The 122,714-nt window shown below is 43.2% G+C and overlaps 2 protein-coding genes across 2 annotated transcripts in view; both read right to left on the bottom strand.

The window, feature by feature from the left end:
- Positions 1-5,638: 5,638 nt before the first annotated feature.
- Tm9sf3 (transmembrane 9 superfamily member 3) lies at positions 5,639-63,627 on the bottom strand. The gene is made up of 15 exons (XM_059258183.1): positions 63,405-63,627; positions 53,047-53,242; positions 44,040-44,162; positions 41,402-41,562; positions 40,058-40,135; positions 32,856-32,987; positions 30,750-30,916; positions 26,404-26,498; positions 23,806-23,936; positions 15,133-15,272; positions 12,534-12,602; positions 10,425-10,571; positions 9,560-9,643; positions 9,367-9,443; positions 5,639-6,975 (listed from the first exon to the last, which is right to left on the bottom strand). Exons 1-15 carry the CDS (start codon positions 63,498-63,500, stop codon positions 6,908-6,910), a joined length of 1,764 nt encoding a protein of 587 aa, XP_059114166.1. The 5' UTR covers positions 63,501-63,627; the 3' UTR covers positions 5,639-6,907.
- A 9,307-nt stretch (positions 63,628-72,934) lies between these two features.
- The window catches only part of Pik3ap1 (phosphoinositide-3-kinase adaptor protein 1), a 113,303-nt gene continuing 63,523 nt past the window's right edge, over positions 72,935-122,714 (bottom strand). Inside the window, exons 8-17 of the mRNA XM_059258168.1 lie at positions 122,539-122,714; positions 108,851-108,946; positions 103,327-103,521; positions 99,403-99,468; positions 97,742-97,947; positions 94,209-94,281; positions 87,770-87,925; positions 81,584-81,654; positions 80,359-80,495; positions 72,935-73,568 (exon numbers count right to left, since the gene is read on the bottom strand). The exon at positions 122,539-122,714 is cut by the window's right edge and continues 14 nt beyond it. Coding sequence (XP_059114151.1) covers positions 73,511-73,568; positions 80,359-80,495; positions 81,584-81,654; positions 87,770-87,925; positions 94,209-94,281; positions 97,742-97,947; positions 99,403-99,468; positions 103,327-103,521; positions 108,851-108,946; positions 122,539-122,714 — 1,234 coding nt within the window. The 3' untranslated portion in view covers positions 72,935-73,510. The remainder of the gene's footprint in view (positions 73,569-80,358; positions 80,496-81,583; positions 81,655-87,769; positions 87,926-94,208; positions 94,282-97,741; positions 97,948-99,402; positions 99,469-103,326; positions 103,522-108,850; positions 108,947-122,538) is intronic.

Here is a 122,714-nt window from a genome sequence, read left to right as displayed (position 1 = left end):
ATTTATTTTTTTCCTTTTTTTGATACAAGGTTTCTCTATGTAGCTCTGGCTGTCCAGAAACTCACTATATAGACTTGGCTGGGATCCTCCTGCTTCTGCCTCCCAAGTACTGGGATTGAAGACATGCACCTTTTTTCTCTTTTCTTTTGAGACAGGCTATTGCTATTTAGCCCAAGGTGGCCTCAAGCTTGTGGTAATCCTCCTGTCTCAGCCACTAAGTGATGGATAGGCCTGTACCATTATGTTCTGCTCAAATAAACTTAAAAGCATATTTAAAAATCTAAGTCCAGGGTTGGAGAGATGGTTCATCCGTTAACAGAGGACTTTGGTTTAATGCCCAGCCCCTATGTGGTGGCTCACTACCATCTGTAACTCGTCTCTTTTGGCCTCCTTGGGCACCAGGTGCACACAAGTGGTACACAGGCATACACGCAGGCACACCACTTGTACACACAAAATAAAAATCTAAATCTCACGGAAGAAGTGGAGGTTGATTTAGAACAGGCATTCTGACCTAAAGCTGCTCACCTTAGTTCTACTTCCGGTGCTTATCATCACTTCCCCAGCACCTTTGGCCGGGTGGAGAACCTCCAACAAGCCTTCTCCTTACGTCCTGCCCAGCTTGTCATCTGCACTGCTTTGCCCAAATGCATCACAATATCTGCAGCTGCTCAGACCCCTTCAGATCTACTTCTAGCCTCCTCTACTTCCCCAGCCAGGCCAACCCCCCATTCCCATCCTTATCTTCAGCACAGGCGGTGACCCTCAGAACAACATAGGTACTCTCCTGGCTCATCCCTTCCTTTACACCACTGAGTCCTTTGAAGGTAAATGACTCTTCCAATGGTCATGCTCTTTAAGACTGTCTTATTCAAGGTGGCATCCTAGGCGCTCTATCACCTTCAGACCTTTCCTAACCTTCGTATAGCCTGGACTCCCACCACCTCCCGAGTTCTCTTGTTGCCTTCACCATCCACAATCACCCTAACGGGGTCTTGCCTCTTCCCACTTCCATGTCTCTTCCTGGACACCTACCTGGGTGGCTGTACACCTGCATCCTCATGCCAGTGTCCGTTACAGTCACATCTAAGGTGCTAAAGCTTTCACATCTTCCCTACTGAAGCTAACTTTGGTTGACCTGACTAAACTAACCCCAACTTGAATCACTTGTATCTCTGTACACTCTCCTCTGTCTGAACTTCACGGTTAGTCCCGCAGTAATAACGACTTAGACTGAGACGCTGTAAGTTCAACAACAACAACACAGCCAGTTAAAATGCCCCTGCAAGTCTTTTTTTTTTTTTTAAACTTGAAAACTCTATTCACATTTAGCAAACTTTGAAAGTGAAAATCATTTAAAACAAGTATTTCAAGTAATTTATAGACCCCACTTGACTGGATATAGGCTTGTTTGTTAAAATTATGCTGAGTAGTTCATTTTATTCTGAAAACAAGAAGCTGGGGATAAACCAATAGGCTTCCCTCTATGGTATAGAATCTATATGTACCAACAGGCTTCCTTCTATGGTACAGAATCTATATGTACCAACAGGCTTCCTTCTATGGTACAGAATCTGTATGTACCAACAGGCTTCCCTCTATGGTATAGAATCTATACCTATTTTTCTAACCAAAGTATTCAGGCAAGAAAATATCAGTAGTGAGCCAAATCTGCACTAACCAAACTATATGGCTAAAGGAATTCACATGCATAGGTGTTGAGCAAGGAAACTAATTAGTTTAAAAAACCAAAGAGGTGGATAAGGATCTTAAAACTAGTTAAAAGTGGTGATGAAAACCAAAAAGCACAAACAGGACTGGAGAAATTAACCAGATTTTATCACCATCAGTTCTCTCCATTCGTGTATATAAGTTGCTGCTCCGCAGGCTGGAGAGGTGACATTTGCATTTTACAATGACAACAATGAAGATGACCAGGCACCAATTGTTACTTCTAGACTCAGAGAGCCCCTTCAGCTGCCTTGGTGTCTTACCTACTGAGGAGACCCGTGTCAAATTTCCTAGAAAAAGCAACAAATTCTAGACAAAGCCAGTGCATTGCCAATCACAGGAAAGACAGGCACAGGGGAGAAAGAGTGCTGATGGGGTGCTGACAGTGGTTCAAAGCTTATCTGTAAAGAACAGTAAAAAGACAGAACAGCTTTTAAAAGAAATCCTATTATACCATTCCTTCTACTTTCCAGTACAATGTTGTTGTTTTCAAAATACAAATGAGGCGGGTGTGGCAATTAGACCTGAAATGTTAAATCCTTCAGTTCAGGAGTCAGCAATCTCTGGCCTGCTGGCTACTTCTGTAGTGTGTCACAACACGGCCATGGTCTATAGTTGTCTGCGTTGTTCTAGAATGCCTGTTGTCACACCAAGTGTATGGGTCTTCAGCATAAACTCATGTACTATGTGACCCCAGACAACTGCTCAGCCCTGAGTTATCTAACAGTGGGATGAATTCAATCAGCTATCTCTCAGCAGGCAGGCTGATGATGACAAGTTATCGTATCCCTCACACTTTGGTTCATGTTTCAAAAAGGAAAGAAAGCAAGCATCCAAGGGAAATACATTTAATTTTTTTATTACTTTTTAAAAAATCCAGCTTCAGGTAAATTAACAGACTAGATTAGAACCTCAATTGTATCTGATACATTATATACTGGATTTCTATTACTAAAAAGCCAGTTGGAATACGCCTACACAAACCCAGAGCGTACACAAAATGGAAGTGATATGGGCAATCACCGTGTCTTCCCACCTTTTGACTGTCGTGCTCCGTGGGGATCTGCAGGTTCAAGGTGAACAAGATGAGAAGCCCAATGACGTTTTTATAGAAAACTCTGCTGTCCTTCAGACAACCCTTTTCCCCCTTACATTTAGCTCTTACAGCACTTATAACCTCCAAAGAGCCTAGACTGACGAGGTGAGGGCAAGCACAAACTGCGCCTGCCTAGTCCACCACCTGCCTAGTCCACCAGAACTTCACTGTCAGCTTCTTTTACAGCAGCTGTGAAGGAACTTTTGACCTTTGCACATGGCACACATGGCTCCAGGAGGAACGCTAATTCAGGAAACCTTCAGGCATGCTCACTGGAAAGGACTAGCACTTGCCCTCACCTGGACTGTAAGTCATACCGAATGTCTTCAAGTGTGTACCGCCCTTCTGTTCTTCCTTGTCTATAAAACTAGTCTAGTACTAAGTACACTTTCAAACAATCCTACATTTCCACTCCTCTGATCTCTTTTAACACCTTGACTGCTAAAATATAGCTTAACTACAGAATTTTACATGATAGAAAACATGAACATCTGTTCTTCTGTAAATTAATACTCCTATTGCATGTTCCAATAAACCAATAGAATGAAGCACTAAGAAATGCTGAAATCTAAACTAAAACCCAGATGGAACTGCAGTGTACAGGTTTCTACATAAGGCTTTTGCCCCTAGAACTCATGTATAGAAGCCCTTCAGTATGTAACTACTCCTGAACAAATTACACTAATACACTCTTTCCTTTTTACATTTGTAAAAATTCAGGAAGTTCAAAAATAACATCTGCAAGACATTTGGCATAAAGTGATTAGTAGACATTTAGGACACAAATGCTTTATCAAAATGAGCACAATTTGTGGATAAACCCTTAAATCAAGTGGCTTTTGGAAGAACTGGAATTTGCAGCAACCACGTTTAGAAAAAGGGCAACCCACCACCAGTGGGAAACACCAGAGCATCCCAGCCATGAGGTTCAGAGAGTACAAGACAATGATTCTAAGGGCATGGGGTTTCTCTGCAAACCAACACAGTCTGGAAGCCTAGACAGTATACTAGCACACTGGAGGTCCCTCTAGCCAGGTCAGTTCCACTCTTTCAAAACCTACTCTGCACTTGGAGACCAGCATAGGATGTCAATTTCTAACGTAGTTAATTTTCAGGAAACATGCTTAAAGATACAAAGTATATTCTTAGTTTTTGATAGTATTCAAAGTGTCAGCTGACAAACTAAGCAGATGTTAGTAAATTAAAGATACAACATTAATGGAGTACAAAAGCTACGCCTTCCAATTAACTTAGGTATTGTTTGAATGATTCTATTAACTAAGAACTAGGGAGAACTAAGCCACCTGTGACCTATTATCTTTTTCAATATATACATTTATATTGCCCCTCTGTGAAGTTATAAACCAATCAATACAAATCTTTTTATAAATGAGCTTTCGAAGTAATTTATATTCACTTTAATGTATTTAAAATATTTGAAAATTACTTTTCATTGTAGACTTCAAAGAACTCCAGAGCTCAACCTAGCAGAAAAAATAGGTGCACCTGAAACAGCCATGTTCTCTGAAAACACTACATATTACCTGCAAGATTATGAGAAAAAAAATATTTTATTAAGACAAAAATTTACTATCTAGTTATATATATTCCATCAGACAAAAAGTGTTTTGCTTCATTTTAAAGATAGAGTGATAGAGTGTCATATAGCAGAGGGTAGTGCTGAACTCACTCTGTAGCTGAGGTTAACTGGACTTCTGATATCCTCCTGCCTCTACCTGCTGAATGCTGTGACTGCAAACATGTCCTAGCACACCCAGTTTATGCAGTGTGGGCAATCGAACCAAGGCTTTGTGTAAGCCAAGCAAGCACTCTACTGACCTACATCCCAACCTGTAGACTAAGTGTTCTTATATTAAAAATACTTTATATGTTTAAAAGTTACATGATATAAACAAATAGAGCCTTTTAGTTTGAAATCATAAGGGCAGGTGAGAAAGATAAAATGTTAACAATTAGTAGGTGACATCGAACCTGAGATTCTGGCTTGAAGACGACTGACCACACACAGTTCATCACTTACGGTTAAGAATCTAAACACCCTAAAGATGTCACATGCCTCAGTTAAAAACAGAGTCTATCGATTTAAAAAATTTCTCATGTAACTATGAATGCATGAGTTTTGTTAAAGTTTAATACAGATGATTTGAGTCTTTCTAAAAACACCAATATACAGTATAGATTCGGGTATCTGCAGAGCAAAGTACTGAATCAGAAACTCAATAGTTGTAGGAAAACTTCACAATATGAGCAGATCCAGAAATTTTTGTGCAAATTAAAATAATTTGAGATTTCTATAGCCTTCATTTGTTCAGCCACTGAATGAGCTAACATTGTTAGCTTAGCCACTCATATTCCCTTCTATTTCACATGGCACAGCAATCCAATCAATGTTTATTTAGATTTGTATGTCACAATCTCATATAACGGGTTTATCACTCATAGTTTATCTGTAACTATCCATAGACAGGCTTCTGGACTTGCTTCTTCTTCTTTCTTCTTCTTTTTTGGAATGGTTTTACAGAGTAGCACATAACTCACAGTGTGGCCTATAACTTACTCTGTAGCCCAGTCCTTAAATTCATTACAACCTTCTGTCTTAGCTTCCCTGGAGCTGGGATTATAGGCATAAACTACCATACCTGGCTCTGTGTTTGGGAATTTAAAGTGTGGGACCTCTGTATTTGAAAAGTATACTTTATAGTGTATCAAAAAAATAATAATGGCATTCTATAATATTGCCTTTTGAGCAGGTACCTCCAAATTATAAACACATCTACTGTCACAAAACAATTTGGTCAGGAAATTTTATTTGAACATTCTAAAGCAATAATGCTTTAGATGTTACTTAAATGTCCCAGACAGGATTAACAAAATTAAATGTTTCTAAATTACAAATTTAGCTCCAGTAGGAGTTTCATAAAAGAAGAAAACAACCCCCTCCCAAAAGAAGTATGACACACACATTTTGAAGAAACCCCAATGTTTCATGCAATGGTAGGCAAGATGTAAAAAGCCACCCAAACCCACACATTTCTACAGCAATCATCATCCCAAAGAAGTCTTCCAGTCATCTGTACATCCAAATGTGTCCACGAGCCTACACCTACACGACATTATTAATGGTATATACACTTATGCCCCCCTTATTTTTTAATAATTTCTTATGTAAAGCCTTCATTGAAACCCCAAAAAAAGATGTAAGACTAACTTGGGGGAGGGAGGGAAAGATAATCACTTTAGACATTCAGTTAAAATGTAATTTATCTAAATCTCCAAATGTTTAATAAAAACAAGTATCTTCTCCATTTAACACTTTGCTTTCTAACTGTACAGTAAATTGCATTATAGAGAATACATCTCTATTTTCATACTGTATTTTCTTTGGATGGAACTGAGATATAACTAGTTAATTTTAAGATAAATAAATGAGGTTGATCCAACTAAGATTAAGATGACAGCAGATATATTCCATGCAGAATTTAATAGTTTTTAATTTTGTTTAAAAAAAAAAGATGCAATTGAGTGAAGGGACGAACAACAGCAGGTCAGAAAGAACCCAGGTTCAGTATATAAAAATGTCCCACAATAGATCAACAATGGCAGTAAAAATAAGAGAAAAAATAATCTTTCTGGAACATCATTTTTCAATAACATAGAAACACCAAGTGCCAGAAGATTTCTACTCATGGAATTTTAGCATCCACGTTTCCCTCTAGTTCTTTTATTGAAACAAATGCTTTAAATAAACTATTTGTCCTCTTCACTGAAGAGAGCTGGTCTATTTCATCTTTAATGAGCTAGTTTGGGGAAGATTAGCCATGTACTGTAGTAATGCCTACTGCATAAAATCCAAGCATTTGCTGTGAACAGTTGGAGAAAGCAGTCAGTAAGAACCTAGGATCAATGGAAATAGATGTTACTTTAAGCCATCCATGAAAGAGACCCACGAAGTACCCAGTGTTCAGCCCAAATCTCTTCTTGCGCTTATTCTTCTTTTCTGTGCAAGTTCCACCCTCATGAAAGAGAAACTGATCCGAAGTTCCAGGTTGTCTCAGGTGTCTAGTCAATTTTCACATTAGTATAGATTTTTCGAACAAAGGCACTTGTTCCCATATAACCGATTGCTCCTGCAAAAATAAAATAATGTATTTTGAAACAAACAGAGTAGGATCAGAGTCTGCCATTTACAAATATTAAATGTGGCTGGGCGGTGGTGGCGCACGCCTTTAATCCCAGCACTCGGGAGGTAGAGGCAGGCGGATCTCTGTGAGTTCGAGGCCAGCCTGGGCTACCAAGTGAGTTCCAGGAAAGGCGCAAAGCTACACAGAGAAACCCTGTCTCGAAAAACCAAAACAAAACAAAACAAAAAAAAAAAAACAAATATTAAATGTACTCTGTTCTAGAGAGTTCTATTCCTTTTTCAGGGTAATGTCTTTATGTTAGTATTCTCTCTGAATTTCTTAAATGCTATTATTTGTTTTGCAAAGCATCTGTTATAGTCAAACCTCACTTGTTATTTAGAATTAAATCACAATTATTACTTGTATAGTCAGTAATTGTGGAATTAAAATGCAGCTCACAAAAGAAAGAGTGACTTGGTAACAACAAATCCAACCCATTAAAGCAATACTTTTTTTTTTTTTGAGACACAATCTTGCTATGTAGCCCAGGCTGTCCTTGAATTCTGGAACCTTCTGCCTCAGCCTCCTGGGTGCTGGTATTAGAAGTGTGAATGATCATTCATGACAATATCCAGATGTTGTAATATCCAAAAACTTACAGAGGCATAAAAAGTAGAAAGGGAGGCTTTGGGGATTGAGAGAAGCATGACCCCATGGTGTTATAACTCTAGAGAAAGATACTTTCTGGTGTCTCCTTTTTCTATGTAAGTTATAAAAGCTGTAGAGTTGGCAGAAAGGATTACATACTTCAGGGAATGGACAAAAGAGACAGGTAAGTGGGTCAGGAGCTTTAAACTGTTGGCTTCAAACAAAAAATCTCAAATGGGGATCAAAATTTCAGAAAACAGGGCATGTTGTTAATGAAATATTTACCTTCTGTGTCTAAGAGCACCCAGCACATGAAAGTTACTCAATGATTATTTGTTGAATAAGTTGAATGAACGGATGAATGAATAAACAAACTAAATAGTCTTCATAGACAAATATCTGGGACCTTTTCTTTCTTTCTTTTCTTTTCTTTTTTTTTTTTTTTTTTTTAAACTCAGAGCCTTTTAGAATAGCTGGTCAATGACCATTTTTCACTGGATTCCTTAAACATTTTTAAATTACATCTTCCATGAGTTAACTGATAGTACACACACATACACACACACACACACACACACACACACACACACACACACACACACACACCCCTAACTAATCACTTTTCTAACAGTACTAGGGATTGAACCCAAAGTTTTTTACAAGTTAGACAAGCACTCTGAGCTACACTCCCAACCATGAACCGATTAGTATTCACCAAACTGGTCTATCTCAAGGTAACAAAACAGATGAGGAAAAGATGACTCTGTTCATAAACAAATCTATGCTAATAAACAGGAATAAGTGTTACAATATTATAACAACCAATGAATTACTTAAAGTAGGCAATAACTATCAATGGCTTCTCTAACTTCACACACATCACATGCCTCCCAATAAAAACCTACAACTATCTGTTGAAGGTTACTGTAGCTTGAACTGCTATTTCACAGGCAGTATGAAGGAGTGGAGAGGAACACGGGAAACATCTCAGGGATACGATCAGCCAAACCATGTGAAAAACTAAATCGGTATGCTGCACTCACTGTCAGCAACCTGTGCTGCTGCTAGACACCAGTATCTTCAGCAACATTCCAAGAACCGTCTAAGCAGAAATCATTCAGGCAACACCTTACACCCACCAACATTATAATCCTTTCCACTGATCACATACTTTCAAATGCCAATTCTCAACTGCATGTGGTACCACACACACTTGTAACCCCAGCTACCCAGGAGGCTGAGGCAGGAGGATCACTTGAGTCTAGAAGTTTAAGACTAGATTGAACAGCACAGAAAGACACAATATCAAAACAAGGCAATTCCCAACATGAATGAGAAACTAATCACAGTAATTCTGTGGTCTGCAGTTATCATTAGAACAGCTACAAAAACAGAAATTAAACAATAGATCAGATTTTAAGGGAGAGTCAAAAAGACTGAAGACAAACTTTTGGATTCACCTTGGTGTTCCTGATAGAGCAACAGAACGGATTCCTTAATTTCTATTTAATTGTTATTGGGTGAGGCATGAATGAAGGTCAGAGAACTAACTCTGTGGAGTCAGTTCTCTGGATCCAGTTTTCAGGGTTCCAGGGATACAACTCAGGCTTGTCAGGCTTGAGCAGAAAAGATTTTACCCACGGAACCACCCTGCCAGCCCAGAATTTCTTAATTTCTAATTACAGTGTTTTCCTGAGTCGGAGATGCTCAAAATTTTTCTCATGAAGTTCCAATAATTTAAAAACTTACCACACATTATCCCCAAGGCTGTGCTAAATACCGCCATATATCCAAAGTAAAATGATGTTTGAAATAAGCCATACATCCTGCAATACAATAAAGTAATATTCAATACATATAGTTTACTTTCAATCTGATGCTTTACACTTTATCATTTAAAGGCAGTTTACTAGGCAACACATGAGAGAAAAACTCCACTTACTTTGTTTTGAAAAAATAGTAGTAAAAGGAATACATGTAAACATAGATTGCAGTTGATGCAGCAGAGAGAAAACTTGTCCATTGCCTAGAAAACAAAATGAAAAAGGATTATGTCTTTGAAAGGAATAGCACTCAAAATTTTAAGGCAAAGAATTTTACAAAAAAACATCCTTTATAATTCTACATGCTTAAAAACAAATCCTTGTACCTGATGCTTAAATATTAACAAAGAGCCCAGGGAACTAGAAACTCCAGACTCTTGTCACATTCTCTGAGGGACTTTAAATAAACCAATTCTCCCGTTCAGACTTAAGTTTAAAACAAAGATGCTTCCTCACAAACCCAGCATCAAGCACTTTGCAGAAATATTTCAAATAGGACAAAAAAAACTTGGACTGGTACCATTTTCCCATAAAAATTTCATTATATTTACAACTGGAGGGAAAAAGTCCCTCTACTATCTTTCTTATTCATTCATTTTCTTTTTAGGTCAGAATATCACTGTAGCCAAGTGTCTCCCCAGGGATAGGGTTACAAGTGTGCACTGCCATCCCAGCTCCTCTATCATCTTAAACAGCACGATTTCTGTGGAAATTCTTCCCTCAGCTTAACAGGCTTCAAAGGCAAACTTAGGATACCAGGATCCTGCCTGGGTGTGGTGGTGGCACAGAACGTTAATCCCAGTACTTGGGAGGCGGAGGCAGGTGGATATCTGTAAGTCTGAGGACAGCCTGGTCTACATAGCGAGTTCCAGAGCTATATAAGAGATCCTGTCTCAAAAGACCAAAAAAAAAAAAAAAAAAAAAAAAAAAAAAAAAAAAAAAAAAGTATCAGGCTTCTGAGAGGTTGCACCCCCAAGTACTTACCACCTATAATCCTCTGCATTTAGCAGGAAGTACGTGCACACGATGGTCACACAGACAGTCACTATGCACAGGATGACCAGCACCAGCATCATGAAGCCGTAGACATAGTAGATCTTATATGCCCAGAAAGACGTGAAGATGAAGTACCTGAGGAGGACACGAGGACAGCCTTGAAGCTTCCTCTCTCTCTTAGCTCACTCTGACTTCACTTAAAGCTTGTTATCATCTTTCTAGTAATTTCCAACAGTTTCTCTTAACTCTCAGTTATTAAATTCTCAAAATATTTTTGTGGTTTGTTTTTTAAAGAACAAATTCTTCTGGAGGCATTTATCGCTGAGCAAAATGACTAAATTAGAAATTTAAACAAGTTAAAATGTGGAAAATGAGAACAGCCACAATCTACATTCACAAAATAAAGTCAATTCCTTCATTCTTCCATTTTTTAAGATGAAACACTACTCAAGTAATATATTTCACATTTTAGAAAACATTCTGTTAAATAGAAAAATAAGTGATAAACTGAGAAATATACAGAATTAGGGAAAACAAGGTCTAAAGGAGACTGACACTGTCTTCAGAGGACAGTGGGAGAAAGGAAGAGTAGTAATATTCTTCATTAAGAAGAAAAAAGGAAAACCTCTTTAAATCCATTCATTATTCAAGTCATCCTTAACTGAGAACAGGGTCTTCTAGCTCTTTTTACAACATTCCTGCTTTGTAATTTATTTATTCAATCACATGCCTGCATGGTTCAACAACGATTTACAGATCCCTTGTCACATAGGAAAGTGACACAGGAAGGTTTGGAGGGAAGAGAAGGGGGAATGATATAATTATATTACAATCTCAAAAAATAAAAAAGCTTTTTTTTTTTTTTTTAAAGTAAGCAAGCAAGCAGTAAAGATCAGCACTGTAAGGAAACATCACTACTCTCCAGGAGATCGCTGGCTGGTAGGAAACCCTGGCAGTAAGACAACCCTGACCCCTGATGTGCACTATATCCAGCAAGTGAGAGGAGTGATTCCTCTGGTACAACTAGGTGAGGAATTGAGGAAGGAGTAAAAACAGGACAAGGCTCGTGAGTGAGGCGGGGAGCAGGAGAAAGACTTGTGATGGATAACACCAGGAGCAGAGGACTGGTTCTAAGTAAAGGAACTCAGTAAGTGAAACAAAGAAAATCACAGAGATTGCTCAGAGTTTAAAAGCACTGGCTGCTCCTGCAGAGGACCTGAGTTTGATTTCCAGCACCCATGTGACAGCTCACAACCTCATAACTCCAGTTCCACGGGATCTGACACCCTCTCCAGGCCTCCATAGGCACCAGTCATGCACATGGCGCACACATAATAAATGTAGGCAAGTACTCATACACATAAATCTAAAAACAAAACAAAAGAAAAAAACCCTCAAAATGTTCAGCATGGCTAGAACGTCAACAAAAGGGCAAGAGCTAAGAGAATCAACAAGATCAGTTCATTCTATAAACAACCCAGCTGGTCACATCATGAAAGTAGTAGCATTTCATCACATTGAGATTCAAAGTCCTTAGTGAAAAACGACACAAAGAGACTGAAAGGTTAAAACATATAAACAAAATAAATACAAATAAAATAAGCCTAGACTGACAGGTTAAAAATGCCATTCCAGGAGGACAGGGTGTGAGAAAACCAAAACAGACATGACTTGAAAGAGCAGAGGAGTCTAATGGAAGAGAGGGCCGAGGGAGCAGGAGTAAGTGGTCAAGTCAGAGTGAGGACTATCAGCGGCAAGTACAGAGTTCCTGAACTGGCTTTATTAAACAAGTCAGAGTGACCCACTCCAATCTCCTTCTAAGACCCACCAAGGCTTGCAGTATACTCACAGCTAACACGTGATGAAAGACAACTACCTATTTATATATTTATACACACGAGTTGTGCTGGTTACGCTTTTCGTCAACTTGACACAAGCTAGAATAATCTGGGGAGAAGGAACCTCAACTGAGAAAATGCCTCCATCAGATTGGCTTGTAGACAAGTCAGTGGGGCATTTTCTTGTCTAATGGTGGACTTGACTAGCATGTTCAAATTCTTAAATTCTTCAAAACATGAAAACATTGCCCAAACTTACATTTCAATAAAGATTGAGCCAAAAGGTAAAATTCCTCCCAGGCAAACAATAACCGCAGGCTCCATAAACCTGGAAAACATTAGAATTAACAGAGTACTTTTAGCATGACTTTCATAATATATATATATAAATCCCAATAATAAAAAGGTGATGTTTAATACTTTAAAAATCATCCCAATGAATAAAGACACACGAATAAAAAGAAAAACCAAAATCCAAAAGAGGCATAAAAATGAGAGTGAGACTTCAAATTAGTCATCAGTTGAAATCAATATTCTTTACAGCATTAAAGCCTGAGTAAAGTATTTAAGGAACACAAATTGTTGTTACTGCAGAACAAGAAACACATTAAGTATTTATTCCCAGTTTACCGTAACTTCTGAGAACTCTGTAGGTATCTACTTACAGAAATTCAAAGGAGAGAGGGAGAAAGGAAAAGAGAACAAAGTTGAGACCCTTATCTGAAACAAATTTTCATAAACTAACCTTGCCATTTCTTTACCCGCTTTCTTCTTGGCTCTAATTCTTTTCCAAAAATTCAACAATCAAGGTATTGTCAATTTTGCTTTACAATAGGGCAAAGAAAGACTAAAAAATACAATTCAAACTTCATCCCTTCTCCCGGCCAACATTCACTGAGTGACAATCATCAATTCTCTATCTGGAATGCTGTTTCTAACTTCATGTTCTCCTTCCAGCAAGCATGGCAGCTCTCAAAGCCTTCCTTCCCTTTGTGTCTCAGGGAGACATGGCTCCCTGCCCCCCACCCCCCATCCTCTCACTGACTCCTGAACATCCCTCCACACAGAACTTACTATACTTTATCTGTCTGCTGACCTACATCAGGTGCCACTAATTAGACTGCGGGCCAGCAGATGCAAATTGGGGTGGGGGCAGGAGATAGAGAGAAAAAACAAACTTAAAAGTCATTTACTACAATCTTCCTTGTTTTATAGAAAACCAAGGTCCTGAGATTAAAACTGATCTATTCCAGGTAACCATCCAATAAAAGCCAGATCTAGTACTCAGATTTTGGTTCCCATATGATTAAAAAACAACAAGAAAATGAAGCCACACACCAGCCTCCCTATACCTAAAAGACCTATCTCTGGTAAACAAAGCATGTGTTGTTCACGCCTCTCCTCACTAACCCTACTTCCCAAAGAGCTTCTGTGCTTCCTGACTAGGCTTTTCCTTCCTCTCTCTCTAGTCATAAGCTGAACATGAGTAATTAATGAGCCCTAGTATCTAATACTGATTTAGGGGAAAATCAGCTTAAAAAAATGGACTCAAAACTCTTCAGTCCAAAGTTTCTTAGACACCAATCTAACAAAGAAAAGCACACAATTCCTAAAACTGGAATACATTACTCTCCCCTAAATCAAAGCTCTTAGACTGGGGATCATATAACTGAATGCGTAGGTTGTGAAAATTTCAGCAAGAGTAAAAAATTTCTGAACATTCAATAATCAAAAATTAAATCAAATTCGAGCATACATGAGCCCAAGGTGTTTCTGGCAGTGCTCGCCCGTGTTACACTGTAGAACTTCACTGACGCCTTGGTCCTGAACACTTGCATGTGTATGCCTTGATGCCATGCAGCACTGACCAATGCTATGTGAAACACAGCTCAGATTCGAGCTACTGTGTTACAAACTGCAATGTTTACTATCCCTACAAAGTTTGCTGCTTATAGAAACGAAACAGTTTAATTATAGAAAATAAAGACTTTTAATACTTTTCCTATTATTTCTTAGCGGAGAAGTATCAAATTAATATATTTCTGGATTATTTTGTGTTCAAATATTTCATTACAAGTGGTCTCAATTCATTTCTCAACTGGTGGATTTATGTGGGGATAAATGGACCAACATTTAGAATAAAGTATCTGGAAAGAAAAAAATTATAAACAAGTAGTTGAAAGATTTTTCTATAATTCAGAGGGTTTCAGATTTTGCTGGTGATACAGTCTCTGCTGTAACTATTGCTCTGTCAACTCTGATGCTGGAGAGTAAAAGAAGCCATAAGTAGTAAGTGAAGACTGGATATGGCTGTGTTCCAATAAAACTTTATTTACAAAAACAGGCAACAATAGCCGAGCAGTGGTGCCGCACAGCCTTTAATCCCAGCACTCAGTCTACAGAGTCAGTTCCAGGATGGCCAGGGATACACAATCTCCAAAAAAACAAAACAACCAAAAAAAAAAAAAAAAAAAAAACAAAAAACAAAAAACCAACCAACTAACCAACCAAGCAAACAAAAAAAACCCAACAACAACAAAAACAGGCCAACAGCCACATCTGACCTGCAGGCTTAAAAAACTGTTAAAGCTTTACTTCCCACCCACCTCTATACACTAGTACATTTATCAAAGTTTTGACATATGAACAGCACCAATATTCAGAAAGCAAAATAAAGACATAGCTTACTATATTCTTTACAATGTAGGCTGATGGCAAAAATTAAAATGAACCAACTCTTACACTTAAAACAGTTGTTTGCATAAAAGCAAGCTGCTTCTAAAGTTATGCGTACACAACAGCCTTAAAAACTTAACACACTACGACAACAACCAAATGAGCTTTAGCATTCTCTTTACCATTTTTTCTCCGGGATAGGACGAGGCACAGCATTGACACGACAAGGGAAGTTGGGCTGACCTGACAGATTCCGGCCAAGTATTGTACCAACAAGATTTAGAGGGAGAATGACAAAAAAACAGATGCAACAAACGGCCACCTGTAAATTAAATAGAAATGTGTGTGGTTACTCAGAGAACAAAAACACTAATTAGAACACACTTTAATTACAGAGAAAACATTAAGTTCTAAGGAGTAAAATGGTACAAGGAATGCACTACTGGTAACGGGAAAAAATGCTCACACTGAATCACACAAACACTGAACTGTTCCCTCCCCACCTTTAGCTCCCACTGTCCCTAACATTCCACACTGTCCCTAATCAAGTACGTTTTAGATCTCTTGTCCTGTCAGCTGACATGCTTTTAACATGTCTACCCCTTATCTTTCATTATTATAACCAAGTTATTTGGTTTTACTTTATTGAGCATTCCAACCAATGGATCCTATAATCCAGGTACTGCCAACTCACAGATCTAAAAACCCTGTTTATTGTGTCCAGAGAGTTTCAACATGCTAGTTCATAACTCTCCATCCTATTTCTTGGGTTATTTCAGTTCTATAAAAAGATACTCGCCTTGAAATGAAAAATGTGCTACAGAAAGCTAGCCTTTCTAGAAAAAGACACTATAAAAAAAAGCTACAGGTCAGTATTTCTCATAAATACAGATATAAACCAAATCTTGCAAATGGAGCTTTAGTAAAGAAATACAGGACTAACTTAAGACCAGTGCTGGTCACCACCATCTCAAAAGATGCAGGAAAAAGCTGCTGTAAAACCCAACATCCATTTCCAACAGAAACTCCTAACAAACTGTATAAGGCAGTTTAATGAAGGAGGAAACCCCCATGCCCACCGTCTCCATCCGTACCCATCCATGGCTGTGCAGCCACCAGCAGCCGCTCCAGAAGTGCTGCAGCCAATAGAGGGTGCTATGTGCACATAAAACCTCTCACATTTTCTCAGGGTTTCAGAAATGGAACTACACAATTTCTAAAAGACAACATACAAGAACAGCTTGCTGCTGTTTAGTTTGGCAAAAGACTCTCTATATAGGATAGTTATAAGGACAAACTAAAAAAGAGGGAAGAAAACCTATCAATATACTGCTCTTCAAAATTAGTAACTTTGCCTTAAATAGAAACTCTTGAGAAAATTAAAAGGTAAGCCATAAAATAGGAGAATATTACTGCAAAAATACTTTAAAGACATAGGACTTCTATCTACAATGTATAAAAAACTCCTCTCGTCCAATAAGGTACACCCACTACAAAAGATAAGGGCAGGTAGTTCAGTGGGTATAAGGTGCCTGCTGCCAATCCTGATGACCTGCATTTGATCCTGGATGATCCTTCACACGCTCTTCTTCCCACAAGCTGTCCTCTAAGCTTCACCTACACCTTGGGAGGAGCATGCCCCTCTCCCTACCATATGCGCGCACGCACACACACACACACACACACACACACACACACACACACACACACACATACACACACAGAAACAGCTGCCTGCGGTGGTTCATGCCTTTAATCCCAGCACTCGGGAAGCACAGCCAGATGGATTTTTGTGAGTTCAAGGCCAGCCTGGTCTTCACAGTGAGTTCCAGGACAGCCAGGGCTGTGTAAAGAGGCTCTCTCTTGTGGGGGAGAAAAAGGAATAAAATAAAATAAAAGAGGCACAAAAGATTTTCACATTCATTAAAGAAGATGCATACACAAATAAGCAATCTACTCCCCCCCCCCCACACACACACACAAAGCCTTCAGTGTGACAAGTCAACAAGTGAAATGTAGGACCACTACACCCTGACTGGACGGGCTAAACTGAAGAAGACTGACTGCATCAAGTGTTGGCACTGGTACAGAAAAACTGTATGTGTATGGGTGTTTTGCCTATATGCATGCCTTGGAGAAACTCATTTTGACAGAAAGGGAGAAAAAAATACAAACAATAAACCCAATGAACAAAACCCCATCTTCACCACTAACAACACAAACCAAACAGAAGAAATGTGACTGGGCCAATTACTACACAAAAACCCTGGGAGTTTACCTCTATGAAACAGATAATTATCCCCACCCCCAATTTCTATTTAGTTCTTTTGAAAACTAAATAGGATAATAGTTATGAAAACACCATGAACTACAAAATATGCTGCCCCCATCAGATTGAATCTCTTTAGATCTCAAACATCAATCAGATGAGCTCTTAGACACAATCTTCAGCACTCCATAGTGTCAGAACTGGGAGCGTCTCTCAGTCTATGCAGTGTGTGCTGCTGCACTGTAACATCCCAATGCTCTGCAGCTGCTCAGAGCCTCATTACTATGACTCTGGCCACATTTCTTTATCTTGTCCAATAGGACGCCATGTTTACTTATGCTGTTGTGTTCTTCTAGTTTTCTAAAACCTACTCAAATTGGGAAATGATGGTGTTCTAGCCATTTTTTCTTTAATGAATTTCACACTAGTTCCTAATGCTAATTGCTTCCATCCTTTAAAAAATTAATAACCAATTCTAAAATTTTGTGCCTCATCAATATAAATGAATCCACCACATTTTGCAAAGTAGAATCTACTTTCTTTTTTCCCTAGAAAAGGAGATTTGGGTCCAGTTTCACAAACTTCTCTCTCTGCTCTGTAAGAAAACATGCACATGAGCAAAGGCACTTTGGACTGAAGTAGCTGAGAACGCCCACACAATCAAATATATAATCTGGCTTAAACCTCACTTCCTTCTCATCAAACAATGTTTCCTTTCACTTTTCTTGTACCAAAGTTATTTGATGAAAAAGAAGAAGAATGGAACCACTCTTCTGTTCCAATTCTGATCCATGTTCTGAGGCTTTTGGAGTATTTTTATAAAATGCATTTGTTTACCCTGTCATTTATTCAAGTCAGCTCAGGTAATGGAGGGTTTGTTTTGTTTTGTTTTGTTTTGTTTTGTTTGTTTTATTTTTTGAGACAGGGTTTTTCTGTGTAACAGTCCTGGCTGTCCTGGAACTCAAAGATCCGCCTGCCTCTACCAGTCAAATGCTGCGTATGCCAACACCACCCAGCTAAGGCAATGGAGCTTTTCTAGCAGTGTTTCCACAAATCTTCTCTCCTGGGTACATGTGTCACTTGGGTACTCTGTACTCTTCTGACTGCCTTTAAGATGCAGCTTTCCAATTCTCATCGTAAAGTGCTATTACCTTGGTCTCCATCTCTTCACGTGGTAATTTCTAATTATGTACCATGAGTTTCCCATTTTAGAACTTCCGTTCTCAAGTTTGTTTTTTTTTTCCCCAGTTATGGTTCAGGCCTTGAGTCATGGTGTGAAACTGATTTCTAAAGCTTATGGCATATTTCTGACCATGCTCAATATTCCCCTCCTCAACTAAAACAAGGCCTCAAAATGACAAACTAACACAGACCACCCATTACCTTCTCAACTATTCTATCCCCTCAGAGACAAATCTAAGAGAACCCAGGATTTATGGGTGCATGCTGAGCTGAACATTGTTTAGAGTAGAAAGGTGATTAATTAGGTCTCATCATACTCTGCAATTTTTTAACTACAACTATGTTTCTTTCAAAGCCTCTACTACCAAATTTAGCATCTGAGACTTACAGCTGACACAAGATTTCATATTTACAATCCTTTCTCAGAACACCCTGGTAAACCTGTCCTGTCCCCATTCTCACGTGATATGGTTTAGGTATGAAACATTCCCCCAAAAAGTCTCTTGTGGTTGAAGCTGTGGTTGGTCCCTAGCTGGTAGAGTTAACAATAACATGATCTAATCACCCTGATCATGAGAGCTCTGGTCCAATCAATACATCAGTCCACTAATGGATTAATAATCTGCTAGCAATGCTGATAACTAAAAGGATGTAGTTCAGGGAAGAGTACTTGCCTAGCATTTATAAGGCCCTGGATTTGATCTCACTTTGATGTTTTGAAAGAAAATGGCCCCCAAAGCAAGTGGCACTATTAGGAGGTGTGGCCTTGTTGAAGAAAGTTTGTCACCATAGGGACGGGCTTTGAGGTCTCTTTTGCTCAAGCTTTGCTCAGTGTGACACTCAGTCTACTTCCTGTGGGGGCAGGCTTTGAGGTCTTTCACTCAAGCTTCACTCAGTGTGATATTCAGTCTACTTCCTGTTGTCTGCATATCAACATGAAGCAGCTCCTTCCCCAGCAGACCTTCCCCAGAACCATAACTGCCTGAACACCACCATGTCCCACCATGATGATAGTGAACTAAACCTCTGAACTGTAAGAGAGCCACCGCAATTAAATGTTTTCCTTTATAAGTGTTGTCATGGTCATGGTGTCTCTTTACAACAATAGAAACCCTAACTAAGACATCCACCAAAGCAAAAACAAACAAAAAACATCAAAACACTGTGTGATGAAATAGAAGAGAGGCAGGGCCTACTTGAAAGAAGCATGTCACTGGGACATGTCCTTTGGTGCTATCTCCCTGGTTGCTCTGTTGCTACTTCCTGGCTGCCATAAAGCAAACAACTCTGTTCCATGACAACCTTTCACCATGAGCTCTGCCTCACTACAGGTCTAGAAAACAGTACAGCTGGCTGACCATGGAAGGCTCTGAAGTCACCAACCAAAATAAATTCTTCCTCCCTTCAATTGTTTTCTCAGGTATTGTGATTAACTGTGATGGTCACTCTTAATTATCTACTTGAGACAATCTAGAATAACCTGAGAATAAAGTCTCCATGAGGGATTATCTAGATTACGCTGGCCTGTGGGCATGTCTACAGCAGACTGTCTTGATTACACTGATTAAGGTAAGACCCACCCACTATGGGTGAAACAATTCCTTAGGTAGAGCATTCTTTTTTTGTTTGTTTGTTTGGTTGGTTGTTCCATACAGGGATTCTCTGTATAACAGCTCTGGCTGTCCTGGAACTCCTTTGTAGACCAGGCTGGCCTAGAACTCACAAGAGATCTGCCTGCCACTGCCTCCCAAGTGCTGGGATTAAAGCATGTCCAGTGGTAGAGGATTCTTAACTGTACTAAATGCTAAATGTGGGGAAAGAGAGCTAGCACTAGCATACATGCATTAATTAGTTGCTGTGAGATGGTCTGTATGTCAAATTGCTCTGATTGGTCAATAAATAAAACACTGATTGGCCAGTGGCCAGGCAGGAAGTATAGGCGGGACTAACAGACTAACAGAGAGGAGAACTGAGAGAACAGGAAGGCAGAGGGAGACACTGCCAGACACCACCATGACAAGCAGCATGTGAAGATGCCGGTAAGCCACGAGCCATGTGGCAAGGTATAGATTTATAGAAATGGATTAATTTAAGCTATAAGAACAGTTAGCAAGAAGCCTGCCACAGCCATACAGTTTGTTAGCAATATAAGTCTCTGTGTTTACTTGGTTGGGTCTGAGCGGCTGTGGGACTGGTGGGTGACAAAGATTTGTCCTGACTGTGGGCAAGGCAGGAAAACTCTAGCTACAATTAGTTCTCTGCTCTTGACCTTGGATATAACATGACCAGCTATTTGAAGTTCCTATCTCCTTGGCTTCCCCCACAATGATGGATGGTAACCTGGAATGTGAGCCAAATAGCCCTCTTCTCTCTTAGCTGCTTTTGTCAGGATACATTATCATAGCAATGGGAACAGAACTAAGACACTAGTACACCAAGAAATTCATAGGACCCAAATCCCTGTGTGTAGATACTTAACTCATTACTGAACAAATTTACTGAAGAAAAAGGTTCAGCCTTCCCAAAAATCAATTTAATTTCAAGTATTCTCTCCCACTGTCTGTAGTATCACTGCCACAACATTCCAACTTCAGGGGCAAGTATTTATCTTGATGGTTTGACTCCAAATTTCTTTTAAATGGTTTCCTGCATCTTGTAAATATTCTCTTGAAGGACACTAGACTTTATAGTCTTACCATAAACTTCTACTAATGTTTATGAAACATCTAGGACTGATTATTGTAAAACAAGTTTAATCTAATAATAGGTTTTGTGGTTCTTTATATAATCAGGTACACATGAATAGAAGTTAGAGTCCAAAGACAATGTACTTTCAATCCCACCTCAAGCTAGTCCTGATAACAGCAATATTTGGACTGAAATCCAGATTCCTGGTAAACAAAACTCCTTACTTACCTATTGCTTTTAGAGAAGAAAGAAGCTTGAAGTCACTAAAGTTAGGTTAGCTGTCAGTTGTGGGAACTTCGTTAAGATGGAGAATTAGCATGATGGCCCTCCAGAGAAAGGATTCATGTTCACGAACTGGCAGAAAGAGCTAAAGCCTTGGGAAGAGCACACAGGAGGACCTCTAGACTGATTTTCAAACTAAGCTATTCAGTTAGTAGGGCATCTTGCTTCTCAGAAACACAGTGCCTATGGTCTAGATCAATAGTTCTCATCCTTCCTAATGCTGCGACCCTTTAATACAGTTCCTCATGTTGTGGTGACCCTCAAGCATAAAATTACTGTGTTGTTACTTAAATTTTACTACTGTTATGAATTGTAATGTAAATATTTGATGTGTGGGGTATCTGATATACGACCCCTGTGAAAGGGTCATTCAACCCCCAAGTGGAGTACCGATAATCTAGATGGTCCTCAGGGAAGTTATTTCCTCAGGGTCTGCACACACAATCTGTGGTCCAGAAGAGACCAAGGCTGCCCATCAGGTCAGCAGCAGAATTTGCCATATAACATTAAAGTGTATCCAACATGGTACTGGGTTTAAAGGCATGAAGGGGTCATGGAAAGTACCTGAAGTTTGGCACTGTGTGTCAGGGTCAGGGTATCCCTGAAGAGAGCCAAGGAGAGGGCATTGGTGAAGACACAGTCCCACTGCTGTGGAAACCCCAGAATTGAAGGGGCCATGGAGAAAAGTTGAGGCTTAGCACTATGTGGTAGGGTTAAAGTCCCTAAAGAAGCCAGCAGAGGCCACTAGTATAGGTACAGCCTCAGTATTGAGCATACCAGAGACATCCACCAAAGAGAGCAATCAGCAAGTGTGGAATGGACCTGCCTGAGGCCACAAGACAAGCTGTGTGTGTGTGTGTGTGTGTGTGTGTGATGATATGTTGGCAGGGTGCGGGGTGCTGTCAGGGAAAGGAGGGAGTGGAACAGAGCTATAATCTCTAGGTCAGACCCCTAGCCCTTCCCCCCCAGGGCCCCTTGATTAAACATTGGGAGCTTCCCTGTGATCTACCCAGTGGTTATTTAGGGTTCCCTTTCCCAAACCTAAGCAATAAAAGGGCAAATGTGTCCCAACAACACTCATGGGCTCTCCAAGGTAACTGGCCTAAAGTCTCATACTCTATCATATCATCCTGTGAACCAGTGAAATGCCTAAGTCGTGAGTGAATTCCCCTGATACATTGACTTTCAGCATGTGTGTGTGCATTCTGTGAAGGGCAGAGCTTTCCAGCTTGGAGCTGCCCAAGCCGTTTGTAGCCATAAATTGTGAGTCACAGAGTCTGGACACTGAGCTACAACATTTGATTTATACTGCTAGATTCAAGATTTTGCTTTAATCTGGTTGTTCCTATGTCCTGATTCTCTCTTTTTGGAACAAATATAACATGATCTTGATTTTATGGGAGCCTACAGTTAAGAGACTGGGTTTTAAAGTGATGAATTTTTTAAAGAGAAAACTTTTAAAGGTATACTGTACTTTATATTATAATAGTAATAAGGTCTTGGGGAACAAGAAGGGAAAGGTTATGATTTAAAGTGATATATTTGTGTGTCAAAGATGACAAGGAGTAGAATCTCATTGTTAGCATCAGTTGATCACCTGACACACTTGGGAAGAACCAACCTCAATTGAAGAACTGTAACCATCAGTTACAGTTGGTATACCCGTGGCCTGTAGGTATACCCGTGGAACATTTTCTTGATTGTTAATTGATGTAGACATGCCTAGACCATTGTAGACAGTTGGTCTTGGGATGTGTAAGAAAAATAGCTGAACATGAACCCAGAAGCAAGGCAAGAAGTAGCACTCCTGCATGGTTACTGCTTTAAACCCCTACCTTGAGATCCTACTCTGGCTTTCCTTAATGATAGGTTATATTAAGTTTTTTTTTTTTTTTAAGATTTATTTGTTTATTATGCACACAGTGTTCTGTCTGCGTGCATGACTGCATGGCAGAAGAGGGCATCAGATCTCACTACAGATGGTTGTGAAACCAATCATGTGGGTGCTGGGAAGTGAACTCAGAGCCTCTGGAAGAACAGCCAGTGTTCTTAACCTCTGAGCCATCTTCCCAGCCCTTGGTCAGTGTTTTATGATAGAAACAAAAAAGCAAATTAGAACACATCACCTTAATAAAACACTCATGCTTCTTGGTATTTTTTTTCTCTAAAATAAATCCATTCACTCATTAGTTCTCTCCCTTATCTGATAAAAGCTATAAAATCAACTTTTCACTTCACAAAATCAAGAAAATGTAGGGGACCTAGGTTTAAATTTAACCAATAGTTTTTGGAGCCTAATAAAAACTTTCCAAGACTTAACAGGGACTGGCTGAAACTTGAGAACATCAGTAGGATGGAGCTCTAGAGAGACAGCAGGACTTGCATTAGAATGGTTATAAGCACCCTGTTTCAAATTCCAGTTCAAGCCACTCACCATCGTTCCAAAAGGAATGGCTCTAGAGGCATGGTAATAAATGGCTATGAAGTTGATGAAGAAGGCAGTGCCACACACCATAGCTGGAATGAGGAATGCCCCGATAAACATCTGCTTTATCCATCTCCTTCCTGAAAGAAAAGGGGAGCTGTGAGAAATTCGAGCTACACAGATAAACATGCATTCATGTTTTAAAATATATTCTATAGTTCTAAATTATTTACTTAAAAATTCAATACAGCCGGGCGGTGGTGGCACACGCCTTTAATCCCAGCACTCGGGAGGCAGAGGCAGGCGGATCTCTGTGAGTTCGAGGCCAGCCTGGTCTCCAAAGTGACTTCCAGGAAAGGCACAAAGCTACACAGAGAAACCCTGTCTCGAGAAAAACAAAACAAAACAAAAAAACTGTTTCTACTACACGGACTTGAAGAGCTAGACTAGTTTTTAGATAATTGATTTGAAACCATTATTAGTATATCAAGTTTAGTAACCTTTGTATTGATTTTTTTTTTTTTTTTTTTTTTGTTTTTGTTTTTTGTTTTTCGAGACAGGGTTTCTCTGTGTAGCTTTGTGCCTTTCCTGGAACTCACTTTGGAGACCAGGCTGGCCTCGAACTCACAGAGATCCGCCTGGCTCTGCCTCCCGAGTGCTGGGATTAAAGGTGTGCGCCACCACCGCCCAGCAGTAGAAACAGTTTATAAAGTAGCTGTACTGAAAAAGATCAATGACCTGTGATGTAATAGTCTGATGTCTTTGTTTTGATTCTGCCACAGAATTGTTCTGAGCTTTTGTATGCCATCTGTTACAGTTTGGATATAAAGCTAATTGTTTTTCTAGTTCTAATTCTGTCAGAGATTTTTCATTTTAGGTGGTGGAATTACCAACCCAAATCTTAAAATTCCTCCAAAGAAACTCAATTCTCAACTTCTAGAACTCTTCTAGTTCATTTCTTTTTCACAGAAGACTCAAGAACGCTTCCTTTCCAATTTCATTGAAATCACTTATAGAAAGAATGACAACTAATTAAAGTGAAACTACTGTTCTTCATTTTATTTATTTATTTATTTATTTATTTATTTATTTATTTATTTATTTAGGGTTTTTCAAGACAGGGTTTCTCTGTGTTCCTGGCTGTTCTGGAACTCACTCTGTAGATCAGGCTATCCTCGAACTCGCAGAGATCTGCCTGGCTCTGCCTCCCAAGTGCTGGGATTAAAGCCATGCGCCACCATTGTCCGGCCCTGTTCTAGTATTTTAAATGACAACTCCATCCTAACATCGTCCTTCCCTGTACACTGCATTTATCCTCTCAGTTGTAGACTCTGGCCAAAGACCAGGCTCTCCCAGGGAAATGATCTGGAGCCCCAGAATAAAGCAAACCTGAGACAAAGGAGATATTCTCAGTTCTCTGAGTTGACATTTCTATTAACTTGAATTTTTAGGGATTGTTCAGACAAAATTATCTGCACCAGTCTAGATCAGAACACAAAACAGACTAAAACTGTCTACATTATATCTAGTAAAACCTACAACATAAGCAATGGTAAACATGGCTATCCAGGAGGATTTCAAATGATCCTCTGCTCTGATTTCCTACTACCTATAAAAGTTTCCTCCAGGTTTCTGTACTATTCTTGAATTTGTGACAGTCCTGCTGACTCAGCCTTCCAAGTACTGGGATCACAGGTATGTGCTACTGTGCCCAGCCCTATCCTGCTCTTAGGAGACTGCTGAATGTATGCAAACATACATATATATATATATACACAGACAGACAATATAATACAATACAAGGCAGGATCTCCTAATGCTGACCATGTTTAGATAGACTGAAAAATAATCACAGTAGACTGTCTCTATACTTAGAGACTTGAGGTCTTTCAAAACCTTTCAGTCCTAAGTGAAAAATATGCAGATTTATCAACGCAAGAACCTTTCTGACTCTACAGGATTACAGGAAGAGTGAAGAAACTTAGAGACTCAGAACATCACCACAGAAAGAAGCACCACCATGTATCACCTTCAGTTTGGGGGTTACTAACAGCAGAGGAGGAAAGAGGGTATTTAAGATAAAATCTTTTCATCTGAGAGACTGTAACACAAAATAAGAGAAATCTTTGTGAGGAGTCCTTTGATTATACTGTAAGAGATACTAGTATCTGCTTCCTAGTACCCTACCATTGTCCATGAGCTTTATCCATAAACCATAAGTATCCATAAAACATACTTTCATAGTCACCCATAAAAAGTAACTTTATGGATGAATATAAAGGCAAGCTCACCAGGTGCACATCTAGGAAGCTAAGTACCTTGAAACATAATATTAATAATGTAGATGTACTCTTGTACGTGTTCTTTGGTGCTAACTTCACAATGGAGACATTCTATTAATTATTCATAATTTCAGGAAATAAAACACAAAGGTTCCATAAAAACAAGATAGAAAACATAATAGATTTGATAGAGGTTATATGCATGATATAACAATGGCCTTTACTATTTGTACAAACTATACTGCCCATTTTAAATTTCAAATACATCATAGTAGAAGAATACAATCAATAATTATAGACTCAAGAGTGCAAACTCCTAACTTACCTCCTTGTCTAGCATACAGACTTCCTCCAAAATACCCGTTCACTGGAGACGTAGCAGCATAGACAAATATGGCTGTACTGAGCATTGATCCCCTCCTGGAAGGCATAAAAATGTGTATGATAAATTAAAACAAGACAAAAACATGGAGTCTGTCCCGTTAGCATTACTTTAGTATATCAAAGATCTATTTAGCAGAAAGAGAAAAACATCCTATCATGGATTGCAAAAGACCATAAAAGAATTCCCAGTCAAAGGTGAACTTAAATGTTCCAAGTCGTGTCTAGTCCCCAGGTGATTTGTAATACAGTCTAAATCAACACTTCTCATTTCTTGGCACCAATGACAAGATGGCACTAAAACTCTATTTACAACTCTATACAGCAGTTCCATCACATGGAACAGGATATTCTCTGTTGAAAAAAAGATACCAGAATATTCCTTTTTTGTTGTTTTTGTTTTGCTTTGTTTTTCAAGACAGGGTTTCTCTGTGTAGCTTTGCGCCTTTCCTGGAACTCACTTGGTAGCCCAGGCTGGCCTCGAACTCACAAAGATCCACCTGGCTCTGCCTCCCCAGTGCTGGGATTAAAGGTGTACGCCACCACCACCCAGCCAGAATATTCTTTTTTTATAACTAGTTCAACACTAAGATTTTTGCCTGCTACCAAGAATAAAATTTAAGTAGGATAATTTATATTAAATGCTACTATTTTTTAATGACACAACATGCCAAGACTTACTTTATTTTTTCTTTTTTTTTCTGTAAAAGATGATTTTTTTAAAAAAAATATCTACTGGTCCACAAGGCAACGTATGTCAGACCAAAAATCTCTAACCTCTTCCCAATAATGATATCTAAGGAATTAAGCCAACCTTCATGTTGAGTACAACTATGAAAAATTTTTCAAAATGCCTAGTTGGAAAGAGATATTAAAATAAATGGCAGTATAATTTGCTATAAAGTAGAAATATTTACTATTTATTAACGTCCTACGCACTTCGGCCCACTGATTTTGCACTATGTAGCATCTGTTCAAATGCCTGGCTCAGTTCCTTAAAGGGGCTGCAAAAGTAAAGGAATCAATGCATAGTGGATCTCAACAGCGAAAATACTACAGTGTTTAATTTCTATCCACAGTCAACTATTTCCAAGTGTAAAGATTTGGCATTCTCAAAAAGATCACAGATCTCAAAATATGTTTAAAAAATCAAATCTGTTTTCCCAAAAACTCAAACAAGTGCTAACTGACTCCTTTCCACACAAAGAAGAACAAATATGACCCATTCTCTTTATAAATGTGATAAATGTGTTCGCTAAAGGCAGATATAGATCTAACTAACAGGAAAATAAAGAGCTGGTTTAGTGTAAGATGAGCCTAATGCCAGGCAGAAGTTCTCAGTATCAACCTTCTAGCTCAAAAAGCTAGCCCAGAGTTCAAAATGACTTCCAGGTTAAGTACGCAGTCTCCACTCAGGATAGTTTTAGCATTCAGATCTCTTGTTTCTTTGTTTAAAAATATTCTACAAGCATTTACCCCACCCTCCAAATAAGCCACTTTTATTTACAATGAAGAGTCAGTCCACAGAGAGGGTCATTCTCAAGACAGAAAGGGAAGCTGAGAGAGCGTGGGGGTGGGATTAGCAGGCTCTCTCCAGAGGGAGCACCACACATTAACTGGCACCACAGTGACACTGTTCTTCTACCTACACCTTCCAAATGTTTTCCTGATTGTCACAGTGATCACAGAAGCTTTCTTCTTAAGAGTCATGTGTCACTGGAGTGACTCATCCCAACTTCACATGCAAATGTTTCACTCTTCTCACCAGTTCACATTACCATATCACCATTTTCATGTATATAATATCACAAATTAAAAACTCTAAAATCCGATCACCTACATTCAAAACCAGTGTATCACCCTTTAGTAGCAGTGCATAATTTAGTCAAATTATTCCACCTCTCTGAGCTTTACTTTCCTGCCTGTAGGATAGAAATGTAACATAGAGTTGATGCGCACATTGAAGGTACAAATGTGCACAAAGTCAAAACATGGGACCCCAATGACAGTCACTTCTCCATCATAACAATCCTGACAGCTCTACCACTTTTAAATAACTACACACACACATCAAATAAACACAACACCTATTTATCGCAGTAACAGGCAGAACACGGCATGATCTGTCCCTAACACCACCTATTAAAGAGTAGCTTCCTACACCTAAAAACTGAAGCTGCCAAACTCTAACACCATCATTTTGAAAAGAAAAATTAAAGCAAAAATTTGGACTAGCAAAGCAAAAACTGGGATGCTAGAAAAAGTTACTTGTTAGTCATAACACTGAATAGGGTTAGCATCAACTCAAGAGTGATGAATTAGAATCAGCATTTAACATAAAGCATGGATGCTTGGCAAATTTGGGGTTTTGTTTTTGTTTTTGTTTGGTTTTTCTAGACAGGGCTTCTCTGTGTAGCTCTAGGTATCCTGGAACTCACTCTGTAGACCAGGCTGGCCTTTAACTCACAGAGATCCACCTTGCCTCTGCCTCCTGAGTGCTGGGATTAAAAGAGTGATCTACCACCACCTGCTTTGCTTGGCACATTTGAAATGTTCAGGATCCAGTTCACCTGAAAATATATTATAACCTAAAATATAAACCCACCAAAACTCTGCAGTTTAAATTTGGTTCAATTATTTTGAAATGTGGTAAATGAACGGCAATGCAATGGTTAGATTACAGAAATACCACAGAAATTTTGAGGAACAGCTTGTTTTGTTAATACATACTCCCTTCAGTTAAATAAACATTAACTAAGAATTCATCAAGACCTAGTCCTTTTCTCAAGGAACTATGCAGCAAAGGAACAGCAATTCAGTATATGGTTAAATTAAAAACCACTTATTATTACTGTGTATGTGTGATCTGTGCCTGAGTGTGGACATGCACATTACTGCACACATATGGAAGTCAGATGGCAGCTTTCTCAAGTCAGCCCTCTCCTTCCACAGTGAGACCAAACTCAGGTCATCAGGGTTGAGGGAAAAGTGCTATTTTACAACTAAAAAGTCATTCTTTCAGCAGCACAAATTTATTACTTGTCCATGAAATGCTACACTGTAACACAAACCTTAAAAGGTCTTATAATAAAAAACCCAGAGCCAGATATTGGGGTGAAAGCTGAAAGATCAGAGAAGCAGAACAGCCAACCACTAGCTTACCTCTACAAAATCCTCAAGAGAGCAAGTTCCTGTTTCCTCACACCTTATATACCTTTCTGTGTCCTGCCATATTACTTCCTGGGATTAAAGGTGTGTGCCACCACTGCTTGACCTCTATGTCTAATTTAGTGGCTGGCTCTGTCTTCTGATCCCCAGGTAAGCTTTATTGGGGTACACAATATATCACCACACAACACACATATAAGAAAGAATGTACTATGTATGAATTGAAATGTAACTGGAGTTCTCCTGACTGAGGACTTCATAGGCTACTGTCGGATGCTGGAATTAAAATGAATACACTGAGATACCACAGTCATTTGTTTGAACATGTTGTGGCTCTCTGAGAACAAGGTGACAGGACCACACTCAACAGAGGCCTGAGCAGGTTCAGCAGGTAAAGATAAATGTAAATGGTAAAGATAAATGGTTCAGCAGGTAGAGGTGCCTGCTGCCAAGCCTAACAATCAAGTTCAACCCCGGGAACACATGGTGAAAGCAGAGAACCAACTCTTGAAAGTTTCCTCTGACCTCCACTTTTGTGCTGAGGCATGCGCATGCCCATACACATATAGATTTGAGCGCAGAAACACACATACAAATAAACAAACAAACAAACAAAGTGATTTAAGACATTAGCAAATGGTTCTGGTTGCTAATAAAAAGTATACCCAAAACCATGCAAAGATAGCATACTGACTGACGACTCTAAAAAAATAAAACATTACTGTAAAGTGTTTTATTTTACTCTTGTAGAGGTCTCAGCCTGAGTACAAATGTGAAATATTAACTTGGTAACTGAAATTATAAAGATCCAGTTTAATCTAAAAAAGTGCCTGTTTCCAGTTTCAAACAGCTCTAGAGTGAAAGCAGCTCTGCCTCTCTAATGACATAACCAGCGTAACCTGGAATGTTCAGTCATGCTGGAAAGTTTAAGTATGTATAGGGAAACACGATTCAAAACATTTAGAGTTAAAGGTTAAGATCTGTCTGCAATAATGGCATGGATAGTATTGAAATTCTAAATTACTGAAATAAGCAAATATTTAATCCTGGTTGACTTAATAGACTACAATGACTAAAGAACTATTTACACCAACAAAAAGATGATAAAGTACAAGCACTTACTCTGTATATAAATCCTCTATCATGGCAACAATAATAACAATGAGAGACACAGCGAATATCTGACATCCAGAACCAATGAGAGAGGAGAATACCAGAGGGTGACTTGACGGTCTAAACACATCTCCATGCACTTGCTTCCATCCATATTCATCTCCCAGGTCTCTGTCCTGCATGTAAGACACACATGAATATGTACAGAGAAAATTAACCCACCCAGGATCAGACAGGTAAGAAATTACACTTGTCAGCTCCCTCCTTCCACACTTACAGCTTTTTAAGAGTTCAAAATACTGAGGACAGACATTTCAGAGTTAAAGTAACTCCTGTCCTAGTAACTCAGAATGTTATGTGCACTGTACTGAAATTCATGAAAAAAGTAAAAGTGGGGAGAGAAAAGGTTGGGGAGCAAAAGACACAACTTGGAAGAGTGAAGGTCTCTCCTCGTATTGCTCCACTCTCAGGCCCTACCCTGCCCCACACATGGTGACTGAGGTTTACCACCATCAATGGCCATGCAGACAAGAAAAGAGAAGTATATTATACCAGTACTTGCCCTAAAAACACAGAAATGCCCTTTATAGTCCAAGGTAAGTATTAGATATGCATATTTAGTCATCTAAAGCTTTAAAAAAATCCATAATTATGTTCAGCCTGAATAACACTCAATGATCCTTAAATAATTTCTGAAACAAAGTTTCTTAAAGGAAAACTACTTAAGAAAAAAATTTTTTTACCATTATCACAATATACTTAGTATGTTAAAATTTGACATTTTAAACTGCTTTTCAAGCCTATTTAATAAAGTACACCTAAGTATTAGTATTCTGAGACACGCTGTTGTTCTGTAATTTAATAAAAAATTAAGGATAAATCTCTTTTGAACCATTAAACTAAATATGTTAATCCTTCCACCCACCCCTTAAATTTAATTCAACACTTAACAATATTAAAAAATATATATACCAAAACTAGCCTATATCTCCCTAAAACTAGTTTGTTTCCTAAGTATGATGTGTCCTTATTTGGTGACAAAATTTGGCTGGAGATCACAATTTTATTTATCTCACTTAGGGGAACATTTAAGTTCTATGAAAAAAAAAATCTATTTGAATAGAGCATAATTCTGGATCTCACAGGGAACATTATTACTACTGTTTTTAAACTCTGCAATGCGGGGGACTAAATCCAACACTAGGCATGCACTTCCCACTGAGCCACACCCCCAGAAAAGTAAGGCTTGTCTCACACTCCTGGGCTCAAGCAATTCTCTTGCCTCAGTCCCCTGCATATCCGGAACTACAGGTGTCTGCTATTGCACCTGGCTTTATACCTTCGTGAAACCTAAGAATCCTGAATTCTGAAAATTCACCTGTCCTTACTAACTTTAGATTAGAAATTGTAATCTATACTCCAGCACTGAAAATACAACAATTGGCTGGAGACACGGCTCAACAGGTGAGGTCTGGCCACCTGAGTTCCACCCCTAGAACCCATGGAAAGGTGAAAGGAGAGAACTGACTCCATCAAGTTGTCCTCTGACCTCAACATACATGTTCTGGCATGCATGCCCACAGACATCATACACAGTGACAATACTAATTTTTTTTTAATCTTTAAAAAAATATATTAAAAAGTCTGGCCGGGCGGTGGTGGCGCACGCCTTTAATCCTAGCACTCGGGAGGCAGAGCCAGGCGGATCTCTGTGAGTTCGAGGCCAGCCTGGACTACCAAGTGAGTTCCAGGAAAAGGCGCAAAGCTACACAGAGAAACCCTGTCTCGAAAAACCAAAAAAAAAAAAAAAAAAAGTCTGAAGAAATGGCTCAGCAGTTAAGAGCGCACACTGCTCTTCAAGAGGACTCAGGGTCAATGCCCAGTGCCCCCATCATGTGGCTTGCAACCAACCATCCGTAACTCCAGCTCCAGGGGGAATCCAACACCTCTAACCTGTCCAAGCACCTGCAACACATGCATGCACGCACGCGCACACACACACACACACACACACACACACACACACACACACACACACCTAAAATAAGTTTACTATATAACAATAATATTAATATATATTACTAATATTAAATATAAAATAGAGTGTTTACTCACCATGTCATCCATTTCTTCTTCTTTACTGTATCGAGCATAATCTTTTCTTAAAGTTCTCATTAAAATCATTGAAACTAAACCCACTAAGAAGATCACCATCATGAAGGAATTGAAAATTGAAAACCAGTGAATCTAAAATAACAGAAAATGAAGTGTTACCAGTGTGAAATATCAGTTATAAAATTCATGTTTCATGATGTCAACTGTATGCTAACGGAAGAAAGACAGCATTTTATATCTTTTATATAAAAATTCACACTCCAGAGACACTGGGGTTAAGTGCTCAGAATGATAAAGGGCAACCAACTTCCACGAAAGTATGCTATCATCTACACAGATTTTTTTTCAAGTCAGATTTACTAACCCACTTAACTATTATTTAGCCATAAAGCATACACAAATCAACTTTACATGGAAAGCATATGGGCAATAGAATCGAAAAGGCTTATGTTTTAACTTAAGTCTGCAAACTTCCATGTAGCTTCAGTTTTCTCATATGAAAACAGAGGCAGCATCCTGTGCTCCATATGGTGTAGTGATGATGTATGTAAGGACACAGCACGGAACAGCACTGTATCTGGCAGGAACAGTAGATAATAAATGTGTTCATCTCCTAACTGACCAAACCCTGAAAAGCTCCTTTCAACCCAGCACCCCACCATCACTACCACCACTGTGGATCTAGGCTTCCTCCCTGAAGATCTGTTTCCCCGGCCTTCAGTTAGTCATGCACTATCACCCTCATACTAGTTCCTTCCCAAGTAGTCGCCCCAGTGGCTACCAGAAGAATAAAGTATTCACTCCTTAACTCCTCAATATTCTCAAGGCTCGCCTTTGACATCATCTATACATGTCAAAAAATATGTCCAGATTCTGGCCTGTAGTTACAAAGTACGACTTTATCACCAAAGACATCTTAGAACACAGTACATTGAATGACTTAAGTCTGTGGTTTTGCACACTTAACTCTGTTATTTATACTTTAACCTCCCCCATGTCCTTAAGGTACTTCTGAAGTTTCTCTCCTCTTCCAAGTTTCCGACACCATGTCTCCTCTTGTCTTCCACCACCCAGCACAACACAACCTTCCTAGATATAGCCCCTGGATTTGCACTGCTCCCTGTTTACTGTTCCCGCTCCGGTGCTTTCCCTCTCACTCTGCACCCTGACACCCCACATACGCCATCGCCACCCAACACCCCATCACTGCCTTTGTCCAGCAATCTCCCTGTATGATGAGGACAGTTCTAACTAACGTGCTGAGGCTGTGCACCAAGGTGCAGAACAGTCCTGGTTTTGTGATCCTCCTGAGCTTCGGGGCCAGGACAACTCTATGGCTCTAGCTGAAGGGCAGATCGCCAACTGCCTCTGCCTCACACAAGAACCAACCTGCCAACCAACCAACCTTCCTTCCTTCCTTCCTTCACTAACTTACTCATTGAGTACCTGCTAGAATTATAAACAAAACAATGAAGGCATATTTTGAAAACTTTGCAAAAAAGATAATATTTAAGTTTATCATAGAAGCACAACTGAACATTGCTGTGGGATGTATGGCAAATGTGTTGCTAATTAATCAATAAAACACTGATTGGCCGTTGGCTAGGCAGGAAGTATAGGCGGGGCAAGGAGGAGAATAAAGCTGGGAAGTGGAAGGCTGAGTCAGAGAGACACTGCCAGCCGCCACGATGAGAAACAGCATGTGAAGATGCCGGTAAGCCACGAGCCATGTGGCAAGGTACAGATTAATAGAAATGGATTAATTTAAGCTGTAAGAACAGTTAGCAAGAAGCCTGCCACGGCCATACAGTTTGTAACCAATATAAGTCTCTGTGTTTACTTGGTTGGGTGAGAGGCTGTGGGACTAGCAGGTGAGAGAGATTTGCCCTGACTGTGGGCCAGGCAGGAAAACTCTAGCTACAAATGGCGTCCAACATGGTGGCAAGAGTTTCCACCTAAAAACTGAAAAAAAAGATTCTAAAACGGAGCTAAAAACAGCTTCCTAATTGTTTCTCTCAAATGAGCGGCAGCTGCTGGTTTCAGCTACTGGTGGGTTCCTGGCATGCATGCTCAACCTGCAGTATGGCGGGAATCAGGCCTCTGCAAGTGGCACATTAAGCTGCATGGTGGATTTAGACTTTGACAGTACAAAACAAAAAAAGGTTTCTGGACTACATGCTGCTTGGATAAAAGCATAGACCCATGATAGCTCCCAGAGCTGGTGGTAAACGTAGCCATGTTGGGAAGCTGAGGTGGGCGGAGCCAGCAGCCACAGCTGCTGCAGTTTAAAGCAAGAGATTCACAATAAGACAGATTCAGATGTAACAGTTTACAATGTGTGTAAAAGATACGTAGGCTTGAAAGAGACAAAAAAGGTGATATATAGAGTTATAGAAACAAATACATAGTTTTAAAAAATAAAGTCATTAAAGAGACAGTAAAGGTAGTATAAAAAATAAGCCACGTAAAAATGGATATTACACAGAGAATCTGGATTGTGTTGTCTCTGGGATTTTTAACTGCAGAAAAACATGTGATTGTAAAAGCTGTTGAGTTATGCCAAAATGTATATTTTAAAGATACCTTGACTTCAAAATTTCGATGTAAGGATATGTTACTTTGGAAAGGAGACTCTGCTTTTGTTCCCACAGAAAGCCAGAGGCTATGGATTTGTTCAAGATTAAGATACATCAGGTTTGACCAGCCAAGACCCCCTGAAGGTCTCCAATGACACCATGGCCCAGATGATCCAACATCCAGAATGGTTTGAAGGCATCTGGCTCAGACGATACAGCCTCATGGACTATTCCATAATTCTAAAATTTTCTTTGTTTCCCCATAAGATACAGCGCCCCCCTCCAGCAGGAAGTAGTAAGAGAAGCTACGCCCAAATTCCCAAATTATATGTAATTTTACTTTGTTAAGGTTAAAACCTTCCTTTTTGAAAAAAAAAAAAAAGGGGGAAGTGCTGTGGGATGTATGGCAAATGTGTTGCTAATTAATCAATAAAACACTGATTGGCCGTTGGCTAGGCAGGAAGTATAGGCGGGGCAAGGAGGAGAATAAAGCTGGGAAGTGGAAGGCTGAGTCAGAGAGACACTGCCAGCCGCCACGATGAGAAACAGCTTGTGAAGATGCCGGTAAGCCACGAGCCATGTGGCAAGGTATGGATTAAAGGAAATGGATTAATTTAAGCTATAAGAACAGTTAGCAAGAAGCCTGCCATGGCCATACAGTTTGTAACCAATATAAGTCTCTGTGTTTACTTGGTTGGGTGAGAGGCTGTGGGACTAGCAGGTGAGAGAGATTTGCCCTGACTGTGGGCCAGGCAGGAAAACTCTAGCTACAGAACATTTGTAAAAAAAAAATTTAAAAAAAAAAAAAAAAAAAAAGCAGTATGTACTATCGGGCCTTCCCGATGGGTTCATTTGTTTCTACTTCCACTTGTATTGTCTACTTCCTAGAATCATTACAAGGTTTAAACAATAACAGGAAAACAGAGAGTATAGTGTATAGCACATCACAACTCTATGCTATGACTACTTACATCTTTTACAGTGACTACTCCATTTTTTGTCCTATCAAAACTAACCAACACTTTTCAAACAAGACTACATTTCTTCCCTTACTTCTTCACAATGTGATCAACCCCCTCAAGACCTGCAATAAACTTCTGATTTTTTTAATATTTATTAATTTTGTATGTATGCATATGTGTGTATGGGTCAAAGGACAATTTGTGGGAGTTCTCCCATTCCCTGTGGACTCCAGAGACTGAGCCGAAGTCAACAGGCCTGGGGGTAAGAACTTTTACCACTGAGCCAGCTCCCTGGCCCCTGCAATGAACTTCTAAACTGATCCAGAAGTTGGGTGTTCTGCTCCCTCTCCTTATCTCTCTGCCAAGTCTAACCTTTGCTGACACTCTACCGTTCTAAGTCTCTAAGTGCTGCTTCGTTTTCATCTGTCCACTGTTCAGCCTTCACCAACTTTTCCAAAAGCTGCAGTCTTGGCATTCAAGCACGACTCCCAGTCAAGAAGCTTTAACCAGCTTTCCAGTGATGATGTCACTACCACCTTCAGTGCTCACCTGCTCAAATCTCCAGCTTTCACATGCTTTCATAGTACAGACCTTCACTACTACCATAACTTCCACTTAAATGCCTTCGTGGAATTTCAGGTTGGGACCACCCTTAGTAAATCTATCATCTTCCCTCACATATACCACTCATTTCTTATTCTCTAGCTTCTACTAATGAACTAGTATTTATTTTTAGTCCTTCCTTCTCCATCCTTCAAAAGTAATAGTTATTAAACTTAAAAAATATTTATTTTAGTTTTCATTGTATATATGTAGCAGTGTATGGGCATATGCACACATGTGTAGGTGCCTGTGAAAGCCAGGAGGGATTCCTGGAGCTGGAGTAACAGGCAGTTGTGAACTGTCAGACATGGATACTGGGAACTGAACTCAGGTGCTCTGCAAAAGTAGTAAATGTTCTTAATTTCTAAGCCATCTCTCCAGCCTTAATTATGACACTTGTGTGTTCCTTCCCTTCCTCTGCACTCCCGAGGTATCATCACACAGCAAGTCCAACTTCCTCTTAGTTGGCCTCTCGCTGCTGTCTGACCTCTCCTTCTTTCCAATGTATGCCGTACAAAGTTAGCAAGCAAGTCTTTCTACAATGTCATGTTCATCATCACTACTGTTCTAAACCCTACAGAGCTCAATTTCCTCAAATCCAACCTCAACAATTTCCCAGGATTCTATCCTTCCTGTAACACGGCCTTCCACATCTTCAATGACCTCTCTTTCCATTACATCCTACAGTCCTATCCCTGCTCAGTGACCAAGCGTATTCACTTTCATCCTCTTGCTGTTCATATAATTTCTTCTCACATGTGATTTACATTCCTTTGTAAATTCTCTCCAGTCTTCAAATCCCAAGTCAAATAGTGGCCTCTCCACTACAGAGCCTTTCACTTACATTCTGCAGTTATTCATAGAAATTCTGCTCTGAGTACATGAGTCCCTAGAAAACTTACCACCAGGGTGTACTGGCTTGTACAATGAGGGCAGATTTTGACATGAGCTAATGTGCTAAGAAGTGCATGAATGGGAAGGACAGTCCTGACTCTGCTACTCACACTGGGGTTTCAGGGAGAAGACATATGCTATGGCTTCCCTCCTCCAACAATTTATTTACTGAGCACCCACTGGAATTATAAATGAAACAACTAATGAAAGCACTGTACTTTAAAATGTTTGTCCCCAAAAGGCTATATAAATTTACCATAAAGGTGTCCCCAAAGATGTTAAAAAGCAGTTTAAAGTGAAATGGCAGATGTCTCCAAAGATGAGATTTGTTTCCACTTCAGAAATTAAAAACCCAGAAAGGGTCAAGAGAAGGGGAAAAAAATGTATGACTCAAATCTTTAGTCAACTGATCAAGGTTTTAAAGAGGAAAAATTTTATATACACTTAGTGCTAAGAAAGGTATGCATTAAATGCTAAAACTTCTCACCTGAATGGAGCTAAAAATGAGTACATACACTAAAGCAGAGAAAGACAAGTACCATATTTATCTCACTTGTATGTGGTATACACCAGTGCTTTCACTGAAGCTGACTGCAAACTATGGGTACCAAGAAGCTGAAGAGAAGAGGAGGAGGAAAGGTTGGGTCAAAGTCATCAAAGAGTACAAAGTTATAGGTGGGAAGAACGCAATGTTCTGTTGTGTTATCACACATAGGGTGTTTTTCTTTTGTAGGTATTGGAGGTATTTATGTGAAATTATGTGAAAGGTTTCTTTTATAGGTATCTTCTTTTGTAGGTAGATAACGATAACGTACAATACATGTTAAAAGTAAATTCTGAATGTTCTTTTAAAAAAATTTTGATTGACTTATCTGGTGGGTACAAAGCTGTCAGACAACTTTGAGAGTCAGTTCTCTCCTTCTACCACGTGGGTCCTAGGGAGTGAACGCAGGTCACTGGACCTGGCAGCAAGCACTTCTACCTGCTAAGCCCTCTCACTGGCCCCTTACGTATCCACCATGAAGAAATAGTAAATACTTGAATTTGAGAGGATGTTTAATTTGGCTTGAACAGTGCATAATGTATAAATATATTGAAGCATCAGAGGCTACCTCATAAATACATATAACTTGTATGTTTTATGTATTAGTTTAAAATATAAATTTAAAATTTTAAAGTATTAAAACTTCTAATGAGGTTCTTTGCTATTTTCTAATCTAAAAAATACAATCTAAGGTGTAAACTTTAAACCAATATCTATAATAATGCACTGTCAATAATCTGAAACTTCTAACATTTTTTGGCATTACTCTAAAAACTATACTATGTGGTATACTCTTGAAAATTTTATACTGAGAAATAGTTATTAAAAATAATAAAGCATCACTGATAAGCCTTTTAGCTATGATTAAGTATAAAAATATAAAGTAAACAGGTATTGGAGATTACTGAACCTAACTGCTGCACTGCAGTGCCCCCTAGTGTTGCTAATCTTAGATGTTCCTAATCCCTCTGTTCATTGCGCAATTTTCAGAACAGAACTGGAGATAACAAGAACATCACCAGCAGTGCTGCCTTGAACTAAGATTGAGTTTCTAGACAAACCCTGACCTAGATGCTTCAGGTAACCTACATATGTTGGTGAAGAATGAGGACTATGGGAAGCATTTATTCCCTTTCTTGATGCGCCATGTGGAAGGCTTTCTACTAGTAAAACCTGCCCTGTTCTCTCATCCCTCCTTTCCAAGAGATATCCTTTCTGCTGCTGTTTCTCCACACTGTAAGTTTGGGAAGTCTGCCAATAACAGTTCATCATCACCAGGTAAGGTCTGTCTAATACTGAGTTTCAGTATTAAGAAGCCCATCTGACCATGAACCACATTCTCCAATATTAGCATCATTTGCAATTAAAGTGCTGTATTTGGCTTCTACATATTATGTTTTCCCTGTATATCTCTTAACTGGTTTAGACTACAGTATCTTACAAGCTAGTTTTATTATTCCTCTAAAATCCCCTATCATCCTTATGGCTCTAAATTTACATCTGAAATTACTGGTAGTTATATCTTGAAATCTATAGTCCTTAGCACAGTGACCCACATAGGCAGATGCTCAATGTGAAAATGATTTGCACACATATGCTGTATCTTAAAGTACGAACACCTACCCTATGTTGAAAAAAGGATGGATCAAGATATTTGTCGAATCGATCTTCAAATTTTACATCTGATTTTTTCCATTTTACCTGAAAAAAAAATCCCACTTGAAAATTAAGGTCAATAAATAATTAATAATCTAATGGCAAAACTCATAAAATTCAGAAATACTGACACACTTAGAATTAAAATTATATGGTGAAAAGATACTGACAGTACCAGAGGTTTAATTTTTTTTTTAAATTTTATTACTTGATGTGTTTGGGTATGTGTATGTGCACTACACATGTACAGTGAGAGCAAAGGCCTGAAGAGGGTACTGGATCCCCTGGAACTAGAGTTAAGATGTTATGAGCTACCATGTAGCTGCTGGGAATTGAACCTAGGTCCTATGGAAGAGCAGTCAGAGCTCTTAACCACTGAGCCATCTCTCCAGTCCCAGTATGAAAAGTTTAAACAAGTACAATATTACATCTTTCTTTCTTTCTTTTTTTTTTTTTCCCCAGAGCTGAGGACTGAACACAGGGTCTTGCGCTAGCAAGCGCTCTACCACTGAGCTAAACCCCCAACCCCTCATCTTTCTTTAGAGAGATCATTTCAGTTTTCGAGGACTTAATTACTGTTGACTGACATACTGACTATCTGATAAATGTGTTAGGAATTAACACCAACTCATGTTACAAGTATTTAAACCAATTAAAATGAGAACACATAGATTTCTGTCTTTAAATTGTGGTTTTATGACAACTATTAAATTTCTTTGTACAGTTATATAATAATTACTTACATTAGGTACATATAGACAAAAAGAATTCTCAAAATTGGCTATAAGCAAGGGGATTCTTTTCGATGACCAGGAAAATAACTGGCAAAGAGAAAGTCTCCCTGTATTGGACTTCCTCTCTTTCTTCTATCATTTTTAGCTAACAGAATAGAATTAATTAACTTCATAGTTGCTAAAGGACTCTGAGAAGCTCTTACTGTGTGGGAATAAGTCTTCCAATCAAATAAAGCAAATCACAGCAATCTACACCTACCCAGAGACTTTCATCCTATCTCCATCTGCAACAGCAAATGAAAAGAGAAATAACATGAGCTCCTGCAACCTAAAAACATCAGGAAGATACAGGGCTGAGTTGTAACCTTCTGATGTCAATGGTCACTGTGCTAGAGCAATGGTCATTAAGCCAATGCATGGCATCCCATATCATAGATCTGAAGTACATACTTTCCTTTAGAAGATTTAATATAGATATACTGAGGAATTTCGTTGCATCTAATTTTCAGCTATATTTTTATTTTCTAAAGTTATAAACACAACCATTTTTTCCTATACATAATTATTTTAAACTTACTGAATATGACATCTGTATCTTAGTATTTGGAACCAATTTGACCTTTCCTTCACTGGTTAGATTAACATCAACAATTCGATTTCCATTAAAGCCTATTTCAAGTTTTTTGTAGGTCCAAAGATAGTAATCTTCCCCATTTTCATCTGCTTCACCAACAATACCTACAAAAGAAAAAATACTTTATACAAGGTAATACCACTTAGTATTCAAAGCACCCAGAAGCTAAGAGTTCATTAAGTTTATTTTATATAAAGAGGCAATACTGTCAACATCCTCATGGTTAGCACAAGGCAAAAGTACAGGCTAGACTTCTTAGCAAATACACACTATGGTCACACTAGTATAAAATAACAAGAAGTTGAACATAAATGGTCACAGATATGATACTCAGAACTCACTCTCTGTCACCGCTAGCACCTCTGCTGCTACAATTATCGCCTTACTTGTGCATACTACTTAGTATCTCAGGTTTTCAGAAACATGCTATGTTACCATCTGTCAAAATAACCCAGCTACTTAGTGACCACACACACACACACACACACACACACACACACACACAGGGTGGGGGTGTGAGGGGGAGAGAGGAAGAGAGAGATAAAAAAAGGGAATTCATTTGCCTATCTATTTTAAAAACTAGACTTGGAGGTAAAGACACAGCTTCTCTAAAAGGCTTTTCAAAGACAGACTTTTGTTCAAGAAACACCATATTGGATTTTTTTTTTCCTTCACAAAGAGGGAAGAGGAATGCCCAGGTTCAGATATTACAGATTATGCAAACATATTTAAAGATGGCAGATCCTGAAATTCAAATTCTAAAAACAGGTTTTGAAAAGGCTGAGAAATGGCTCAGTTGGCAAAGTCCTCGCTACACCAGCACGAGGACCGGAGCTCAATCCTATGTAAAGCAGCTGGGGATGGTGGAAAGTCCTTATCATCCCAGAGCTGTAGAAGTGAAGACAGGAAAATTAGTTTGGCTCAATGGCTGGCTAGCCGTGCCTAATCAGTGAGTACCAGGCCAAGTACGAGACCCTGTTTCAAAAAAGAGAAAGAAAGAAAAGAAAAAGGTGGTAGCACCTGAGGCACAGCACCCAAAGATGATTTCTGGCCTCCACAATAGATGGACACACACACACACACACACAATTTATAACAAAGAACAGTTGTTACTGTTGCTAAAGAGGCTCCCAGCAATGATTACGAAAACAAAAACTGAAGATACAGATTTAGAAAAGAATACAATGAGCCAGAGAGATGGCTCAGTAGAGAACAGCACTTGCCACCAAGCCTGGTAACCTGAGTTCAAAGCCCAGGCCCCACATGGTGGAAGAAGAAAACAGACCCCCACTGTGCTCTGACCCCCCCCCACACACCCATGCTGTGGCACATGTGCACATTCCATTTCCCCAACACTAAAAAAATGAATGTGATAACAAGGTCTCTTTATGTAGTCCTGGCTGTCCCAGAATTCATTATGTAGATCAGGCTGGCCTCGAACATGCAGAGATCTGCCTGCCTCTGCCTCTGGGAGGCATATGTGACCTTTAAAAGTCCATAATAATAGAAGAACTATGAAAGGAATCTGTTTTCACTGCAAATGAAAAACAGTCTTGTTTAATGGGTTCTCCTAAACTATAGGCTCAGAAATCTTCAGCAAGTATTTAGTTTATCTCCACCACCCTCAGAGCTGATCACAGAAATGTCTGTGTCCTGTAACAGTAACATTTATACGAAATGCTTATTTTACACACCTAAATAGCACAAAATGTCTCTTGAGATTAACTTTTCTTTTTTTAAGACAGGGTCTCACTATGTAATCTTGGGTGGCCTCAGACTTGCTATGTAGACGAGGATGGCCTTGAACTCAGAGATCCTCCTGTCTCTTCCTCCCAAGAAATTAACTCTTATAAATTTCTTTAGCATATTAAATTCTGATCATATTAAACTGTGCTCAGTCAGTTTTTCTACAGATGAACATAATGATCAGCTAACAATTTTAAGAATAAAAGATAATTCTTACACATAGAGCATATGTCAAGAGACAGAAAAAAATGTGACTAAACATGTTGCCTATGGTAACTGCCTATTTCTTGCATTTTAAATAATTTAATTATTTAAGTTATTTTTGGACTATGCTTAAGTTTGTATTAATCATATTATGTCTCTTCCCCAGTAGTATGGACAAGCAAGAGCTAAACAAGAATAATTCTTCAGTATTAAATGTTTTGGAAAATGACAAAGGAACTGGTAAAATAAAACATTCAAGAAATTATCATGCCCCTAAAAACATATTACTACAGTGTCCATAAAGAGGTAAATTTCAAAAATTCTATTCAGTCCCTCTAATTATATTGAAGAGAAAATAAGCTGTGAAGAAACTAGGGAAGAAGGAAATTTCAGATGTTCCAAGAGCCTTTGAACTCCTTGAGTCTGAAAAGCCTCACTGTATAAACTTTTTATTTTGAGAGTTTCCTATAAGGTCTGGCAGCACTAAATGCCTCCAGTAGGAGGAAGCCATAAAGTCAGCATTAAAGACCACTCTGGAGCAGAGTGGAAAAACATTTCCATCATGATCTGGAACACAGTCACCTTAACACACTGGTTATATGAAATCTTACATGTAACAGGGAGTACTTACCCCATATTGGTAAGTCATCTATGTACATCTGGTACCAATAGTGATTCTTGATAGCATACACAAATGCATCTCTCTTTTCTTTATCTAAGTCAATTTCACAATAAGTACCTGGCATCACATCATCTGCAAAGTAAAAACTACAAATTAACGTACTGGCTTGCAAAATCGTTACAGGAAATATAGCACAAGAAGAAAAGTCAGCATTTGCTTTAGTTAATGTCTATTCCCAATAGTTCAGAATGGTAGTAAGTATATGGGAGCTCAGTAAGCTATCCTACCCACTTTTTTTTTTTATATCTTTCATTACCTTAAAATGAAAAATTTTGATCATCTTTATTTTCAAAGATTACCTTACACAAAGAAAACCCTCATATAAAAAAAAATACAAGAACAAAGTCATTTAAAAATAAATAAAACTGATATAAAAACAAAGAACAAAAAAAGCTTATGACACATAAGAAAATCTTCATTTACTGTGTGGAAAAGATTAAGGATATGAGCCTAAGCAGAGATAACAGTGGAGTTTAAGGTCACTCAGATACACATTTATTCCCACAGCACAGAAACCCAAGTCATCAGTGGCCACAGAGGCCATGAGGACTCCCAGTGATCCTTCATAATTATTAAAATTATAAGCCTAGCCTCTGTCTAATAGGCATTTCTGCTTATTAATCACTCAAAAATACCCTAAAGGTGAGTCATTTACATCCTTGATTGCTTGCAAAAATAGTATTTTCATAATTGTGTTCAGATGGTCTTTAATTTCTAAGGTTTCAAAAATGTGTCTGTTTAAAAAAATTTACATGTCAATCAAAAGGACTAAACTTTTGATATATTACTTAAGCAATTACAACAACATAAACCAATCTTAACAAGAATAAATAAGGATACAGTTTCTTATACTATCATACTGGTAATTTAGAATCTGAAATGCAACTTTCTCACAGAAACATGAAATTTCTTTAACGCTTCTTAAAGATTATAGATGAATGATGAATTTAATGGCTACCTGTAACATTATTTCCTTAAGAACCAGTGATATGAATTACAACTTGATATTCCAGAGCATGTCTGAGAAACCAGCTTCCCCTCATAAGAGATTAGCCCGGAAGGAATCCATCCAAAATGACAAAGCACAGCCATGTCCCAAGAAGGTCAGGGAAGACCCACCTACTCTTCCCCTCCAAGGAGAGAAAAACTAATGCTGCCTATGACTTGCACATACAATTTCTTTCTACTTCATCCTTTTTGGGCAACAAGGAATTTAGGATTTTCATAATGGTAATATCTAATGCTGGACAGTTAAGAGTTAGGAAATGAAATTACTCTAAAGAGTTTCCACAGCAAAATCTAGAACTGCCAGCAGGAGGTACCCAAGAGAGACCTCTGCAGAGTGCAATAATGTACAAAGGGCAAGGGCAACAGCAGCTCAGAAGAGACAGACGGGACCAAAGAAGTCCAGACTTAGAGGGCAACACACTGCTCTAGTGGCTGTGGGAGACTCACAGCTATCCTGCAAAGCTATTGTATGCTTGCTGTTACAAGAAGGTACTGTTTAAATGGTCATTATCAATGTGGTAGTTTTAAGTAAAAAATTCTGTAATACACAGTATGCATGCACTTACCTGCATAAAGGATTCCCCACAGTCTAACTCCAATTCAGCAGTTTCCTAACTGATGTACCATCCTCTTCCCCTTTACCATAATTTAACTTCCCTGCAAACGTGTACTCTCTGGCCTATGGAACTAAGACTGCCCCTTTTGCTGAGGAGGTTCCTAGTTTTATCCCCACTTTATCATGGCACTGCAAAGAGGACACTAGTTGGTCATTTTAATGACATTCCTCTTTCAGACATGAAGGCAAATATAAACATCACTGATGATTCAACATCCTGATTACCCAGTCAAAACAGCACTCTTCTCTTTCTCTTGGGGGCGAGGGGGGGGGGGGACTGCTTTGAAGACAATGTGTACAAAGATGCCAAGTCACTGTCCACATTCTACATAACTGAAAAACTAGCCTAAAGATCTCTCACCTTAAATCACTGGTTGAAAATGACAACAGAGCATACCTCCCTCACCTAAAACACAAACCTACAAATTCTGAAAAAGATGCAACTGAGATTTTAGCAATGTAAAAATCTTGAGGAGATAAAAAAAAAAGTCATAAATTAGCAAATGTTGATACTTACTTTTCAAACAGATCACCACACTAAGTTTAGATCCCAGAACCTAAGTGCCACTGTGTGCCCAATAAAAAAGTCCAGAAAATAACACTGCAAATACTGAGTTCTCTACGAATGTACCATGCCACCACCCTTACACTTTCTCTTTTGATGGCAATACTAAAACGGAAAAGTAGACTCTTACCTCAAATTCAATAGCACCTAGCAAAGTTATCATGAAATCACCATATATACACGAAGAGACATGGGTAAAGTACTGAGTTCTGGTTTGAGTACCATTACTCACTAGCTACCTGAACAAAAAGAAAAATGGTTTAACCTCTGTGACCCTCACAGTCCCTCAACTGTGAAACTGAAAACAACTGTGTTGGCCCCTTTTAAGGCTGGAGTGTGAGTGTATTCACAGGGTTCTTAAGTCCTTTTGCCCTCACACTATGGAGAACATCATGAAAGTGTTACTTCCCCTGCCACAAACCCCCTGCCAGTGTACATTCACACAAAATTAAGTGCACAATTTCAGAGTGCCCATGGATGGACCCCTGAAGCCAGAGGTCTGGTTAAACTCTACATTCATAGCCCAGCACAGTCTGGAATGCAATTACATACTCAATAACTGCCAAATAGATTAAAAAAAAGATGGAATGGAAATACTGGTATATGCACAGTTAATTTAAAAACTATGTAAGAAGTACAGATTAACTGAGCAACCTGACAGGCAGCATAAACCACGCAATTTGTAGATGGCTGTTCGGTAATAGGGATCATGAACTGCCACTGGGCTTAGTGGTACAATCCTGTAATCCTAGCTACTTGGAAGCTAATACAGAAGGATTGCAAACTCAAAGTCAGCCAGAGCTACAGAGGAAGCTCAAACCTAGGCCATCTAACTCAGCAAGGCTGTGTCTCAAAATAAAAAGTTAAAAAAGGGGGGAGGGGGCGCTAGAATTTGCTTTGCTTAACGTTCATGAGGTCCTCTCTTCAACTCAATCCCTATACTTAAGAAAGAAAGAAAGAAAGAAAGAAAGGAAGGAAGGAAGGAAGGAAGGAAGGAGAAAAAGAAAAGGTGGGAAGAAGGAAAAGAAACTGCCTTAAAATGTTTATTGCCTTTAAACTCTGTGTGTGTGTGTATGTGTGTTTAAAACTTTTGACTTAGTACTTCTACTTCTAAGAACTTAGGCTTGTAAAAGATTTATAGGTGCATTACAATACCTTATACAAGAACTGACAAATCTTTGTTATTTCTAAAAAGAAAGAAAAAGAGCAAGGGAGGGAGCAGATTATCTTGCGACTAGAGTGGGGAGACTGCATCTCCTAATTACAGAGTAATATGCAGCCACATTTGAAGAATAAGAATAAACTCACAGAATGTTAGGAGAAAAAAAGGAATATAAAATAATTACATATAACTTACTGAGTAAGAAATACTCAACACTGACATATTAAATAAGCACTATATAAGGGATGAGCTTTAAAAAAAAATACAGGCAACAGGAATCCAATTGTCACTTTCCGTGACAGGATCTCACCACGGACCCCAGGCTGACTGGGAATTCTCAATCCTTCCATCTCAGTCTTACAAGTGTTATAATTACAGGAACTACAAACACACCCCATTTAATTTTATATATTTTTAAACAATTTAGATGAATAGAAATTTCTATTTTTATATTCTTCTGTAGATTCTAAATGTTATGTACTGAAACTGTATTACAATTAGCACAAGGCAGTAAAGATTCAAAGAACTGACAAATTTCAGATTCTAATTGTTTGGTCTGGTTAAAACACAGATGGATTGAAACCAACAGGAAGAAAAATCTAGCAGCAAGCTCTCATACCTCCAGATATCAAGGCACGTTTAAGCACAGGTGGTTTTCTTCTCCTGCCTAAAACCCCTCAAATGCCCGTAATAAAAGGATGTGAGTCCATCAGGACAAAAAGCAGAAAGCAGTGATAGTACTTTTCTATTGCTGTGACAAAACACCATGTCCAAGGCAACAGGAAGGAAGGAAGAGTTTGTTGGGCTTATAGTTCAGAGAGATCAAGGGTCCATCACAGCAGGGCAAACATGGCAGCAGCAAGCATGGTGGCTGGAGCAGAAGCTGAGGGCTCACATACCCAACCACAAGCACCAAGAAGAGAGAGCAAACTGAAATGGCTTTGAAACCTCAAAGCCCATCCATCCCCAGTGACACACTTTCTTCAGTAAGGCCATACATACCTCCTAAACCCGCCCAAACAGCACCACCAACAATATCTGATCTGTGGGGATGTTCTCATCCAAACTATCACAAACGAAAAGAAGAGCTTAATACATTTTTGGAAAAGGAAAAACAGAGAATATGACCAGCGACATAACACAGGGGAAAACAGAACAAGAGAGCTGCCCAGAAAAGAGAGAGAGAGAGAGAGAGAGAGAGAGAGAGAGAGAGAGAGAGAGAGAGAGACCACAGAATGCATAAGATACTGTAGACCTTGAAATATAAACAACAGATGTAAGGGCTGAACATATAGAGTAATTACATGCAAATATTTTTACGGAATGGACATGATGGTAGCTTACACCTTTGATCCCAGGACTTAGAAGGCAAGAGACAGAAAGACCACAAGTTTGAGGCTAACCTGGGGTACTTAACAAGATCTTGTCTAAAAAAACAAACAAACAAACAAACCCAAGAGCTGAGGATGTCACTCAAATAAGATGAATAAGCAGAAAATGATGACAATGACAAGGAACTCAAAAGGCTATGAGGCTAGATGCTCATGTTCTTTCCCTACCCACCACACATCTAGACGAATACCCTCAACTTGTCCCCTGCGCAGGAGACAGAGACAGACCTTCCTCTCGAGAATTCCTAGGGCTCCAGAAGTAGTAACAGTGGAAACAGCAGAAGGGATAGAAAAGAGGGTGAGGGATTGCCTTCAGTAAAAACCTTCCAGCTGAAGGAGTAGACCTGCTACTCCAAGTTCTTTCCCCATCCCTTGGCAGTCAGGGCTATTCCACCCAGGCAGATACCCGACTGGAAATGTTGCCTTTGGGAATGAGAGCAGCCAGGATGGAGAATCCCTTAGCTTTAGTCTATAAGGATTTAAACAGCACTGACATTTCTCCAGAGCTGCAGAATTCTAAATTTACCAAGCCACTCAAGGTAAAAAGAAATACAAAATGCCATCTGTATATTAGGTTAGGGTATTCAAAGAAGAAATAATAAAAAAAACAAAAACAAAAACAAAAAAAACCCTAATACAGTATGTGGAAAGGAAGAATCCCTAAAAGTCATTATTTTTCAACTATTAATGCCCTTTATTATACCATAGGATTCTCAAATAATAGGGAAAGGAGCAGTGACCTCCTCTGGTTAAGAACACTATCCCAGGTAGGCATGATGGCTCACACCTGTAATCTCAGCATTTGGGAGACTGAGGCAGAGGATCATAAGTTCAAAGCCAACATCAGCAAAGCCCAGCAAGGGATATACAATAAGCTCTAGGCTTAGGCTAACCTGGCCCACATAGTAATGCCTTTATAGACACACACACACACACACACACACACACACACACACACACACACACACACAGAGAGAGACAGACAGAGAGAGACAGAGACAGAGACAGAGAACAAACAACAAAACAAACATAAGAATTACGATTTCAGATCATTTAATAATCAAAAAGAACCAATTGTCATACAACATTGTCCAGGTGCTAGACAATTTATTAAGAGCTTACTCAGTCTTAGCAGCTAGATGTGCAAGAATGCACTAGCCTAATGGAACCAGCAGGAGAGTACAGTAGTTTGGGAACATATAAAATTCTGCGATCAGTAAACTAATAATCAGAACTGCTAATATATAAACGAGTAGAATTCAGATCCATACTATGTATATTAGTAGGCACAGCAGTCACCATTTCTCAAACATAAACTATATACCAGGTACTTTTAAAAGTACATTATCTCACTTAAACCTAACAATGATTCTATCAGGTATACTATTCCCCATGCTTCCCAGACAAGAACTACAAAAGATCAAAGACATTGAATTATCTGCCTACAACCACACAAGTAGGCACAAGCAGAGCTGAGCTGTACCATGTCTGATTCTAAAACACAAGTTCTTTCTACTCCATAACAGCAATGTTCTAAGATAGTACCCATAATCAGAAAGCAATGAAATCAGGCCTGGCTCAATGATCCTAATATAGACCTATGCTTATATTTAATGCACTTTCTCTAAATGGTCTCAATTAGCATTTTTGTCTAGCACTAGCATATAAAAAAAGAAAAGAAAAGAAAGAAAGCTGTGCATAAAATCTGAAGTGAGAGGCATCTTAAAACGGTCTGTCTTCAGACCAAGACTATGGTTAGTTCCTTAGCATAATCTCTCTAGTGACCTTCAATGCTACAAAATGGTACCAATTCAATTAGCCTGATAGAATCTGCTAGGTTAAAAAAAAAAAAAACTGTTTCTGTACACATGTATACGTATGTGGGTGTGTGGGTGTGTGTGTTCATATGTATGTGTGTGCAGTGTATGTGTGTTGTTTTCAAAATTTTACTTCATATGAATATACCTTCAGAAGAATCATTAAGAGTCAAATGCTTGATATGAAAGACTAAGAACAAATAGTAGCTGGTACATGTGTGCAATCCCAGCACTCAGGAGGTACAAACAAGAGAGTAAGAAGTTCAAGGCCTGCCTCAGCTACACAGCACATTTGAGGCCAGCCTGAGTTTCATGAGTCCCTATCTTAACACACCTCAAAATAATAAACAAACAAACAAACAAACAAATAAATAAATGGTTCACATTGAGACAGTACTGGTCTGGCTTCTACAGCATTATCAGTATGTGTGATATGCCGTGAACAAATTGCCCATATCTGGGTCTCCGAAAGTGCATTCTACCTTTCAAAGTTTATAAAAATATGAGTAACAATCAGGAACACTTCCAAAGCATGATCATCTCTATCTCAAATATCAGAAACAAAAGCCTACAGTAGTGGGAAACAGAAATCAATTCCCACTGGCTACTTCATCTGGACTACCCAAGTTAACAGCTGTTTTGGCAGTATTCAGCTAAGGCACAGAGCTAGCTGGCTAGGCCCCAAGAACTGCTACCTTTCGGGGGAATAACAACTGGTAGTTCTTTCATCCCTCAAGTGTTTAGCTTAATCTGAAAAGAAAACAAACCTCACTTTCAAGCCCATGAAAACAGCCTCTAACTATTTATCTCTATCTCAGACTCGAGGAAGTAGAAGAAGAAAGGAAGGTTAAAGACTGCTGAAGAAATATTTCTTCAGATAAGTAAGGCATAGAGCTTCAAATCTGATGAAATCACTGCACCAAAGCAGGATTTGTGGGTTTACTCTCTCTCTCGCTGGCTCCTCTCTATTAAATGAGACATGTCTCCTGAATATGGAAAAGGAGACACTAGGTGGATAAATATAGCATTGAGATTCTCAAAGATCACATGTTCTAGTTTAGTTTCTTCATATTTGTGATTAAATATTTCAATTATCTTATTAACTTAAAACATATGCCTCAGGGTATGTTTCTAACACTCATAAAATTATAGGCCACACCACTGTGGTTTAAATTTACAATTCAATTTTATAATTAAGTTCCAAAGGACATTATGGGGGAGGTATAAAATGTGCACCCATTTTCAAAACAGTAACAAAAAAAAAATCTGATAAATAAAATAATTTAACAAATCAAAGTAACATTTCCCTCATATCTTATTTCATAGCCTACTCCCAATGCTCTAAAAATATCAGAAGGCAGTTCCTATTCAGATTATATATCCATGGACTCAATGAAGTCAAAACTGGAGCAAATAATTTTACTAGTTGATACAGCAAAAGAAATGAAGCTAAAAACAAAGCTCCCAAGAACAATGCCCATGTTCTATTAAAAATCAAGACCCTTGATTAAAGACTCTGCAGAACTCCAACTTCCTAGAGATGTTTTAGCCATAGTACTGCCTATGCTTGTGCAGGAAACCAGTGCCTGTGCAGGGAGCTAGTGCCTGTTCAGGGAACCAGTGCCTGTGCAGGGAACCAGTGCCTGTGCAGGGAACCAGTGCCTGTGCAGGGAACCAGTGCCTGTGCAGGGAGCCAGTGCCTGTGCAGGGAACCAGTGCCTGTACAGGGAGCCAGTGCCTGTGCAGGGAGCCAGTGCCTATGCAGGGAGCCAGTGCCTGTGCAGGGAGCCAGTGCCTGTGCAGGGAGCCAGTGCCTGTGCAGGGAACCAGTGCCTGTGCAGGGAACCAGTGCCTGTGCAGGGAACCAGTGCCTGTGCAGGGAACCAGTGCCTGTGCAGGGAGCCAGTGCCTGTGCAGGGAACCAGTGCCTGTGCAGGGAACCAGTGCCTGTGCATGAATACTCTAACAAACTTCACAGAAGAACACACTAAGATTAAACACACCGTCTCACAGATAGGCTTCCCCTCAAGTTTAAGTGTCTGACCTAAATCTTAAATATTCTATAGGTGCTAAGAGGATGAATTACACGCTGAGTATATTGTACAAGTTAAATCTGTGGTTTTACACAAACTTCTCAGGAACCGCGTATCCCTTTGGAGACCCACACCTCCAAAAATTACTTTACTATGAATTTTATGAGGCCTTCCCTGGCCATATATGTATCTAATAACTGAAGATTTACCAGAAAAATACTTTTCAGAAAGAACTATGTTAGAGAAACATTCTGTTAACAATTAACCTGGCTAAACATGCAACCCCATACAATGAAATTACCTGGCTCCATACAATGAAATTACCTGGCTCCAATGTCAGCAAGGACTATTAATGTTGACCTACCTTTAAATTTAATATCCAGGCCACTAAATTCTAATTCAACTCCTTGAAGTGCTTCTCCCAAAGTTTCATGGTAATGACTAATACTTTTTTTTGACCCTACGCAGAATGGAAGTGAAAAATATTTATATGTTTCTTGGCGATTGTGGTAGGGTCCAACAGTATTCATCCATAAAACAACTTCTTCTTTATCTTGATACTGTAACAAGAAAAACAAGACATGTGCTTTTAAAATATCTAATTCAATTAATGTATTGTCTATATTCATGCTAAAAAGGTGAAACAGCAGAAACTTAATCTGAGTACCAATGCCCACACTTTCAAAATCAAGCTTCATGACTCTTAAAATTTTGTCCTGACTGTGGTCTCAGGATCCATTTTCTCCAAACTTTGTTTTACAAACGACAATATTTTTAAAAAGTCCAACGGCTCATAAGAGTAGGTAATAGTAAGCCCCAAACCAACAAAATTTGACAGGGAAACCTGCACAAGGAAGGAGGAAACAAAATCAACAGCTTATCTAGACCCTCATGTTAATCATTAGATTCCCTCCCCCCACAAACTAATGTCAGCACAAAAAAAATACAACCTTCCTTCTCTCAGTCTTTCTCACAGATACTGGTCAAAGTACTAGACCAGAGACAAATAACTAAAAAGAGAAAAAGCAACACTGTGAAACCAACACAGGAACATTCAAAGCCAATTCCACCTGTCAAGAAAGACTCACCTTGCATGTATATTTCTTTGAATAATTATACCTCTAACTATCAGTGAATATTACATGTCGCCACATATAGGCACAGGACGGCCAACTTCAACTTTTTATGGCCCAGCAGTAGGATCTGCCAAAGATTTCTTAAAATCACTATGAATTTAAAATTTATAGCAATATTAACTAGACACTATCAGATTTCTTTTTTTTAAATATTTATTTTCAAATTGTGTGTGTGTGTGTGTGTGGTGTGTGTGTGTGTGTATGTGCGCGCGCCCTTGGAGGCCAGAGGCATCAGATCTACCCAGAACTGGAGGTACAAGGAGTTGTAAGCTGCCCTATACGGGTGCTAGGAACTGAACTCTGGTCATCTACAAGATCAGTAAGTGCTCAGGTATTTAAAGTTAACTAACAGTATTAAAAGTTGGTCCAATGGAATAATATTTATGAAGTGCCTAGCATGTGCCAACAATTGTGTTGGTCACTGAGGATCCTGTTTTCAACAGAATGTGTTCCCCACCCGATTGATCTCTTAAAGGGAAAAAAATCATGTAACAGGAAGCTACCCAACTAGCAACTACAGGAATTTCTATTTCCAGTTCTCCCACAGAAAATTGATCAATAAACACTTTTAACAAAAACCTATCATTTTTTTCTGTTTTGGTTTTTTGAGACATGGTTTCTCTGGGCAGCCCTGACTGTCCTGGAACTAGCTCTGTAGACCAAGCTAGCCTCGAACTCACAGAGATCCGCCTGGCTCTGCCTCCCAAGTGCTGGGATTAAAGGCGTGCACCATCACCGACCAAAATCTATCATGTTTACAATCAAATTCACCCTACTCAAATCTACCAGTTTCAACTGTTTTCCTAATGATACTACAATTCTCTAGACATGGAGATTCAAACCCAAGGGTCTTTATCTTCCAAAGAACCCCAAACTACTAGCTTATCTACTCTTACCCCCAAAATTGGCTTCTTCCTTTTCTACTCATAACACCACCACCCTAAAACATACTAAATGCCTGGTTTTCATACAAGACATCATTCAGGTCACCAAAGAAACAAAAACTATCTTACTGTTCATATACACAGGCAGCATATAGCAAGCCCTAAGTTAGATACTAAGACATAAGGACAATAAAAAGATCCTTCTTGCCTGGTAGAATGGCATATGCCAGGCATGGTGACACATTAATCCCAGCATTTGGGAGGCAGAGACAGGAGGTTCTGAGTTCAAGGCCAGCCTGGTCTATGCAGTGCATTCCAGACCAGCCAGAGTTACATAGTCAGATCATGTCTCAAAAATAAAGACTACTTTTCTTCCCTTCAAGTTCCCAATCCACACAGAACCATACAAGTAAATGATTAACAATGGCAGAAAGGTTATGATTACAGAGAGCTATTGTAGCAACAATAAAGGAACAATTAATTCCACTTTAGCAGAGAAAAGTCAGAGTGAATAGTAATACAGAAAACCATACGCTGCTTCAAGTAAGTTCAGAGAACTACTACAGCTAATCTCCACTTGTGAAGTAAAGAATCAAGGGTCTGAGTACAGATGTCTCCACAGATCTCCATCCATAACTATTCCTTTTATTCAGGGGCACGACTGACAAGCCTGTATGTAGGTCATTGTTCTCCCATAATGCACGACCACAGAGCACTAATCAAAGTACTTCTTTCTACTTACACATCCTCAGAATTCTCCAAACTGAGATCTACAACAACCACTTCTCTCTGATCAGAGTTCCAAGAATTAAAACCTACTTACCAAGTCGAAATGTTACAATGTACGAAAGGATTTAATATCACTGGTAAACACTGAAGAAATGGTGACACGTTAAGTTCACTGGAGACTTAGTCTCAAGTATGCACTGACTATATACATCAGAGATAAAAGAAAGGAAAGGGAGCAACACTTGAGAATGGAATATCATAGAGAAGTGCCCACTAATGAGAACCTGGCCATGAATCCTGCCAAGTCTGTACAAGAAAATACCTTTGCAATAAACCTCACAATATATGTATTGTTTAGAAATTTTAAAAAATCTGAACATAATTATCTCCTTAAAGTAAGCCATTCATTTATTTTATATACAAAGATACAGTTCAAGGATTACCATGTACATTAAACCCACATTCTGAAATAAAGTTAGTCATCCAGAACATCTGTGAAGCTTTGACAGGCTGGTAGAGTTGTGTGCTACATGAGCCAAGAACTACAACAAAAATGTGCACATTCTCTGGTCTAAGATGTTCTCTAGGACTAAGGTAGCGGCCAGAAACACAAAGTTGCAGGTGAACTGTAAGAACTGTAACAACAATGTGTCCCATTCTGCAGTTTCCAACTCTCTGGGAACAGGGCTCAAGCAGTGATCAGGAGCACACTGGAGTTGCCGTGAGCACTAAGGCACAAACAATGCTTCACTTCTTTTACAGGGCTCCTTTATGCACTCAGATACAATGAACTTAAAATGTTTATTACTTCATCCTAGACTTTATTCGACTCTGAAAATAAGAGCTCCCAAGCAAGGTCAAGAATTCATTCTCTCTGAGCATGGTGGCACATACTAATCTTATGCTCAGGAAGTTATAGCAGGAGGATTATGAGTTTGAAGCCAGTCTACACTACATAGTGAGACCCTGTCTCAAGAAAAACCAGAGTTTTATCTTAAGAGAAAAAAACATGTTTAAAGATATCTTGAAGCTCAAAGAACCAAAAGGAAGATTTCAAAGAACTGTGTAAGATGATGGGAAAGCTTTTTCTCCCCTCAAGCTGCAGATAAATTCTCTGAGCTCCTGAGGTCTGGAAGAAGGCTTTTCCTTCACTAATCTACCTCTTAGAAACTAGCTGCGGTAAAGGTGGGTCTAATTCCCTCCCAAAACATCCCAACAAGTCCTAGCAAACACTTAAAATACTTTGCTTAGAAAAACTGCACTGGGCAACAGCACTTAGAAACAGGATTTAAAGTTGACCTGAAAAACATTATCTGGGGGAAAGGACTGTCAAAGAAGCAGAGCAGGGGTCCCTAGCATGACAGTAATTCCTTCTGTCTGAAGCCTCTGGGGAAGTGGCCGGAGGAAAAGAGAATGCAGCTTCTTGCATCCTTCACCTGTCACTCCCCAGCCCTCAGAAGACTCTCCCTGGAACACTACTTCCGCACTGTCCACTCCAGTGGAAAGGCTTTAGGCCTGTCCTCCTCGCCTCTTGGACTTCACCTTTTCTCTTCTGTCTCTCCCTGAAATCCACCATGCCCATCTTTTCTCCAAGTAGTCAAATTCCACTTGCCCTTCAGAAGTGCTGACCACTCCTTTCTCAATTCCTCAGGTATGGTCTTAACCGACCACCCCTAGCACAGCATGACCTTATCAGCTTCAGTGATAGCACCACACTAGCTGCCATTTTATAACCACATACCAGCAGCTAGGCCTAGTCCTAAAGTCTTTGTGCCAACATGATCTCTTCTCAAAACTCTGTAAGATAGGCTGTATTATGCCTGTTTTACAGATTCAAAACAAAAACAGGAGCGATGTTAAATAGCCAGAAATGGTAGAATACACGAGTAAATCCCAGCCTTTGGAAGGATGAGGTAGAGGCAAAGGAAGTCTGATGCTACATCAGGCTCCATAGCAATTCTAGGTCAGCCCTGGTTACCCAGCAAGACTTTGTCTCATAAATAAATTGTTCAAGCTTATATAATTATTAGTACCAAGTTTACAACTTAGCACTATACTTTTGTTGACTTCTAGATAGTTTTATTAACCAAAAAGAAAAAATGAATTTTAAAAAAAGCATAGCTGTACAGAGCAACAAAAGTGCGTGGCATTCAGTGCCAACTTTTCACTTGAGACTTGAATCTGCATTTAGTGCCAACCTTTTCACTTGAGACTTGAATCTGCCCTAAAGGAAAACACTTCAGATACTACTTGCACTCTGATCTCTAAAGTCAGGACCTTCTTCTCAAGTATAGTGCTGGGTCCCATTTATTCTGTTTATGTTGGAGGTGAGGACCCCAAAACCTTATTCCCTGACAGAGGTCATCAATTTTTCCCTCAAGAGGAAGACTGAAAAAAACTGTTGCTGACTTCTTTCTAAAACCAGAATAAGGAAATCAGAAATTATGCTGCCCACTAAGGATCAGGAGCTCAGGATAAGGCCTCCAATGCTACCTTTCATTTTACAGGAAAGGAACTTGTTGACTTCAAAGTGCTTTTACCAGAGAAAGCAAAATCTGTTTCTGCAAGTATTTCAGAAATTAGTTTCAAAAGCCTTTCAATTATTTAAACCCACACATAAGGATGTTAATAGAAATAAATTGGAAGTGCGGTTTTGATTCATAGGTTGAGATAACCATTCTTTCTTAAAATAGCTTTGTACCTAAACTTTCAGTCTATCATTAAGTACAACCCAAAACAGGCTCAAGTACGGCATTTCCTACAAGCCAAATCTGCACCAGCACATTCACAAACTCACTTATAGGACATGCCGTATTCTCAAGATAAAACCTTCAAATCCATTTCTAACGTTCCTATACTTCTAACAGAGACTAAGACAAAGGCTGCTTTGCCAAGCAAACAAATCCTACTTCAAGGGCCAGAGAGCTGATTCAGTAGTTAGGAGCACTTGCTGCTCTTGGAGAGGCTTCAGGTTCAGTTCTCAGCACCCATATGGCAGCTCACAACCAGCTGTAGTTCCTGTTCTAGGGGGAATCTAAGGCCCTCTTCTGGTCTTCATGGGCACTACATGCACGTGGTACCTTTAGACAAATCAAACATCCATACACAGAAAATAAAAATAAGTCTTTCTTAAAACCTTTTTCCAAATCAGTGGCACAATATAAAATGTTTCTGGTAGAGGAAAAGTAAGCCATCCTAGACACAAGTGGGGTCCTCCCCACATCAGAAGTCCTGAAACTACAATTACAAAGGACTACAAAGAAATGGGGTCCCAAGAGGGAACCTAAAGATGTATGCCTAAGATTATGACCTTACATGAGGAATCGTCTAGTTTTTGTTCACTGTGCTTTAAGCAAGCTTCATGCTTCCAGCACTGAGTATCTTTGTCCCTAATGGTTACTTACTCACTCAAGTCACTCAACAGACACTAGCTAAGTACTCCCAGGACTAAGCACAGTGCCATACTATATATGTAGCAGGTATGAAGGAAGGGGAGGAACACAAATGACAAGACACAACTTTGTGATCATGCTGAAAAACAGAACCCATAAAAATCCCAAGTGCTTTTCCCCCACTGAATGATCCTTACTCCCTTCACTTAAAGACCTTTAAAGAAGGGTGGGGGGCAGGGTGGGGGTAAGGGGGAGGTCCTCATTATGTAGTCTTGGCTGGCCTGGAACTCACAGAGGTCTACCTGCCTGCCTCCCAGTGCTAGGATTAAAGGTGTGTACCACTATGTCTGGCTTTAAAGAGACCTTTTGGTGACCCTACAATCATGTAGTAAGAGACTGTGTTCAGTGAGTGGAAGTATTCATTAGTTTTCATTTCAAACAGTATGTCCTATAATCTACAGTCCAACTTTTAAAAACTAAAAGTAGCACATACTCCAGAAGTTGACAGCACATTCTCTTCTCATTTATTTTTCCAAGAATATCAGAAGAACTTTGGACAAATCAGCCCATAAAGAATACTGGGGGGAGAGGGGGTTCAGTGGGTAGGTAGAGGTACTTGCTGCTAAGCCTGACAGCCTGAATGTCAGTTCCAAGTCTACATGGTAGAAGAACTGTCTCCCACAAGCTGTCCCCTGACCTCCACATGCCCACTGTGGCACATGCACTCTCACCAGCCCAAACCACAGAAAAAAACTAACAAGTAAATGTAAAAACTTAAAAAAACAAAAACCCTAAAGAATACTATATGGATCAAATGGCAAGCTAAATCCTAGTTAAGTAGTAGATACAGAAAAGGGAGGGAAAAGGAGGACTTTTGGGGATAGTAAGTAGTAGTCATTCCTTCTTAGAACCAGCTACTAATTTGGGAGACCCATTCCAAAATAAAAGTATCTAGCCAGGAATAATGACGCATGCTAGTAGCCCCAGCAACTCAGAAAGCAGGAGAATCACTTGAACTCAGCCCAGAATTCCTGACCAGCTTGACCAACACTGAGACTTCGTCCCCCAAAAAATCAACAGCAAAGGGCTAGAGAGATGGCCAAGCAGTTAAGAGTGCTAGTTATCTTCCAGAGGACCACGGTTTGGCTCACCAGCACCTGGAACTCCAGTTCCAAGGGATCCAACACCCTCCAATGGCCTCCAAGGGCAAATGCACACATGAACACACTCTGACACAGACACATGTGCATAAATAACAAATTTTTACAAATAAAAGTATTTAAAAAGCATTAGGAAAGAAATAGGTAGGACCTTTTTCTCAAAAGTAATTTCAAGATGGTGATGAGTGGGCAATGAAACAAAAAGGAAGATTCCTGCATGACTGTTCATGCCACCTGCCCACTGTGCCCACGAGCCGGCCCTATTCCTTCTAACACTAATACAAACCTCTCAGTAACAACACAGCATGGACCTCGGCTCATCCAAACGTTTCTTCATGTACCTAAAAGTTCATGCACCTAGAAGTGTTTTACAGTCCTGTTTTAAAGAAAATGAGCTATAGAGTACATCACCTGAGTCGACAAAAGACATTAACATGGCCCAGGAAGATGGCTCAGTTGGTAAAGTCCTTCACCCACATAAGAAACCAGAGGAGGTGGTAACACTTGCAATACCAGCACTTGGGAGGGAGAGACAGGAGGGTCCCTGGGGCTTGCTGACTAGACAGTCCAGCCTACTGAGTGAGCTTGAGGACCAGTGAGATAACTACTTTAAAAAAAAAAAGGTGGAGAGCAACTGAGGATACACTAATACTAACCTCTGACCTCCACACGCATGCTCACACACGTACACATACACACACACACACACACCATACCTATATACAAAAACACAGATAATTTGTTTTCAAGATTTATTTACTTGTAGAATGTGTGGAATCAAATCCCACCTCTATCTCTACTGGGTACAACCTCCTACATATGACCACCTCTCTAGTCCTCTTTCCTTATCTATTAGAAGGGTGCATCATCTGCCTCCCAAGGTTATTTATTTGGGGTTCTGTGATTTCGAACTGGGGCCTTGTACACTACAAGCAATATACACACACTTACTGTGAGTTAATGTAGAGAGAGCACTTACAACAGGACTAAGCACATACTATTCCAAATTGTATTAGTATTACATCTGTGCTGTCTTAAAAGGAAATGGTCTAAGGGGCAAGCTTTAGCTTCTGAAAGATATTCTTTAATTAATAATTCAATCCCACAGTGTTTTTTTAAACACCCACTCAGCAATCTTCCCTTGACAATTTGTCTCTTCCCAAAATATTAATTCTCTCTTCACTAGCTACTTCTGCCTTCTTGGAATTAGAAACAACAACAACAACAACAACAACAACAACAAAACAAAAACACTTGATTAGAGAGAGCCCTATTAGCCAGCCAAGGTGAAGATCTAGGTTTCAAGAAATACTTATAAGAAACTTAGAAAGAGTAAAGGATCTGTTCAATGTAGACATGCAATGAATTAATGTTCACTCTCCATTTTTGTCCAGAAACCATCTCACATGTGCCCTATCATCTTCACACTAAGTCCTTTTGGGACAAAGGTGCAGATCAGAGATACAGCCTTGCTTGGCATTTGTGAAGCCATGTCTTTGGGGGGGGGGGGTGAAGGGTGAGGGGTGGGATATCTCCTTTTATCAAATATTTTATATGCATAAAAATTAAAACATTCCAGGTGTAGTCAGACGTGATAGCGCATATCTTTAATCTCAGCACTGGGAGGCAAAGGCAGGTGGATCTCTTGAATTCAAGGCCAGCCTGGTCTACAGAGCCAGTTCCAGGACAGCCAGGGCTACACAAATATACCCTGTCTCAAAAAAAGAAACATTCCATTCAGTGGTGGAGTATGTACCTACAACACACAAGGGCCTGGGTTCAATCCCAGGGAATGAATGAATGAATGAAGTAAATGACATTCCTAGCAATATTTGATCGAATTTAGCAGTTCAGAGCACTTGTTGCTCTTGCAGAGCTCCCAGGTTTGGTTCTCAGCATTCGCTGTAACTCCAGCTCTGACACCCTCTTCTGGCCTCTAAGACACTCGGCACATACGTGATGCACATACCTTTATTCGGGCAAAACTATCACACAAAATAAAAATAAATAAACTTTAAAATGTTTATCATGGAAGCTGCCACTTACATATTAAATTTGTGAATTATGCTAGTTTTTGTATACTTACAATTTATTAAGTTATAAACTACAGCCTCCCTCCTCATAGGGGTATAAAATACAAGATTTTAAAAGTAGAATATAAATCTCTAAGTCTATATGGCGGAACTAATAAAAGTTCAGGATTTTACATAGGAACTGAAGTACTAAAAAATTATCAAATACTATTTAAACTACTGAACAAAACGATACTTGCTGGGTATTGAAAAGAAATCAAATCATTCTAGTCTATACATAGTCTCTGTATACTATACAAAAAAAAGTTACCAGTTCAGTGTTTCTCTGAAAAAACTTACATATACACACAATTAGATTCTGGCTAAAAGAAGATGTCAGCTAATCCAGGCCATAGAACAAAGTTTTGTTAATTACAAACAAAACCTTAAAGTCTGGCCCCTTAAATGAGAATGCCCTCACTTCCCCACCGATCAGCTACAACCCGACATTCTCCATATCTTTCAAATTTAGTAAATACACAACTTCTCAGGCAAAAATTCTATCAATAAAAACAAAAACAATTATTCGCCAAGCAACCTTCTAGATTTATCTAACTTTCCTTGCTTCCCGCGTCTATCATTCTGGAAAAAAAAAACAACAAAAAAACAGAAAACCATAGCGTTACAGCTCTAGGTGAAAGTCACTCCAAGAGTCATTAAATCCAAGCTTTGATGTGGAAACACAATTAAATAGGCCGCCAATCAACTTCAGACCAAATGCAAAAGTGAGTGGGGGTGTGGCCTGAGGGCTGGGTGACCCGGGCCCCTCGGGTCAGAGCTGCCCCAGTTAGAGGCCGACCACCGGGACCCGACGTCCTCTGGGGACTGGCGGAGCGCGGACAAAGTTACAGGAAAGGCCCGGGACCTAGTGCGTGCAAGGTGAAGACGTGTCTACGTGTAAACCGCTCACACCTCCGGTTCACTGAAGCTGTCCCCCCACCCCAGCGTTTCAATCCGGTTCCGACAGAGGAGAGAAGGGTGGGAAAAGGCCGAGCGGGCCATGAAGTGATGGGTATTTCCTGGTTGGCAAGCGCCTGGTGAACACGGTGCATCCATCTTCCGCCGTGTTGTGTCCCACAGCGTCCGGTCTCCCGGCTCCAGAGCCCGTTACTGAGCGACCCCCGGGCCCCAGCCCCGAGAGGCGGAGCCGAGGAGCAAGGCCCAGGCAGCCCGGAGTGCACGAAAATGCTTCCTCCCAGCTCCCGCGGATCCGGCCCCGCCATGCCCGACCGGAAGGAGCGCTCGGGCGGCCGCGGGGCTGCACCGGGCCTCCAGGCCGCACCGGGCCTGGCGGGGGCGGCAAGCGGGGGAGCGGGCCGGGGGCGACCGCGCGGCTCGCTTCGCCTCACCGTGTGTTCGTGCTCGTCAGACCGAGCCCGGGGCAGCAGCAGCAGCAACAACGCGGCGGCCGCCGCCACGCCAGGAGCGCCCGGCAGCGGCCTCATCCTCCGCGCTCCCACAGGCCGGGCGCCGGCCCACCGACTCCTCCTCCGCCGCCGCCGCCGCCGCCGATTCACATCCACCGGGCGCGGACAGACGCACGGGGCCCGGGCCCAGCCGCTGCCTCCGCCGCCGTCACCGCCCGCTCCGCGCCGCCCCCGCCCCCCGGCCTCGGAGCCTCTTCCTCTGACTCAGCCACGTCATCCGGCCACCCCGGCACACGCCGGAAGTCCTCCCGACGCGGGGCCGCAACCGCCGCCGGCGCGCGCAGGCCGTGGGGCTGAAGGGTTCCGGGACCGGTGTGCAGCCGATCGCTCTGCTTCAGCCTCGGCCTGAGTCCTCGCGCTGTCAAGCCGAAGCCTCCTGGGCCGTAACCTTGGCTTCCTAGCTCGCCGTGACTGCGAAGTGGGGCTGGGCGGGTCATCTCACCGAGGGCCTGAGGCTCAACGCGAACACCCCTTTCCATTTAGCCCAGAGAATGAGCTCCCAAGCTTCATTATGGAAGATGATCATTAAACTTGTCCAGGGTGTGTTGGGTGTTTCAACATCACCGAGTGCTGATGGAACTTACGTTCAATCAAGAGATGTGGGCTAAGTTGACGTTCTTGTTCATTTGTTGGCCTACGTATTGTTTTTCTCCCATCATCCTCAGTCATAAATGTGTCTTGGAATGGAAGCGCCTCAGAGAGCCAATCACTTACTTGTTCTTATTTTCCGTAGCTAAACCGGTAGTAAGGTCAGCACTCAGGAAGCTGGACTGATTGTTACATATTCAGTGCTTGCTTGGGTTACAGTGTGAGACAAAACAAGAAAAAAGTCAAGCAGGTCATGGTGGTGCAGGCCTGTGATCCCAGCACTTGAGGGACAGAGGCAGAATTGCTGAAAAACCGGAACCAACCTTGTCTACAGACCCAGCCCAGACCAGCCAGGCTACATAGCAAGGCCCCCATCTCAAACCAAAACATATCAAGGACTCAGGAAAACCTGTCAAATGAACAGAACCGTCCTCTAAATGTGGGACTTTGGAGGGAGATTGTCATCAGTATTGGGTAGAGCCTAGCATTTGGTCATGTAATATCTCAACAGCCAATATTCCATACCACCATACTGTGCAGAAGTCTAAACAAGATCTCACTAACAATCTTCCTTCCCTGTTAATTCCCATAGAGTGCCAGAGCAATTCCCTACAAAGAAATCAGATTACATCACTTTGTCCAAAACACACCCTGAATAGTGAATAAGTAAATTATGGAATCATCACTGAGGATTTCATCTGCCAGGCACTACTTGATACTCAGACAGACCCCAGGCAACAGGTACCTTCAGTGTGTTAACATTACAGAAAAGTAACTGAAGCCCGGGTTGGGTGACTTGCTGCAGGACCAGACCCAGTTGGCTTCTTTAGTTTTTCATTTGTTTGTTTATTTGTGTAACTGCTCATGTACTGCCAATCATACAGCTCTTTCAAAGGTAGATCAGATGTGCACTCACTGGCATGAAATGATAACCAAGAAGTACTTAGAAAGAGAAATAGCTTGCTTCCATTTTTAATGATAATATGCTAGTTTACCTGTAGAAAACATTTTTTTGGGGAGTTTGGTTTTTTTTTGTTTGTTTGGTTTTGGTTTTTTGAGACAGGGTTTCTCTGTGTATAGCCTTGACTATCCTCCAAGTGGTGGGATTAAAGGCACATGCCACCATGGTGCTGACTAGAAAACAATCCTTTTAAAAAATATATTTATTTATTCTTATTTTATGTGATGTTTTGCATGTATGTCTGTGTGAGGGTGTCAGATCTCCTGGAACTGGAGTTACGGACAGTTGTGAACTGCCATGTCGGTGCTGGGAATCGAACCCAGGTCCTCTTGCTCTTAATCACTAAGCCATCTCTCCAGCCCCAGAAAACAGTCTTAAACGGTTAAAACTCAAACCATTACCAGAGTAATTCTCTTTGAAATTTGTATACATGTTTGGAAGTTTCTACATGTTTGGAAGTTTGTGTGTGTGTGTGTGTGTGTGTGTGTGTGTGTGTGTGTGTGTGTTGAGGCCAAATATTGACATGGATGTCTTCCTCAGCCACTGTCCACATATTTTTGAGGCAACATCTCTCACTGAGCCTGAAGCTCACGTGTTCTGCTAGACTGGCTGGCCAGCAAGTCCTGGGAATCCTTCTGTCTCCACTTCCCAGATCCAACTTTTTTTGTGGGTTCTTGGGGTCTGAACCCAAATCCTCAGACAAGCAGTTTACCAACTGAGTCACATCTCAGCCCTGTTGGGATGTTTCTTCTAATAAGTGTGCACCACATCTGTAATGAGAAGGGAGAGTAATGCCCTTGCTGAGGGGTACAGTCAACTTCCTTAGGCTGTGACTGTCTTAGTCACTGTTGTGTTGCTGTGAAGAGAGACACCGTGACCAAAGCAACCCTTATAAAAGAGAGCATTAGCTAGGGGCTGGGAGGCTGGCTCACAGTTTCAGAGGTCAGTCCATTTTCATCGTGGCAGGGGACATGGCAGCAAGTATGGTACTGAAACCGTAGCTGGGAGCCACATCTTGACCTCCAAGCAGACAGAGTGAGACTAGGTCTGGCATGGACTTTTGAAGCCTCAAAGCCCCACCCCCAGAGACATGCTTCCTCCTAAAAGGCCACACCTCCTAGTCTTTGCAATCCTTTCAAACGGTTCCGTTCCCTGGTGACCTGGTGTGAGCCTATGGGGGCCATTCTTATTCAAACCATCGTAATGACTCTGCACTGCACAATCAGACTGATTTTACTGTGCAAGTTAGTTTTTTGTCCACTTGACACAAACTAGAAGCTCTTGGAAAGAGGAACCCTCAATTAAGGAATTGCCTCCACTAGATTGGCCTGTGGGTGTGTCTGTGGGACATTTTTTCTGATTCCTGATTGATGTGGGAGGACCAAGCCCGTAGAGAAAGTGCTACCCCGGGCAGGTGATCCTGGGATGTGTGAAAAAGGAGGCTGAAGCCAGCACTTGCCTCCCAGGTTCCTGCTTGAGCTCTTGCCCTGACTCCCAGCAATGACGGACTGAGACTTGGAAATGTAAGCCAAATAAACCCTTTCCTCCCCCAAGTTGGTCATGGTGTTTAACACAGCAGCAGAAAGCAAACTAGAACATTTACCTGTCACTAATATCTGTGTTCTGCCTTCGCTTAAATATACATCATGTTCCTTACGCCTCTGTAACCTATACAGTGCTGGGCATGGACCCTAGAACCATCTATGTGCTAGGCAAGCACCTTGCCACATAGCTACTTCACCAGCCCTAAGCCTTTGCCTTTGTATTCCTTTATCTAGAATGCCCTGCTTCACCTCCTTGCTTTAATTCTGTCCTTCCTAGGCTATCTGAATCGCCCATCTTCAGTGAGAATTTGCATCATGCTCTTGGGCAACTGAACACCCCTTCTTTGGGATTCCCATAGCATTTGGTATGTTACATCGTACTTGCTACCTAATCCCAGTTCCTCTTCTGTATTGCAGTCTGACCTGCTTTGATGGCAGATACTATCATTTGATGATCATTTGTCTGAGCTGCCAAGATGGTGCTTGTCACATAGACATTTATTTGCAGAACGAAAACATTAACGAGTGAAAAGGCAAATCACACAGCAGTATTTAAAAAATGCTTTCCAGCTAGTATAAGAGATATCACAAGGCCGTGCATGATTAATTGCTTATGAATCTTACTTCAGTAATTGCTACCGAAATCAGAGAAAGCATCTTATTCATCTTTGTATATCTTCCAGAGCACCTAGCACGGTGACTGGCTCATAGTGGAGGCTCAGCAAACGCTCCATGAATGAATAATCACTGCCTTTGAATGAAGCGATGATGGGCAATTGAAGAGCAAGCAGCATGAGTGCCACATTGAGATGGATGAGTAGTTTCTTAAACATCCATCATCACCAGCCTTTTAGCCTCCGCAGATTTGAGGCATAAGCTTTTGCTGGGTTTTGTGGGGAACACTAGGCTGACAAATGCTTGGAGGTGGAAAGAACACAAGTAAAATTAGGAAGTATTTGGGGAGTGTAAATTTAAAATTAGGAACTCTTATGTTAAAGAATAGGCAGGGCATTTTTTTTTAAATGCACAATGCAAGCCGGTCAGTGGTGGCACATGCCTTTAATCCCAGCACTTTGGAGGCAGAAGTAGGTGTATCTCTGAGTTCGAGACTAGCCTAGTCTACAAAGCAAGTTCCAGGACAGCCAGGCTGTTACACAGAGAAACTTTGTCTTGAAAACCCGAAAAAAAAATGTACAATGTGATCGCTCATGTAAGTGCTCCCCAAGTGGTAACGGGAATCGGCAGTAAAAGGAGACACCTCATCTCAGTGGAGAATTTGGGAAAATTTTGTGGCAGGAAGAACAGATGAGGTCACCAGTTCAATAACTCTATTGAGCATTTACTATGTGCCAAGAACTCTGGTGTGTGTCATCAGTCAATAAAACTGTGGTCATGACAGGTGCAGGAGGAAGGATTAGGAGATAAAGGAACTGATTAGAGAAAAACAAGTGTGGCTTCAAAGTTCCTTGAAATCTGATAACCTCAAGACTGAGCCAGAAGAGCTCAGGGACACCATCAAAATTAGTTTGGGGGCTAGGATGTAGTAGAGCGCTGGCCCAGAGTGCAGAAAGCTCTGGGTTCATCCCCAGCACTCAAATAAAATAAAAAAGATATTTTGCCAGACCAGGGAATGAGAATTATGAATGTCTTATTTTATCCACTTCTTCTAGATTAACCTCATTCCCTGACACTTAGAGAGCAGAAATGCAAGTAATAAAAAGTCCACCTCCCAACGATAGTTCAGGCTCTTTCTGTAACGTTTTTACAAGATCCAATTTTGTTTAAAGAGCTGAGGACCCACGAAACAAGTAAGAAAAACCACAAATTCAGTCTTTTATTCTTAATCTGGATGAACAAAATCATCAAGGTCTTAGGGTACAAATGACAGTGCATCTTCTGGTCTCCTTCCTCAGTTACACTTTCCTTGGAAACAAAATTATCTTCTCAAGGCAGTTTGTTAGCACAGGCCTGTCTACCCGTATCCAGAAATAAGCCTCCACTATGAACTCAGGATGAGCTCCAGGCTAGCCAGGGCTATGTAGTGAAACTCTGTCTCAAAAGACCAATTCATTCAATCAAATATATATACATATGTATCTTTGGTTGTGCTGAAATTGAACCCAGACTTGGGTGTGCTAGACAACTACTCTATCACTGATCTACATGACAAGTCTTTGGTGTTTGGGGTGTTTGTTTGTTACTTATCTGTTTTGCTAATACAGGGTCTTTTCACATAGCCTAGACTGACCTGGAATTAACCATGTTTCCTGCCTCAGCCTCATGGAAATCCTGGGATTTACCAGCACATTGCCTCCTGGCTCCTTCAACTTCCGTTTCTTCCTTCTCCTTCATATTTGTCTTGGCAGTCACCTCAGGAAGATGAGGGGGAGGGTACTTGCCCCTTGCCAACACTACTTTTTCTGTCTAGCTGAACTGTTCTAGAACTTCATTATTGCTGTGAGTTCTTTCTTTAGGAGCTGTCAGTCAAAACATTCAGTTGTATGGGCTGGAAAGCCAGCTTAGAGGGCAAAGGTGCCCTCTACCCTGTTGACCTGAGTTTGACTCCTGGGAATCACAAGGTGGAAGGAAGGAATCAACTCCCACAAATCGCCCTCCACAACTGTGCTGTGGTACAGACCTCTCACACACACACCCCAAAAAAAGACACACAAATGAAAAAAAAAAAAAAAAACAACACTAGTTTGGAGACTGAAGAGCAATTAAGGCCATTAATTTCTTTGTGTGGTTCCTAGTTCATTGTCTCTGACTCAGTTTCATTTGGATTTTGTTGCTAGTTTTTGTTTGGTTTGAGTTCTTCAAGAAAGAGTCTCCATGCAATTCCTGCTAGCCTTGGCTCACTATGTTCTGCCTCTGCTTCTAGGATACTGGGATTGTAGGGACTCAGCCTCATACTCTGCCTTCACTCAGTTCTTGTTGTTTAATCAATCAATCTATTAAGATAATAAAAGGTAAGAAACAGCAGCTGTCACATCATATAAATAAAGCTCTTGGGCTGGAGGTTGCTCAATTGTAGAGCACTTGCACAGCATGAGGGAAGGAAGACCCTGGGTTTGCTCCTGTCTCCTTGCCTTCTCCTCCCCACCACCCACCCCACCCCCACACAAAGATCCTGGCTACTTAAGTGGTGATGACTCCATTAGGCTGCCTCCATGCTTCTTCAGAAGGGGTTCCCTACCTTGGCCTTGGTCTTTCAGACTTGAGGCGACCTGGAGCATTACTGACTGCACAGTTCTGTGCTTCAGAGGTGATGCAGCACGCTGCTGTGAAGTCATGATGTGAACTCCTCCGTGGGCAGCTGACTGAAATACAAGCCAAGCTTCCTGCCTGCCAAATGAAGATTCGCGTCCTTCTACCTCGCTGACTCTTATGGTGTAGAAAGATAAAACTGTCTTCTGTTCTGTGGATTAAATGAGCTTTGGCAGGCCAGCCTGGGAACCTTCCTTTTTCTGAGAAAATGAATTCCAAGTTGTGCCTGAGAATTGTAAATCCATCTTACAGCCTCCTACTCATCCTCTCAGCCCCCTGGGAAGCCTGGTGTCCTTCCAGCAGGAGTGAATGAAGACCATTTCATATTCTTAATAACTTGCTTGGAAACCAAAAAACAATTTACATACGCACCCAAATATTTTCCAGGCAGAGTCCTCCAATTTCAGATTTAATCCCTCATCTTTCTCAGAAACAAATCTGTTACTATTAACTTCCTCCACGAAGCAGGTGGAACTTGCACACTACTTCCTGAAGGAGGAGCTCAGAATATCCCCTTGCTTCCCTGGTGCATGGAGGAGAGGACTCTATTGGGGCATTAGTGGGCTGGCTAGGCTAGCCCTTGTGTTTGTTTGTTTTTAATTACAAAGGATCAGGAAGGTAAGTATCCGCTTGATCTGTAAAGTCAGTCATTAGAGTGGTCTGGATGCACGTTCTTTGTACGGCCACAGCGAAGCACAAAGGGTCATCGGCATCTGGTACATACACTGAATTAAATTATTTGCTGGGAAGGCCAACCTCTCGTTCACATTTAGTCTCTCAGTTTTTGTACTTTGTTACTTACATAGTTGGTTATCTGCACCTAGATTTTAACACAAGATGAAGGAAAGGTGCTGGCTGACTGAGTTACTGGAGGTCAGTTTGCTCCTATCGATAGTTAGGAGCAAATGTAACTGCCGTGAACACGACTCTGGTAAAATCTTGAGGAAGGAAAATGGTAGAACTATTGTCAATCTATTGTCAATGTACCAGAGAGAAGATCTGGAGACCATCTCTTCACATGCCTACTTATACTGTAGTTCTGATCCTCACTGTGTTAAAAAAAAAAAAAATCCATGGTGTTCTCTCTCTCTCTCTCTCTCTCTCTCTCTCTCTCTCTCTCTCTCTCTCTCTCAGGGTTTCCCTGTGTAACAGCTCTGGCCATCCCAGAACTCATTCTGTAGACCAGGCTGGCCTCGAACTCACAGAAATCCACCTGCCTCTGCCTCCTGAATGCTGAGATTAAAGGTGTAAGCCACTACTGCCCAGCTCCATGTTTCTATTATATAAAATGTATTCCTAAACATGTAGGTAAATATGTTGTGTGTATAAAGGACGAATAAATATGTGCTTTGATGTGTGGTTCTATTTCTAAGAAATAAGAATTCATTCTCACCATTAGGAACATTCTTTGATAACACTGTTCAGGTGTTTCATCCAGATTCTTCCTCCTCTTTCTTTTACACACAGCTAACCAGCTTGATGGTGCAGTGTCCATCTCCTGAGGACTTAAGATTGACCACTCCGGACTCTCATCAGGTCTATGCCCTTCCCAGTGTGTCACATTCATCAGACCCAGGGTCCTCCAAAAGCACTTTCAATTGTGTTTTCTATTTATTTTAAGACAAGAATAAAATACGATTATATATCCAAACATTGCACAAACAATGCCATGTATACACCATGCTAATACCATTGGCAGGCCTTGCCGTGTTATTATCAAACTTGTTGCCAGAATATGTACACAAACCTAAGTTTGGTTTCCAAAAAGGGGCTTACGATAAAGAGATAATCAATCTTTTATCAAAATCCTCAAGATGGAGGCCATAAACAACAGGAAGACAACCACACCAATGTTGTCCTTTTTTGTCTTTTTGTGTGATAGTCTCTTATTTCTCCCAAACAAGTGACAGGAGGGTTGAGGGAGCACATTTGCAGAATAATCACCATGTTCCAGGTTCTCTATGGGATACTTTGTGAAAATATTCTCACATGGTGGACATGATCAATGGTGGGTTTTACACACAACAACTCAAGGGTCCCCCAGAAGTTAAGCTCAGGAAGTGTTCGACGGAGGAATGAGATTGAAGAAGAACCTTTAATTATGAGAAAAGGACCCAGTAAGAATACACAGGAACGGATCAATAATCATAACATCTATGTGGGATTGGACAATGATTCCATGAGAAACAACCATATTACCTGTGCCTTTCACAAAGAAATGCTTCTGATAAGTTTGCTGTATGCACAGGTGAGATTAAGGATCTGTGATTTGAAGGTAGATTTATAGAACAGGAACTCACAATTCATAGCATGGCTACAGTTCTCTGCTCTCTGAACATATTGACCAGGCCTAATGGTAACTGTACATAGTAACAGTAGTAAGTCTGAGAGAAAATATTTTAGCCTTTTTCTCCCACCACTTCAGGCTCCTCAAGAGAGAAAAAGGTCAAGGGTCCTTCTCTTTCTTTATGGCCAGAACTATAAAGGCCACAGACTTATAAATGGGATACCTAGTACCTCAAGCTTCTGGTTCTGGCCGTTTTCAGTGGTTTCCTGCCAACGTGACTAGTTTGACAGCATACTGAGGTATAAACACCCCAAATGAAAGCAGTACCTGGTAGTCCCATACCTGAGTGATATGTAAGGGGGAAACTTCTGGAAGGCCAGTTGATAGTCAGGTATGCTTATATTTCTACATTGGGGAGCTCTTAAAAGCGGATTGGCTCATAGAGACAGAAAATGTGGTGACGGCCTGGGGAGATGGGTCATTAGATAAAGTGCTTGCTGTTCAAGCCTGAGGACCTGAGCTCAGATTCCCACATCCACACAGATGTCAAGGGGGCATGGATCTCAGCACCAGGAGAGTGGAGACAGAGGATCCCTGGAGCAAGCTAGACTAGCTGTGTCAACAATCCCTGAGTCCAGTTGAGAGACTCTGCCTCAGTGAACAGATGGAGAGGGGTCGGTGAAGAGGTCTGCCCCTGCCCCTAGTCTCCACAGACACACAAACATACACACACACACACACACACACACACACACACACACACACACACACAAGAGAGGGGAAAGTGTGATGACAGAGAACCACCTGCCTTCTCTTAGTTCCATACTTCTGGGGGACCTCAGATGTCAACAGTGGGAAAGGAATCCGGTTTAACCCCTTTCTAAAATCAGTTGAAGCTTTTTGTTATGTGACCAGCCCCAGCACATACACAGAAATGTGGAAGAACTACTTCAGAGTTGGGCCACTTCTTTTGCTGGAAGTGCTATAATCCCTCCTAGAAACTAGGCTGGACTAGCAGGTATGTATGGACTAATCCATGTTTACTACAGTATGCTCATTTGTTAAGTACGTTTCCATCCATCCTATTAGGCTCCTGCTATACGATCTGAGAGGTCAGTATTTTGATAGAGTCTTCATCCTTTTGGCAAACAAGAACGTGAACCAGTATCCTTGGCGACATTGAACGAAGTCTTTAGTCTCAGATTTCACCATGCCTCCATGTCTTCACGGGACACCCAAACCTGCGGGGCTGCAACATCAGCAGTGTTGGTAGCTGTCAAGGTCCGTAGTCATGCAGAATACTCAAGAGGAAGACTTTATCAACAGGCTGAAAACTGCAAGTCCTAAAAGTCCTGAAGTAGGCTGGATTTAGGAGGTGAAATCAGCGACCTCTGGGGGGAACCGGTGGAGGAGGATGGAAGGGCTCCCGGGTTGGAGGCCTGCAAAGAAAGATAAAGAAACTCTCAAAAATTAACCAAATCAAAGCATTCTTGAGTATCCACAACCTGTGGCTACTTTGAAGAGTTATGCAAAAGACACCTCCTTTAGTTAAGGAGTCAAGACACACTACAGATGTCTGAATGACATAGATGTCATGGTTTCTAGTCCCTGAACATAAGGATCACCAGTGGAGCTAGTGACGAATGCCAATTCCCAGGCTCCAGCCCCATTCATCACAATTTCTTGAGCTCAGTATAAAAGCTTTTCAACAGTGTCCATGTCACAAAGCCCTTGGTTAACTAAGCCTTTTATTTTCTATTGCTTTGTCACCCTTGGGTCTTGTTGACCCTGGAGGGACTGCATTTCTCTCAGATAACTAATGCCCCAATCGCCTCCTTGGGGCCACTATCAATTTGCCCTTATCATCCCAGGGTCAGCTCCCAGACAAACAGAGATAGTCCCACTGCTTCAGCACCTATTACAATTATCCAAACTAGGGATCCCAGGTCTGTTTGACCCTCCCTACTCACTGTTTCTCATGAGAACCACAATGAAAAGCTCATGTCCATGTCTGACCTTTGTCCCCTCTGCCTCCGGATCAACATACATGTGTCCCAGAATGAACCCCAGTAGTGTGGTGCCCCCTGCTCCAGAGAACCATGAATCCAGCAAACTATCTTTTCAATAGCAGCCGTCTCCTGTTCTGTTGACTTTGTTGTACCTAAATAACAATAGAGTCTAGATGTTAAAATGCCAGTCATTCCAATAGGCAGCCTGGTTAGAGACTCACTATCATAGTGAAGCCAGCTGAAAGAGGGACAGAGAATTCCAATGCCAGCTTCTCACTTCCTCATTGGATCATTAAGGGTTGTTCCAACTGTGTGCATGCCCACCTAAAAGCCCCTCTTCATGTTCTTCTGCTTGGATTTTTGTAAAGTCCTAAGTGACGCTCCAGGTAGACCAGGGTGGGTCTATTTACAGATTGGTTCAATGATTGCAGATGGTATTTCTACGTGTGTGCTGTAAAACCAATATTTGATCTCCAGGAAGCAAATCAATACATCCAGAAAGAGAGCTTTGTTGGGTGCTTTAATTGAACTATGTAACCCTGGAGCTGCATAGTCCATGACTGAATGAATCTGTGAGTAAATATTTGCTAAATGCCTCCTGAACACCGCTTTTGAACAGGTCAAGGAAATGACAAGAGTTGGAAATGGCAGGGCTGTCTCAGGAACAAGAGAGGGAGTCAGACATGGCAAAGAATAACACAGATGTCCACAGGAGGCCTGCTCTGGTCTCCAGGAGTAGAGGGGTTTGTGTGTTTGTCACTAAATTGCTGGGATTTATCCAGTGAAAACAAAAGAATGTGTCCTTCCGTCTCCCAGTCTCCTGCCCTATGAACTATGGTTTAGGCCATACCACGTAAGCAAGTTTAGGTCATTCCTTCCTTTCTACAAACATTTGCCCACAATTCACACTCCTGTATGTGGCAAACAGCAGGTAAGAGCATGGGTGTGGCTATCAAGACACACTGTATATGTGTGCATGAGAAAGACAAGGGGCAAAATTGGAAGGCTGTACTGTTCGATAGGCACAGCTCAGACCTTAAGGGACAGCTAAGTGTGGATATTGACATACACCTCTCTCTCTCTCTCTCTCTCTCTCTCTCTCTCTCTCTCTCTCTCTCTCTCTCTCTCTCTCTGTGTGTGTGTGTGTGTGTGTGTGTGTGTGTGTGTGTGAAAAACTGAACTTGGATGACCCTGTTTTCTCATCTGCCCAATCAAGGTATGTGGGCACTTAGAGATGACTTGGAGATTAGTCAGCAGCACTGTGTCTGGCCTAGAGTAGGTGCTCAGAAAGTTAAGCTAGAAATCTCACTATGAAGATAAATGGTCTAGTCTTAGACCTTTCCCCATAGACCTTCCAGTCTGTCTTCCTCTGTGAGACAGTCCCTGTGCCCTCTGGTCCTCTCTCTCATCTTGCTGTCACATTGACACACCTGTAGGCACATCAATTTAGTTTCATTCTCATGGACCGCTCCAGCAAACGATCGGAAGCCCCGTCTCAGGGAGATGAATTCATGACAACGGGTATACTAGACCATGGAAATGGAAGGATATTATGTCCAAACCGGGAGTGGTCTGTGCAGACTGTCTTCTCAGGCGCCGAGAAGCCAACGCTGGAGACACCTGCACACTGGCTACTTTTACTCCAGGGTGAGTTTTCACTGGTGATGAGTTTGGCTCAAGAACCCAGCAACCCTGATGATGGCGGTGTTCTTTGAAAGCGGGGCTTTAGCAGGTATGCCCTAATGTGCCTGTACATACCATCTAATATAACTTTCAAATTCCCTAGCACGTAACTGATTTTTTTTTTCTTTGCTTTGTTTTTAAACAGCCTCTTACTACATAGACCAGGCCAGCCTCAAAATCCTGACAGTCCTCCTGCCTCAGACTCCACAGTGCTGGGATTTACAGGCACCACACCTGGCTTGATGGCTAATTGCCCAAGAGCTTAGAAAGTCCAACCCAAGCAATACCACTCTCTTTGCATAACAAGTATTTATTAAGTTCCCAATATGTGTCTGTCACTATGACAGACATGGAGAGGAACAGAAAAAATATACAATCAAAAGAAATTTCTATGTCTGGGGAGATAGCCAATTGATTAAAGCACTTGCCATGCAAGTGTGAGGATCTGAGCTGAATCCCACGTAAAAACCTGGGCACGTCATGGTGGGGTGCTTGTAATCCAAGTGCTGGGGAGGCAGAGACAGAGGGACCCCTGTGGCTTGCTGGCCACTCAGCCTAGCCTACTCTGCAAGCTCCAGGCCAAAGAGAGACCTTGTCTAAAAAATAAAAATAAAAAAAGGAACAAGAACAAAACAAGGAACCCTAAGATCATCCTCAGAGGGGTGCACATAATTGCTGCTCTCACAGAGGTCACTATCCTTTTGAGAAGAGAAACATAAACAGTGTTTGTAATATGGGATGTAATAGACTAGAGAACCCAAAGTAGAAGAGTCACACAGTGTGGGTCTGTCAGCAAAGGCTTCCCAGAAGGATGCATAGACCAAAGGATGTACAGAAAATGGAAGGGAGGAGAGAGAGAACCTTCCGAGGAAAGGAAGAAATTGTACTGGAGAGATAGTACGTTCCTGAGAACATCTGAGCGGTGGAAGAGGGACGAGCACAGAAGAATGAAGCAACTTGCGGCTGGACAGGGCCAGGACACACTAAAACACACAGAATCCAACTCTGAAGTTCCTACAGGAAATGGCATCATCAGCTGCTGCTGTTCTAGAAAGTGCACCTGATTGCAGTGTGGAGGAGGGACCCCAGGGCAGTGAGGTAAGTGTGGGTCTCTAGGATGAGGTAGATGGGAAGGGGGAGCATGTCTGATTGCTGAAAGGGCAGCGGAATGGACAGTGCCTGGAGAGACACTGGATGTGGGAGCTATGAGGGGTGGGAATCCAAATGAATTCCCAGGGTTGGGACTTGGGAAACAGGGAGAATGGTGTCTCTGCCCCAGGCTTGGGAACTCATGAAGAAGTCGCTTGGGGTAGAAAGTGGAGGGTGGCTTGGTGAGTCCGATGCTTGGCTGTATCTGAGACACCCATGGAACATGTGAGTTCAGGTCCCCAGCTAACAGCAGGAAGCAGAAAGTGGAGATGGAGGTGCCAGGCTGTCTATGGGCAGCAACTGAGGCTCTGTGAACAGTAAGTGAAATCAGCAGAAGAAGTGGCTAAAGCTAGGGTCACGTGGAACTGAGGTTGTACCAGGGAGAGGAGAAAGTTGAGGACAATGTGGGATTACAGGTTCTCAGAAGGGTGTAGTCAGCCTTCCTTGTGTCTATCAGCAGGTCAGCCATTCAAGACAGTCAGAGAGGGACTCACTCTATTCTCTGCTCAAGGACTGCCTCACTTTTATCCTGAAACCTGCACACATCCTTATAATGCAAGCACAAACTTGCAGATCCTTGCACACAAAGTCTTGAGTTCTGTTAATTGCAGGTCTCCACAAACACCGTTTGTTTAGTGAAGTGTTTTAGTCCTATGCTCGCCCTATCTTTATCACAGCACACTTCCCAGCTCCCCAGACAACCCATCTCCCGCCTCTTCTCATACAATTTCCATCTTTTCATTTCTGGGAGCTGTTTTCCTGACTGCGCTCCTTTTCTCTTCCATTAACAACAGTGATCACAATAACAAAACCCTGCAGGAGTCTACGGCTGCGTTTTCAAGCTTGACGCCCCATCTCTTGGTACAATTAGACAAGGGGCTCCAGCGTTCTCAACCTTCAGGGATGAAAAAGTCTTGGACCTTGGCTATCCTCCTTTCCGACGCCTAGATTTTCTTGGCCAGGTGTAACATAATGACTAGAAAGCCAAATCTGTCAACCAGAGCATCTCTCCACCCATTTCCTAGCCTCAGCCTCTACACCTGTGATCATTCTAAAACAGGCTTTGGAGAGCATTAAGTAATGCACTTAGTGTGCTTGACATAAACACTGCCACAAAGTAAGCAGTCATTAAATAATATCATTTATTACCGTAATCACTACTGTAAAGCACCCCGCCCCTGACACACATACCAAATACATAGTAACTTTCAAACATCATAATACAAACCCAGGGCACAGGCTTGAGCTATCACATGCATTCCTTCTGGGAGTAGGACTATGCTAATGTGTATCTCCCAGGCTGTGCCAGGGAAACATGCCTATGATTGCAGCGCAGGTTGGGACTGTCAGATGTTCATGCAGCAGGTGTCAGTATAGGAATGTCGCTGGGAGCAGCTGGAGAGGCAGTAACGAGCAGAGGCAAAAGTGGAGAGACTGAGAGGCACAGAATGCCAGACAGAAGGCCTTTCTGTTGCACTTTTCTCAGCAAATCCCACAGATGAGCTTTATTTACATTTAAATATGCAAAAAACCTTCCTCTTTTCTCACACACTGTATTTTAACTATCAAAGAATGGACCCCCTAGCACAAGCCTGGGCTTCCCATCCAAGCCTTCCTTTCTGCATGGCAGCTCTACTAGCCCACTTGAACCATGTTTTCTGTTACTCCACAGACCACAAAGAATGTTCCTCCCGAGGCCCCTATACCAACTGAACCCAGTCGTACATATGAGCCCAATAAGTGAGTCTCACGAGTCTGGGTTCATCTTCGAAACCCCAGATGTCTGCTCCTCTCCTGTACAAACGTATCCTCATACTCCTCATCTCTCGCCACAGGCCAAGGACTCAACCCTCACAACTCCATGAGGAAGTTCAATTAGTAACTCCATTTTATAGACGAGAATAGTGAGGTACACAAAAGTTAAAAAACTCATCCAAGTGATAGCAGAACATTTAACCCCATGAGAGAGGTCCAGAGCCTTGCACACCCCCAGACCAGTCTGGTTTTTGCCTTCATTTTTACTTCTAATTTTATCTTCCGTTCCTGAGAAGCCCAGAACCCTCAATACAGCCGAGGGAACTCAAAACTATGAGCTAAATTCTAGACAGACAGATACAAATTATTCAGGGGGCCGAGGAGACGGTTCGTTTGCTAAAGTATTTGCAATGCAAGGACCGGGAACTGAGTTTGGATCCCCAGCATTCCTATAAAAACCTGGGCATGGCCACACGCATCTGTAATCCCAGCAGGGGAGGCAAACAGAAGGCCCCTGAGCGCTTGCCAGCCAGCCAGTATAGCCAATCTCTAAGCTCTAGGTTCAGTGGAAAAGACATTCACACACAAATATGTACATACATACACACGTATGAATAAAAAACTAAAATTTGTTTTAGAAGCTGGAGAGATGTCTAAGCAGCTAAGAGTACTTGCTTTTCTTCTAGAGGACCCAAATTTTTTTTTCAGCACTCACATTGAGTGGCTCACAACCACCTGTAACTCCAGTTCCAGGGGAACAATACTATCTTCTGGCTTCCATGGGTACCTGTATACATGTGGTCTTCACACAGAGAGACACATGTATACACAAAGATGAAAAAAATTAAAACATAAAACTAAAAAAATTATTTTAAAAGCTGATAGTTATATTCACGTCACACTTTAAAGTGTGAGCAACTAAGCTGGGCATTGTGGTTCATGCCCATAATCCTAACTTTCAGGAGGCTCAGGCAGGAGGATTGAGAGTTGGAAACTAGCCTGGGTTACATAGTGAGGCCCTGTCTTAAAAAAATCAAGAGCAGGGTGCTGGAGAGATGATTCAGCAGATAAAAACAGTTGTTGCTCTTCCAGAGGATCTGTGTTTGGTTCACAGTACCCACATTACGTGGTTCACAACTCTCTGTAACTCTAGCTCCGGGAGATCCAGTGTTTCTGACCTCTCTTGAGTCCATGTGCACATACACACATGCAGATACACATACCTACACCTGATTTAAAAATATATAAATAAGTGGTGGAGCACGTCTTTAATCCCAGATGCAGGCAGATCTCTGTGAGTTCAAGGCCAGCCTGGTCTACAGAGTAAGTTCCAGGACAGGCTCCAAAGCTACACAGAGAAACCCTGTCTCTAAAAAAACCAAAATAAATAAATAAGTAAAATAAATCCTTCTTTAAAATCAATGGCAAAAGAAGCAAACAAAAAGTTATGATGTATTGATATTTGCAACAGAATAAAGTATCACTTTTTACTGAAGAGACCATGGTGAAGTATGTCAACTACAGGTATTTCCATTAGCTCTGTCCTCGTTCTTTGGTTTAGATGGTCCTAAATCCTCTTCGCCTTTACAGTTAAGAGAGTGAGAAGAAAAGTTCACATCTACTTCAGTGTTACCTCTGTGAAGCAGCTCGAGGAGGCACCCTGGGGGGCCTCTCAAGGGTCACAACCGGTGTTCCGGTCACAACTGGTGCTCCGTCCACTTGGGTAGGACCTGGGCTACGACTGCGAGTGATTTCAGGGACTTCATTATCCTATAGCGTGCAAGATGAGAAACAAAGGTGGCTATCACAGAAAACACATGAACATCCATAGCTGGGCACCAAGGGACAGCCCTCACCATCGTTAGGCTGTTCCCAAACTGGGAGCCAACCCAGTGCCAATGGTAGTTTTCTGCATCCTTCTGGTGTAGTCTAGGAACATAGCTTTACCCAGATTGTCACAAATTGCCTAAACTCAAAATCCTTGCTTCTTCAAGTGTGGTCTGCTGTCTGCTAATACCGCCTGCAAGTTTACAGGAGTGCCCTCCCTAAGACCCATTCTCCCGAGTCTTTAGGGTTAGTGGTGACTCACATGACCCCTTGGGCTCAAACCAGCCACTGGTCAGCAGGTCAAGACAGACACTGACACCAATGGGTCAACTTGAAATGTGGCCTTCCCCTAGAGCCGCTGAACCTCTCGGCTCAGGAGACTCCTCGCTGTCTGGAGACCGTGCCACCATCCATGCAGAAATGCAGGAAAGGCCAGTGTACAGAGAGGGGTGAAATCGGAGACCAAATACCCTGGACCCGGGACATACAAGACAATCCCATGGCTCCATACAGCATGACACAGGCTCCTGATCTAGGCCCAGCAGGATTCTGCCCCAGGAACCCCCCAGCTCTCCCACAGCTCCTTCCTGCAGACACCCACTTATGATTTCAGTAGTCTGGGTAGATTTATCTATCTCTATCCATGCTCCCCCCTTCCTCACTTTCCTTCCTTTATACTGAAGCAAAATCCATATAGCCATAGGTCAACCATTACAAAGTAAAATGGCTTTGGCACATTCATAGTTTTATGCAGCCACCACCTCTATCTAGTCTCAAAACATTATCCTCACCTGCAAGGAAAACCCCAAACTCATTAAGCAGTTCTTTCCATTCCCTCCACCCTCCATCCCTGCTGGCCACCAACCCTCACTCTGTCCCTCTGGATTTTCCCAGTCTACGTTATTTCATATGAACAGCATCCTGCAACGTGTGACCTTTGGTGTGTGGCTTCCTTCCCCCATGGATTCCTCTCTCTTGTGATCAAATGACCCCTGAGACCAGACAGACAGAGTGGAAGTCCAGACTCTCACCTCATTGTCACCCTCCATCCCACTGCTCACGCTGAGGAGGCTCCGTGTGCTCGATCGGTTACTCGCACTGCCTAAAGAGCAGAAACAACATCAGCGGGACTGTGGATTCTCTCAGGAGAAAACGAGATGCGGAGCTGCAGCCCTAAGTTATTTATAGCGATAGAAACAGTACACAAATCACGAAGACAAGAGGCTGCAAAGTGTAACCACCTTAAGCCGTTTCATTAGAGTTCAGTTTTTCTGTCAGCATCACACAGAATGGTTTGCTTTCTGATGACCACTTTGGGCTTAATAGCTACCATTTACCCAGGACTTACCGCACGCGGAGTGCTTTCCAGAGCATGACTGCCGTTTAATCCCTTTGAAAATCCTATTTGATATTAGAGCTTTGATCTGACAGACACAGAAGCAGAGGTACTCAGGGTCTCAGTTGCTCTAAAGCTGCAAGCTGGTTTTGTTACCATGGTCTTGCTGCTTAATTAAGAATTACAGGATGGGGGTGTATGCAGGACACAGGTGCACCTTCGAATAAGAGATTACATGCCAACACCAGACAAAAGGCATGGCTGTGGGTGTGGCTCAGCGGTAAAGCTTTTGCTAGCATGCACAAGGTCCTGGGTCCAATCCCCAGAACTACAAAAACAGAAATACACAGTGCAAACTCAAACGTATAATTTACCCTCGCAGTAGGAATTCTGTGTGAAAACCTTTTCAGTTAGGAATTTATTACCTGTATTATTAAAATAGCACTAGCCCATAGAACTCTCTGGAAATGTGTGTTATTCAGTGTGATAGTCAGTGTAAAATCAGGTAGAACTAAGAAGATGAGTTTTAGGATTTAAGTCTGTGTTTTGAGGTAGAGTCTCGTTGCCTAGCCGTGGCTGGCATGGAGCTTGCTGTGTATGTAGACAAGGCTGGCCCTGAACTTGTGGCCCATCCTTCTGTTTCTGTTTCCCAGATGCTGAGCTTACAAGTGTGTGTTATTGGAGGCAAATTTTCTTAAAAATATTTATTTTTATTTTATGAGTGTGTTTGTCTGCTTGCATGTCTGTGCATCATGTGCATGCCTGTTGTCCACAGAGGCTAGAAGATGGTGTCAGAGCCCCTGAAAATTAAGTTATAGACGGCTGTGAACTGTCATATGGGTGCTACGAACTGAACCTGGGTCCTCTCCAGAAGTAGCAAGTGCTATCAACTGAAGAGTCATCTTTCCAGCCCCAGATTTAAAAGCATTTCATTAGATTTATTCATTTTATTTTATGTGTGAGTGTTTTGTCATATATATATATATATATATATATATATATATATATATATATATATATACCACATGTGTGCCTGGTGCTCTCAGGGTCAGAAGAGGGGATCAGGTCTCCTGGAACTGGAGTTACAGATGACTAGGAACTACCATGTAGGTGCTGGGAATTGAACCATCAAGTGCTCAACATCCCTGATCCATCTCTCCAGCCCTCAACGCAGATTTTTAAATCTGTCAAAATATTTCTCTAACCCAGGGGATTTGGTTTGTTCTTTAGGAACACTTGACCCAGCCACTTTCTATTCAATTTACACTCATAACCCTGCTCACCCACCAAAATGTCCTTTCTTCCTCTCCTCCAGCCAACTGCTGCCCCCAAAGCTCAAACCTCCTCAGAACCCATGCTTGGAACAAATGCTATCAAAACTCTCTAGATTCCCCAACTAGAAACAATCTGTGAGCTTCTGGGTCCCCATGCCCCGTGCCCGAGCTTCTGGGTCCCCATGCCCCGTGCCTGAGCTTCCGGGTCCCCATGCCCTGTGCCTGAGCTTCCGGGTCCCCAGGCCCCGTGACTGAGCTTTCAAGTGTCATCATTTACTATCTCTCACAGTCTCCACAGTGAACCCCACAGTGTCCTGAAGATTCTCCATCAGCAAAAAGTAAAAGCCGTCATAGGCACCGGTTCCATGACCGGAAATTCACATTCATCAGCTCCCACTATGCCTTCCCTTGGCATTTCTAAACCTGTAACCACAATGTTTGCCTCTAAACCTCAGCCCCCTGATAGTATCTCCCCTCTGGGCTCATGACTGACCCGTAGTTCCCTAGGCTACACGGTTGGTAGCACTCTCTGGTCTTGGCCCCATACTCTGCTCTCATGGCAGGGGGAGGGAGACAGTGCCGCATCTCTGTCGTCAGGGAAGAAGGCTCAGACTAGCATCTAACTCATGCTATTTTTGTACTTTCCTCCATTACAAGCCTCAACAGACAGGATCTGGTTCTTTTTATCTTTCTGTCTCCAGTGAGTATATAAGAGAGAGGGGAAAAATGGCCATATAACCCTTGGGCCAGATAATCTACAAGAAGGTCAACTGTGTTCCACAATCAAGCTTTTGTTCTCTTAAACATATCACTAATTACTGGGTCTTAATTACTTAGTTATAACCAGGTTTAACCTGCAATTGCCTTTCTGTGGTTCCCAAGAGATGACAGCTGTGTCATAATAAAAATAGTGGTGCCCACAGGGTGTGACTCCAGGGTAAAGGGCAGCTGGTGGCTCCGAGTCTGGCTTCCCCCATTCTCCCTCCCTACTAATGAACTAGCTCTATTTGGAAGATGGTGCTTGCCCTGGGTAATAGCAAGGTCAAATCTGGATACGACTCCCAGATCCTCTGCTCAGTTGCCGGAAGACTCAAGGCATGTTTTCTAGCTCCTAACTGCTATCTAGAAACTACAAGCTTTGCTGTCTTGGATGAACTAGGTCACCCAGGGATATGCTCATCATGGGGCTGGCAAAGAGCGACCGTCTGATAGAAGCTGGCATCCTCGTCGTCTTTACTTTTAAGGCAGTACACTAATCTCTAGTGACACCCCCACACACACACACAGTGAACATCACCCCCACCAGTGCCCATGCCTTTGTGTGCCCTCCACTCTTACTCCAGACTCAGCCACACAACCTGCTTTAACCAATAGAACATTAGCACATGTGACAAAAGCCAGAGCTTGACAGGCTCTTGTACAATGGGCTTGACCTCTCTTCCCAGACTCCCTTGCTGTGTAAGAAGTTCAGGCTACTGAGTTAAAGGTCGTGTGGAGTAAGGCCTTGGGAAATTTGAGGCCACTCTGCATGCCCCAGCTGATCACAGTCATCCAGGTGACTCTTGCTCACTGAACGTGGAGAAGGTGTAGGGAAAAGGGGCTGGCTAAAGAAACCCACCCTGACCCTGGAGCCCAGAATTAGGGAAGGATGGCTCAGATAAGGCCAATGAGAGAAACACAGTTTAGCTCAGATCAGAGCCACGTCTGCCCCTGCCCAACTGACTTGTGAAACCAACCAATCACAGAGCAGGATAGTAGAACCCTGGGCCCGGAGTTGACTCCACCCACTAGACTTCCTGTAAAAACTGCCCTGCCTAGTCAGTTAAAAAGGGAGCTGTTCTCTCCACCCTGGTAGAGGCAGCCACTCTCCTGGACTCCCCCTTCCCAAATAAACCTCTTTCTCAAAAGAGTTTTGGGTGAAGACCTTCATTCACTGGTGCACAGAAGAACCTTGCTGGGACATCCCCTAGTGGACTGAGCAAGAGAGAGCTGGTAACACTGAGCTGGAGATTGTGGCTCTCCAGGGGAGGAGCAGGATTGCTGTGTCCTGTGGGGAGAACATCCCCCATCACACCAGGTATATCCTGACCTTCCCAAAGAGTCAGGATACCCTTCCTTGCTGAAGTAGTTCCAGGCCTGACTCTCCTGAGAAGTCAGAAAAATTTCCTTTCCAGGGTTGGGATGTTTCTTTGCAGTCCCAGCTGTCAGAGTTGTGCTAAACAGTCCAGGATACCTCGCCCTCCAGGGCTGAACTGTCTCCTTGCAATTTCAGCCATCACAGCTGTGCTACACAGCTCCAGGTGTCCGGGACACCTTCAGGGTAGAGCTGTTGTTCTAAGCAGTTCTGGGTGTTCAGGATACCTCGCCCTCCCAGGCTGAACTGTCTCCTTGCAGTTTCAGCCATCAGTTTACTAACATTTTGGTGCCAAAACCCAGGACACCAAACCCACAGAGTTGCAAAACGTGCAACTTACTAACATTTTGGTGCTGAAACCTGGAACGCCAAGCCCAGAGTTTTTGCAATTTACTAACAGAAGACACAAGCTGTTCCTTCTGGAGTTGTGCCCAGGCTGTGGGATTGGGCGTAAATTAATGGTTGTCTTTCAAGCAGCTAAGTTTGTCAGGGTTGTTACACAGTAGAAACTACCCCAAAGAACCAGCCCTGATCCGTAGCCACAAAGGAGGGTGTATGCCCATGGTCTGGCATTAACTAGCACTTCCTAGCCCCACAAGCTAGCCACTTCTGGGCAACAACTCACTTGGTCCACCCTGTCCTCACTGCAGGCTATCCCAAAGTGAAACACACAGAAAACAACTTTCCAATCACAGCACCTCACACCAAAACAAAAAACCAAAACAAACCAACCAAACAAACAAACAAAACCTAGCATTTCATATTTAAGATTTAAGATTTCCCGACTATGGCTCCCTTTTGCCATGGGGAGCAGAGCCCCCACAAGAGAAGGTTCTGGCATGTCTCTTCTCTCTCCTGTGCCTCTAGTTTCTTCTGCAGCCTGTGATCCCTGGGAATTCTCTCTGGCTTCTAATATCAGAATTGATGGGATTCTCAAGTTGCCTTTGGCACAGGCAATCTTTAGACATACATTACTGGCCCCATCATGTGTGGGGAAATGTTCTTCTTGTCCAGTCTACATTCCCATGTAGTCACATGACAGGCTTTGGATGTGTTTCCACGGGTCAAGGTGTGAGGATTATTAGGTAAAGGAGACAAGCTGGATTTTTCTGTCACCTGGCTGTTTAACCTTTAGCAAAAGAATTTCCCTCTCTGGGAAAAAAAAAATATATATATATAGTGAGGATTCTTGACCTGTGTCCTTGGGTGAGAAAAATTGTGCATGTGTGCATGTATAGGTGTTTGTGGGCATGTGTGCATGTATGTAATTTGTATGTGGAGGGGTCCAGACAGACAGGTTTTTCTGGGAAACAGATCCAGAACACACAGTGAATTCTCAAGGAGGCTGTGGTGTAAAAAAAGATCACAAGTGGTTTGGATAGTCTGTTAACCCACATTCATTTGTGGATTCTCTGCCTGACTTCTAAGGAGATCTGAGTCCTGAAATCTTCTCTCACCTTTCATCACTTTTTCAATTGTTTTGATAACAGTGAAGTACAGAGCAGACAAGATATTCAATGGATGGTGCACGTGAAGCCAGCATGTCAGCAAATGCAGCCCAGGATACAGAAACAGAGTCCCGTGCCCTGCAGCCTGCACACCAGGTCTTGTCTGTCACAATCAGACGCCCATTCATGCTTCCTCACCAAAACAAAGATGCATCCTAATTAGATGCTGAACCACCCATGCAGAAGTTGGACTTCTCAAATTTGAGTCTATTGTTGTCTACAGCTCTGATGAGATGCCCTTGGCCTCCCCTTAGCACAGCTGGGGAAGAAGCAGGAACAGCGGTGAAGAGTTGTGGCTTGGCTCCAGACCGAGTTCAAATCCCAGCCCCCTTCAGCTCTACTCTATACAACCTGGGACAAGGCACTAAGCCTGAACACTTCCTCCTCAGCAAAAAGAGGTCATGAATTTACACTGTAGAGGTTTTGTGGTCATTAAATGATCGATGAAGACAATTCACTTTCGGTAAATGCCCAGTCAATGTTAAGAATTATTATAAGGCAAGAGAGAAAGATGGAAAAGTAAGGGACATGAGGAGCAGGGCTGGGCTGCGTCTCTGCACCTCTGCTGACAACCAGTAGGTTCCACTATCTATAAAAAGAAAGTACTCTAAGAATTATCACACCATTGGGCAAATGCCACAGGCCAACACGTCTACATACTTCACACCTGTCAAAACCAAATCAGGTCTCAGTTGAGATCTTGGGCTCCTGAAGTGTTTGCCAAGCCGGGCCGTGGTGGCGTACACCTTTAATCCCAGGACTCGGGAAGCAGAGGCAGAAGGATCTCTGTGAGTTCAAAGCCAGCCTGGTCTACAGAGTGAGTTCCAGGACAGCTAAAAGGTACATAGAGAAACCCTGTCTTGAAACAAACAGACAGACAGACAGACAGACAGACAAGTGTTTGTCAAAGCCTGCAAGCGCCAGCTGGAGCACGGTCCTGAGGATGCCTCTAGCTTGCTGCTCACTTGCTGTACTGGACATGCTGTCTGTTTTCCAGTCTCCACGTCTCAGCTCCGTCCTGAGGGGAAACACGCTCTTCCTGGGGCCGCTCTCATACACTCCAAACTCCACTTTTCCAGGCAGGGGCTGTGAATGCCGGATTGGCACTGTGATCTCCAGATCTGGAACCAGAAGAGAGAAGGAGATTCAGGCTGGCTGTCATTGCTAAATGTCTCTCATGCTCACTGTTCACCTGCCTGCTGGGCCTGGGCCTGAAGGAGAGAGGGGAGACCCTGGAGTCTTATCCTACTTCAGCACTGAAAAGCCACAGAATCCAGTGTGGCCCAGCAGAGGGAAGGGATGGCAGAGCATGAGGAATAGGCAGAAGAGTTCTTCCACTTCGGAGAGCAGAAAGGGGATGCACTTAGGTCAGGCTTGGGCTCCCAGCCCCACCGCTCAGGTGCTATGCAGCCAACCTCTCTCAATTAGACCCCTGTCTAAGGAGGGAATCATGAACGCCACTGATGGTAATAAACAACCCCATACACCAGCTCATTCGAAGAGTTCCCATGTTTTTAGTTGATTAAATCCTCATAAAACCCAAGAAACCTGCACTGTTACTATCACTCCCAGAAGAAATGAAGGCACAGAAGAGTGAAGCTGCCTCCCTAGTGCACAGCTGGAAGGACCAAACTGAGATGTGGACCCTGGCTCTGGAGTCCAGGCCCTTCCCCACTCCTACGGTCAAGAGCCTCTTGCTCCCTGAATTTGTTTTGGCTGACAGCTGAGGGGTATGGGATGGGCAACCTACCCTGACAGCGGTGGCCCAGAGAGTATGTGACCAAAGTCCTCCATGCTTAGAAAGACTGTGACTTCTGAGGCTGATTCATGGTAAAGGCACATGCTAGGGTTGACCTGACCCCTTCAAGGCTGGGCACTGCCAGTGGTTTGTCTTTAGCCCTCTTGAGATGTCTACCCCAGGGTCCTGGAAGCATAAATACCTCACGCTAGTGAGCAGAATGAAATGCCTGGTGTATCATCAGCTTTCTCCCCAGGGGGGTGTGAGGCAGGTCGGAAGGGAAGCCATGGGAGCAGGGGTGAAAGAGGAGGCTGCCTTGGGACCATGTGCTCGCTTCCGGGTACTGCCTCTCTTCACTCTGTTCTTCCACGGAATGAGTGTGGTAGGAAAGTCAGAGGTGACTCCTCGTGCCAAAGCCAGAGACCCGCCAAGAAAGCTAATGAGTAAACTAGAACAGTAGGAAAGAGCAGTGTGAGGGCAGGGGGGACCGGACACAGAGAACAGCCTGCAAAAGAACACCTGAAATGTGGATTACTGGCTTTGATAGGCCCCAGCCTTCCTCATTCTAGAGAAACTGGTTCCAGGGGTAGGCCAGGGGCCTACTGATAGCCAGCTCCTTCATGGAGTAGGGCGTGTTTTTCGGGCCCAGGCTCTTTGGTTACACTGCAGAATAAGCCCTTCCCATTCTCACTGCCCTGAGCACAGAGCATGGCCAAGGCAGGCTTTCATGGGGTGAACGGGGAGTCTCACAGCCCATGTGGATATAGCATTTCTTTCTTCCCTTCTCAGCTTTTATTTACCTTCAAAAAAAGTCACTTTAAGTCTGACTAATTAACTTTGAGGTGGCATTTTTTACCACCCTCAACCAGTTCTATAGAGAAGGAAAGTAAAACACATAGGAAGAAAAAGACCAGAAGTCAAAGGTTCGAAAATGCAGGGCCAGGCTAAATGTTTTTAAAACACCCCCGCTCTTTGCCTGAAGAAACACTGTCAGGATCAATTTTCATGATTATACCCATAGCTTTCCTGAAGTGCATTCATCTGCATTATTACTTCCGTTTGTGCTTTGGGACTTTTCCATTCAGTAGGTGATTATCATCCTATGAGGAAACTGAGTCACACACTGGGTAATGGAATGGTCTCAGATACAGAAGTGATTCAGCAATAACGTGAGGAGCCGAATCCAGGTTTCCTGGGCCTCGGCTGGCTGGCTCTGCCTCCCAGGACATACCCAGAACACAAATATTGACTATCTTCCCGTGGGGCCACAGCATCCACCAAGTTCCACGTTTACAGCTGATTTCCTGTGCCATCGACTGCATGTACTACAAAGAACAAAGCTACTCCCTGAGGCCGAAGACTAGGAATGGAGGACCCATTTTCAAGGATCCTAGGTCCTTGGTGTTCCAACCCCAATTAAAGAAAAATGATAGTTATTTTCTAAAGCAACTAAAGTTTCCGTATTTGAAACTCTGGGTTTAGAGTAAGTTCCGTTCTTCGAAAAGGTCTCACAGACGGACATGCCACTCATTAACCCCGAAGTTTTTGTCGGTCAGTGAGATGAATGCCAATAGTTTTCAACAGAGTTATTTCCTCCAGTGGCGACAGAAGCTCAACACTGAGGACAGGTTTTCAAAAGGAGCTGGGATGGTCAAGGCAGAGTAACTGACCTCCACCCTGGGGATCCTAATCTACTTCTTCTCTTCCAACCCCAGCCAGTTCTTACCCTGGCCCCACAAGCACACACAGAGAGGCCCCGAGGCCCCTAAGGAGTACAGTGGGAAAACCCACAGACTCGGGCATTGCAAGCCAATATGTAAATCCATAGTAGACGTTTACAGAGGTCAGTAAGTCATATCTACCCAACAAAAATGGCGCCTTCTCTTTGGCAGCTGCTCTGATAGCTTCTGCCTCATGCCGAAGGACAGGGTCCAACTTCCTACTACCCAGTGCCTGGTGTCCCTGGCCAGAACAAGGCGCCAGATCTTCTAGAACTGGAGTTACAAATAATTGTAAGCGATCATAAGTTCTGGAAACCACCTGGGTCCTGTGCAAGAACAGCAAGTGTTCTTAACCCCTGAGCCACCTCTCCGTCTTTGCTATTTATATTTTATCCCAATAAAAATGAAAAGCAAGGCTACCCTTGGGTTGATAGGTAGTACAATCTCCCAAGACGGACTGCTTGCCATCCTGAGCCATTCCTCTGTGGCTCTTTGAGCTGGACCTGGAATGTCCCCTAAAGGCTCATGTGCTAAGGGACTGGTCCCACCACGGTGCTACTGTGAGGTGGTGGAAGCTTTAAAAGGGAGAGCCAAGGAGAGGTCTTTAGATTATAGGAGGTCGCCCTGGAAGGGGTCAGTGAGACCCCAGCCCGTTCCCCCTGCTGTTTCCTTTCCCAGCTGGGAGACAATTTTGTGTTACCATGCTCTCTGCATGTGCAACCTCATCCCAGGCTATGACAGAACAGGGCAACCGATCATAGACTCAAAACTATAAAACTGTAGGCCAAAATAAACCTGTTTTTCTTTTCTTAAAAAAAAAATACATTTGCTGGGCAGTGGTGGTACGTGCCTTTTGGGGGCAGAGGCAGGCAGATCTCTGAATTTGAGACTAGCCTGGTCTACAGAAAGAGAGTTCTAGGACAGCCAAGGCTACACAGAGAAAATCTGTCTCAAAAGCCAAAAAAAAAAAAAAAACCCAAAACAAACAAACAAACAAAAAACTCTTTATGGGGGCAGAGGGTAGAAATTCAGATGACAACCCAGGAGAATTAGTTCTCTCCTCCCATCGTGTGGGTCCTGAGGATCGAACTTGGGTCACCAGACTTAGCAATAAGAGCCTTCTACCCACAGAGTCATCTTGACGGCCCCAGGTCTTTTCTTTATTTATAACTTGATTAGCTCAGTAATTTTTTACAGTAATGGAAAGTTAACAAACACAGTGTCCAAAGATACATAGTTTAATCTTTTCATAGTAATGGTACTAATTATAGTCACTGGCATAGAAATAGTAAAAATTATTACCCTTCCCCAAAGCAAAATTCCATGTCAGAAGATTTGGAAATGGGAGAAGAAGCTGGCCATGCTTCTCCACACATGGATCATTCTGATTTAAACTACAAGTATTAGTGGGTGGAAGCCATTATTTAGACCCCAATAAGCCTTGGGTGAACTTTGTGGGGTCCTGCATTGTAGCCCAGGCTGGTCTAGAACTTGTGATCTTTCTGATTTAAACTTCCAAGCACTGGGATTATAGGTATGTGCCACAGTGCTCAGACTGAATTCAGTAAAATATTTCAAAACTTATGAGCTTTGGGTTGGACAAGTCCCAGTCCAGAGCACTTACTCTAGAAGGTTCTGTTTTGGAGGACACCAGCCCATATGTATGGCCTCTGTGGATTCACAGGAAAGTGTGATTTTTGGAGTTCTTCCACGGGCCGGGCCTGCGCCATCCTTGCCCATTGCAACAGCCCTGCTAACTTTCCATCGTGCAGGTGAAGACCAAGGCTCAGGGAGGTGAAGGGTTTTGCCAATATCTCCAAAGCAGTTAGCACTGTGCAGAAATCCAACCCAAACTTGCTTGCCCCAAGACCATGTCTGTACCCCTCTGCTCTCAGCGTGGGTGGGTGCAGACCTGGTTTCCAATGTCCAGTGACACCAGATGGAGCCCGGGCAGGGGAGAGCTACAGAGAGGCCCAGAAGTCTCAGTTCTTGAGCCAGGCCACTGACCCCTGAGTGCATGAGAGTCTACGGCTGTACCCTCCTGGCCTTCAGACACTGGAGTCACCGGCAAATCACAGGCCAGTATGGCCTGGCTTAAAAGCTTGACCAGAGTCCACTCCATTGGAGCTTCTGTCTTTGCATGCAACGCTCTATTTTATAAAGCACTGCAGTCCTTTCCCACCCAGAGCCCTGTTTTCCGAGCCCAGGTGACTGCAGATCTCAAGCCTGACTTTCCACCATGTCAGCCCTCTCCTCCTCTCTACCAGCAAGGCAGACATGTTGAGCCTGGAGTGGGGGTGGGGGATACATTTAAAATCTAGACACTCAAAAAGAAATGCCAGAAATGACCTCCCTGACCCCTCTTCCTTATGTAGTCAAAATCATTAGTATTCTCTAAGCCAACTACTTTTGGAAAAACACTGTGCTAGGCATCATGGGAAAACCACACCTGCATAAGGAAAAAGACAACTGAGTCATAAACTAGGAGACCGCACTCGGTGGACCCTGGCTTTCTTCTTGAGCTGGGTGCTGATACTTGGTGGCTGTGTGGAGTGACTGGTGTCAGCAGACATTTGGCTGAAACCTCACCCCAGCACAGACTTCCAGATCTCCATCCGGGCGGTGCTGCAGACTGAGGAGTGAGCAGGGCACAAAACATGTGTGTTCCTGCCCTCACGGAGCTTATGGTAAGAGAGCGGAGAGATGCTGGTCCATGACCAGAAGCCTAAGGAAATCCTGGTCCATGCTCCAGGAGAACAGGGAGAACGGGAGAGCAGGAAGCAGGGTGCAGGGGCTCATCTTTGGTGGATGAAAGGAGGCAGCAGGTAGAGATGTGGAGGAAAGCGGCAAGTGCAAAGACCCTAAGGGAGACCTGTGCTTGCTTGTCAGAGCACCATGAAGGAGTTGTTAATGCTCAGGCCTGGGTCTGGAGCTCATGGAGAATGAGTCCGGAGATCACATAATGTGGAGCCTTGGAGGCTACAGCAGAGAGTCTGTCTTTCCTCTGAGTGGGACAGGAGGCCCTGGAGTGCTTAGAGCAGAGGATGGAACACTCTGATATTTTATTTTTGGCATTATTACTGTTGTTTTTAATTATGTGTCTGTGTGTGAGGGTTAATGTGTACATGAGTGCAGTTTCCCACAGAGGCCAGAAGAGGGCAGTAGATTCCTTGGAGTTGGAGTTAAACGTGGTTTGTGAACTACTCAATATAGATGCTGGAGACCAAACCTAGGTGTTTAAAAAAAAAAAAAAAAAAAAAAAAAAAAAGCAACACAAACTCTTAACCTCTGGGCAATCCTTCTAGCCCCTAGTGGTTTGTTATTTTAAAAAATTAATAATTAATTAATTATTTTTTGTGATAGGGTCTCATTGTGCAGACAAGCTGGCCTCAAACTCACAGAGATCTGTGTCTGCTTCATAAGCCCCAGGATTAAAGAAATTTGCCGTTGCACCCAGCCCTACGATACTTTATTTACAAAGGACACTGGCTTTACGTTGGAGGATGAACTGTAGAGGGGTGAGAATGGACAAGGGTGGAGATGAGTGCAGAAGCTAAGGTATTAGTTTCACCAAGAGATGGTGGAAGTTTGGTTACAGCCATGCCACAGGAGAAACAGCCAAACTTAGGCTGCACCTTGGAACCAGAATCTGATTGCCAAGATTGGAGCCAAGAGAGAAAGTATAACCATCCACTTCGGGTAGGAGGGGGTGCTACCCATTCATTCCCTCATTGGCTGGGCATGCCTTTCCCAGTACTGCAGCACTTACAGAAGGGACGAAACACAACCATTATCTCAATGGCTCTCCCCATCTAGTGAAGGACTCGGATGTGCAAACAGGAGATGGGCAAGCAGTCTATCCACTCAGGCTACAGCAGAAGGGACAGTCAAGGGTGGCAGCAACAGCCACCCACTGGCGATGCAGCACACTGAGAGGCCACCTACCTGCATGCTTTCCGGACTTTTGCTTCTCTCTCTGTCTTCGGGTGATGCTGTCTCTTAGTCTTTTAAGATTTTCCTGGAAAATAATTTGTTTGTTGTTTAAGTACCCAGCAGAGTGATGCCTTTGGACATTGGAATTCCGTTCTTATTTTATGCCCTGTGCAGGGGCTAGCACACTACAGTCACATCTTTCAAGATTGCCCCCAGAGAAACTCAAGTCTTTGATACATTGTGCCTGAAACGTGCCCTTTTTTCTAGAGTAGAGTGTGCTTTCAGATGCCCAGTCCCATTCTCAGCCTGGGGGCCCACTGCCCTCCTCCACGTGTGCCTCATAGGCAACCCCACCCCTGACATGTTCACAGATTGTAATGCATCCCTGCCTCTGACTGTGCTCTCTCCTTAGGCCTCTGAACTTGAGGGACTCTAGTTTCCATACATCTATCCCAGGCATGGGCCAAGGTTACCTTCCAAGGTTACCTAGCCTTCCCCAGGTAGCCTTTGTCCTGTCCATATCAACCACCTCACACTTGGGCTACACTGCCTTGCATACAGCATATGCATATGTGTGCACTTATGTACCCTGTCTCTTCAGGGACATTGGACTTTCCAAAGACCACGTCTTGTACCTTTCTATAATTCAATCACTTGGGCCACTGTAGTCATTCAATAAGTGTTGATTGGATACACAAAGGTCAAGATTTGTTTCTATCTTAAGTCAGTCCACAGCAACAGTGCCTAGGCATCCCAGGGAAGTTAAGAATCTGAGCACACAGTACCCTGGGGAAATGTCTAAACAGTCTGGTTGGAGTAGCAGGTAGATGTGAGGGAACCACAGGAAACCTGACTGGAAGAGCTGGTTGGTCTGCAGCTGTGGGCTAAAGACACTGAACCTTGTCCAGAAGGCATTAGGGGAACAAAGAAAGTTATAAGATGGCCATCATGATGAAGTTCTGATTATCTGGAGGTGGAGGCAAGGAGACCCATCTACTGCCCAGGTAGCTAGCCTGATGCAGGTACTAAGGGCCAACAATGGGACATGGCTGGGGGAGACATGGAAAGACACAGAGAAGACACACCCCAGAACAGGAGTGGGTGAGACCTCCAGCTACTACATATGAGTGGGAGTACAGTTACCTCTGTCTGGGGCCTTGAGAGATAAGCAGAAAGTAAGCTCCTTCACTGGACAAGCTCAGGTCGAGTGCACCTCAGGAGAACATGCCTAGCTAATGGCTACAATTGGAACCGGAGCCAGACGCAAATGTTGTCTGTACAAAGAAAGTGCTAAAGAGAGCCTGGGCAGTGCCCACTCACAAGGGGCAGGGATGAAGGAGACAGAAACAGACAGAGGCAAAGGGAAGTGAAGGGGAGTGTCCCAGGATCAGCCAACACGTTCGAGGCCCGGACAGGGGAGGCTGTCAGGACATAGACTTACATGTGCTTCCGTTGGCTGGGGTTTCCTACCATTAGGAATATGAACCCCAAAAAGCATCCAGGAGTTCTGAACAAATCTGTGTGCAGGAAAGAAGCTACTTGGATACAGATACAGGGAGAAAGCTGACATTTACTTTGCACCAGGCATGTGAAAGGCTTTTCCTACATACACACTCTCCCCGTTCCCTTCACGTTTCAGAAGTGGGGAAACAGAGGCACAGCAGGTCCCTGTCATCCAGCTGCAAGTGACAGAATAGGGAGGTAACTCGGGCTGCCAGCTCCAAAGATAGCTTGTGACTACTGTGACACATGGTCACAGGACTTAGAGAAGAGTGAAAAAACAAAGCAGTGTTGGGCCAGGGGTAGCCTTTGCTTAGGATGGCAGCGGTTCTGGGACTCCTGAATGAAAGGGGCCTGGAGTCCTGTGTTCAACGCTGCAGGATGCCACCACCCTTCAGACCCTTTAGGGAGGGAGAAACCGGTAAAGAGGGTTCTCACGTTAAAAACACCAAGCTGGCAGAGTTAAGGACGTGTGGCAGAAGGTACAGGGAAGGGAGTATGGAGCCTAGAGCCAGCCTGTGAGTCTGCATCTGACCCCAGTGTGAGCCCCTGCTTTCAGAGGCCATACTATCTCCCTTACACTTGCACTGTGAGGAGCCACAGAGACTGGTCCAGCCAACCCGGAGCACAGTGCCTGATATGTGACTATCTGCGCTCAACCCAGCTGCCTTCTGACTCGCCCCTGATTCTCACCACCTCATCTACGCCTTCCCCCAAAAGGCACTGCTCCCCTCCCAGGGTCAGATGTCTCCACAGCCCAGTACCTGTCATGTCAGATGCAGAGAGACCGGTGACTGTATTACATCACTGGAGAGACCTTATCATTCACTAGAAAAGTGGCCTTGAATATGTCCCTTAATCCCGTGGGCCTGATTTCCTCATTTTTAATATGAATATATGAATATATATGTGTGTGTGTGTGTGCGAAGTTGTTTATTTTCTCATAGAAATCCTCACACCAGCTGGGCATGGTGGTACATGCTTGTAATCTCAGCACTTGAGAGGCAGAGGCAGGTGGTTCCTTGCAAGTTTGAGACCAGCCTGGTCTACATAGTGAGTTCCAAGTCAGCCAAGACTATGTAGTGAAACTCTGTCTCAAAACAACCATCTTCAAACCATACAGATAAAGCAAGACTCTGCCGTGAACCCCAGTCCTCTCATATGAGCCCTCCCAGAGGGCAGTCCCTGGGACAGTGTGTTTGGCATTTTACAGATCTGTGCCATTGTATTTATAAGATGCCTAGAAAAATGCAGCGTGTGTGTGTGTGTGTGTGTGTGTGTGTGTGTGTGTGTGTGTATGAGAGACAGAGAGAAGCAGAGACAGAGAGGCAGAGACAGAGAGATAGATAGAGACAGACAGATTGACTTTAACTCAGGAGGTTTAGACTCTGCAGCTTGTAGCATTCATTTCATCATATTTCTTGGGATCTTTCCAAGTTTTCTTCGTGTCCTAAAGACTGATGACCAGCTCTGAGGAGGAAAAGGGGCCCTGAGGAACAGAGCTGTCAAGCGGAGGTGGAAGACCGAGGACAGACCGCGGCAGGGCAGAGGCAGAGCTGGGGATACAGGGAAATTTGTTCCTGACCTGCAGCCTCTTAACGCTTTAGCCTGGAGTTCCAGTCGGGGAGACTCCTAAGCACAGCCACTGACAAGGACACTCACAATGTTCACAGGTCCAGCCATCCAGTTATGGTGACATACACGGCAGCTGCAGCTGCCTCTTTCACTGCAGGGCAGGGGGAGTGTGTGTGTGTGTGTGTGTGTGTGTGTGTGTGTGTGTGTGTGTGACAACCCCACAGTGGCAGAGCTGGCTACCTGCTGGAAGCGGAAGGACTCGGAGCGTCTCTTCTGGTTGAGGGGTGTGTGTGTGTGTGTGTGTGTGTGTGTGTGTGTGTGACAACCCCACAGTGGCAGAGCTGGCTACCTGCTGGAAGCGGAAGGACTCGGAGCATCTCTTCTGGTTGAGGGGTGTGTGTGTGTGTGTGTGTGTGTGTGTGTGTGTGTGTGTGTGTGTAAAACAACCCCACAGTGGCAGAGCTGGCTACCTGCTGGAAGCGGAAGGACTCGGAGCGTCTCTTCTGGTTGAGTTGCCACTCTTTGAAGTGCAGCACAGCCTCATCCACGTTGACGATACCTAGCTTCACCTGCTCCTGCAGGGTAATGAGCTGCCGCTGGCCTGGTGTTTTCATCCCAGCGAATGGGTCGTAGATACTCGATGGGGGCCTGTCCCTCCACGGCCTCACGGGTGGCTCTGGAAAGAATGGCAGAAGTGAGCTTGATAACTCCCAGCTGGGAAAGGCAGACCTGAGAGGTGGCCGTAATGACGGTGGGCACAGGCAGGCTCCAGGGAGCTGTCTGCCACATCCAGAAGAAACAATGACATTTGGAACCAAGATGGGGAGCGGGGGGGGGGGGGGGGGGGGGGGTGTGGAATGAGGAAGGGCAAGTTGCTGATAGTTTCGAAGCCTGGAGTAAAGCAGACGGAGCCATAACGTGAAAGGGAGGGGCGGAGCCCCCTGAGCACACTGAACTTTGACTGTGAGGGCATCTAACCCAGTATTTCTCCACCCAGAGACTGCTGGTACTTTGGGGTGGGCAACTCTTCGTTGTGGGGGCTTGTTCTGTGCCTTGGGGGGTAATGAGCAGCAACTCGAAATGTCCCCAAATATTGCTAACTCTCCTCTGTGAAGGGAGGGAAAAATGCTCTGTATTTGAGAATCAGTGCTTTAGACATAAATCCACTCACAGAACAGAACAATATACAGGAAGAGTCCAGACAGGGAGCTTCTCTCTGCCCTGTTTCTGAACAATGGTTGTGGACGGATGGGCACAAAATACCAAAGGAATTGCCACCCAGGTCCAGTGGTACTGGTATAAATTAGGAGCTCAGTTCCAGCGGGCTGACCTTGGGTTGTTCTGTGCCAACCTCTATTTCATAATGATTGAAGGACAGCTATCTACTTTAGAGGCTGGAAGACGGCCAGCCCCTCTCCAGGCTGCGACTCCAGGTCTTTGGGGAATGAACTGCTTGCAGAGATGATGAGGGCATTGGGACATGTAAGGACAACTTGACATCGTATGTCTCAGTTCATGTAGCATGTTCCAGATCTCCCATGTGACTGCTGCCTTTCAGGAATGCTTCTGAATGCTTGGACGCTGCTGGGGCTGCTTTTCTAAACAGTCTTAAGTGGGGTGATACTGAATGCCTATGCTTAATAGAAGGAAACCAGTCAAGGGTCATGGGGAGTACTCGGTTCCTTTCAAACTTCCTTAAAAGGTCTTTGGGAAAATTGGACATCCCAGTTGTTATCCAAAGACGAGAAAGTAACTTTAGTCAAAGTTGACTGAAGCACAGTGGAGCTGGTAAAGACAAGGCAGGTAGTTCAAGAGGGCTGGGCCAGGGGTGAAAACTTGGTGCTGGGCCTACTGCCGCACTGTTGGCAACAGCCTCAATTCCCTGTTCTACATGGACACCTGTCTATTAGTGCCTCTGTGGGGTCAGTTTGGACAATAATCTAGAGTACCCCTGCCTCTCCCTGCTTCCTTTGCCTTCAGGAAGGGATCCTCAGACATCTCCCTGGGCTACCACTTAGATCTCTCTACGTGAATGCCACAGTGCTGCTACCACATGTGGCCGTTCTTGGTACAGGAATACTCCTAGAAGTTCAGTTCATATGTGGGAAGTTGAGGACAAGCTCTGGTTTACCTTTTCTGATGTTTTCTGAAGAAACATAGAAATTCCCAAGCCGTTCCTGACTTTTTTCTGCAAAAACTGTGAAAGAAAGAATATTCTGAGTGAAGGCAAGACATTTCTTTCTCAGAGGCTCTGACATACATTCACAAAATTTTATATATTTTATACATTTATAAAAAAGTAGCCGTGTGCAAAAAAATGTAATAAACATTTAGTCATGACCATTGTACACAAATTTCTGGAAGAAAATAGCGAGAGAGAGCAGAGAGTAAAAAAAGACAGGGCAGACACACAGGTTCTTCAGCTTAGAGACAAAGCCAGCCAGTGGGCATCAGCAGCATGTCTAAGATTGTTAAAGAAAAGGGTTAGCAGTTCAGTAGTGATGCATGCCTTTCGTCCCAGCACTTGAGAGGCAGAGGCAGGCAGATCTCTGAGTTCGAGGCCAGCCTGGTCTACAGAGCAAGTACCAGGACAGCTAGGGCTACACAGAGAAACACTGTCTCAAAAAAAAAAAAAAGAAAGAAAGAAAGGAAGGAAGGAAGGAAGGAAGAAAGGAAGAAAGAAAAGAAAGAAAGAAAGAAAGAAAGAGAAAAGGAAAGGAAAGGAAAGGGAAGGGAAGGGAAGGAAAAAGGAAACGGTTATAGAGCTGGAGAAATGGTAAAGTACTTGCTGTACAGGGCAGAGATCCTCAGCACCCACATACATTCTGGGTATGGTGCCCACATGGATAATCCCAGCACTGGGGAGCTGGAGACAAGCAGATTCCTGGAGCTTGTCGGCCTATAGCAAATTGGTGAGCTCCAAATTCAGTGAGAGATGCTCTTTCAAAAAAAAAATATGGTAGAACAATTGAGGAGTGCTTCCCAGCATCAAATTCCAGTCTCCAAAGGCAACCACACAAACACATGTACCAGTACATACTACACACAAGGAAGGGAAGAAGGGAGAGGAGGGAGGGAAGAAGGAATGGAAGGGAGGGAAGAACGATGTATGCCAGGATCCCCAAACAGAAGCATCTCTGAAGACCTGTAGCTGGAGAACAAAAGGAGGAGCCTACCACCTGGTAGGTCCTCATACTATAAAACAGAACTCTACTTGGTAGAACAAGGAAAACAAGTCCCTCCAGAGGGACTAAGATGAAGCCACTCATGAGCCACAGACATAGGACAACAGAGGTGACTGGGAAGGGAAACACTCTGTAGGTGGTAGGGTGACAAGGTCATCTCAGAGCTCCCTGGGATCTGAAGGAGACCCCCTCAGTTAAAACCCCTGCTCTGCCACCTATGTGTCATGTGATCTCGGACAAGAAGCTTGACTTTCTCCATGCTTCTGTTTCTTATATGTAGAATGAAGATCATACAATCCATTGGGTTGTCATGGGAAATAAGGACTAGTACATAGAAAGTGCTTAAAATACAGCCTGGCACGCATAAGCATACGTCATTGGCTTTTATTGTCATTATTCATCTCTAAGCTTTGAGATGGACGACAACAGAACAGCCATGTCGTGCTAGCAAGTGACGGCTGTTCAGCGTCTTTCAGTTTAAAAGTACTTCCTCAGGGAAGGACTGGGGAAGGGGGGAGGGGCATGGAAACTGTGGCCAGGATGTACTATATGAGAGAAGAATAAACAAACAGAAACAAGGTACTTCCTCATGTAGTATTTCATCTGACCCCCATAACACAGTTGTAACAGAGTACTGTCATTTGTCATGACATATTAGCATGATAACCATTTCTGCGTAAGGAAATTAAAGCCCAGATGGGTGGAGTGACTTATCCCATGTCCTATGCTGAGCAGCAAGAAGTGAAAGATGAATATATTCCAAGCCACTTCCCCTATTGTCACCTTGTGACCTCCTGCCCCATCTCCCCTGCTTCTCTGCAATAAGTTGCCAACTTTTCTCCCATTTAGGAATTACCGCTCTACGTTTGTAGGCTCAGAAGCTGACCCTGAGCTGACAATTTGACCGCTAGCATTCTATCTGGGAAATGTGGTTGCCACACTTCACTGTCCACCTGGCTGGACTTAGAATCGCCATGGAAACACAGCTCTAGGTGTGTCCACGAGGGCATTTCCAGAGAGATTTAACAAAGGCGGGAAAATCCACCATGAATGTAGGCAGCGCCATCCCACGGGCTGGTGTCCCAGACTGGACAAAAAGGAAAAACAGAGCCAAGCTGGTGCAGCCTGTCTCTCCGTTTCCTGTCTGCAGACACAGTACGGGCAGCTTCTTTGCACGCCGGCGGCGGCTGCAGCTGGCACAACTCCCCCACGAGGGTGGACTGCCCTTGAACTGTGAGCCACAGCAAAGCTCTCCTTATCTAAGCTGCATGTGTCTAATATTTTGTCACATCAGTGAAAAGGCAGCTATGACAGGAGGTGACGGAAGTGAGATAAGAAGTGGATGAAACAGTCAATGGTGAGTTATCAATAAGTCACCAGAGCACGACCAACGCACAATGGGCAATTCGGAGTTCTCCCACAAGAGGGACAAGCACATTGGGCTACTTATTCATTTGCCAACTCTCATCATTCACGTCTCGAGCAGTGGCCATCTATGCTAATTCCCCAGGGTTTTCAGTCTGCCCTGAAAGAGGGCAAGGGAGCACCACGTGCCAGAGAAAGCCCTCAGGAAAAGACGCAGCAGTGCACTGAGGGAGGGTGCTGGGGGCTAGAGAGTGGGCAATATCCGGTGGACACACCCAAGGAGATGCCGCCCAAGGAGATAGCAAATCTTGGTGACACAGAAATTCCCACAGTTGTGGTGCAACCCAGCTTAGGGTTGCTGGGCTGAATCAAACCAAATCAAAACCAAAGAAGGCAAGTACTTGGAACATAGTCACATTAAAAAATGTGTGTAGTGGGTAGCTGTTCCAGCTTTGACCTGGAACTACTACCCCCATTGAGGCTTCAGTAACTGTCACGCCTACAAGGCAGGGCCGAGACAGGAGCCCTGAAGACCCGAGATCCGGATGTGCCAGCTCTCTTGGTTCCTGGATCCTGGACACTGGAGGTAGACCGAGCAGAGTTCTCCAGAGAACACGGCTGGACTGTGCCACACCTTTCCTGGACCCTGTAACCTATCCCTTCACTTGTAAGTTACCCCACAAAATAAACCTCCCTTTTAACTACATGGAGTTGCCTTAATACTACAACCAATAAATGTGTGCAATTCAGAGTTATGTGCAGTTCAGAGTTATGTGCAGCTCAGAGTTAACTGGGCATCCTGTATTTTATCTGGCAGCCCCAACCCAGCTACCCGAGGCTCTGGCTGGGTGCTCCCTGCCCTCTTTAAGATATCCCTGTGTCATACCTTTCATGGAGCAAGTGCAGAGCTTGCAATTTTGCTCAGACTGAACTTAAAATCATGTTAATATAATCAAGTCCTGAAGTGCAGTAACAATGACTTCAGTATCTAACTGGTGTTCCAGGAACAATAATGAAGAAGTCACACTCAATTCTTTCCAACTTTTACTAACATGGGTAAGCAGACAGCCTGAGGTAGGAGCTAGAACATCTGCTGTGGAGCCAGGGTCCCTGGGGCCAAGCCCTGGTACTGCTGTGGAGTGGCTGACCTTTTGAGCCTCCATTTCCCATCCATAAAATGAGGATCATGGCCCTTACCTGAAAGGTTATTGTAAAGGATGTTCCTGGTAGATTTCAACAAGTGCCAGCCATTAAAATGATTAACAGTGATGTCAGAACAAATTAAGAGATTAAAAATGTACTAGGTTCTCATTTACCTCTGTCCTTATGATTGTGCATGAATGCTTCCAGGAAGGCAGCACTGAATTGCCCCTGCTCTACCTCCAGAGTTTGTCCTGACCTATGACCTATGACCCTGGCTGGAGACCATCCAGGAAAAGACAATCAGTTCAGAAAGCAAGGGACCTGGGAAGTTCCCGTTGAGCCCTATCTCTGGCCACACTTGCCTTTAGAAATGTATGGCTCGTTGTCTGGCAGCGGGTGAGGGCCAGGAGCACCAGTTTCTGGCCTGGGCACTGGGACAGGGGGTCTGTTGGCAAGGTCCACAGAAAAGGTCTCATCTTCATCCACGATGTGATAAATATCTTCCCTCTGGGAATGGGGCTGTTCTCTCTCCAAACTGGCTGATTTCATGCTGTTACCTAAAATAGAGTGGTGATTCAGTACAGTGGTCCAGGAAATTGCATGCCCACAGGCCGTAAGACCTAGTAAATGTTCTCTGTTACCAAAGTAATAATCTGTGGCAAAAGGCTTCCCTTGAGACATCTCTTGCATCATTTGCTTAGAACCCATGAAAGCAACCACGAGAACACCAAGCTCTCCTTCATCTGCCAATCACTCAGTCCAGGACAGGAGTCATGGGGCTCGTTTGCCTCAGTCTTACAACTAGGATTCTGTTATTTATCTTGGTATAACTAAGGGGGAGAAAGTATCCCCACTCCAAAGCTTGCGCACTCCCAAAACCACTTCGTCTGGGCAGCAGCCAAACAATGCTCTGAGTCCACCAACTGCTCCCTGGTGCGGCCCTCAACGACTACAGAATATGACTCCTCTCTGCTGAGTATGGTTCTTGGTGCATTTCTATATAATTATTGCATCTGGTTAGCAAAAACCCTGTGGAGTTGCTACTACCAATAACCACAGCTTGAGTATGGGGGGAAAAAAACAAACTCTGAAACTTTGAGGATTAAACAACTTGTCCAAAGTCCCTGAGAGTCACCCAGGAAAGCTGACTCTGGAGTGATCCTTCTCTACACTATCTACTGTTTCTCTTACAACTGCACACTAAACAAAACCACTGAGAACAAAAGCTTGCCTCCCTCTTCCTGCCCACCAGCACCCCACAACCCCATGTTCTCTATAAAGATCTGCTTCTTTGAACGACTCCAATCAACAGATCCCCTTCAAATGCCTGTTTGAGTTATAAAAATAGAGTTTGGGTCTCCCTCCTGTGGGGTCACAACTCAGCGACTTCCTGGGGCTTCTGTGTTGTCATTACATCTTTCCTGAGCTCCAGAGAGGCTGCCTCTGCTTCTTGGTGTCCTGTGTCCAAGGGACTGGCCAGGCTGGTCCCAACTCATTAGAAAACACGAGTTCCTGGGCTCTGTCCTCAAGGTAAGTTTCCATGCACCTACTTATCTTAACCTTCTGCATAAGGGGAGGAGGGAACTCTGGGAAAGGCTGTTACAAAGTGATATCCTGGGGGAGCCGCCAACTACCTCACAGAGCAACAGCAGCTCTCAGAACATTGTCTCTAAATGGCTTTGCCTGTTTTTCATCCTGCTTTGGGAAGGCTGCTCCTCTGCTCAGAATCTTCCTCGTGCCACCTTGTACCAGGCCAGACCAGGCCCTCTAAGTCTCAGCCACGCTGTGACTTTCCCAGAGAGGCCCTGCTGACCCCCCCAGTTTAAACTGAACTGTTATTTATGCTCGCTGTGTCTCATTCCTTTGCTCCATGACCCTGCCATGATGGGAACTTACTATATTAGGGGGCTGGGCTCCCTCCCTTCCTCCCTCCCTAGTCTGTCAGCTGCAGAGGGAAGGCCCTGACCCTAGCCCTCCACATTGCCCTAAGGCAAACACAGGACCTTTCATACTGGATGTGCTCAGTCACACCCTTAGAACAGAGGCAGGAACAAACTCTGGGTAAAAGGGGGGGGCCAAGCAGAGACCCACACATCAGATTTGAGCCTCCCCACAGTCAGCCTGCCTTCCCTCCCAGTAGTTTCCTGACCTGGGCTGGGCAGACTTTGGGGAACCCCAGGGAAAGCTCAGAGCTTTCCATCACATTATCAGAGCAAGAGGCGGTCTCGTCTGCTACAGAAGGAGAAAGTTTCATGGCTTCAGATGGCAAGAGAGGGGCAGACTTGTGGAGAAGAGGTATAAATAGAATTGCTTCCTTAGCAACATCTGTCTACAGGCGGGCCATTTGTACGGAAGAGTTTTTTAGAAATCTGTGCACTATTAGGGGTTTTGTGACATCCTCCCCCATTCTGTCCAGATAATCATAACCAATCCCTTGGCTCCTGCTGCCCAAAATAGAAATAATTTTCAGGAAAAATATCCAGTCCTACCCATGCTGCCAGGTTCCCTAGAAACAAAATATACTAAAGCGAAAGAGAGCCAGATGACAGGAAACATGTTACCCACAGCCTAAGGTCATCTCAGCGGAACTCAGTCTGTGCTGTTGGGTCCCTGACAGGATGAATTCTGACCCGCTTCTCAGCCTTTCCCATCATGATCCGATTGTGCCATTTGAAGTCATTAACTAATGATTTAAACAGACAGTTGATATGTGCCAGACATCGCCCTGTGCCAGGCTCCACATGTCACTGGGGGCAGAAAGTTAATCCTGCCTAGAACTCTTTATAACATTACTGCTGGCTGTTGCAGGCCACATGCGTGGAATGAAGGCTAGGCCTTCCCAGCTGGGCCTGGGCCACTTGTCTAACCCTCACATCCACACTCCCTTCTCTCTCTCACAGGTGTCAGATCTGTAGCACCCTCTGCCCCCAATTCTTCAGAGCTGCGGAATGTCCAGAAATGCTTCCAGAATCACATGGGGTAGAAACAAGAGACTGAGTAGAGGGGTTGAGAATGATCCCACTTTTATCTGAGGTGTAGATGAAGCCTCTGTGCAATATTTTGCATGAAAACGGTATGCTGGACCCATTCATAACTTCTGGTAGAAACTATGTGAGCTTAGTCCATTGAGCCACGTGACACCATCAGAATCGTAAGACATACTCCCTGAGACCCAGCGATTCTGTTCTGGTACTTCATAGTCTACGTGCTCACAAATGTGTGCAGAGATGTTACATAAAACCAAGGGTATTCCCTGCACTAAGGTTCACAAAAGCACAAAGCCGAAGACGGGTTAACATAATAGAATGCCTAGGTGCCTGTGGAAAAGTTAATGTGTGTGCTGATACAACCTGTGAGTAAAGATAAAAGAAGACACATGTATACAATATTAATGTATCCAGGAAAACTCCAGAGACGAGAGAGAGAGAGAGAGAGAGAGAGAGAGAGAGAGAGAGAGAGACAGAGAGACAGAGAGACAGAGAGACAGACAGAGAGAGAGACAGAGAGAGAGACAGAGAGAGACAGAGAGAGAGAGAGACAGAGAACTTTTCTCATTGCTTTAACTTTTTGGGCCAGATGTGGTGACTCACACCTGACGTCTCTGCAGGTGGGAGACAAAGGCAGGAGAATTTGGAACTTGAGGCTAGCCTGGGTTACACAGTGAATGCCAGACCAGACAGGTCTACATAGCCTTGTCTCGTGTGTGTGTGTGTGTGTGTGTGTGTGTGTGTGTGTGTGTGTGTGTGTGTGTGCTTTATGCATCAGTTGAATTTTTATTATTTTTATGTATTTCTTTTACAATAGTAAACAACTATAGCACAGCAACAGGTGGGCATAACAGGGAATGAAAGGGGGGTTCCATTGTCAAAGATTTAAAAAAAAGAAAGACCGGAAAGCGCTGTTTTAAAGCCAAGGCTCTCCCAGTGACTTGATGGTGCAGCAGTAGCAGAGTCCCCCCAGAACTTGAAAGGGAGAGGGCTCCCAAGTCCCATCTAGACCTGCTGAATCTCACATTGGTGAGCCTGTGCCTTTGGAAGCCCTCCATGTGGGTGTGAGGCACACTGAGATTGAGAGCCACTGCCAAAGGAGGAGATGGCAAGCTCAGGTCTACCAGCATGCACAGCGCACCTGCGTGTATCAGGAAGTGAGACACAATTTCCTCATCTCATTATCCTGGAGTCTAGGTTACAGTGAGCAGCTAACTTTAGGGTAATTTTTTCCTAATCTGGCAAGGACCAGTCTGCCCGTGTAGACTCTTGGTCCCCTAATATGACACACCATTCCCCTGCATTCCCACAGCACCCAGTACATTTTTATTTGCACTGAACTATGCTTTTCTTAATAAAGGAGAACTCCCTGTAGGGTAGGACAGAGTCTTGCCCATCCCTAGACACCAGGGATTTGCACAGACTTGAAGCTTGATGAAGGACTCCTGGGAAATGATCGTCTCAACTTAGCATCACATGAGATCACAATGATGAGAGGCTGTCCACTGGCTCCTAACTCACAGGCTGTTCCCTTCCTAAGGGAAAGTGCAACCAGTGGTCACAGGAGGCACCCTGAGCCAGGCTCAGAAGCCAGGAAGGGCTTGAATTTGGTCTGCTCACTGCCTCTAGAACCTTGGAAACTCACTCTCTCTGTACCTCTGATACCACTGCTGCTGAATGAACTTAAAAGGTTGCAAGAAGCATGGAATGGGTGTTATGCATGATGTCCTTAAGCTAGGCACTGGTCACTCCAGGGTAAGGCTGAAGCCAAATAATGAAGTTGCTCAGGAAAGCCCATCTCCGCTCTCATCCATGGTCCTCTGGGTGCCAGGTGCTAGCTGAGGACCTTACCAAATAGCTGGTCCTCGACTACCCAGACCTCTCTCTTCAGGTAAAGAGTGGGAATCAGCAAACATGTTTTAAGGATCCAGATAATAAATGTGTCAGGCTCTCCAGGGCAACAGTCCATTGCAACCACCCGAGCGTGTACTAGGAGCGTGCAAGCAGCCATAATAGCAAATGAATGGGCATGGTGAATTCCGATCAAACTTTATTGGCAGGAATGGGCAGGTGCTCAGGCTGTGATTTGCCTACGGTGCCCAAACCATTTGACCTCCGAGTCTCATGCCCTCAGCACTCTGCTTCTACTGCTACTTGGCTGACAGACCCTCCGTAATCATAACGGATTGGGCAGGGAGAAGCAATCGCTCACACAGTATAACACCATACACCTTTGGAAGCACCTATAATAACAACAGCAGCAATGATTAGAAACCTCTGCCAACTGCTTCCTCTGTGCCAGGTCTTAGATGAAGCTTATTTTCACTGCGACTTGCTTGATTCTCACTACAACCTGCCTGTGTAGCGCATCAGGCAGAACTGTCTCATCGCTGTTCGGATCACATCCATCTCATTTTACAGCAAAGGGGTTAAACACCTTGCCTGAGGCCTTCCAGATAACTGAAGAGGGAAGGAAGCACCACAGATGGGTGCCGCACTCTTAACCACTGCCACGCTGCCTCTGCCTGGCAAAGAGGGTTTATATACCCATCCTTTACCAGAAAGCTAAGGCTTGTTTTGCTTTGGGTTTCTGGCCCCAATATCCAGAACAGTGTTTTCTGCACACAGTAGGTGCTTCGTTATTTTTTGTCAAATAAAAACAGGCACGTAGTTTAAATGAAGTCTTTTTGGAAACAACTGGTTTAGTGTAATGAATGGCTCCAGTCGTGGGAAGCTCTAGCCTGTCTCTAACAGGCAGATGTGGAAGATGGGGCAGGTGTGGAGGAAGGCAGAGAGCCTTTAATTATCACATGCCGCGTATGTGGCAACCTGTCTCTTGAGACCGGAACTTCATATGCGTTCAGCTCTTTCTGCTCTCCTGCTCATAGCTACAACTTACCTTCTAGGAACTTGCGGATCATTGAGTCCTTAGTGGGCCGAGAGTAACTTTCTCCAGAGCCTGGGTTACCTGCACTGGCCTGAAGCATTTCAACATCTGGAAGGAAAATGAGACGGAGTTAATGTGCTGTTCTTCCAGGCAGGCAAGGAGATTCACAGATGAATTGGGACGGTTACCCAAGTTTTACCCTTCCTCCCTCTGCATTTGAAAGACTAGGTTTAATTTCAAAAAATACACATTGCAGTACTGCTTATTACAAAAAAAAAAAAAAAAAGGTCTGAAACAATAGAGAACAGACAAATCATGGTTTGTTCAAATGATGGAAGATCATGCAGCAGTTAAAAAAAAAAAAAGGATGTCTTAGAGCTACCTTCTATCAACAATCTTACAACTCAAAACCGTAGCGGGTGATGACGTTAGATGCAGGCGATCACAGTGTAATGACAGCTATCTAGACCCTGCAGCCCTACAGCCCAGTGCTGTGAACTGCATATAAGTTGATAACTATGCAGCTAATACAAAAGTCCTGGGCATGTGGTTGAACTCCTGACAGTGGCTATTTCTGAGGAAGGAAAGAAAATGACTGGGACTCCGGAGAGTGAACAGAGGACTGCACCAGGACCATAACACTGGAGTCTTTGCCCTGGAGGAGATGGGAATGGGGGGTGGGCTGGGGGGAAGGAGGGGGGGCACGGGAGGGGGGAGAACAAGGGAATTCGTGGCTGATATGTAAAATTAAATTAAATTATAAAATAAAATAAAAAATAAACTCTCATATATATTACTGAAGATTCTGATATACCAAAAAAAAAAAAAAAAATCGAGACTTCAATCCCAGCAGAGCTCTGTAAGTTCAAGGTTAGTCTGGTCTATATAATGAGTTCCAGGACAGCCAGAGATACATAGAGAGACTCTGTCTCAAAAAAAAATTCTGAATTTTCAAAATGACATTTTAGATCATTAATATACTACCTTTATGAGGCAAAGTAAAATTTTATTTTTATATTTGCACAAATATATATAAATTTTGTACACACACACACACACACACACACACACACACACACACACCCTGCTGCAAGGAGATATAAGTAATTAAGATTCAGTGGTTTCCTGGGACCTGAGGATATGGAGATAGTCAATGGAGAAATTATCCCACTGATCCCCTTGCCATATTTTAAGAACTCCTTTCACCTATTCCAAAAATAAGTGACTGCTATGACACTGTTTATGTTAACATATTATTGCCCAAATAATAATAATTTCATAGCCCCAGTCCAATCATGGAAAACAGGGGCACATCCAAATTGAGAGTTTACAAGTAATCTATGGGTCCTAGGAAAGCCTGAGAACCATCCCAACTGGAAGGGATGGAGGAACAATCTGTCCATCAAACAAACACCGGGCCGTGAAACAGAAGAGGATCAATGTCGGGAAACCCGGGAAACATGAACAAGATTCTTAGTTCCAGCAGAAGGACGCTGACGGCATTTCTTCCCTGGGATCGTATTTTAGGTGATAAAGAGGCTAATGTTAGGCAATGTGGGGAAAGAAATGCATGAACTTTGGTATTCGGCAGTTCTTCTCTAAATAAAATAAAACACAAAAATAACAAACAAACAAAACCAGTGCAAGGCCATTTTTCCCAGTGCCAAGGAGCAAGCCCAGAGCTTTGCACATCATAGCTGAGTGCTCACGGCTAAGCTGAGGGAGTGCTCACTGCTAAGCTGAGGGAGTGCTCACGGCTAAACTGAGGGAGTGCTCACCCTTAAGCTGAGGGAGTGCTCACCGCTAAGCTGAGGGAGTGCTCACCGCTAAGCTGAGGGAGTGCTCACCGCTAAGCTGAGGGAGTGCTCACCCTTAAGCTGAGGGAGTGCTCACCGCTAAGCTGAGGGAGTGCTCACCGCTAAGCTGAGGGAGTGCTCACTGCTAAGCTGAGGGAGTGCTCACAGCTAAGCTGAGGGCTCACAGATAGGCTAGAGCACCAGCTCCAAAACAGAACTCTTTCTGAGGAGAGGTATGAATGATCAGAGGAGTGTCTTCAGCAGAAAAGCAAGCAAGCACGATGCATCAGGAGGCCACGTTCTGTCCCCCTGTGCCATCGAGATAAGCACCTTCGGAGGACTTGCAGAACAGACTCATGTGAGTAGAATGGTGGGGGTGGAACTACATGAGCCACCCATGAAAATCCAATTTGCTTTACTTTATAGTCATGTTTTCACTGGTCCTTAAGAGTCTGACTTCAGAAGCGGGAAAACCAGGCTTTGCCAAATGTCAGCCTTCTTGGGCCTCCCTGACAGAGTTGAGCAGACAGAATACACATACACATCAGATCACAATACACATCCCTGTTTTATTTCTTCTACACCTTCCTTTTTGTTTGTTTGTTTGTTTGTTTGTATGACATCACACCTACCAGCCTGACACCAACTAATCTTTTATAATAGTTCTCAACCTGTGGGTCCTGACCCTTTTGGGAGTTGCATATCAGTTATTTACATTAGTATTTGTAACAGTAGCAGAATCATAGTTATGAAGTAGCAATACAAATAATTTTATGGTTGGGGGGTCACCACAACATGAGGAGCTAATTGTATTAAAGGGTCACAACATTAGGAAGGTTGAGGACCACTGGTCTAGTAGAGCATTTTTACCCACAAGATAATTTTGCTTGGCCCCGGGTCAGCATCACAGTAGCAGGAAAGCATGCCTTTACTCGGCAACTGTGGCCCTAGGAGATGAGAACCACAGCAGGGCAAGGGCTGGAGCTACCTGGGGAAAGGCCTATACCCCTACAAGCACATTTCTCATTACATCTCTAGAAGTACAGCTTCCAGGGTCCCCACAAAAGACGTGCCAGAATTATCGCCCCCAGAGAGACTCAGAACGCAGGTCTCTCACTGGTATTCACAGTTATGTACAGCTCCTCCCATATCCAGAAAGGTGACCAATCAGGGGTCATTCTCATCCTAGGTAATGTTGCCTAGAAACACAGTTGACATTTGGCTCTTATCGGGTTACCAGGGTAACAAAGCTAGGAAGTCAAACAAAGGTCAAATTCTCATGCAGAAAAGGAAATGAAAAGTGTTTTTTATTAACTTTGGCCATCATTATCCTGGGTCCCCTCGTTTCAATCCATTCAGCCTCTCTTTTTCTTGTCTGTAAAATGACGATGGTAACGGCACAGCTCCCGAAGGTTTGTCGTGAGTGTCACCGAGGAGCCTGCCAAGAGCCTGGCACAGTGCCTAGTGTGTATGAATGCTTTCTGACTACTATTTTTGTTATTAAATCCCATGCCCAGGCTACAGCCCTAAACAAAGAACAATTCAAACTAGAAGGCTCAATTTACATGCTAAGAATTTCTCTGGGGTTGGGATGTGGCTCTCTAGCAGACAGCTTAACTAGCATGTATAAAACTGGGTTTGAGCCTCAGCACCACAAAAAATGATCTTCATGGCATTAAGGATTGAATTTAGGAAAAAAATTAATTGACATAATAGTTTATATATCTTTATGGGGTATATAGTGATAATTTGGTTTTTTAAGACTTATTTTTATTAACCTGGTTGTGAGCCTTAGCCTTCAACAGCAGATCCATCTCTCCAGCCTATTTTCATTTGTTAAGGTTTATTTTTAAGATTTATTATTATTATTATTATTATTATTATTATTATTATTCTCTCTCTCTCTCTCTCTCTCTCTCTCTCTCTCTCTCTCTGTGTGTGTGTGTGTGTGTGTGTGTGTGTGTGTGTGTGTGTGTGTGTGTGTGATGTGTGATGTGTGATGTGTGGATGGGTGGGTGGCACAGAGGCCAGAAGAGGGCATCAGATCTCCTGGAGCTGGAGTTACAGGTGGTTGCGAGCTGCTTGACATGGGTGCTGAGAACAGAACTCAGGACCTCTGGAAGAACAGCAAGCACTCTTTAACAGCTGAGCCATCTTGCCTCTTGGTTGTTGTTATTTAGGGTTTCGTAGTGGTGGCTGGCCTTGAACTTACTACATATCGGAGTATAGCTTTGAACGTCTGGTCCTCCTGCCTCGATCTCCCAAGTGCTAGAATTACACCATTCTCAGCTCACACAATGATAATTTGATATACATACATGGTATACATTGCAGTGCAAACAGGCTAATTAGCAATTCCATCTCTTCAAACAGTTATCATTTCTTTGTCTTGAGAATCTCTGAACTTCTTTTAGTTCTTTATAAAATACATAATAGATTTTTATAAACTGTAGTCACCTTATTGACCAGAACAGCAGTATTAATGCCCGGTGTGACTGTACTTTTGATGCCTATTATCTTTTTATTGCTTGTTTATTTCACTTAGTATAATGTCCGTCATTCCCAACCATTGGACACAAGTGACAAGATTCTATCTTATGGGTAAACATGACTCTACTGCATACATGTACCATGTTTTCTTTATCCATTCAGGCAGCGGTGGGCATCTCAGTCAATTCCAGGCCTTGATAACTGTCAACAGAGCTAAAATAAAAATGGGTCATCTCCTTGATAGTCTGACTTCATTTCTGTGGGATGTCCACCCAGAAGTGGGGCTGCTGGATCATGTCCAGGTTTTTTTTTCTATACTCCTTTCAATAATTTTTTTCAAAGATTTTATTTTTATTTATGTGCATGTGTGTCTTGGGGGGTGCACATGTGTGCAGGTACCAGAAAAGGCCATTGGATTCCCCCAGAACTGGAATCACAGAAGGCTGTGAGGCACCTGTGAGTGTTAAGAACCAAACTCAGGTCCCCTGAAGGAGCACAAGTACTCTTAAGCACTGAGCATCTCCCTCACCCCCTGGACGAATATTCACTCCCATTCTGCAGGTTTTCTCTTCGATCTTGATTTTCTTTGCTATAGAGAAACTTCTCAATTTGATATAATTCCATCTGTGTATTGTTCCCTCTTTTTCTTGAGATGCTGGGAATTGAACCCAGGGCCTCCATGCCAGTCAAGCAAGCACTCTACCACTGAGATATTTCCTGCTCCTATTTTCAGTCTTCTTCTGTTTTTTTTAAGAGTAAGTTTGTTTTAATTCATGTCTTCTACCTTCAAAATGAGTTTGAGAATGTGTTTACCACAATATTGGAATTTTCATCCATGATCTCAAACATCTGAAAACTTTTTTCAAATTTCCTTGTTGAGACACACAGTATATTCTTACAGTTAAGTACACTTAAAGCATGAGTAAGATCTAAATTCAACAAATGCCAAACCTCACAATAGGATCATGTGTGGAAATCTGACTTGGCTTGCCAGGCATTGTCTTTACTCAGGCCCCAGAACACCCCAATGTCTTGCTTCCTTTGCAGAGACCATTTCACTTGTGCTCCCCAGAATCCCTTTCACGGTATTAGTGAGCTGGGTAATGCCCACTAGGTGGCACTCTACAACCCATGCTGGCCCCATCCTGTGCATCTGGGATCTTAGGTGGAGGCATCCTTAGGAAAAAAGGCTAAAGCCAGGGATCCATGAGGAGGAGTGACCAGACAACATGATGGCGCAAGGGTTTAGGGACGAGATGAAGGAAGTGTACAGACTCGGGAGAAGATAGTGAGGTACTGCCAAGGGCAGGGACCAGCCAGATAGTCTGCATTGAGGGGACAAAGCCGAGTCGGAGAAGGGCAGCAGCTGAAAGCCAGCAAGCAACAGAGCTCGGCAGACTGGCTGCTAGGCACCGAGACAGATTGGCACTGTGGAATGGCCTCTGGTATCTTGAAGACTTATGTTCAAATCCTGCCTCTGACTCTTACTAGGCTCTATGTCCTTGGGCAGGTCACTTGGCTTCTGTAAGCGTCAGTGTCCCACCTGCAGAGTGGGGACAAACCACAGGGCCTACCTCATAGGAGAGCTGTGTGAGGTGATTAAGACAGTGTCTATGAATGCATAGAAACCGTGCAAGACACCAAACTCCTAGTTATCATTGTCACTCTGAGGCTATTGAGACGAACCACCACTACCACGACATCAACGCATTATCCCACAGTTCTGTGGCTCAGAAGTCAAAGTGGGTCCTACTGGCCCAAACCAAGGCTTTATCTGGGCCACATTCCCTCACAGAAGCTCTAAAGTAGGAGTTGTTTCTCTTCCCTCCCCAGGGTCCAGGGGTGGTCTACATGCCTTGTCATCGGGCCCCCTCCCTCCATCTTCAAAGTCAGCAACGCCAGGCAAAGCACTTGGCTGGACCAAGCCCTTCTCGCCATGCCATCCATCTCTCCTGTCCTCCGGTTCCCTCTTTTCCTCTTAACATCTGTAGTCATAATGAAGTCACTCGCGAAGAAGCCACATTACTCTCCTCATCTCAAGGGCAGCTGGCTAGCAAGCTTAATTGTGCCCATAACCTCGATTCCCCTCTGCACAGACCCTCAGCACACGTGAATGAAGCACAGCCACACACTGGGAGCATTACTCTGCTTCTCTGGCTGCATGGAATTCCTTCCCACGTAGGGCTGGTGAGGGGACGAGGACTGTGGCGCACTGAAGAAGTCTGTTGTGCTTACACAGACTGGGCAACCTTGTCCTATTCAGACACTGGGCTCTATAGTGCGTCCGGATGTGTGTACTCCTTACATGAAGTTCCAGAAAAAGATTTTTTTTTTGTCCTTTTACATTCCAAACAAGATGGTTCTCCCAAGACTTTGAATTTGACCATGAATGACAGATGTGGACACAGGCCTCCATACCCTGTTCTGTATTCATGGCAGACATCATTAATCACAGCGTTCTCTCTGTCCTCAAATCCTTCTCAACACACCACTCAGGCACTCAGTAGTGACCTGTTTTCTACCTGACCTTATTTGGAGAACGTCTCTAGGTCCAGATGCCTGACTTGTGTCTAGGGTGACCCTTGATACAGTTCCCTGCAGAAGCTTTCCTCCTGCTGCCCATATGGTAATCAGACATCGTGTCAGGAGATTTGCTATAGGACCCTGCTGCCATATATGGAGGCTTATGATAGGAGCAAATTAGGTGATGCCCAGCCACTGTCCCCAGTCTTTATATCTCCCCTCGCTCTGGAATAAAGCTGAGCTGTAACACTGAAGCAGTCTCCCGGAAGGCTATTTCCATCGTACTACAGGTCAGACAATGCCCTGCTTGCTCCTTCTGTCCCCTTTGCCCTCATGACCTGGTGGCCAATGGACAGTGGGGAAGGAAGGGACCAGCAGAGACCTGCCGGCACTAGTGTATTTTTAAAACGTGATTTGCCATGCCTATATTACCAATAAGGCCAGACAGGCAGCAAGTACTATGCTTGTAATAGTTAAAGGTACCTAACTGTTTGGCAATCACAAGTGGTAAGACACCAGGTATAAATCGGAAAGCACTTTGTATCCAGAAGCCAGGTGGACAGACTGAGATGACCAAAACAGAAAATTCTCTGGGCAAAGGGACTCTGTTTGCAGACAAAGGGATGTTGTTCAGCAGTGGAAGAGCACGGCCCTGCATTTCTGGATGTTCAAGGCTTGTCATTCAGACTCCATGCACTTAACCTTCACCACTTGCCGCTTGCCAGTTAAAAATAAACTGAAATGTGTCGAAACCTGCTGGTCTAAAGGAAATGTGCAAAGTTCTTTCATTTCAGCAGAAGAAAAACAACAAAGGAAGCGGCACTGGGTCCCAGTCTCCTTCTGGAAGCGAAGCTGCAGCCCCACAGGACACTGGGTCCCAGTCTCCTTCTGGAAGCATGGCTGCAGGCTCACAGGACACTGGGTCCCGGTCTCCTTCTGGAAGCAATGCTGCAGGCTCACAGGACACTGGGTCCCGGTCTCCTTCTGGAAGCATGGCTGCAGGCTCACAGGACACTGGGTCCCAGTCTCCTTCTGGAAGCATGGCTGCAGGCTCACAGGACACTGGGTCCCAGTCTCCTTCTGGAAGAGAAGCTGCAGGCTCACAACACAGGCTATGGAATCAATCTTCAAGGATATGTTTCTAGAATGTAAGAAGCTTGCACTCAGGATGACAAAACATCCCAGCAGTCACTTAATTAGGGAATGAATCAACAGCAGTCACAAATTCCCCAAGAAATCTGTGTGATGCTCCTCTTGGGGCAGAACTTTAGTCTAGATCACTTAGCTCCAGGGCACACTCATTCCATCCAGATTACATGCTAATGCAACACAAAGCCAAGAAAACACCAGCTCCTAAAGGACTGTTCTAGAAAGGCTGATAATGAGAGACACTGAGGTAAGGGGCCATTAAGGTTTATTAAGGAATGAGACTTATAAGGCACACTCACGACACAGAACAAGGTAGACGCTGCTGACCACCCAGCTGTCCTTGTCCTGCCGTTCTGCCCGAGGGCGAGAACCAAATTGCAAGGCACGCATCTCTGCATCTGGCTCCTGCTCTGACCACCCAAGAGCGCATGCGCATGACCCCTGCCCCACAGTTTTTAAGGAGTCACGTATCCTCAGAGCAGACCTCACCCATAAGGAAAAATTAAAAAAAAAACAAAAAACACCACTCCACCCAATTGGTCGTTGGGCCAAATGGTGGAATTCCCACAACAGGCTCTCTAACACTAAAGCAGCAAGACCCCACTTCTACCCTCCAATAAGTATCTTTTGGGGCCAAAGAGTCTTGGAGCAAAGAGCAGATGATAAGAGGACCCGGAGATAACCTGAAATCTAGCTGGTGCCATCTGTACCCAGCTAGGACTGGGTGGCTTGGCTGATAATATCAACTTAAAAGCCCAACTTTTCACATGTGGATGGAGAAGCGATGGAAGCAGAGAAAGAAGGGAAGACGGACAAACAGACACACAGAAGCGAATGGCAATCTGAAATCAGAGGGGTGGAGGAGTGACGTCTAGTGTTGGCGATGAGGAAAATGGGGCAGAAATGCCAAGGTGAAAAGGAGGAGAGAGTCCAGCCTGCAGCTTTATACACGGTGAGCAAAGCAGCCCCGCCCTGTGTGAGCAGGTCCATGGAGCGTGCTTAATGTGGACTCTGGAAGGCAGGGATCATGACAATTCACAATTCACTGGCTGTTTATCACCTGGCACCATGTCACTTACACACAGGACAGATTTGATAAGGATTTGTCGAATGAGTGAGTAGGTGAAACAAGAAATAAGTGCGTGATGTGGTGGAGTCTGGGCTCTGTGAAGGAGTCTGGGCATTGCTGGAGCCGAGAGAAAAAGATAGGCAATTTAGGCAGGAGAACCAGCATAACGTATGTCGACAGGAAATAAGGCAGCCTGAAGCAGCCAGGGAGTTATGACCCCCTGGAGGTCTCACACTCAGCAGTTACCTAATCGATATCTCACTTTACCTGTCAAAAAAACAAGGACATTGAACTAGGATGTGGACAGACTAATCTACATTTGAACTTCCGCAAAGTCCAGGATTACATCTTATTTTCTAGTCCTTCTGCTGGCTGAGCACATCTTATGCATAGAACTGGGCTGGGTACTGGGGATGACACAAAGCTGTAAGTCATTCTTCCTATCAAAGTCAGGGGCTCACAACCAGAGAGACATAATTAATGAGGGTGCAAGGTGATCTGTGTGCAGCTCCCCAGGAGAAACACAGTCGGTAAGCTGTGTGGGTCCAAAGGGGATCGAGGCTGGCTGCTGGTGGTAGAGAAGTATTTCTTACTAATTGTAAAACATGTGACCAGGTGTTTTCACCAAGCACTAGGAGATCAAGAAGTGCAGAGTCCTGGCCTGACCCCTAGACAGTACACATCCAACCTTGTACCCAGAACTAATGACCCTGCGGTAGTTCTGGGGTCCGCTCACCAGAATCTTCTCAAACAGGTCTGCAAGGGGAAGACAGAGTCTCTGCAGCTGCAGGAAGGGGAGACTCCTGGGAGAAAACAGTGTGTGTGTGTGTGTGGGGGGGTTATGGGGACTTTGTCTCAGAAGCCCACCCATGACCTGGCAGTTTTGCTTAGAGCGAGGCCTGCAGGCCTGGCTGCAAGGTCCTTCACAGTGCCTGGCTGTGCCTCCAGCTCGGACAGAACCAGGCTCTTAGAAGGGATTGAAAAATCAGAAACTTCATGTAAAAGACCACAAACTGATATGATTTGTCACAAGACCCCAGTTACTAGGGAGCTGCTGAGGAAAGCCAAACCAATGGGGCAAACCTCAGCTGGGCCAGGTCCCAGAAAGGTCAGGGGTCAAAAGAAAAGTTACTCTAGGGAAACAGAGAGTTCTCTGGGATTTCAGCAACTCCTGTGAGTCTGCAGTTCCTAGCAGCATAATGGTGTACCTTACTCCATTCTCCTGTGGAAAAAAGGTGAGCCTCTGAGATACGTAAGTAAGCAAAGCTATAACCCAGTGGGTTACCCTGGAAACAGACTGGACAAGGGCCTCCAGGCATTAGCTCACCAGGTCTCCAGATCAGAGATTTTGGGTGAAGCTGACAAAAGAAAAGAAGGACTCCCCTCAAAGGACCATGAGGACCATAATTCACCTTCAAAGGCAAAGATGGAGGTGCAAGAACCAAGCAAGAGAATTAGGGGGTAGTGAAAACACATAACTCAAAGGCGCCTTGATTTGATCCAGTAATTGCGTCATTTTATCCTTCACTAAGATAGTTCTTACATAGCAAAGTGTGGAAGTTAAGTTGATGGTTTAAAACTCCAGGTAAAAAGAAGCAAAACTGAAGACTTGAAAACAGAGACCTGCAGTTACCACCTGGGGGCAGCATATCTAAACTAAAGACCGAGTGTGTGTGTGTGTGTGTGTGTGTGTGTGTGTGTGTGTGTGTGTGTGTGTGTGTGCTAAAGGTGTGTGTGATGATGTGTGTTGGTGGGGTGTGGGGTGCTGTCAGGGAAAGGAGGGAGTGGAACAGAGCTATAATCTCTAGGTCAGACCCCCAACCTTTCCTCCCAGGTCCCCTTGATTAAACACTGGGAGCTTCCCTGTGGTTATTTAGGGTTCCCTTTCCCAAACCTAAGCAATAAAAGGGCAAATTTGTTCCAACAACACTCATGGGCTCTCCCAGGTAACTGGCCTAAAGTTTCATACTCTATCATATCGTCCTGTGAACCAGTGAAATGCCTAAGCGGTGAGTGAATTCTCCTGATACACTGATTTTCAGCATCTAAGAATTGCCATCAGAAATGACAACAAAGATGAGCATTGATAAACCTGGCACTTAGACATACAGAAACAGCTCCTGAGGAGTGTCCACCCCAAGGCCGTAAATAGATCCCCAGAATGACAGGCCAGGGGGTCCCTTTACCCCAATGTGGTGGCAGACACTTTCCTTTGGGAACCTGAAGACTCGATTCCTGAACCAGTTTTCCCGTGATGGACTTAAGAATGTTACAAACTCTTGGAGCCTTTATTTCTCCCTATACAGTAGAAATGATTCTATCCATCAAGGTGAAGGACGATTGGATAAGACACCAGAGATAAAAACAGCTGGTCCCCATCTAAGGATGGCGAATCCATGGCCATCACCACGCTAGTGCTGCCACAGCATCCAAGATGGACCCGTTTGCCCTCTATCCTACTTCTTCAGGGACCAAACTGTCCCCTAAAGTGTTAGGGGCCAAACCCAGGCAGTCACTGTCGGTAAAATGATTCTTCCCAGGCCTGAGTTGCTGCATCTTCTGAACCAGCAGGGAAGAGATCATTCCCAGGTTAAACCAGACAGCCACAGAGACAGAGACAAACATAATCACGTCTACAGTCAGAAACTTCAGAGATTATATAGTCTGGCAAATTAAAACTCGGATCAATTCATTCCCCACACAAATAGTAGCCACACCCTACAGCCTGCCTCCTTCCTGGTAGCCTCCCTGGGTCTATGACATCCAGAACCTCCCGACCCCAAGGGACTTCACAATCTGCTATCCAGCCACAAACAGGCTAGCCCCATAGCACCCTCAGACACACTGGTGAGCCTGCTTTTGGGTGATAGCCTGGGTGCCTTAGTATTCTCTACAGGAATCCTGCAACATGGTGGGGGATTTTCGTATATTGGAGTATCTGTGGGTGAGGGAATAGCACTCATGAAGACCATCAACACGCACTGTCAGTAAGCAGGGAATTCTCTCATTGTTCAACAGCCCCACAGTCAGGGAGCGGGGCAGAAAGCAGGTGCATTTTCTGGATTCCTAAAGGGTCCTGCTGGTGGTTTTGTGAATGAGTCCTGTTCTAAAGTGTTTTGGTCCACTGTAACTCCAAAACCCAGGAAGAGAATCAAGTAGCTGGAACAGAAATGCCCCTAGAAACATTTGCTAGGTATGAATGTGGGTGAGCAGACCTATGAGGGGAGGCGGGTGTCAGCAGCTGGGGTTTCTTTGTTTGTTTCAGGGGAGGGGGCTGTTTTGTATTTGAGACAAGGTCTCTTTGTAACCCAGGCTGGTCTTGATCCTCCAACCTCCACCTGAGTGCTGGAATTATTGGCATGAGTAGCCTTACGCTGTTTTTAACTAGCATCTGCATCAGCCCCAGATACGGGAAACAGCCTTAGGGGCTGAGAGCTTTTCTAAAGGTGACCAAAACTAAAATGTCTCCAGTGAGAGACAAAATTCTGGCCTGGGTTAAAAAGTGTGAAATCTGTGCTCTGTAGAATGTTAGCTACAGCATTTGGGGCAAGGTCACCTTTCTCTGACTCTGTTTCCTCGCAGCAAGTAGTAATTGCATCGGAACACAAGGGGATAAAGGGTGTGAATGGCTTGGATCGTGGATCATACCTCCTTCCTCACAGCCTTGCCGGGCCTGGGCTCATTTGTGAAGAGCCTCCAGGTATGATTCTCCTGCTCCCCAAAGGTGCTGGTGTGTGTGTGGGGGGGGGGGGGACGACTTTACACCACCTCTGATTCCCAGGCAGCCTGTGCCTCCCTACTCTAAGGACTCCTCGTGATGGCTTTTCCACACTCTCATGCTTGGAAAAATCAGACTCCCTTCCCTGCAGGTCCTGAAAGGACCTCAGCTTAGCCCTCCCAGAAATCCCCCCATCCATAAAGCCGATGTGTTGGTGGATATTTATCTTGTCTTTCTTAAATCTATTAAGTAGACCCGGAGGGTAGGAGAACTAGGTCCTGGGCAGCGGTTCAGAGTGCTTAGCACTTCACAGTACGTGACAGTAACACATCAGTAAGCCTCAGGGTGGGCGTCCAGCTGTGCCCACCTGCCTCCCCACCGGCCTCTGCCCCGAAATCCAATCTCCCTTAGATCAACTTCTCTGAAGGCTGGCCCACTGCCCCCTAGAGGGCGCTCTGAAGACGGTTGGTGGTGGCTCTGAGTGTAGTTGCCCACACAGGGTTATTTCATGTCTTTTCATGCCAGCATGCCTAGGTATCTTCTCCACTCATTCCTCTTCTACAACTCAATTAGGGAAGTGTAACAAAGCCAAAAAGCTTCACATGTGAGTAGGTTATGTTGTACGTGAATTGTATGTCAGATAGAAAAGGCCGTGGGGGTGGGGCATTGAAAAATGCTTGTTATAAAAAGGGCCGGACTGGACTGGAAGGGCTAAGAGCTTCTTGATCGGAAGACCATGCCGTCAAGACTAGTGACTTCCGGGCAAGCAGTAGAGGAAGTTGGGAGAGGGGCTCCGCTTGTTATGACACATGACTGCAGCCCTCAAGCTGTGGCAACACCCGAGCTTCACTGGGGTGGCAGCAGAGGTAATCAGGGGCTTTCCCCCTTTGGACTAGAATTAAGAAAGCCATTTCTGAGCAACAGGATAGAAGCAGAACTAGGCTGAGCCACTTACAGAGATCTTCTGTGGCTGCTGGGGCAAAGGCAGCCATGGATTCGTACAGCTCCTCGTCACAGCCAGGGTTGAGGGAGCATTTCATGAGCAGGTCTGTGGACAGGTGGGCCATGGACTCATACACGTCGTCAGCCTCCTCACCATGCATCAGCTCCTCTTTAATGTGACTCTTCAGC

This window comes from Peromyscus eremicus, chromosome 1 (assembly GCF_949786415.1).
Source record: "Peromyscus eremicus chromosome 1, PerEre_H2_v1, whole genome shotgun sequence".
Lineage (NCBI taxonomy): Eukaryota > Metazoa > Chordata > Mammalia > Rodentia > Cricetidae > Peromyscus > Peromyscus eremicus.
This window is presented reverse-complemented; position numbering and strand designations above follow the sequence as displayed.

Coding starts and splice junctions, on each gene's coding strand:
- Tm9sf3 (XM_059258183.1), bottom strand. CDS start 63,500: ATGAGGCCGCTGCCGGGCGCTCCTGGCGTGGCGGCGGCCGCCGCGTTG. Junction 53,243..63,404: donor CTGACGAGCACGAACACACG/GTGAGGCGAAGC, acceptor TTCTTGTTACAG/TATCAAGATAAAGAAGAAGT. Junction 32,988..40,057: donor CATCCTTTTTTCAACATAGG/GTAGGTGTTCGT, acceptor CTGTTATTTTAG/ATTCACTGGTTTTCAATTTT.